Raw genomic sequence first — 137,352 nt, forward strand, 5'->3', positions numbered from 1 at the left:
CTCTTGCTCAGGCTGGTCTCGAACTCCTGAGCTCAAACAATCCGCCCGCCTCGGCCTCCCAGAGAGCTAGGATTACAGGCGTGAGCCACCGTGTCCGGCCGGAAATCTTCTTTTAATAATTCACCATTACTGATTCTGTTCCTAATAAAATTTAACTATTTGTTCTTGCAGAGATAAAATTTTGGCTAACACTTGTCCCTGTGATTGCCAATGCATTTTAGAATGATACAGCAAATCTACACTGAATACCTCAGCATTCAACTTTAGCATGTTATGAAACTGATGATGTAGTATTGCATTTGCACAAATATAGTTAACAATACTTACAACTTGTTGCAAAGTGTCACTTAAAAGAGTAGCTTTTGCACAGAGATTCTGTGGATACAAGATACAATGAAAAGAAATGAGAACATCTGGATCTGTTAATACTTCTTTTAAATCTTGCAATAAACCTGTTATGGTCTGGAGAGCGAGAAAAGACCACTTAAGACCGAAACTGAGCCAAATTATGAGTCTTTATTAGCTGGCCAGCGACTGCCTCTGCACCGCTTAGAGGTAGCAGCACAGAAAAAGCAGCACTCAGCCATGAGAGGCCAGCTCTTTTAAAGGCAAAAATCACACACTGATAAATCATCTAATTGCTTGCATAAGCACAGTTACAGAAGCAAAAAAAGCGTTAGTCCTAACCATGGTACAATCTTATCTTGGGCCGACATGGTCTGGGAGGTTTTGGGAATTCTCCCCTTTCCTTAGATGGGTTCCGTAGGAGTTACAAGTCACAGCTGCAACTTTACTTTGAAGCAAGTATAACAACATTAATCTTAGCTAAAATACATTTGACATCTCCTTATCCAAGCCAGATCACCTTCCACACAGGAGGCACTGCTGGGCTGCTCAGTGCTCCGGGGCGCTCTGACCCTCTGGCCCAGGCTACTATTTTATCTCGTGGACACCTGTGTGAAAGGCACCGTTTTCTTCCTTACATTCTTAGGTGCCCTAACGAAGGCGAGATAGCAGGTTCGGGGTCAGTAGGGGTCAGCTGAAAACTTTCCACTCTCTTAAGCAAGCAAGCAAGCATAATACAGAAGCCAATGACTGGTTATTTGCTGCTTATGGTCTCTAGGCCCTAACTAAACCCTTCATGTTTTCCTTTCATGGAAGGTGCACCATCTGTACATGTACTCACTAAATTTACCAAGTTCAGTCCAACTTCAAGACATTTACCTTGAAAGTTGTTGAAGATATCCATTCCCCATGTTCTGTTCACGAGAGTGCCCAAAGCAAGTAACTCTTCATAGTAATGAAAATCTTCTGTTATGACCCAAATAAAGTATAAAATCTGCACCAAGTCAGTAGCATCAGTTGATTAATCCAAAGTGATTGAATAATATACATTTTCCTTTTGAAGTATTGCATGAGGTTGTTCTGTTAAGTTGAAGGCTAATTCATGCTGCTGATCCATCATGGTTCTCCTTGAAAGAGGCAGTTGTATGTACTTTGAGATGTTATCGGGGTCTAAGCATCCTACAACTTTCACAATTTCTACATCACTGAATGGCTTCCCTTTTTTCCCAAGTATATAAGCCACTTTATAAGTTACTCCAGTGGCATTAGTTCCAGGTCTTGAAAGAATCATCTTTGCTTGTGCCTTCCATCTTTTAATTTCTGCAATACAACCTTTCACGCTTCTACCTCTAATTTAAAACGTTTGTGGTCTTTATGAGTGTTATAATGCTGATGCGCATTGAATTTCTTTAATGTTGATATTGCAGTATCACAAAGCAAGCAAGTCACCTTATCTTTAGCAGAAACAAGATGATATTGCAATTCTCAATCCTCGTTAAAAAAATCTGTTTTCTTCCTTCAGTGTTCTCTTGGTCTTCTTTGACATGATGGGCTGTTAAGCAGACAGAATTAAAAAATACCATTGAGCTGTGCGACTATTCACAAATTCCACTTCAAACAGAAACAGTGCACCATTGTGAAAAGCTGATAACAGACTGGCGTACTTAACCCCTATAAACTCTCGCCAACCAGCCTCGGTCGGTAGTGGCGCCAGTCAGGCGGGGGAAGTTAGAACTAAATCATGAGCGTAGCAGCGGTCAATTTAGCCCTTATGGCTTACTGATGTTCTAATTGTGCCAGTCAATCTGGGAGGATCATTTCATTGAAACTTATTTTATTCTTTGGCATTTTAAATGCATTCATTTTAAAAATAAAATAAAAATATAAAAGACAAAAAATGTGTTAATAAAAATAAAAGGATTTGTTCTGTAAAATTTGGATTCAGTTAAAAGGCTACACTTAAGGACCTCGAAGTCCACATGTGGCCTTAAAGCTGCAAGTTCCCCACCTGTGTTCTAGGGTTATATTTAATGGCAAGAAAATATATTAACAATGTAAGATCAAGTGAAAAAAGTAAATTTCAAAGCACTATCTATGGGTTGATCTCAGTTTTATAAACAAAACCCAGAAGAACTCATACTTCTTCCCTCATAACATTTTACAGAATCACAGAAATGAGAGAGTCAGTAACCCGACTGAAGAGGCCTCTTCCGTGCACCATGTTATGTAGCACTTTGATCAAATAATTTGTATGCTTCATTTCACATTTATGAGTGTTAAGTAAATAGGGTTCTATGGTCAATATAGATGAGAAAACACTGTCGTAAACAAAGTTAAACATGATTCTTTAGGTAAGACTTCTTAATTTTCTTGTTAAATTAAGAGAATTATGAGTTTCCAAGAGAAAGAATGCAGTGTGTGGCATTTCCTGTATTTACTTGAGCACAGAATCTCCCCTCTCCATATTCCCTGAGAAACTCATGGAAAATAGCATTCTGTATAGCTGGTATTGGGACACATTAATTTAAGATGATTTATGGTGTTTTAGAAGCTTTTATTTTCAAAGGACTCAATCCCCATGGTGGGAACTGTCGGTCATTATAATACACAATGGGGAAAATAGTTTTGTGTAGTGATTCTCTTAAATCATATCATATGTTGAAATCCTAACTTGTAAGTTCAGGTTGATAGAAAGAAGGAAGTGAAAAGGTTAACTAGAGAACACAAATTAAAATGTGTGATAAGGATGAGTCATTTTAGAACCAAAGAGTGAAATAGTGGCTCTATCTTCACATCAAAAGGTTTGCTCTATTTCATAAATTCTGCAAAAAGAAACAGGCTCGGTTGGCCTATTCGGTTAAAATCATTAAATCTGAAAGTTGTTTATAAAAGCAGCACAAAATGGATAGAGAGAGAATGTACTATTACATATGGAAAATAAATAGAAGTTAGAAGATTTTAAATATTAGAAACAATGTTCTTTCCTGGCTATTTTTGGGGATTGGACCACCAATACAGACAAGCTAAATAAAAAAATAGAATAGGCCAGGCGCAGTGGCTCACGCCTGTAATCCTAGCACTCTGGGAGGCCGAGGGGGGCGGATTGTTTGAGCTCAGGAGTTCGAGACCAGCCTGAGTAAGAGCGAGACCCCGTCTCTACTAAAAATAGAAAGACATTAATCAGACAACTAAAAATATATAGAAAAAATTAGCCAGGCATGGTGGCACATGCCTGTAGTCCCAGCTACTCGGGAGGCTGAGGCAAAAGGATTGCTTGAGCCCAGGAGTTTGAGGTTGCTGTGAGCTAGGATGACGCCATGGCACTCACTCTAGCCCAGGCAAAAGAGTGAGACTCTGTCTCAAAAAAAAAAAAAAAAAAAGAATATAATTCTGGAAAGAACATAAATAACAAGATTATACCTGTTGTAGCAGAGAGCAGAATTCCTTTAAGTAATGATTATTTTAAAGGTCAGCTGGTGGTAGTTCATTGAGTTTGTTTTGTGTAGGTGCATCAGCAGTTGGTATTAGTTTAAAACAAAAAACAAAACTTAATGCTTGACATTTAAAGAGTTATTCCAGATTATGTAAGTCTCAAATTTCAAAATATAAATTATTTAATGGGCAGAATATCTGTTGTAAAATTTTAATATCTATTTCCCCTGCCATACAGCACAAGAATGTGCTACGTGAAAACTAATTTTAATAACATACAAAGGAAAACTTCATCATCAAGGTGAATCTACTATCAAAATAGAAAGAAAACCAAACGGTCAGATAATGGATTCTAAAACTGAATTAAGGCTTCTTTCTTGACTTACAGTAGAGTCCTTAGGGCAAAAACAATACCGAAGTCTGTATTTTACCAAACAGTTAGTCCCCACATGCACAAATCACAGAGGTAGATTTCTGTGGGGAAAACTGTCATTACCCTAATCCAGGATGCACAGTCATTTATTTTGGGTCAGCTAGATATTATGTATCTTCTGATATGCAACATGAAGTATATAATGTACCTACAATGTGTCCTAGCCTAAAATGTTTCATTTCAATCCGTTAAACCTTTAGACATAACATCCAGTTTATAGAAAACACAGAGGACAGCACACCCATGCTACCCTGAGTGTGCCTGACCTCGTCTGCTCTCAGAAAACACAGAGGACGGTGGAACAAACCAAATGATAACACAAGGAAGCAATTAGACAAAGCAGAAAGTATGACGTTTTCTGGTTTAATGGATTTTCTAGAACGGTTGTCCTGGTTCCTTCAACAAGTGAGGGTCATAAAAAAAGGGACAGTGCTGGACGAAGGGAGACGTTGCCATATTAACTGGATGCAGTATGTGATCATGGATTGGAGACTGGTTTGGACAAAGCAGCTCTAAGGGACACTTTTTTTCGTTTTTTTTGATCATTAAGGAATTAAAAAAATGTTCTGTATATTAGATAAAACAAAATTTACTAAAATAGGTAGACATCATTGGCTGATAAAAGCAGGTTACAAAACAGCATATATTAATATTATATGAACTCATTTAGTTAAAAACTATAGAGAACTGGAAAGATATACACCACTTATGTGTCAAATGTAATAGAAATGTAATATTTTTGTCTGTATTTTCTAATTTTCTATAATGCAGATTCATTAATAAAGGGCTATTAATAACAACAGAAAATACATGGCCCTCAAAAAAAAAATGTCAGTTTTCCCATGATGATAGAAGGCATTCAGTGTTTCTTGACTAAATTAATAAATATAGCATACAGGCTTGTGCTGACTTGTATTTAACACTGAGAATTTTTCAAAGATGCCTTCAAGGAGTAGCTATTGTGCTTTCTTTAGTAAGATGTTATCAAAAATGAAAATAGGCTGGCTGCACTGGCTCACATCTGGAATCCCAGCACTCCGGGAGGCTGAGGTGGGAGGAGCCCAGGAGTTATGATTGCTCCACTGCGCTCCAGCCTGGGTGACAGAGCGAGACCCTGCCTCTCAAAAAAAAAAAAACAAATCATGAAAACAAAACACATCAGCCATAATTAGGAGATGCAATCACAAGTAGAAATTACTTAAAGCACATGTTTAAATTCAAGAAATCTCTTCACAAATAATCTCCAGGTAACCATTGCCAGAAAAGTTACAGAAATACACAGATCTATTCGCACAGCATTGCAAGGCAGGAGTGACGTGTTCCACTTAGTAAGGGAATATGACAAAAGCCAAGTTTTGCTGGGTCTCATGCTAGTTACCAGTCTCTGGCAAAATGCTTCCACCCCGCTTTACTCCTATCCCTCTGTTCCTCTATCAGTCAAATATTTCTAGGAGTCTCTCACGAGTTGTTAAGAGCGAATGCTTCTCCCTGTCTCCTAAAGATACACAGGGAAAAGGACTTCAACTTCTCTCCCCACTCTAGGAAATGTTGGATGGACCCTTTTTCTACTGTGCTCCTCACTCACTAGTGCCCCCAGAAAGGAGTGGCAAACCACGTGGGCTAGAGCTTGGCATTCATTAGAGCACGTTTTGCTGACGGATGGAGGTGCTGGGCCTAAAGTGCCACTCTGCACCTTATCACATCGGATGTATTAGAATGTGTTTCCCTTCAGCTCCAATATGCTAGAAATCTGGACAGAGCCTCAGCATCTCCCACCATGGGGGCAAGACCCGCTGTGCTCTCTGTGTTCCACCTGCAGCTGTCTGTCACCAATCTCTCTCTTGCTGCTCAGCTTCTCCCATACGATGGGATAAGGCAGCCAACCCAGCTATCTTCATTTCCATGGGAAGGAACTGAAGGAATCCCCCACAGCGGCCTCAGCCTAATGGTGTAGCTAGTTCAGCACTTCCTTCAGCACAGTATGGAAAACATTTTTAGAGGCTATACTAAGTATTCCTTTGTTGACAGGAAAATTCCCAGAAAAATGTACTTGGTTTTTGAAATATAAAAATGTTTCAAATAGACAATTTAGAGCATGCAAAATTTATATGCCTCACAATTCTTTAGGAAAATGATGGTACTATGCGGTGCTTTCAGAATAACATACCAGGTAGTAAAGTCTTGATAAAATGTGCAATGTCTTTCCATTTTTTTTTTCTTTATCTACTCCTTCCACTTCTCTGTTGAATGTGATGATGTCATAATTAAAAATCATACAATAAAAATAAAAACAAAAATAAATCCAAAGTTTAAACATCTATATTCTTTTGGAAATTTGGAATTTCATGGAAAGTTCTCATCTGAAAAATGATCCCTATGGCAACTAATTATAACTTTATTAACATACTGACATATCAGCATGAGCTCTGGGTTGATGTCATATAATCGTTTGATAATTTCAAGCTCTAGATCATGCTTGCTCACAGAATTGCAGATTGACCTGGAAAATAAGAACAGAAGAGCATATCCTTCCTTGATGCTTTTAGCATGAGAGCACAGTGACATTTGGTGTTTTTGTTAAGGCAGTTATGTGGGTCAACCCATGCATTAGCATATAATCCTCTATCCACCAGAAGAATCAGTCAGGTGAAAATATTAATTTAATCGATCAGACAATCGTAAATGCTGCACTATTAAAGGAAGGCAGGAAGAAAGAAAAAAGGAAGGTAAGAGGCTAGGTTGTTTCTGGGGAACCGATTAGAGTGTGTTATCATAAAACAAGATACTACAGTTGATAATGAAGAAATTCATTACAGGAAGAAAGCCCAAAGAGACATACCTCTTTTAACCATTTATTTGTCTTATTGTAATAACAAAATTACTAGACTTACAATAATATGTAGCATTTTTTGTTACTCTTTCTCATAATATTTTCACTTGGTTATCTTCACCTTCAAGTTGTTTAGGTTATGTAATGTTCGGCTTTTATTCCCTGATTTTTGATAGATGAGGAAGCTGAGAAGTGAAAATTCTGATAAATTGCCAAAGGTAGCACAACTAATGACAAAATTAGAAGTGGAACACGTCACTCCTGCCTCGCAATGCAGTGCAAATAGATCTGTGTATTTCTGTAATTTTTCTGGCAATGGTTACCTGGAGATTATTTGTGAAGAGATTTCTTGAATTTAAGCGTGTGCTTTAAGTAATTTCTACTTGTGATTGCGACTTCTAATTATGGTTGATATGTTTTGTTTTCATGATTTGTTTTTTTTTCTTTTTTTGAGAGGCAGGGTCTCGCTCTGTCGCCCAGGCTGGAGCGCAGTGGAGCAATCATAACTCCTGGGCTCCTCCCACCTCAGCCTCCCAGAGTGCTGGGATTCCAGATGTGAGCCAGTGCAGCCAGCCTATTTTCATTTTTCACTTTTGATAACATCTTACGAAAGAAAGCACAACAGTTACTCCTTGAAGGCGTCTTTGAAAAATTCACGATATTAAATACAAGTCAGCACAAGCCTGTATGCTATATTTATTAATTTAGTCAAGGAACACCGAGTGCCGTCTATCATCAGGCTTAACAGTTACTATTTCATTTGTTTTCATGCCAAGGTTGCAAGTAGATATTATACCTATGTTTCAGATGAAGTGATGCAATTTTTCTGTGATCATATAATAAATGGCAGAGCCAGAATTTGTAGTCAGATCCGTCTTACTCCAAAAATCACAGGGTTTCCACTGCACCAAGTTTACATGTCAGAGTCCCTTCCCCCATAGTGCTATGAGCATTCGGATGGGGAGGATGATATCTGGTTGCGGGGGGATTGAGTAAGTCTTCGTGAAAAAGGATTGGAGCCAGTGTTTGAAAGTTGTCCTTGTCTGATGGTCTGGAAATGGGAGGTTGAGAAGTGGAAGCTGAGAACAATGTGGACAAAAGTATGGAATGAGAAACTCAAGGCATGTGTAGAGAACAAGTTTGGATGGAACATGGCGTGAGTGAAGGAGAAATGTGCTAAGTACGGAAATGTCTGAGTCTAGGTTATAAAGGTCCTCGAATGAAAGGCAGTGGAGAGACTTTACTAATCACCACTGGCTTAGAAACATAGGTATGAACATAATGCACACTGTCCTAAACTTTCAATGGTATCTCAGATAGGGAAAGGAACCTTTTCTTAAGAAGAGACTTTTAAAAAATTTCATAAAGAGTAAGGAAATCCTTATACTCAGCAATTAAGAATTTAAATATAGATGTTCTTTGGGATAACAAAAACAAACTCCACTGACCTTGCAAGGAAAGAGAGAGAGACAGTGATAGAGACAGAGACAGAGATAGAAATAGAGACAGAAAGAGAAAGAGAGAAATTAATTATTGGAGAAATTATTGGTCTGTCTAAAAACAGACCACAAAGGTTTTGTTGAAAGTGTCTTGCTATAATTTAGATAAACATAATTGTAAGTTTGCTTTTAGTTTTGAAACTCAGTACAATGCTTTAACTCTAATTTTTTTGGACTCACCAACCATTCAATGTTGAAGTGATGGATTGTGCGTGTGCTGCACTAAGACTGAGGCTGTCCAGTAGTTTATTTGCGGTGGCAGTGTGTTTAATTGAAACACTATGTTTCCCAGCTTCCCTTTCAGCTACTTGTGCCCTTTCGTTAAGTTTTTTGACAGTGAAATCTAAGCAAATATTTTTTGAGTGAGCCTTCCAGGAAAGTGTTTAGGGGTGGGGATAATTTTTACCATATAAACAGGAAAACAAATGGGATAGCTGGAATCCCAATGGCCATAATGTATCTGTTAATGTCTTTGGTGTCTTTGAACAGAAAAGAAAGAATCACCTCTCCTTATAGATGAGTTAGAAAAGGTTCCTCCTCTGGGTAGATGCAATGCCTCAGAGCATACAGCCCCCACACACTTCCCGATCAGATGCCTTTGCATTAAATAAACCGTAGAACCCTATGGGAGGCCCTGACAGCCATGTTAGACTATGAAGCAGGAAGGGAAGCTATGTTCTAAAGACAGCAAAGCCAAGAGAGAAGGAGCCTGGCCCTGCTTACCATGGATGTGCCATATTAGCCCTAAAGTTGCTACTTCCAGACTTCTTTCATGTGAGAGAAAAGGAAATTTAAGTTACTGTTATTTCTGATTGCTTTTAGTAGCAGCTACTTGCTAGTAAAATAAGACTACATAGTATGATTTGAGAAGTGCTATAATTCATTAATTAAACAAATATTCCTTGGGAATTCTGTATCAGAAATTCTGTGATGTGCTAGGGATAAAGATAGAATTTGCAATCTAGGATGTGAAAGGTATGTACAATTACAGTATGATGTCATATGGTTGTTCAGTTTGCATATTGCATAGGGACACCTGGCCCCCCGTTAGTGGGGACTGGGCTTTGACAGAATGTGTCAACCCAGAGCGGGAATGTTTCCTGATTCATCTCCACCAATGGGCACCTCTTTTCAAAGACTATGATTCAAGCAATAATAATGCTTTACTGTAGTTTAGTTCAGTGATTTCCAAACTGAAGAGCAGCAGTTAGCCTTTTTTGAAAGAACAGTCACACAGAAACACAGTATATTATTAGTCCAGATGTTTTGGTTGCAGAGGTCTAACCCAAGTTAGATTAGATGTATTCATAGAAGAGAATTTACTAGTTAATTTAACCACAATTATTGTAATAGAAGTGGACACCTCTATTACAATAGGTGTAAAAGGAGTACAAAGTAGGGTTTTTAGAGATGGCCTCACAGAGGAAATGAGGGTTAAGCTGAATCTTGAAGGATGATTTCAAGAAGAGGACAAACTGGAAAGAGTATACTATGCTGAGGAAATAGCTTGTGCAAAGATATCTAAGAGAGCATTTCCTGTTTCAGAAATGACAAGCAGTTGATGAAAGGCTGGGTGGGAGAGAGTCCTGTGATAAGGCAGCTGCAGGCAGCGGTGGTAAGAGAGCAGCAGATCACCACAGGGCGTACACACTTGTGAAGTTAGGTTTTATTTTGTAAATGCTGTGGAGTCATTTAAAGAGCAGAATAATATGAACAGAATATGTTTTAGGAGGATGTTGGGATTATACTTAGTTGGGATACATTAATATTAATAGATAAAATGCAAAAGCTCAGACAAGAGGTGACAGGCTGACTTAAAACACTGGCAGTGCATTGGGATGAATGGACTAGGTTAATGAAAATATTTAGCAGGTAGAATTGGTAGATTTTGGTGAGAATGTGAGAGAAATGTTAAGAATTACTCCTAGGATTCTGCATTCGGTGACTATTCTATGATGATATGATCTTTAGTATGATAGCACCATTTTTACTGAGAGAGGGTCATGCAAGGCCAGCAATAGATTTTGAAGGAAGGGCAATGAGCTCGGTTTGAGACATGCAGATCTTGAAATATGTGTAGACTGTTCAGGTGGAAATACCCAGGAGGAAATCTGAATTTGTGGCAAGAACTGTGGATTGGAGTTGTAGACTTGGGAGTCATAAGCATAAAGATGGCGGTTAAAACTTGTAGATGTGACTATCTAAGACTTGAAGACTGTGTTTGAGTCCAATACAAAAAACTTTTGAGAGGCTCAAAGAGGAAAAGGGGTCCATTATGGCTTCCATGCCACCAAATGTCTTCCCACTGTGCAGTCAGTGTCTGAAATCGCTGTTGTTTTGATTTAGTCTTTCAGGTTAAAGTTTGTATTTCTAAATAATTGCCTCTTAAAAATACCTTTGCAAGAAATTAAACAAGAGTAGCTTAATGAAAAGAACTGAAGTAGGCATCTAGAGACAGTTTCTAATGCTGACTTTGCCATAGACTGCCTGGGTGATATCCATTCAGCAAGTCACTTTGCTTCAGCTTCCTCAGGTGGAAAATGAGGAAACAGTACCGAGTGATCTTCAATGTTTGGTAGACTATGGCTCAAACAATAATAACGACTTAAGTTTAGTTCAGTGGTTTTCAAACTTATCGAGCAGTAGTTAGCTATCTTTGAAAGCACTCTCATGCAGAAACACAATGTATTAGGATGTTTTGGTCATAGAGGTCTAATTTAAGTTAGTTTGGATATAGAAGAGAATTTGTAGTTAATTTAGCTACACTATGTGAAAAGGTACAGCTGGGCCCTCAGGGATGACTGAAACCTAAGACTGGTGTAATGCCAGGAGTTGTTCTCTACACTTCTCATCTGGGTGGTGGCTTCATTCTACACAAGACCACTGGCCGTTCTCAAACTTCCTTCTTCGTTCTACCACTACAGTGGAACAGCCCCTCTTCCCTTCGTTCCACCAGAAAACATCTTGAAGAAGAACTCTGCTTGTTTTGGCTTGAGTCATATGCCCACCCTCATAGCCAAGAAACTGGGGGATTCTCTTGAGCTGCAGCTGCCACTAGAATCACTGTTTACAGTACAGGCAGGGATGGTTCCCCCAAAGAAAAGAAGCATTGTTTCGGGGGAAAAAAGAAAGGTTAGTGGTCAAATAGATGGTCGATATGTAAAAGAGATAAAACAGGCTTTTTAGTTGAGGTCCCATCCACCATGTGTATCACTATGCATGGTTTGGAGACGGCCCCGTCAAGAGTTCTGGGAAGTAAAAATTCAAAATTATCTTGATTAATGCTTGTTTTAAAGTTATTTTACTAATGAATATGAAGTAAAAATGTATTTTACTAATTATACTTTACATACATTTTAATGTGATACTTTTATTGTAAAGTTATATAGTTACTAGTGTAAACATATGTATTAAGTAAAATCAAATTTAATCAATTCTTTATCAAATAGTAATAATTTTCTTAAATAAAAAATTGAAATCTCTGCCTTCTAAGCAACTTGCTCAACAGAACTTCAGAAAAGAGACAAAGGAACATAGTTGTAATGGATCTTATAGGACCAGCTACCTGTGCTACCAACAAAAACATGGAGAGATAGGAAGATTTATTCAGAACAAATATTAATTGCTAATTTGGAAAAGACACAGGTGGTCTTTAGAACATGAAGTACTTTTTTAAACTGAAAGTGAACCAATTCTGTAATAATACAAATAAACATAAGTGTTGTTTCAGAACAAATTGTACCTACACAGTTGCTATTAAGCCAATTTGATCAAAAAGGCCTTACTTAAGCCAGAAATTTCAATTGAATAAATCATTTCTTTAAAGAGAGATTTTCTTATTGCATTATTTCTAATCTTTATAAAAAATTGCAATATCTGGACAAACATGAAAAATTCCCAGAAATGGGATATCAAAAGCAGATTACTATTCTGTTGTAAACTTTGATCAAATACAAAACTGCTTTTAAAAAATGGCTGAAGTGCCACTCTGTTGTTGTTTTTGGAATGTCTTTTGAACTGGAATCTTACGAGGAAGTTTTTTTTTTTTAATATCAATGAAGATTTAACTTCTCAGCATTTGTACAGTGTTGACTAGCTGAAAATTAATGTCAAGCTAATTGCAAATGAGAAAAACAATGTTTTCAAAAATGATCATAGTTATACTAATGATACATAAAAGTATTGTTTTCCTTTTGTTTTTAGTGAGAGTCAATCCATTTGATATGGACATCTCTGAGAGCAGAGATTATTTAAACTTAAGCTGCATTCAATCGACCTTTTTATGACAACATCCATTTAGAGTTATTCTTAACTCTAAATGTTGCTATTACCTTTTTTCCCTGATGGATTGTGATGCATTTACTATTTAAAATTTAAAGGCAAAAATGAACATTCCATATATAAACTTGGGCTCTAGGACTGGTAAACCCCACTATTTATTAGTGCTTAACATTCACAATGGCTCTGTCCTTTCTACCTACCTGTTCATCACTATCTGTGGGAGTGGGCAGATGTCATATGGCTCAAGTAAAAATGCCAGTGCTATCAGCCTATCTTCCTAAACATTGTTGTGACTATTAATTTTATGTCACCTTTCACACTTTCATTTCTGGTTTGTTCTGTGAGAATTTCCTGTTTGTGTGTCAGCTTCCCCTATAATGATTGTGAGCTACTTAAAGATAGGGACTACACGTGCATAACTGTGTGTCTCCAAAGCTAAATATAGTGGCTAGAACATAACACACCCGCCATATGTGTTTGTTTATTGTACATGATGAAAATTCATAGAATATTCATAGAAATTTATCTGTAGTTATTAGAGACTTAAATCTGTGAAGATATCAAATTATCTGATTTATGCTTTTTCAGGTATTTATTTCCCTCTTTCCTCCAACGTTTCGCAGCATGTGTCCTTGGGGAAGAGTGCGTGCCAGGGAGAAATGCCGCAGCAAGATGCCATTGAGGCAGGCCCACTGTTAGGGATTCCTGAAGTGACTTGTTTGGATTTGTCGCTTACAAAGCCAAAGATAATTATTCATTATATGTCAACCTACACTCTAGATAGTTGGGAAAGAGTGAGACTTCTTCCAGGATTAAGTCCATTTTGACACTTTTTACAGAATATAGTAAGGCCATGGTGTTGCTGGGAAGCAACAGGTGGAAGACAAAGTAGCCTGCAGTCTTCTCTGTCCTGAGCAGTTTCTTCAATCACTCATTCATTCACACTTCCTGGGGACAAGATGAAAGTGTGCGATTGTTCTTCTGCAACAGTGGACTCTTCTAATAGCTGTTCAGTTCTGGCTAAATGATAATTTGCATTTTTACCGCACCCTTTTCCCCAAAAGACGAAGGCTTTTACATTAAAAAATAGGGCCTAAGATGAATGGCAACTAACACAACGTGCTTAGTGTGCTAACCAACATTCTGGTAGAATAAAAAATACTGAACATTGCTAATATACTCTTGACCAGCATGGGTAAATACATGAGCGAGAGAATGCATTGAGAAAGAGATTAAAATTGTGTAAAACTGCAAGAGCAGTATTTTGCCCCTAGAGCCAGTGTAATTTGCTTTGTGGACTGCTGGTGATAAAAGCTGAAGCTGGCCCACAAGAACAAAAATAAACCCCAGAAACTTCAAATATCAAGGCTACATTCACCAAGTAAACATTAGTATTTCGAGTTTACATTTGGATGTTTTCATTCTGTACCTGCGATGGATAAACTGCCAAACAAGAAACGTAATTCTATCGCGAGAGGGGGGAATTACAAAATAGGACGCAGTTACCGCAGAGCGTCACAGGTTTTCATTTACCTTTCATGACATAATTTACAGATGTTACAGGTTAAAAAAAAAATCCCACCAAAGAGGTCAGGAAACATTTCCTTCGGTCACTTCACCTCACCTGGCGCCTCGAAGCCACCTAGACCTGCGCTGCCAGGTCGCCTGGGGCGAGGGTGCAGTGAACAGCGCCGAGCCCACACAAGTACCCAGGGTGAGGCGGTTTCCCCAGTCTCTTCCCCCATGGCTTGGTGGATGTGGTTTTAGATACCCTATCAGCCTCCTCAGCTCTGCTGCTCGCTCAAGCCAAGACTACAGCGAGAAAACAGGAAGGGCAAAGCAGAAAATGAGCAGGAACACCCGGCGACCGCGCGCGCGCACCACGCCAAGACGCGGCGCACCAGGGGCGGGGCCAAGGCGCGGCGCACGGGGGACGGACCTAGGGCGCAACGCTGGAGCTCCGCCCCCCCGCCGCCCCGCCCCCTTCCCCTCACCCCACCCGTCAGCGCCGGGGAGTGACTGACTCCCGCCAGCCCCTCCACGTCAATCAACCCTCCTCCCTCTCGCACTCTCTGCACCTTGTTATTAATCTCAATACCGATATCGCCCGGACGCCTCTCCCCCGGCCCTCGGGGGTGTGAACGTGTGTGAGCGACAGCGAAGGCACCGAAAGCTGGCGTCTCTGTTCAGCCTCGGCCCCAGCAGCACCAGGCGCAGCAGCAACCCCCGCAGCGGCGGCAGCCCCAGCGCCAGGAGGCCAAGGCCAAGGCCAGGCTCTGCGCGGCTCTCGGAGCAATAGCCGCGGCTCAGGCCCTGCGGGGGCGCAGCTTCCTTCGGCTGGGGCCTTCGCGTCGGCCGCCGCCGCGGCGGGGCCTCTCCTGCTCGCCCAGGGTCACCGTCCTCGAAGCCCGGCGGCGCGGCCCTCGTCCCCCTCCCCGTCCCCCGATCCGTCTCCTTCTCGCTCTCTTCGGCCGCCCTCAGCGCCGCCGCCTCTGCCGTTCCTCAGGCGGCCCGGCCCGGCCTGCCCGCCCCTCGTCCCCTCCGGCCGGTGCCTCTCCCCCCGGCGGGCTGCCTGCATGTCTTTGCTGCCCTCAGCCCCGCCGCCACCGCCGCCGCCGCCTCCCCCGCCGCCGCAGCACCAGCACCAGCCGCCCCGCCGCCGCCGCCGCCGTCGCCGCCCGGACCCCGGCGCGCTGAATGCAGGTGAGGAAGGGGCGCAGGCCCGCGCGACCCCCGGGTCCGGGCCCCGTCTGCCGCCGCGGCTTCCCCTCGCGGCGGGCGGGAGCGCGGCCGGCCCGTGGGTGTTTGTGTTTGCGTCTGCGGCCGCGGCTCTGAGGGGAAGCATCTGTGGGGGCCTGGTGCGCGCGCGCGTCTGTGTGTGTTTCCCCTGCCGCGGGGAAATGGCTGCTGTTGCTTCTTGTGGGCCAGAGGAAGAGAATGAGGTAGAGTGTTTTTGTGCCTGCTAGTAGGATCGCGAGTGGAGGGAAGAGGAGCGCGTCCCGGGGAGATGAGGTGGGAGAGGGACAAACGTGCGTGTGGGTGGGTGTGCGAGTCGAGACTTTGGCGGGCGGGGAGGCGGCCCGAGGACCCACGGCGAGTGGGTGTGTGGCGGGTGCCCGGCGGGGGCGGCGGAGCTGACCCGAGTCTCTCCGGAGGCGGGCGAAGGTGTCGGAGTGTGTGTGCGTTGGGGGGTGGGTTGCGCCCGGGCCAGGGGCTCTGGGGGCGGGGTGCGTTGTGTCCGGGACCCCCGAGCGGCGCGTCCCTCCCCCTTTGTGGCCGAGACTGCGGAGCCTCGCAGGTGAGAGCTGGCCGTGGGGCCGAGGGGGCTGAGTGCGTGCGGCGCCCGCACGGCCGCGGGCTGCGAGAGCTGCGGGTCGGCGCCGCGTCGCCGCTCCCGAGCCGCCGCTCCGCGGCAGGAAGCGCGTCGGCCTGCTGCGCGGCCTAACCGCCTCGGCGCCCGCCCCGGCGCCTCCCGGGACGCCGAGCCCGCGCGGGCCCGGGCTGCTGCCTCGGGCCTGGGCAGGTGAGGGTCCGAGCGGGACGCGCCGATTGCCGCCGCCTCCGCGGCTCCTGACGAGAGGCGAGGGCTTATTTTGCGTCGCGACTGCAAGCCTTCCCCGGGCCGGCCGCGGGACCTGAGGGAAAGTGAATCAAAGCGGGGAATCTCGGGCAGACGCGGTGTCGAGATCCCTCCTTTTCATCCTTACCTTATGGCCGTGTGGAGGGACTGATATTTTCGTTTTTCGTTGCAAACACTTTCTTGTTAGTAAGATGTAATTTTTTTAATAAGATGATTTTCTTGGAGGGGCGGGGGAGGAAAGGGAAACTGGCTTCTCTGGCCTGTAGTGTGGTGGGATTGGACAGATTTTGTGCATTCGAAATTGTTTTAGCCGGCCTCCTCGGGAAAGGCGCGTGTACGCCGAGCCGAGGAGGAAGTTCCTGGAGCTGTCATCCTCCTCGGCCGGCCGCCGTCTAGCTCAGGCTGTTTGGGCGCGTTGTGTTCGGGGAGTTTGGCTGAGCCGTTGGTACGCGCCGGAGCACGGTACTGCCTTTTAGCAGACACTGCCTTGTTGCGTCTGGTTATCTTCATTGTCAGTCAAGATAGTCATGCACAACAAACACGTTTTCCTTACAGTCTCCAAACCTAGATCGAGCAGCTTCCATTGTCTACTCTGCTTGCTCCTGGAAAGCTGTGTTGCAAGTAGCCTAAGCAAACGCAGTTCTGAAGATGCATCTGCTGCCAATAGGCGTACAGTGTATTTCAGAACCAAACATAAATGGCGTTTGGGTTAATTGTTGGCTGATTTACTTTACCTACTCCAGCCTCTTTATATTTGCATCTAGTTAGCTCATCTAACTAGAACCCTGCTATGGCTAAAATCATAAGACAGATTTGGTCCTTGTAGGCCATGCTCTGTATAATGGCCAGAGATTGCTCCTCTCTGAACCTGGTCTCACAAAGAAATAGTGTGGGAAGTGGAGGGAAGAGATCGAGAGGTGGTGAGTGTTTTCTATCATCACTACTGGAAAAGCAGTTTAACACATGGAGTTTAATGGAGAAAGGACTTGTTTTACAGATCTCAGTTAGAACCCTGGCTGTGCCATATTTCTTAGCTGTTTGACTTTAGGCAAGGTATCTATTACCTGTAAAGGCTCTGTTTTCTTATCCGTGACAGGTAAATACCTTTATAGTAAGGTGGTCGTGTGAATAGAGTGAGAAATCATGTTTGGCACATAGTAAATGCTTAGTTAAATTTTAGCTCTGCCTCCTGAAGCCCTGATTTTGGGCATTGAATACCACTTATGAGTGCAAATACTCATTAATTACCTAGGGCAATGTTGAGTAAGTCTAAGTTAAAAAAAATCAAGAAAATGGAATATTTCAGAGTCCTTTGATATACATAAGGTATATATAAACAACTTTTAATGTATATGAAAAGTCTTTTTTCTAGAAATAAAACGGTCATTAAAATCATCATCAGGTGATTAGTTTATAGAGAGTTTATAATTTTTTCATATTTTCAAATACCCCATCTCTCAGTTTCATTACTTTTTATGTGTTTCTGGTTTGTAGCCCTGGAAAAAAAATTTTTTTAAGCTCTATATAGCACATATATCTTCCAATACAATGAAGCATTAAAAAGGATCAAGGAACCAAAGTTTACTGTAAGTTTAAGTGCCAGGAAAAAAGCCACATAATTATTTTAGCTCATGTCGACTGATTCTGGTAAACGAAATCTCTTGGAATATTTTTCTGAATAGAAGCAAAGTCCTTTCTGAACTTAACTTTCAGTAATTTTCTATTTTTGTTATTTTGTCTGCAGTAGTAAATGTATTCACTAAATTTTAACTGTTATGTGAAAAAAAGATATGGAGTGGTATGGAATTGAGAGTAAAGACAACAGAGATCTTAATTCAACCAAAGAGAATGCAGGAGTTCCATTGGTTTAAGTTTGTAATATCCATGATTACAAATGCCAGGTTTCCCAGTAGGGCTTATACTGTTATTTGTAGTCAACAATGATAAACTTTTTAAAAAAAAATCTTACTAGATTTTTCTAAAATTCAAACTAAAATTTCAACATATTGAGTATAACTTAAACATAAATATTTCTGTGAAGGATAGGGACAACTTTACTAGAATGCAGAACGTCATGGTTTTCATAAAGTGTTGTGAGGTTGTGTGTATTTAGAATGAACAGAATCATCTGCCATATGGTTATATTTAAAGGAAGAATTCTTAACTATAAATGATAATTTTTTAATACTATAGAAATAGTGAAATAGAAATTAATTTTGCCCTTATTTAGTATTTGGTAATTTTCATTAGACATTATGAATCACAGTATTTTAAAACACTGCATAATTTTTTTTTAATTTGGGAGAATTGGGGAGAACATCTCTCTGTAGTAATCATGAAAACAGATGTTATTGAACTAGGAGGATATTTAAAATATTAAGTGGACATGATCATGCTATTATTTAGAATAAGGAATTATGTTAACAACAAAATCAAGGTGGAAATTTATTTAGGTTTTAAAATTTAATGTTAACGTAAATGGGCTTTTAAACAGTCTTTCCAAAATATCTGTTATTAATGTCTTTAGTTGGAAGGAATTGGAATACTTACAAATTTCTGCATGTATTACTTGGGCTAATGCAAATTAGATTAATAAATACACTCCAACAATTTCAGGGGCATAACACGTAGAAGTTTGTTTTTTGCTTTCATGACAGCCAAGTGCAGGTGCTCCTTGTTAGCACACTTGTGACTTTCCTCCATATTGTGACTACACCATTCTCTAGAGGCTTGGAATCCTGCCTATTGCCCAAGACTGTTTCTTAAGAACCCCCACATGTGAAGTGACAAACATCTCCCCAAATTTCACTGGCAAGAATTTATCGCAGAGGCTTGTTTGGATGCAAGGAGGATGGGAAGTGTCCCTGGCTAGTGGAAATCTTGGCCCTACAAGGGGCATTTCATGGTGTTATTTTAGATGCTAGCATATATTTATGAAATTATGTCTAAAAGGTGAATTAGAATTGCTTTCCATCTTCGAAGAGTAAAATTCTGTGTGAGAAGAAGGCAGAGGGGAAAGGGAAAAGGAGAGAAGGGATAAGAGCCACAGGAGCCGGAGCTCTCACCATTGAAGGGCTTGAATGGCAAGTGAACTTCAGCAGCTATTTAAAGATATAAATGTTACAGAGAACATTGGAGTTGGATTCTGTGGCCTCTAGTGGGTCTCTTCTTTACTATCCAGTTACTGGTTGTCATGTGGTTTAATGGATTCTGGCTCTTTTGAGTTATTTCTCTTTGTACTTTGAAATCAGTTGATATCAGGAGGGCAAAACTCTGAATTTCAGTTTCTGGCCTGTAGTTTCACAGGAAACACATTTTTAAAAAAATTTTTTCTGCTATTGGGATAGAGCATTATTATTATTTTAAAGAAATATCATTTAGATGGACTTTACCATGTTCTCTTGTTGCTATTTTTGTAATTCTAAAGTCATTAAAATTAATATACTTGAGCATTAACCCAGAAAGAACAATAAAATCATCAAGAAAACAACAAAGGCTTAATTATTAACTTGTGCTCATACTTCATGATGAAAATACTACATCTTTCTTTGACAAACTGCACTAACACTGGACCTCTAATAAGCTAAATGGATTTTATCTCAAGACAACTTTAATTTTAATTGAATCGTTACTTAATCTTTCATTGTCCAGGATTATTGTAATGTGAAACCTCAGCTCTGTGTCACCTTTACTTATTTTCATTCTAAGAGTTTCGTTAGGGATCGCTGGGGAGTTATATATAATCTATTCCCCAAAAGGAAGATTTTTGAGTAGTCTGGTTAACTTCTCCGTGGTAAATATTTCTAATATTTTGCACCTTGAAAACTACAAACCTAATTTGAGGATCCACTCTGTTCCCATTATTATACCCAGTTATAAAGATAAATATGAAAGATGTAGAAGAGACCCTTGCGAAGCTTATACCTTGTAAGGGAGATCAAACATATAATTTAGTTATTTCAAAATAATAAGTGAATGAGTGCAAGCCAATATAGTATAAACTGTTTATAGACATTCTGAGAGTGAGCAACATAAAATGGAATGGTGGGTGGGTTAGGGATTACTTAAAGGGTCGCTTTTTCTTTTATGGAAAGCTTTTTTGAAATATAATTCACATACCTTAGAAGTAACCCATTTAAAGTGTACGACTCAATAGTTTTTAGTATATTCACAGTTGTGCAACCACCACCATAATCAATTTTAGGACATTTTTATCACCTATAACATAAATCCTGTCATCCCTCATTCTTCCATGGCCCTAGTTCTAGACAGTCAGTGATCTACATTATGTCCTATGAATTTGCCTATTTTGGACATTTCAGATAAATGAAATCTTAATATATGATCTTTTATGATGGGCTTCTTTTGCTTACCATGTTTTCCAGGTAAGTTCATGTCATAGCAAGTACTTCATTCTTTTTATGGCTGAATAGTATGCCATTGTATGGCTGAGTAGTAAACAAATAGATACCACATTTGATTATCTGTTCATCAGCTTATGGACATTTGGGTTGTTTCCACTTTTTGGCTAGTTCAATCATGCTTCTGTGACCATGCACTACACGTTTTTGTGTATGTGTGTTTTTAATTCTTTTGGGTATACACCTAGGGGTGGAATTACTGGAACATATGTTCCTCAAACTTTTGAGGAACTTCTAAACTGTTTTCCAAAGCAGCCAAACAATTTTTACATTCCTACCAGCAGTGTGTAAGAGCTCCAGTTTCTCCACATTCTTGCCCACAATTGTTATCTGGGTTGCTTTTTTTTTTTTTTTAATCATAGCTCTTCTAGTGGGTGTGAAGTGATATCTCCTGGGTTTGATTTGCCTTTCCCTGATGGTTAATGATGTTGAGCATCTAGGCACATGCTTATTGGCCATTTGTATATCTTCTTTGAAGAAGTGTGTGAAAAGATTAAAATCCTTTACCCATTTTTATATTGAGTTATTTTTTTATTATTGAATTATAAGAGTCCTTTATATATTATGGATGTGTCCTTTAGCACATATATGATTTGCAAATATTCTCCCCCATTTTGTGAGTTTTCTTTTCACTCCCCTGTTGATGTCCTTTCAAGTACAGAAGTTTTTAGCTTGATGAAGTCAAATTTATTTTTCTTTTGTTGCTTGTGCTTTTGCTGTCATATTTAAGAAACCAGTGCCTAATTTAAGGTCACAAAGAATTACTTCTGTGTTTGTCCTAAGAGTTTTATAGTTTTAGCACTTACACTTAGGTCGTTGACACATTTTGAGTTAATTTCTGTATGTGGTTTGTTGTAGGGGTCTAATGTTCTTTTGCATGTGGATATCCAGTTTTCCCAGTACCATTTGTTGAAAAGACTGCTCTTTCCCCATTGAATTGTCTTGTCACCCTTGTGAAAAATCAATTAACTGTAAACATGCGGGTTTATTTCTGGACTTTCAGTTCTATTTCATTGATCCATATGTTTATCTTTATGCCAGTACTGTCTTGACTACTGTAGCCTTGTATAATATTTGAGAGAGATAAGTCCTCCAACTTTTTTGTTCTTTTTCAAGATTATTTTGGCTATTTGGGTCTCTTGTATTTTCCGATCCATTTTAGGATCAGCTTGTCAATTTTTGTAAAGAACCCAGCTAGAATTTTGATAGGGATTCTGTTAAATCTATAGATCAATTTTGGGAACACTGCCATCTTAACAATATTAAGTCTGTCTGTGAACGTGGATGTCTTTCCATTTATTTAGATATTCTTTGACTTTAACAATGTTTTATGATTTTCAGAGTATAAGTTTTACATTTTTCGTTTCATTTATTCCCAAATATTTTGTTCTTTTAGATGTTATTGTAAATGGAATTGTTTTCTTAATTTCATTTTTGGATTTTGCATTGCAAGTGTATAAAAATGCAATTGATTTTTGTGTGTTGATCTTGTATCCTGCACCCTTGCTGAACTTGTTTATTTTAATAGTTTTTATGTGGATTCCATAAGATTTTCTGTATACAGGGATCATGTTATCTGAAAATAATAAATGAAGTTTTCATTCTTTTTTAATTCATTTTTCTGCCTACTTGCCCTGGGTAGGACCTCCAATACACTAAGCATCAAGCGCAGACACTTGTGGCAAATCTTTTCTCTTATTCCTAATCATAGGGGAAAAGCATTCAGTCTTCTGCCATTAAATATGATGAGCTATGGATTCTTTGTAAATGCCTTTTATCAAGTTGAGGAAGTCCAGTTCTATTCCTAGTTTACTGAGTGTGGATTTTTGTGTTTTTTTTGATGAAAGGGTGTTAGGGTTGAGTTTTAAGATGTGTGAAACATGGCTTGGAAAAGTGAAGATGCTGTGTCTGGTAATGAGTGGCAGATAATAATGCTTAACTTGGGAAGACTGGCTAGATTTATTTTTACTCTTTTTCCCTCTCCCGTCTTTCCTTCCTTCCTTACTCCTTTCTTGTTCTGTAATCATCTTCTCAGCGATCCATATGCACATTTGGGGAGCACTTAATCCTTTATGGAAGATCTGAATAATGTAGATTTTTTTTAGCAGTGGCAAGTATTGTTTCTTTTGAAAATATTCAATAAAAACAATGTGATGAATTTGTTTCTGATTTGTTTGATAGCTAGGTTTGAAGGGGAACACAGGAATCGGAATACTAGATCAAAAATGAAGTGCTGATCATAGAATTAAAAAGTGAACATAATGGAATAATATTCAGCCATATAAAAGAATGAAATTCTGTCATTCTTTGCAACATGGATAGAACTGGATAACATTATGTTAAGTGAAATAAGCCAGGAACAGAACGTTAAACACTGCATGTTCTCACTCCTATGCAGAAACTAAAAAAAAGTTAATCTCATAGAAGTAAAAAGTGAAACAGAGGATACTAGGGGCAGGGGGTGGGGGTGGTTTAGGGGAAAGGAAGAGGGAGAGAGATTGATTTGTTAAAGGATACAAAATTACAGCTAGATAAGAAGAGTAAGTATAGCATTGTAGGATGACTATAGTTAATATATAGTTGCAAATAACTAGAAGAAGGATATTCAGTGTTCCCAACAGAAAGAAATGATGAATATTTGAGATGATGGATATGCTGATTACTTTGATCACTATACATTGTATCAAAACATCATTATGTACCCTATAAATATGTGTACCCTATTATAAATATGTACTCTATTATTATGTGTCAGTTGAAAAAAAAGTAAACAAACCTTTGCCATATTAGGGGTGTGGTTAATGAAGAATTCCATGTTTAATCTGTTGTGGTTTGAACCTAGCTGTCATCTGACTTTTTCCCTCAAAACATTTCAGCATCCAATGGTTTTGTTTTTGTAAGTTTTCTTTATAGTTTTCTAAAAACATTAATAAATTTCTTAGATTTTGCTCTGTAAGGTAAAATTATGTTTCACCTGGTGTGATGATTACCCTTTGTTTAATTTTTAAATTTTAATTATGTTTCTGTACAGCTATGTTCTGATGAAATAAATATTTAAAAAAATTTTATTTTCATCCTTGATGTATAGGCTTTAGAAGTTAAAATAATTTCCGAGTTTAGCCAGGAATATTCCTGTCCACAAGGCAAAATTGGAAAGTGGTAATAGAATTTTTGTTTTGTATTTCTGTTTTGTAGCAGGATTATTAATTTTTTTAATTCTTTAATATTTTGTTACAGGTAAAATTCATTATTAAAGAAATTTACTTTGCATCATTCATACTGAATAGAAACCTGGTAATTTGGACTTTCAGATATTTTCATTTATTAATAATTGAAATTGGTGACACAAAATAGAGATTAAAACACTTTGTCTTGTATTCATCTTTTGCAGGTAGAACCTCCCTCCGTAATCTTACAGTTTAAACTCTTTATTTCTCTCTTCCCCATATTACTTAGATTTCATGAATGAATAACATAAATCAGAGTTATATAATACTAGTTACAAATACTCCTAAAAGAATAGAACTAAATTTAGGATATACCAGCCTTAATGTCTCTCTATACAAAGACTTTGTGGGAATCTAACTTGTATATCCATTGCTTTCTGATCATAATGTTTATTGTATTTAAACACAACAAAACCCAAAACTACATAGGTTCTACTATAGGTTCATATTATATTTAGTGCAGTCTTTTGCAACATCTACATATAAATTTATGAAACAATGTCATGTGAGTTATATACAGAATGGTAACCTGGAATCATGAGAATTTGAGTCACCAGAAGTATATCTAACATAGTAATAAATATTTATTAAGCTTCTACTGGCTACAAACTGTTATATTCAGGGTTCTGGGGAATAAAAAGAAATTTAGAATGCAGTCTTTCTATCAGGAAGTGGAACTAATATATACTGGACTACTGAGTACCAAGACTGTGAAAAGCCACTCCCCTTCTTCCCTTTAAATGTGTAATCTAAATTAGTCTTCATGAAAATCCTGTGAAATAAGCAGTATGATTCTTATTCTGTAGCTTGTTAGGAATGTGAGCCTTGGAGCTTCCACTTTCTAGCACTCAGGAAACTCATTTAACTTCTCCATGCTTCAGCTTCCTCATCTCTAATAGGGAGATAATAATATTCCGTATCTCATAGAGTTGTGTGAGGATTAAATGATGTAATACCTATAAAGTGCTTAGAACAGTACCTGGCACTTAATAGTAAAAACAAACTAAAAACTCTGTATGTGTTAGCTATTACTGTTTCTTACTGGGAAACATACAAGTTAATTAACATGCCTAAGATTACAGCTGGATCTGGTTGACTCCAAAATGCTTACTTCTACACTGCTTACACTTATAGGGCATTTAAGTCTGGATATAGTAAACAAGTGCAGGCAGAATATGATAAGTGACAAAGTAACATTAAGTGCTATAACATACACAGTACATATGGGTTTTAACCTGCAGGGATGAATAAAAGAGGGGTAGAAGTAACTCTTGCCTTTATGATGAGAAGAAAGGAAACAGATTACTGCAATATCTTCCTTGTTAGTCTATGAATATCCATTATTGTTCCTTTGAATACATTGTCACCAGAGAAATCCTTGTAAAATTCATCCCACAACTGCTTACCTTTCCTACTTTATAATCCTTAAGTAATAGTAATAGTTACTGTTTTCTGGTTACCTCCTGTGTGCTAGGATAGGAATCAGTAAGCTTTTTCTGTAGAGGACAGATATAGTAAATGTTTTGGCTTTTTGAGTCACATAAGATCTTTGCCCTGTGTTCTTTTTTTGTTGTAATTTTTTTTTAACAAACCTTTAAAAATGTAAAAACAATTCTTTGTTGTCAAATCAGGCCAGATATAGTTTGTTGACTGATCCCTCTGCTAGGAGATTTACATGACTTAACTAATTTCTTCTTGTGGCAATCCTGGTAAAATTGATATTATTAATCCCTATTTTACAGTTGAAAAATTGAAGCTTAGGCACATTTGATGAAGGTCATAGAGCAAGTAAGTGACAGATTTAGATTTAGATCATTGGAATTCCTAAACCTATGTATTTCCCAGTGTGTCCTGCTGTTTCCTGTTGCTTTTCAGAATAAGATGCAGCTTTCTTAGCATTATATGTAAGGCCCATCATGTTCTTTGTCTACCTTTCCTGTTTTATTATTTGTTACCCTGCTCTCTCTCACGTATTCCCTAGCTTAGCCATAGTGAGTGACTTATATTTTGGTCTATGCTTTTAGGAGTGGGGAACCTGTGGCTTTGGGGCCACATGTGAATCCTTATGAATCCTTGAGTGCAGCCTTTTGACTGAATCCACATTTTACAGAACAAATCCTTTTAGTAAAGGGATTTGTTCTGTGAGGTTTAGGCCCTTCGATTAGGTCGAAGGGCTGCACTTGGGAATCTGCAGGGCCACATGCAGCCTTGAGACTGCAGGTTCCCCACCCCTGGGCTGCATTGGTGGGCCTCATCGACTTCTTTTCGTAAATTCACCTTAGGTTTTCCCTACTCTGGAAAACTTTATCTGACACTCCTAGTCTTTGCTTTATAATCTTTTACTGTGCTCTCCTAGCATCCTTTGTATTCCTCTTTCATAACGCCTACCACATTGTTTTGTATTTACTTGGTTTATGTATCTGCTTTTCCATTACACTGTGTTTTTTTTATTTTTTATTTTAAAGGGATGGGGTCTTGCTGTGTTACCCAGGCTGGCCTTGAACTCCTGGGCTTGATGGATGCACCTACCTCAGCCTTAGATTGAGATTTTTAAGGTCACAGATGATACATACCTCACCTTCATAGCTCAAGTGTTTGATACATAGTAGGGGCTTAATATGGAAAATGTTTATTAAATGAGTGAATAATCAAATGGCATTACAAATGTGAAAGTTACATCAACAGATGTGTAGTTGCAGAAAGATGAGTCCAGATTCCAGGGTAAGTGGGAAATTCAGTTAAATTTTGGTTAATTTCCAGGGCTTAAGTGGGAACATAAGGCTAATAAGATAAATCGGAGCATGATTATGGAGGAGCTTGAATGCCTGGGTAAGGAATTTTAATTTTGTCCTAGGAATTAATATAGAGATTTCAACTCTAGAGCAGCGGGTGGTTTTTAAAATCTGTAATCTGCGGTCTCTTATTAATACCCAAATTTTATGTTGTAATATTGCTTTAGATATTTTGTAGGACTTTCATTACTTATAAAATTGTATAGATTAATAGATACTGCAGATGTGGGTCTGGAATCTCATAATCATCAATACTATAATACTGTTAAAGACATTGGGAACAATTGATTTTGAGCAGGTTGGTGGCAGTTTGAAATTAATTTTTTAAGAAGATTAACCTGGTTGAGATAGTCAGAATCATTTGAGGAGATGGGAATGGGAGGAGGGAGGCCTTTTTTTTTTTAAAGAGTTGAAAATATTATGTAAAGTGGTAAGTCAAGAGATCTATGTCAGTTGAGTGGAAGAGAAAGCTTTCAAGTGAAATTGATGATTGAATATAAGGAAGTCAGAGACAAATAGGAAAACAAGGAAGAGATGGTTCAAGGAAGGAAATTATGAATTTTGTGTTAGACAAATTGTGATTTCTGTTGGAATGATTTGTTGCCTGAATTTAGGCCCTGCTTATTTGATGCCTAAATAATTAGAATATCCTTATGATTAGTTTCCCTCCCTGCCTCTAATTCATGGGTTCTTAACCTTTGTTTGGCACATGGACCTTTTGGCAGTCTGGAGAAGGCTGTGGATCCTTTTTAGAATAACAATTTGAAATGAGTGAAAGAAAATAGATAGGATTTAAAAGGAACATGTTATATTGAAATGCCAAAATATATAAAAACAAACCAATTTATGATATAGTAATGTATATACTTCTTTATCAATGCATTTAAATAGGAAGGTCTAGCAGTGAGTCTAATAACTACTATAATTTTGGAGTATTGTTGATATTTTGATGATAGATGAGTATTAGATGATACTGAGATCTCTAGCAACTATAATGTGATATGGAAATGTAATTCTGTTAGTGACAAAAATCACAGGTATAGCTAATACTATTATGGTAGGTTGTTTAGGTCTGTTTGAAAGAGGTACTAAATTTTTTTTTTTTTTGAGGTACTAAATTTTAATTAGAGGTTAGTGATATAATTTTTTTCCCTACAAATTCACAGTTTCCCTCAGATTTATGGACTCCAGGTTAATAATCTTTGCTTGTAATGTCTCCTGTTTTGTACTCTTCTGTGTATTTTTGTCATAGTAGTGTACTTTGCAGATAATAGTATTTTTATTGCTTCATGTCTGTTTTGGGAAGTAATATGTTCTCTTTATAAAAAAAAATTCAAATGATACCGAAGAGCATAATTTTCTGGTTATCCTGGATATAATTTTGGTTATAATTTTGGATATAATTCTGGTTATCCTGGTTATAATTTTCTGGCTTCATGGAGATTGAGATTGCTGGTAGTGTAATATGTACTATAGTCCGTTGGGATACTTGGGTGTTTGGTTCAAGGACCTTTAGGTATACCCAGATGGACCCATGCTCAAGTCCTGCAGTCGGCCTTGTGGAATCCGTATACACAAAAAGTTGGCCCTCTGTATATGTGCGTCTTGAATCCCTCAAATGCTATATTTTGGATCTGTGTTTGCTTGAAAAAAATATCTGCGTGTAAGTGGACCTGCACAGTTCAAACCCATGTTCAAGGGTCAACTGTATTACCATTACCTGTTTCTGGGCAATATGTACTTACATAACCATGTAAACATAATATAAATAGAATAATATTGTATATATTGTGTTTTTAACTTGCTTTTTTTCAATTTACTAACATCATGACTTTTTTCCGTCAATAGGTATCTCATACTTTAAAAAATTTATAGCATGAAAAATCGAGATATACATTACATAAAACACAATTATATTACACAGTATTCACCATTTAAAAATGTATATTTAAGAATTTTAGTATATTCACTATGTTTAGTATATTCACTATGTACCCATGCTCAAGTCCTGCAGTCGGCCTTGTGGAATCCGTATACACAAAAAGTTGTAAACCACCACTACTACCTAATTCCAGAACATTTCCATCATCCCCAAAAGAAACATCATACTTAATATCAGTTCCAATTCCCCCATCTGCTGGCAACTGCCAATGTATTTTCTGTCTCTATGGATTTGCTTATTCTAAGCATTTAATGTAAGTGAAATCATACAATATGTGACCTTTTATGTCTGGCTTCCTTCACTTAGCATAATAATTTAAAGATTAATCTATGTCGTAGTGTGCATTTCATTCCTTTTTATGGCTGAATACTGTTTTTCATTAATAAAAATAATTTTTCATTTATATACAACTTTTTGGCTGTTATAAATCTGCTGTGAACATTCGTGTACAAGTTTTTGTGTGGACTATGTGTTCATTTCTCTTGGGTATATATCTAGGAGTGGAATTGCTGGGTCATATGGTAATTCTGTATTTAACTTTCTGAGGGATTGACAGACTTTTCCACAGGAGCTGCACCATTTTACATTTCCACACTTCATGCTTTTTAATGGCTTTATTGTAATCTATTTTATTGATGTGCCATCATTCAATCCTCTATTGATTGATAGTTAATTCATTGCTATATTTTTGGCAATTATCGACACTAATGAAGTGAAAAAACTTGTATATACACCTTCACACATTTTTTTAAAGGATGAATTTTTAGAAGTGGACTTCCTGGATCAAAATGATTACATGTTGAAAATTTCGATACATTTTATCTGATTGCCCTTTAGAAATGTACAAAATTATATTCCCACCAATTGTGTGATGGATGCCTATTTTCCCAAACTTTTGTTCACATTATGAATTTTTGTCACTCTGATAATAAAAAGTCACATATTTTAAAACTTGTAATTTTTTGACTAATAGTGGGGGTAATTTTTTCACATTATTTTTGGGCCACTGTATTTATTCTTTTATGATTTGCCTAGTCATGACTGTTTTCCACATTTTTCTGTTGAAGTTTTTACATTTTTTTCTTATTGATTTATAAGAGCTGTTTATATTTTAGAAACATTACCTTGCTGTCCATTATAAATATTGCAGACTCTTTGCTCCAGTTTCTTGTTTATCTTTTGACTTTGTTTATGATTTTGCTCTTTGCCTTATAGACATTAAATTTTTTATATTGTTTAATCTTAATTTTTTTCCTCATGGCCTTTGCCTTGCTTAGAAAACTTCTGCACCCCAAGAATATAAGATTTTTCTGCATTTTTTTTCCTAAGAATGTCTACAATTAAATTTGGCATGATTTAGTAGAAAAGCTGGATTTTGTAGTTGGGCTTAACTACGTTCAAATGCCAATGTAGCCACTTATTATTAACAGCTGTGAAGTGTTATATATGTTTTCATACCGTCTCTGTACCTCTACTTAGTCATCTGTACAATGATAGTTAATAATAGTTGGTTTACAGTTTTGGTGAAATTAAATGCAATAATGTATGCAAACCATCTAGCACACTATGTGGGCACATACTGGACATTTAGTGCATGTTTTCTTCTCTCTCCCACTTAAACTCTGTCTTCCATCAGCCTAGTCAAAATCTGGACCAGAAGATAAGGGAAAGGAAGGTTTCAAAAAATAAGAGTGTTGTCCACAGTTTTCAAAACTAGTGAAGCCAGGTGGGATAAGTACATACTGAAAAGAAGATTGAAAATTCATTTAGTAATTAGGAAGTAATTTATGTTTAATGAGAACATTTTTCAGTACCGTAAGAGCCATATTTTAATAGAATGTGGACTAAATAAAGCTGTACAATATATATAAAGGACATGTGCATATGCAACATGTATCTATCATTTATAATATCTGGGAGTAATAGCTGTAACTCTATTCCTTTCTCTCTCATTTGTTAAAATGTTAGAGGATAGAGCAATACTAACCCATAAGTATATTATGCTGTCTCTATTAATAAATTGTATACAAATTTAGGTACTTTTTACTATGATTAGTTACAAATTATAGTATTTGTAACACTTCACAATTAATTATCAACCTGATTAAAAACTCTTCCTTTGGAATCTTGTTCTTCTTAGTAGTTCTTTCATAGAATTTATACATATTCTTCATTAAGTTACAACTATTTGTAAACAGTGTTATATTTCGTTTGTGGAAACCAACTGTAAATACATTTTGGAAAGAGATGGGAAATAGATAAATACTTACAGTATAGTAATCATTGTTTACATTTTTCTAATCTCCTTTCCCAGACTATAAGGTTTTTAGGGCAAGGGACATAGTTCTATAATGGATTTTTTAAACATTTATTTAAAAATTTTTTTTATTTTTAAGATTTTTGGTTTTTTTTTTAGAGACAGGGTCCTGCTCTGTTGCCCAGGCTGAAGTGCAGTGGCTATTCACAGGTGTGGTAATAGCACGCTACAGCTTGAACTCACAGCCTTAACGGATCCTCCTGCCTCAGCCTCCCTAATGGCTGGGACTACAGGTGCGCACTATGGCACCTGGCTTATAATAGATTTTTGAAAAATGTCTATGAAGTGTTACATTTTGCTGCATCTTTTGTCTTTTGGTAAAACAAATAAATGTTTCTAAAAAAAGTTAAGAAAAATAGATATTTATTTAGCTCTTCCTCACATGAAATAATAATAGACATGGATTATGTGCAATTAGGTTTCAGAAAACGATATCAAATTCTATTTCTTGACTTTGGGTAACTGTCTGTCATTCCTAGTATGTATGTATACTGTCATCATTTTGTTAGCGTCAAAACAAGAAGGGAATTCTCTATTGGTCAGCTCAGTAGGAAGGTAATGAGTTTAAGTAACAAAACAGGAAATTTGCTCCTCTGTGACCTTTGATGAGTTTGTGAAGTTGGTGTTTTCACTGTAGGATTGAAATTGGGAAGAGCATTATATTTAGTTTGCTTTGTTGCTTTAGTGGAGGATCTACCTGCCAGGAAAACACAGGAATCCAGGTTAAAGTCTCTGCTACCTTTGTGGGAAATGATGAACAATACCCTTCCTTCTGCTGACAAAATCTGGGCATCTGTATTTTTCAGTGGCTGGTTTTTGCTTTCACATAGGGCCAAAGTGTCCTTTTCCTGGAACCGAGCTTGACTCAAAGCCTTCGTAAGTTCTCTTGTTCTTTATTCTTATAATCAACTATTTTAGGAACTATTTTAAAGCTGACACTGCTTCCCTTCTAACCTTTTCCGTTCAATACAAAGCACCACCTTGTTGGCAGTCATTCGTAGGAGTAGAGTGGATACTCTTGTTATGCATTTATTCATGCCAAAAAGTTAAGGGTTAGCTATTTGTTTAAGCTATCTGTTGTGGATCAAAGTGAGTCAGCCTTGGCCCTACCTTTCTTTTAAATTCTTTCATAATTAAGATGTTGGCACCTTGGAACCCTTTCCTGGGTGGAGCTTTTCTTTATACTTTATCAAGTTTTATCTCAGTTTGGTTACTAAGATTTTTTTTTTTTTTTTACTCCACTGTTTTTAACGGAGACTTGTAGATTTAGATATGACTTACCCACATTCTAAACCCTGGTTCTCAGAATAGTAATACTAGTTTTAATACCTCTTTATATATATTTTGTTATGTTTATCTGATGCTGGAACGCTGTATAATTTGGTTCAGGTCAAAACCATGGGAAAGCTGTTATGGTAACTCTCAGACTTTCATATTGTTCAAAATTTTATATTCAAGATTTAATTTAAAATATTGTCCCAAAGAAATAGAAAAGCTAAAATAATAAGAAAAGTTATTCATTGTGAAAAGGGTTCATAAAGGTTAAACCCTTAGTTTTTGATATTATCAAGTTCAGTTTTCTAGTAATTAGAATCAAATGATTTCTTGAATCAGTGCTTAATTTTTTGATGCACAGTGTTCTTAGTTCATATACAGATTGCTTATTTACATAAACAGATATTTGTGAAATACTCAATTCTTTGATTTTTATGTGTCACTAGAGAGGCAGAGTCTGAAATTGGAAGGTAAGAGAAGGAAAATATGAGGCTTTTATAGGAAATGTTAGAATGTTCCTTTAGTTTGTTTCACATTTAAACATGTTGGACCGAATCTAATTTTTCTAGTGGATTTGTTACATTTAATGAAAGAGCTCTCATACTCTTGATATGCTTACTTTTAATAATGTGACTTATAGATGATATGTGATCCTTTTACGGATGCCCTTGCAGCTTGTCTCAGTTTGGGCCTGAACATAGTTGCTTTTGACTTTGTTTATAATAGCAAAGATGTTTTCATCTTTGGTGGACTTGAAGAAACATACTGTGCTGTGGATTCTTGTTCACCCATCTTGCAGATTGTACAGCCAGTTGATTTAGGAAAATGCTTTTCTTTGGCAATAATTGTTATTGATTAGGAGTTTTAGGAGAGAACTTGCAGTAAACTTTCTGTTCTTAAGTTGTAGACATTCTTGGGTATAAGTACTCTTCTATTTTTACCCCTCCTATTTAACTTTAGTACGTTAACTATAATGGAAAAGAGAGAAATTCAAAGGAGAATTTGTAGCAGTCAGATAAAGTGACCTTTGATCATTGGTATGTTAAGGAGAATTCTGGAGAACAGACAAATGACTGCGTGCTTATCCTTGAACACATGACTTATATGTTGGATTGATTTGTCTTGACTGTGTAGTAGTATCTCAGTACGTAATAGGGTGGAAACTGTCTGGTTCTGTGGCTCTTTTCCTGCTTACCTGGATATCTAACAAGTGCCCTCTAAGAGAGATGTGAGCTCTATTGAGGTTAGGCTGACAGAGAATTTGGAGAACAAGAGTACGAATAAAATCTCAAACCATGATTCTTTTTTTTTTTTTTTCCCAGTGTCTGTGTTAGTGAAGCAGGAAATGAAAGAGAAGAACTGCTAATGTGAATTTATTAGGATAATGGGAACATGGTTTCCTTTGTGTTATCTCTAAATTCGTTGAATAGTAAGCTGCTTTATAATGGGCATATAACATTTGTTCGTATGTCAGAAAAATGAACTTTTGAATCACTGTGTACTCTGTTCAGGTTACTTGGATTCAGGGTGCTGGTGTGTAATAGTAATTGGATTTGGGTATTCCTGGGTCTCTAGCCGTGTTATCATTTATGCTGCTAGTTATATAGTTCTACCTGTCTTTTTGAGGTTTCTGAGCTATACGCATGAAGAAAAATGATAATTGAATTATTAACCTATTAATGTATGGGACTCGTGCTGGGCTGTTTTAAAATTAAGGCTTCTAAAGGCCTCCTAGTCTTCAGCACCTCTTCTAGATCAATTTTAAAAAAATCATTTTGCTGAAATTGCCAAAATTATCTGATTTCTTTTTCTCAGGAAAGTTATTTTGAAATTTAGCCCTTTTGTCGTATCTCTCAATAGTTTATTCCTTTCTATTGCTGAATTCATTGTATAGATTTAACACAATTTATGCATTAGCCTATTGTTAGACATTTAGGTTGTTTCCAGTGTTTGGCTATTAAAAATCAAGCTGATAAGAACATTTGAGTTCAGTTGAATCTTTTGGTGAACATATGTTTTCTTTTTTCTTGGGTGTGTATCTAGTGTATCTAGGAGTGGAATGCCTGGGAAAGCCTGGGTGTGTGTTTAAGTTTTTAAGAAACTACCAAACTGTTTTCCAAAGTTGTACTATTTTGCATTCTCATCTACCGTGTATGAGAGTTCCAGTTGTTCCATATTGGTCAGTTTTTAACATTTTAGCCATTCTAATAGGGATGTAGAGTAGTACCTCATTGTGGTTTAACATTCATTTCTCCAATGACTAATAACATTAAGCATCTTATCATGTGCTTATTTGCCTCACAATATCTTCTTTGGTGAATTATCTATTACAGCGTTTTGCTCATTAGAATTTTGTTTTTATTGAGTTTGAGAGTTCTTTGTTTATACTGGGTGTGTATATATATATATATATATACACACACGCACACACACTCTTTATTATATATATGATTTGTGGATATTTTTTCTCAGTCTGTGAGTTATTTAACTTTCTCAGTAAGGTCCTTCAAAGAGCAAAAGTTCTTGATTTTGATGAAGTACAATTTATCAATTTTTTTTTGTTTTATAGATCATGCTTTTTGTTTTGGTGTTTAAGAAATCCTTGTGAAACTCATGATCACTGAGATTTTCTCCTGTGTGTTCTTCCAGGTGTTTTATAATTTGAGCTCTTAAATTTAGGCATGTGATCTATTTTGAGTATACAGTAGTTCCCCCTTATTTGTGGGGATACATTTCAAGACCTCCAGTGGATGCCTGAAACTGAGGATAGTACAGAACTCTATATACTATGCATGAATTTCTTTTTCCTTCCTCACAATTTCCCAGATCTTATCTTAGATCTAAGGTAAGATGTTAGATCTTATCTTAGATCTTGGCAACCTCACCATATGATTTTTTTTCTTATTGAGTTGCGAAGTTTCATCTTTTCACTTGAAGCACCCTACTGCTTCTCATTAGCATTCAAATTGCCAGCATCAAGAATTTTGAGCTTTGGGGCCTTGTTAAGTAAAATAAGGGTTACTTAAACACAAGCACTATGATACTGTGACAGTTGATCTGATAACCAAAAAAGGTACTAAGTAACTAATAGGCAGGTATCAGATACAGTGTGCCTATGCTGGACAAAGGGATAATTCGTGTCCAGGCGGGACGGAGCAGGACAGTGTGAGGTTTCTTCACGCTACTCAGAATGGCGCACAATTTAAAAAGTATGAATTATTGGAATTTTCCCCATTTAATATCTTTGGAACGAGGCTGGCCACAGGTAACAAAGTGCAGAAAGCAAAACTTCACATAATGGAGGACTAATGTATTTTATGAGGAAAAGACTGAGGTTCATTTGCTTCGAATATGGTAATCTAATTGCTCTAGCACTACTTGTTAAAGATTATCCTTTCCCCATTGAATTGTCTTGGCACCTATGTTGAAAATTAATTGACCATATATGTTTGTGTCTCCTAGACTCTGTTCTCTTGATCTGTTTGTTTGCCTTTATGTCAGTACCTCATTGCCGTGATTACTGTAGGTTTATAATAACTTGAAATTAGATCGTGTAAGTCCTCCAATTTTACTTTTCCTTTTCAAAGTTAGCTCTTCTAGGTCCTTTGTAATTTCATGTAAATTGTAGACGAGCTTGTCAATTTCTATAAAAAAAATACCTGCTGGGATTCCACTGGGATGGTGTTAAATGTGTAAGTCAGTTTGGGGAGAATTAACATCTTAACAATGTTGAGTCTTCTGATCCATAAATACGACGTATGTCTTCTTTAGCTCTTTAATTTTTCTTAGCAATGTGTTGTAGTTTTCAGTGTACTGGTTTGTGCATCTTTTTTTCATATTATCTCTATTTTATAATTTTTGATCCTGGTATTTTAAAAAATTCCCACTTTTGCTTGTTACTTGTGTATAATAATACAGTTGTTTTTTTGGGGGGGTATATTTATCTTGTATTTTGCAACCTTATTAAACTTATTGATTAGTTCTGGTAGCTTTTTTGTAGATTTTGTAGGATTTTTTTGCATATATATGATTTATTGTGTGTGAATAAAGATAAGTTTAATTCCTCCTTCCAATCTCAATGACTTTTTTTTTTTTGAGACAGAGTCTCACTCTGTTGCCTGGGCTAGAGTGCCGTGGCATCAACCTAGCTCACAGCAACCTCAAACTCTTGGGCTCAAGCAATCCTCCTGCCTCAGCCTCCTGAGTAGCTGGGACTACAGGCATGTACCACCATGCCTGGCTAATTTTTTTACATATATATTTTTAGTTGTCCAGCTAATTTCTTTCTATTTTTTTTTAGTAGAGATAGGGTCTCGCTCTTGCTCAGGCTGGTCTCGAACTCCTGAGCTCAAACAATCCTCTGCCTCGGCCTCCCTGAGTGCTAGGAATACAGGCGTGAGCCACCACGCCTGGCCTTGATGACTTTTATATCTTCCTTCTTGCTTGATTGCAAGGACTAGAACTTCTAATACAAAGTTGAGGTGAGAGCAGACATCCTTCCCTTGGTTCTGATCTTAGGAGGAAAGCATTCAGAATTTCCATTGCTTTATCAGGCTGAGCACACACCCTTTTATTTTTTAAACACGACTTTTTATTTTAAAATAGGAATGGCTGTTGGGGTTTCAAATGCTTTCTATGCATCTGTTGAGATGATCATACGTATTTTTAAAATATTAAATAGGTGGATTATGTTGATTTTTTGTTTTTTTTTTTGAATGTGAAACCAACCTTGCATTCCTGGGGTAATTATCACTTGGTATGATGACGTATCACCTTTTTTTTTTATATTGCTGGATTTGATTTGCCAAAATTAAAAAAAAAAATTCGCACCTATGTTCATGAGTTATGTAGTTTTCTTATATTGTGTTTGTCCGGTTTCAGTGTTAGGGTTAATGTTCAACTCAACTTTATGGAAGAGTTTCTATAGTATTGCTATTATTTCTTCCTTAAAGGCTAACCAACGTTGAGAACTACTGGACCACATATGATCCTTCTTTCCTTCTATTTCTAAATTCTGTTCTCATATAATAGGATGTACACATTCTAATAAATAAAAAACAACTCTAACTTCTGGGTCTTATTAAATGAACCTCCTTGGAAGTACAGTGGGAGAAGTAAGTTAATTTTACTGGATACAGCACAGAGCAAGTCAATGTTTTATTCAGATTTTTCATAGAAATAGAATTGACTTCAAGGGGCTGAGGATCTATAGGAGAGAAGGCAAGACTTCATATACTTACAGTGGTGTGCTAGAGTTGGCTTGTGTTGGCTCCAGGGAGCCAGTTATTTTTCAGAAATTTTGCAAGCCAATTATAAAACACAACTAATTAAAAATTAAATTATATAAACATAAAATTAAGTCATATTAGAAACAAAGATTCATTGCTTCTTAATTATTTTATTGTGTTTTATCATTACCTGTGCTTTTGAGGTTATTTACATTTGAAATACGATATAATGTTGTGCTAGCATTTCTTCCTAGCTCCTCATTCATTGGCATTAACTTGGTAGCCTGAAGTCTGCCATTCACGTGGGAACTTTTGTATCACAAATGCATGCTGGGAGTATTTGCACCATGGAAATAGACACATGCTTCAAATAAAGCTTAATGGTTGTCTAAACTTAAAGTGATGGTGGAAATGTTAATAATCCAGATTAAACTTTAATATGTTCTGAGTCTGTTGTGAATAGCACAAGAAGTTGAAATATTCTTCCAGTATTAGAAGGCCATTACAGGTTGGGTATCTCTTATCTGAAATGCTTGGGACCAGAAGTGTTATAGATTTCAGATTTTTTTGGATTTTGGAATATTTGTGTTATACTTACTGGTTGAGCATCCCTAATCTAAAAATCTGAAATGCTCCAGTGAGCATTTCCTTTGAGCGTCATGTCAGTGTTCAAAAAGTTTTGGATTTTGGAGCAATTCAGAATTTGGATTTTCAAATTAGGGATACTCAACCTGTATCAGCAAAGAAATTGCTCATGTCATTGGTAAACAAGTGAATTTCTGACAAGTCTTTGTTGCATCAATTTTATCTTTTTAATATAAATGAAATTATCAACCATCATTCACTTTAAAACTGTACTCATTTGTCAGTTGCAACCATAGATTGTCTATGGAAACGAGTTCAATAAGTCAACTGTAAAACATTCTGTGAGAGTCAGTTGGCTATGTGGAATTTACAATGAGTATTGTACATTTTATTATAATTTTTAAGTTTTGTAGTACATATACTTTATATTAGTAAAATTTATAATAATTACATACCTACACACTCTTCCCCCCTAGAAAGCTTATCTGTCTTCTGATCCTGGGTAGTTCCTGTAGTTAGTTATGTTGGCTGTGTCTTTTTTAGCTCTCTTGCCCAAAACCCAGAAATCAGTGGCTACTGCTTAGTACTCAGGGAAAGGCTCAGAATTCCTGTAAAGGTTTTCTCTGTTCTACTCTGTCGTCATACTTTTCCAGGTCTACCATATGAGGCAGTATGGTTTCATGGATAGGACTGAGACTGTAGAGCCAGACTGCCTGGGTTAAATTCCACTCTGCCACCCACTAACCATGTAACCAAAGGCAAGTTTCAGAACATCCCTATGCCTTTTTAAAATAGAGGTAATTAAAATACCTCCAACTTAGAGTTGTGATTACTAAGTGAATTAATGTGTGTAAAACACTAATTTATAATGTTTATTACATGGTTGGTGGTCATTGAAAGATAGTTATTTGTCTGTTATTTGTTTCCTCTTGGAAATTGCTGGGATGCTCAGCCTTTGGTGGAAGAGCTATCTGCAGTTTCTTAGCATCTAGAGATTATCTAGAGACAATTTTAATTGGTCAGAATGTCATCTTTGGCCAAGAACTTATGACTGAACTCATAACCTTTGACTTTTCTTTCTCTGACATACTGATTTCTTTGCAGTAGTACTTGATTTTCTAAATGTGTGTTTAACAGATACAATACTCTGGATTCATGCTTAGGTCATATTTGTGCAGATTCTCAATCCTAACACTATTGGCATTTTGTGCCAGACATTTCTTGTTGTGGGGGGCTGTACTGAGCATTGCAGATGCTTAGCAGCACCAATGACCTCTGCCTATTAGATGCCAGTAACACCCCTGCTGCCCCACCCAAGTTTTGATGACCAGAAATGTCTGTAAACATTGCCAAATGTTTCCTGAGTGGCAAAATCACATCTGGTTGAGAGCTGCTTTTTTAGAGGGGACTTTAGTATGTGCTGCCCATAGGAGACTGTGATTTGTTATTTTAGTATTTCTTGGAGAGAGCCATGACAGTTATTAATCAGTACTTATTTTTTAGACTACCATTAGTTTTACTCAGTAGACCTTTCTCATATTTTCAGTTTAGCTACTTGATTTAGTTGCTGCTACTGGGATTGGTCAATAAGGGTGTCTCTCTCTTTTTTTTTTTTTTTTTTTTTTGGCTTATTGCCCACACTGATGGCTTAAAAAAATCTTTTCTTGCCTGTATAGATGCCATAGATTTAGACATCTTAGGGAAGTTTTCAGTAGGTAACCAACACCCAGACCTAACCTTTGTCGTTGCACTTTGGTTCCAAAAAGAAGAGATGAAGCTTTTACCAATGATTCTACTTCTTACCTTATGCTCAGAGGTTGTTGGGATAACAAATATTTTCTATGTCAGGAAGGGAAATTATTGCTTGGGGGTAATCTGTTATCCTTGAGGATTTATAAATGACCTTTAGGCTCTTCAAAAAAAAAAAAAAAAAAAAAAAACAACCCTGGGTATTTTACTTGAATTTAAAATTATTGAACAACTGATGGATAAATACAGTGTTAAGTGTTCTTGGTAGTAAGTTTTTAAACATGCTTTTGAATTGATCTTTATGCTTTATGTATGTACATAAATATTCTCCAGTATATATCTTGAATCTATAAATTAAAAATATGGGCCAGGTGTGGTGGCTCATGCCTGTAATCCTAGCACTCTGGGAGGCCGAGGTGGGCGGATTGATTTGAGCTCAGGAGTTCGAGACCAGCCTGAGCAACAGTGAGACACCGTCTCTACTAAATAAAATAGAAAGAAATTATCTGGACAACTAAAAATATATAGAAAAAATTAGCCGGGCATGGTGGCGCATGCCTGTAGTTCCAGCTGCTCGGGAGGCTGAGGCAGGAGGATCGCTTGAGCCCAGGAGTTTGAGGTTGCTGTGAGCTAGGCTGATGCCACGGCACTCTAGCCAGGGCAACAGAGTGAGACTCTGTCTCAAAAAAAAAAAAAAATAAAAATAAAATGTAGTGTTTCCATTAGACACACAGTTTGCCTTATTTTAATATGTTTTATAATACCAAATGATTTTTAAAAATATGTGCATATGAGTGATTTCTGGTAGAAAAACATTTAACATTCATTGTTAAAAATTAAGCAAAATTAGGTTAATTATTCTCAGAGTATGAAAAAAACTTCAGAAAAATATCCTGGGTACAACAGATGAATTAATCTTAGAGAAATTCCTTAGAGAAATTATATGCCGTAGTATTAGACTTATAAAAACAAAATATTTTACAAAAACCTTAATGTTCTGCTTTTGATGAAAGAGAATATGGATGTTTAAAATGGACAGTGATCTTTTTTATACGCTCATTCATTTTGCGACTCTATAAGTATTTTAAAACTACCTACCTTATTCGGCAGCATTTTATTTCTCATTTTATTAATCTTTGTAATTTTTACAGTACAAGATTATCTTAGCATTTTGCTGATGTCTTTAGGTAATATACAGCTTTCTCAATATTGATAGCATGCTAGGTTATTAGAATTATGACAAGATTATTTTTGAAAATGAGTTTATGTATGTCTTCATATGTAGTCAAATGTCTTTTTGTTTTTTAATTAAAAATCCCTTTGTAAAACAAGCATGTGATACTGCTTTATGGCTATTAGAATGGCCAAATCCAAAGCACTGATAACACAAATTCTGGGGAGGATGTGTAACAATGGGAGTTCATTGCTGGTGGGAATGCAAAATAGGATAGCCACTTTGGAAGACAGTTTGGGCAGTTTCTTACAAAACTAAACATACTCTTACTGTCTGACCCAGCAATTGTATTCTTTGGTATTTACCCAGGTGAATCAAAAGCTTATGTCCACACAAAAACCTGCATGTGAATGTTTGTGGCAGTTTTACTTATAATTGCCAAAACTTGGAAGCAACCAAGATGTACTTTAGTAGGTGAGTGGCTAAAGAAACTGGTACATCCAAACAATGAAGAGTTATTCAGCGCTAAAAAGAAATGAACTTTTAAGCCATAAAAAGATATGGAGGAAACTTAAATGCATATTACCAAGTGAAGAAGCCCATCTGAAAAGGCTATGTAATGTATGATTCCAACTGAAATGACATTCTGGAAAAGGCAAAACTGTGGAGGCAGTAAAAAGATTAGTAGTTGCTAGGGGTTAGGGAGGAGGAGAGGAATGAACAGGCAAAACATAGAGGATTTTTAGGGCAGGCCTTATATTTAAAAATTTCTATGTTGTAGTTAGCATATGGGAATGATGCTTTTAATCTGTAAATAACCAGAAGGTACTACTCCATTAAATTTGTTTTGATCTACTTTATTTCATCCAAAGATACTTAACCGTCTTAAAATATAGAAGTATATTCTTATATCCCTTTTTCATAGGTAGACACCATGGTGACCTATAGGCAGTTCTTACATTAGTACTACATAAAAGAAAAACGATATTTTTGAGGGCATTGGTGAAAAGTTCCCTGCATTGTATCTGAACACTTTGTTAACGAAAAAATTGAGTTGATTAAACAGTTGCATGTGAGGAGGGTCTGTGTACTCAGCATAGTAAGTTTGTGGGATATCTTAAGTTTTTTCTCCACAAGAAGTTTAATTAAAGGGTTTACTATCTCTTTGGGTTTGACTAAGAGCTGTGTAATTAGTTAGATAATTAGCAGTTTGGGAGACAACTCTGTGTTGAATTATTTTTTGTTGACTTTATTTCTTTTTGGTCTAAAAATCTATCCCGTTCAAGTATAATAATCTTGGCTGCTTGAAATTCAGACATTAGGTTCGTTGATGTGAAATTGGTAGTGTCTGGAAGGGGAGTTGATAGATTTAAATCAATTGATTTAATCATAAAAAGAAGAGAGAAAGGAGGCTTATTGTACTGTCATATGACTGTATTATATTTAACCAGCTTCTTTTTTGTTCTTTTATTTATTTATTTTTTTGGAGACAGGGTCTTGCTCTGTCACCCAGGCTTATTTTTTCCAAATTGTTGCCACTTGGAATATAGATTTCCCAGTAATATTGTAACCAAAATACTGTAACAATAAAATTATAGTGTTTGATCCAAGAAAGTAGAATTTCAGATTTATGATAATAGTATGAGTTATCATTTTGAGGGTTTATTTTATTTAAAGACCAAGGATTTATTTATTTGTTTATTTATTTATGAAGGAATGAAGGAATGAATGAATGAATGACAGAGTCTCGCTTTGTTGCCCTGGCTAGAGTGAGTGCCGTGGCGTCAGCCTAGCTCACAGCAACCTCAAACTCCTGGGCTCAAGCAATCCTTCTACCTCAGCCTCCCGAGTAGCTGGGACTACAGGCGTGCGCCACCATGCCCAGCTAATTTTTTCTGTATATATGTATTTTTAGTTGTCCAGATCATTTCTTTCTATTTTTTAGTAGAGACGGGGTCTCGCTGTTGCTCAGGCTGGTCTCGAACGCCTGACCTTGAGCGATCCCCCCCGCCCCACCTCGGCCTTCCAGAGTGCTAGGATTACAGGTGTGAGCCACCGTGCCCGGCCGACCAAGGATTTATTGAAGGCAAATATTTGAGGCAGATCAGTGTAGTAGAATTGGATTTGAAGTCCAGTTCTGCTGCTTGCTAGCAAGCTTCTCAACCTCTTTAAACTAGTTTTCTGAATTCTAGAATTGAAGTAGTAATACTTATAAGATTGTTGTGAGAAATGAATTAAGTCAAATAAAGTTAGGTAAATTACTTATATGTAGTAGCTAATTGGTGGTAGCTGTGGTGGTGATTATTGTTACCATCATTTGATGCTCCTAAAGAATCCCAAATTAGAGATAGGTAGTACAGTCCACCCTAAGTGGATTCTCTGAGTCTCAAAGAGTTTGAGTACACATTTTAGAGTTGAGTCTTGTGCCAACTGAATCTCTTTACTAGTGATGATAATTGTGCATGCTGAAAAACTGGGGTTAAGTGTGGTGATAATCGAATGTCGTGCTATAGTTTGCTTTTATGTCATGGGAAGTGACAAGAATATTTTTATATCTAATATAAGTACTGGGCTTTTAAGGCATTTGTAATTTCTTTAAGAATGTGACAGCTGAATGAATAGAGGATATAGGCCCCCTAAGATGTGTGACTAGAAGCAATGCTATTGAGTTTAGCAGAAGAAAGCAAAAGGGAATGAAGGAAGAAGGCAACTAGGATTGGTAGTATCGTTTATTATTAGACTCATATGGATGGCAATTCTTCATATTAGGAAAATCTGTATTAGGAAAAAGTCAGAAAAGCACAAATAGATTTTTGAAGCTTCCCATACCTTTCCTTTGCTCACCTGTACAGTACCATCTCTCCAGGGCTCTGGTGATATTTTTCAGCAACCCTGAACTGCTTGTAGATACTGTACTTGCAGTTGTCCTCATATTATTTCTTATCTGTGTGTCTTTGCTTATGCTTTTATTTTTGCTTTGATCATCTGTCACCTCTCTACCTACAACCCCTTTCCCTGAGAGAAATACTGATTCCTGTTCATACTTTAAGAGCTAGCTCAGTGTCATGGCCTGCTGGAAGTTGTATCATCTCTTCCACTTCAGCACTGTGGCACTTTGAGACAAGTTGTCTTTTAATCCTGTGTGTGTGTGTGTGTGTGTGTGTGTGTGTACACGCACCACATCTTTGTTGGTGCTAGATATTGTCAATTTTTAAATTTAATCATTCTCATAGATGTGTAGTGATATCTCTTTGTGATTTTAAGTTGCGTTTCCCTGATGCCTAATGTAGTGTGCTTACTTGTTACCAATGTGTATTCTTTGGTGAAATATCTGTTCAAATCTTGCCATTTTAAAAATTTGATTGTTTTATTGTTTTGAGAGTTCTTTATATATTCCAGAGTGCTTTTTCAGATATGCGTTTGCAAATACTTATTCTCAAATCTTACCATGTCTTTTCATTCATCTTTCAAAGAAAAAATTTTTAAATTTTTATGAAATTTAATTTGTCAGTATTTTTCTTTTATGGATCATGCTTTTTGTGTTACGGCTGAGAAATCTTTGCCTAATCTGAGGTCACAAAGATTGTTTTCTCACCGTTTTCTTCTAGAAGCTTAACCAGCTTAAGCTGGTTTGCTAAGCTCATGATCCATGTATTGTGATGCAAAGTATAGATTGATGTTTGTTTATTTTTGCATGTGGATTTTTGCATTGTTCCAGCACCATTTGATGAAAATCTATCCTTTTTCTATTGAATTACCTTTACACCTTTGTTGACTGTATATGTGTGGATCTATTTCTAGTTTCTCAGTTCTGTTCCATTGAACTGTATGTGTCTATTCTTTCATTAATACCAAACTGTCTGGATTACTGTAGCTTTTAATAAGTCTGTAATCAGGTAGTGTGTACATCCAAGTTTACATCTTTTTTTCAAAAATGTTTTGACTATTTTAGATCCTTTGTCTTTCCATGTAAGTTTTAGAATCAGCTTGTTGATTTCTACATGGGGAAATATCCTGAAGGAAGGAAGAGGTAAAAGATGACTTAAGCCAGAAAGGATGGATAGGAACTTGATACCCATTGAAATAGATGAGAATGTATGTATCAGAAGAAATAGAAAACACAGACTAAACCAAAGAAGTGGAAAGATAGGAGTCAGGATAAGAAATCATAGTCCACCTGGAAAAATTGGTGTTGACAATTTTAAGCTCTTCTAATCACCTTCCATTTTCTATAGGATAATTCGATTGCATTCAGTATCTTGAGGTAAGTGGGCAGCATTAAATACAAGGCATTAAAGCAGAGTGATTGTTAGGTGGAGAATAAGACCTAGTTTGGAATGATAGAAAAGAGCTTAGGTTGTCCAAATTGATTGTTAATGAAATAAAATGAAACATGTCTAATAGTAGCATTATTTTGAAATTTTGAAGTGATTGGTAAATTCATAACCCAGGCCTAGTCTGTGTTTTTCCTTTTAGTATTTATTTATGTCTCATGTTGCTGCTGCTGTTGTTTTCTTATATCATATATATGGGAGAAAATTTCTGAATGTGCAGAAAAGGAGTTATATTGTAATTCTTTCTCCTTTTTGTCTTCCTGGTAGTACTTTAACTGACAAGTAGACCATGCTCTTACCAGAACTAGAAGTTTCCTGTATTTCTCTGGATTGCCATAAAGTTATCTTTGGTTACCTATGGAAAGACCTACCAATAAGATCTCATCATCTTGTAGGCCTAGGGGTTTTATTGCCACATATGCCAGTGCATTTTGTTTGGGGAGATAGCTAGTGTTTGACTTGGGATATGAAGAAGATAACTAAGAATAAACTGACTAGAAATAATACATATGAGTCCAAGTATTTCTAAAGACCAAGAGGAGTCCTTGTTATTGCTATTATCTAATTATTTGGTTTGCTAATAAGGATTGTGAAAAAAAATGATCACTGGGTTTGGAAGCTAGTTGCTATCTATCACCTTAATACCAGTTATGGTATATGCTTAAACATAGACCAGTTAAATATTCTAGTATATGTTTAATCTGTTATCTTCAGTCCTACTGCCCAATATTAGGCCATTTAAAACTTGCCATTCTTGTCCTGGGAACTCTATTCTCTCCACTTGTCCTTGACCCTTCTAGAAGTTATCTATTATTCAACACCCTCATCCTTTGTGATAAGATTGTTTTATTTTCCCTTTAGTTCTACTCATTTCAGAATAGTGACAGTAGGGAACAGTGCAACTACCTGATGAAGGACAAAAAGTTGTAACAAGAAGAAATGTTAAATTATTATTTTATTTTATTTTTAGAGATGGGATCTGGCTCTATTGTCCAGACTGGAGTGCAGTGGTGTGATCATAGCTCACTGCAGCCTCAAACTCCTGGGCTCAAACAATCTTTCCACGTCAGCCTCCTGAGTAGCTAGGACTATAGGCATGTGCCACCATGCCTGGCTAATTTTTTAAATTTCTGTAGTGACATGGTCTCCCTGTGTTGCCGAGACTGGTCTTGAATTCCTGGGCTCAAGTGATCCTCTTACCTTGGCCTCCTGAAAGTGCTGGGAGTCACCGTGCCTGGCCTCTTATGAGAATTATTTAAAAGTAAAATATTCTATAACTTTCTTTTTGAAGCAGTGCCATGAAAATGGTATATGAGAGTAAGAACAATACTTATCTTGTTCACTGTTGAAGCCCTAGTGCTTGGTACAATAAATGACAACAGTAGGCATGCAATAAATGTGTCTTGAATAAATGTTAAACTGGTCAGAAACATGAGACTCCAAAAGTCTGAAGGTTATTTTTTCATAATGATGAGTGACTTCACCATCATCAAACATAGGTTTTGTTTATTTTGTTTAGAATGGTCACAGAGCTGGAGATGTCATGAAAAGTTCTTTTTGAATGCTTGCATTATTTATCATCTATGGACTTTTTAGTTGAATATGTAACTAAAGACAAATGCCATCCCAGAGGCCCTTAATATGGAAATGGAATGAGATTGCTAGTGAAATTGTTTTTTATCCCAAGGTGTGTTCTGAACTCTTTTGATTTCCATCAATCTTTAATTTTGCCAGTGTGATCCTATTATATGCAGTATGATTTTTTTTTTTTTTTTTTTTGAGACAGAGTCTCACTGTGTTGCCTGGGCTACAGTGCTGTGGCGTCATCCTAGCTCACAGCAACCTCAAACTCCTGGGCTCAAGCGATCCTACTGCCTCAGCCTCCTGAGTAGCTGGGACTACAGGCATGTGCCACCATGCCCGGCTAATTTTTTCTATATATTTTTTAGTTGTCCAATTAATTTCTTTCTATTTTTAGTAGAGACGGGGTCTCGCTCTTGCTCAGGTTGGTCTCGAACTCCTGAGCTCAAACAATCCGCCCGCCTCGGCCTCCCAAAATGCTAGGATTACAGGCGTGAGCCACCGCGCCCGGCCTGCAGTATGATTTTTGAGGTGCAGTTTTTTTTAGCATTAGCTAGTAAGCCCATTCAGGTAAGGCATAAATTTTGTATGACAGTTTTAATGATTAATTGTTATATATTAATTAAAGTTAAGTTAAAAGTAGATATTGATGAGGAGATAGAAACTTCAAAAATGGTGCAGTGCAAGAGTTATTTTGCTCTGTTAAACAAGAGAAATGTGGACACATTTTCTCAGGAAGCTTGGAGTGCTTAAGACCAGATGGGAAGAATGGGATGTTTGTCAAGGTGAGTATTCATTAAATAACAAATAATGTGTTTTCCCTTCCATAACTTTTGGGAATAAATGCCAATATAAGACAGATTTATCTGAGAATTTGTAAAATGTAATGCCATTGACATTTGCTCTAAAACATAAACAGAAATATCTAATGTAGGCTTAATTTTGTGTTCTTCCAGTTTTAGGAACTCTGCTAGCATCTGCATCTCTGCCCATAATTGCTTTTGTGAACTACTATTGAAATGATCACTTAAAATTTCTATGGAAATAGGTACATCTTTAATGATTCATATTTCAGGTTGAATCCCATTAAGTTAGAAGTGTGTGATTCATTATGAAGCAGTCTTTGGTGGTTGTAGCGTTCTTTCTTAGTCTGAATCTTAAAGGAAATAATAGTAATTGTGCTCAACTATAGACTGAGATAAAATGGTCTTAAACTTACGGTGTTGAGAGGGAAGATATAGGACTTACATCTTTACATACAGTATAGATAGAGGCCACTGTTTTTATAAGTGCCTCTGGATGACCAATATTTATGGAAGTTTAGTTCTGTTTTTCAACAGTTTGCTCAGGTTTGGCTCAGCTTATTTTGTCAGGGGGAATTATGCTGCTTTATTTTCCTAGTCCTAGATATAAAACCTGAGATTTGGAATTCTTTAGTAATAGTATACTTGGGCATATTGGGTGTATTTTATATGTATTTTTTAATACTATATTCATTGAAATAGCATGTTATGTAGGTATCTTTTATTTGCAGTTTTGGAGACTCCAATCTAAATTTTTCTATGTAAAATAGCCCTAGTGTTATGTATAATATTCCTTGTAATTAAAAAAATTGAAATACATTAAAAATTTTTTTTAAGGACATGAGGTCTTGCTATGTTGCCCAGGCTGGAATGCAGTGGCTATTCACAAACACAATCGTAGCACACTGCAGCCTGGAACTCCTGGCCTCAAGTGATACTCCCGAGTAGCTGTGACTATAGGCATGTGCCATTGTGCCTGGCTTTAAAATACATTTTCTATAAAGTTGGCATTTCACAGGTTTATCTGAAATTTTTGCTTAATGGAACAGAAGACTGCCTGACAAATTTATGAAAACTTTCACTATGTGGTTGGTAGTATTTAGTCAGCCTTTGATGATAGAGATTAAAACTGGAATAATTCACATAGGGACTAAGAAGTAGGAGTTAATCAGATTCCTTGTCTAGGACTGATGGTTATTCTCAGAAATTTTACAGTAGAGTCTCTGAAGGCTGTTAAGTGATACGCTAAGGAAGAGAGAGTGGATGGCAGGTTTAATGCAGCTTAGTATTTGGGGAACTATGTAGAGTATTTTTCATAATGTTGAAATGGTCTTGAAAAATGGGAAATTAAAAATGTGTTGCAGTTTACTTTGTTTCGTAATCAGGATCTCCACTATAAATTAGATTGATGTAATGGGAAAATCCTTTGGGAATTGGTATAAGATGTTGTAGAAATTAGAAACTCTTGGGAAAAACTAATTTAAAAACTTGCCTCTTTATCAATTTGAAATTAAAGATAAGGAAAGGAATTAGCTGTGCTAGGTTTTCCCAAATAAAACAATTTTGTTTCTTGAATGAAAAGTGTTCATCACTCAATATTTAAGCCTTGGACTGACCCATATGAGACTATTAGAATATCAGTGTCACATTTAGAGATTTAAATTACATTTGAATGATTATTTCATAATTTTAAGTTATTTTGAAATTGATTTTTGTTGTATGCCCATAAGGTGGAAAGTTGATACCGAGGACCTGAGAAGGGAAAATAAAGCTGAACAGAAGGATTCAATAATGCTAATTTCCTGAATCCGAGTTTTTAATAGTACGGTTAAAAACCTGATGTTTGGAGTAGTAGTGACTAGAACTATACTAAATTAGTTATTATAGTTAAATGAAAAATGTTTTAGCTTCAATTAGATGATCTAAATCTAGATCATGTTGAAGAATTAAGTGATTTGTGTTTTTATTGGCATCCTAATTGAATCCAAAATAGACCTCTGACCCGTAATATGGCAGTATTAATATTACTTTGGTTTTTACTTATTATAGATATTGGTAAACATTTTATGGAGCTGGTTTTTAAGGAAGAGGTTTTGTAATTTTAATGGGCTTATAAAGATGGAAAAATGAAAAATTAAAAAAATTGTTATATATATAGTATCTATTTTAGAGATTATAATTGGAGCGCCAGAAAAGATGGCGACTTCTCTTATCTAGATTTTAAAGATATTGGGGAAAATCAAACATGTAGATTTATTACTATTTCTTTAGATTAATTTTTAGAAAAGCATAGGATGTTAATTAGCTTGAGAAGGGAAGGGTGGGAGGAAAGTGGTAGATTTTAGGATTATAAAGCCTATGATCATTCCACAAATACATATTAAGCGCTTACTATGTGGCAGGAACTGTATAGAGATTATAAAAAGTACATGCCTCCACACAGAAATAACTCACCGTCCCCTTACTTAACATATTATCTCGTGGGAACCATATTAAAACAGTCAGATTAAGTTGATTTCTAATCCTATGTCTTGTGTTTTATAAAAATGATCTAAAATTAATAAAACCTATTTAGTAGTTTTCGTTTTTTACCCATCGTCATTGTAGGTAATGGATTATGTAGCATGTGTTTGGATTTAGATCAATTTGGTTTGGCTTTACTTAATCCTGTATTTCTGTGGATTCTTATATTAGTATGCAAAAGTACCTACAGAGATACATGTACCTTATGGTGTACAGTAGAAATTCTAAAAACTCTGGTAAAAACCTTATTTTCAGAAATATTATACATAGGCTGAATGTAGTAGAAATCAAGTTTTTCTCCTCTGGAAAATGATCATATTCTTTGTGCTATATGAAGTTCAAAGATATTTATGGAAAATAAAATGGCTTAGTATCACCCAAATTGATAGGATTAGAGTTGAGGAAGCTTAACTCAGAAACTTGGGAACCTCTTACTGTTTACACATGAACAAATATGGAAAACTTTCGATTTGCCCCCTTTACATAAATGGAAAGGAATGACTATTTTCCCTTCAGAAATATGAGAGAAAATGGTTGTGTGGTAAATTTTTTATTGTACTCTTATAAACTAGCTTTGATTTTTTGATAGAATACCTGTAATTTTTCTTTATTCTCTGTATGTAACAAATTTCAGACCACTTGAAACTAATCTTCCATTTGGGATGGAAGTTCTGCATTCTACTTAGAGACGGTACCAGATTCAGATACTTTTTTTGAGGGGGGTTGGTGTGTGTATGTATTAAAATATGAACAAAGAACCAACTATAAATACTATGTGACAATTTACTGACAGCATGCAGGAGTTTAATTAAGCTCAGGACTTTGTATCATTTTCTATTCATATTAGATCTGTACTGGATTTTTTTCCTGCCTACTACCAAGTAGTAAGACTTGTATCAGACCCCTTGAATAAGTTTAGGGACATCTGTCATCTCCTTCTTACTTAGCACATCTGAGGAATTTTATGTCTAGTTGGTCATCACTGATGATGGTTCAGTGATTATTTTGTTACATGAAGATGGTGGCATAATACAGTCATGCACTGCATAAGAACGTTTCAATCAACAGTGGACAGTGATGTAAGATTATAATACCATATTTTTACTGTACCTTTTCTATGTTTAGATACACAGATACTTACCATTGTGTTACAGTGGTCTATAGTATTCAGTACAGTTACATAATGTATAGGTTTATAGCCTAGGAATGATAAGCTATACCATATAGCCTAGATGTGTAATAGGTTATACCAACAGTCCCCAAACTTTTTGGCATCAGGGACCAGTTTCATGGAAGACAACTTTTCTGCAGACTGTGGGGGAACGGTTTCGGAATGATTCAGACATACTACATTTATTGTACAGTCAAACCTCTCTGATAATGGTAACCTGTATTTGCAGCCACTCCACAGCACTGGCATCACCACCTCAGCTCCACCTCAGATCATTAGGCATTGGATCATCATAAGGAGCTTGCAACCTAGATCCCTCGCATGCACAGTTTACAGTAGGGTTCGCGCTCCTATGAGAATCTAATGCCGCTGCTGATCTGACAGGAGGTGGAGCTTATGTGGTGATGCGAGCAATGGGGAGTGGCTGTAAATACAGATGAAGCTTCGCTTGCTCACCACCTGCTGTGCAGCCTGGTTTCTAAAGGGCCATGGCCCAGGGGTTGGAGACCACAGGGTTATACCATCTAGGTTTGTATACACTGTGATGTTGGCAAAATGCTGAAATTGCCTATCAATGCATTTTTCAGAGTATATCCCTGGTGTTAAGTGACTCATGACAGTACTGGTTTTGATTAGGTTGGCCATGTAACTCATCCACATTGGACACTTTTGAGAGTGAAAAGGAATGATAAAAAATTACTTCTGGAACAACAGATATAAATCAGTACTGGCCCAGGCAAGCTAAGATACGTAGTCATCCTAATTAGGATACTTTTGATTGCAAGCAACAGAAAACACAACTGAAACTAGCTTAAACAATAAAGGAACTATGTTGGCTTGTGTATCTGAGAAGGCCAGTGTTTGGGAGTGCTACAGGTGTGATTCAGTGAGGACTCTGACTTTGTTTTCTATTTTCCAGATTCTGCCTTCTATGGCTAGCTTCTCTTACAGTTGTTGAATGGCTGCCAGCAGCAATTTGGGTTATTCTTCATTTATGACCAGCAGGAGAGACAAGCCTGCTTCTCCCATAAACATAGATTGAATCTTGAGGCTTTGTGATTATTGGATACTTTTGAACTAATCTCTGTACCAAGGGGAATGTCTGTGCTGATTGTCTTAAGCATGGGATATCTGAATATCACTAAGTGAAGGAGGATACAATTACTTAGACTAGTCAGAGTTCATTCAGGAAACTGTAACATCAGTCTGTCTAGGAAAGCAGCGCAACTGAATGAAGGGAAGGGGTTAGGAAAAAACCACAGTGTTTACCACTGCAAAGTCCAGTGTTGTTTCTTGTTTGCATTTTCCCTTAGGCATCTATTAGTAAGTTCCTGCAAGAGACCGGTCTACTGCAGATATGTTTTTTTTTTTTTCCTCAAGTGAGGATTTGTAGTATAAAATGACTTATACTACAGTGGAAGAGAAAAAAAAAAAACCTGGCAGTGAGAGAGAGAAAAAACTTATCATCCCATTTTCTCTTTTTTTCCTATTAAGATTATACTAATTGTTAATCTTCTTTTTTTATAGACTAATAGGGATGCCAAAGGAAAAATATGATCCTCCAGATCCTCGCAGAATTTATACCATCATGTCAGCAGAGGAGGTAGCCAATGGGAAAAAATCTCACTGGGCAGAATTAGAAATCTCGGGTGAGTAGAATCTGAAGTATTTAAGCTGGAATATAACAGCAATAATGAATATGAGTTGAATATTGCTATATTTATTTCTTTTTGTACATTTCTAATTAGATGGTCTAACTGAAAAGATACAAGATGCTGAGGTACTAGTGTTTAATTTATTTGTTAATTTTATTTGCAACTAAATCTTTGTTTCTACCCTTTCTTTTGAGATTAGTTACATTGAGCAAGAGTTGGCATCTGAAATTGAGGATATTGGGAGTTCAATTTCTAAGTAAGATTAGGTTCTTTGATACAATAGATTCTGTTTTGGCTATTTCAGAGTAATTATTTTTGCAAATTGAAATCTTGCCATCATCTTATCATCTCAGTGAAGAAGGAAACCTAGAAGCTATCTGTTTTAACAAATAAGTGATAACTGTGTTATAGGACATTAATACATGTTTAGCATTTGTTAAAATAGAGTATGATTCCTAAAAACTTATAACCCTAGTCTAATAATGAGAAAAACATCAGACAAACACAAACTGTAGGGCATTCTGCAAAAATGCCCAACTAGTAATCTTCAAAATTATCAAGGTCATATAAATCAAGGAAAGACTGAGAAACTGTCCCAGACCAGAGGAGACTAAGGAAACATGATAACTAAATGCAAAATGGTAGCCTGCATTGAATCCTGGAGTGTAAAAACTGGTGAAATCCAAATGTAGTCTAGAGTTTAGTTAATAGTAATTTACCAGTGTTGGTTTCCTAGTTTTGACAAATGTACCATGGTAATGTAAGATTCTAATAGGGAAACTGAATGGGGGGTATATAGGAACACTGGAACACCTGTATTATCTGGGTAACTTTTCTGTAAATCTAAAACTATTACAAAATTAAGAGTTCATTAAAATGGATTATAAGGACTATTTTTCTTTTATGAATTGGTACAATACAGATTATATATAGATGTATTTTTTTCCCCAATAGGTTTCTGTTTGGAAGAGTTAAACCTCCATTGTAATTTCAATACCAAAAATTCCTTGCACATTTAGCTAAAAGGTAACTTTTAGCTAAAGTGTGGATGGGTGATTGGTAATGAAAAGAATGAATATGAGCAAATTGTATTAGCTTAGTCAAGGGTTTCTCAGCCTTGGCACTACTGACACTTTGGACTCTGCAATTCTTTGTGGTGGAGGGCTGTTGTGTGCATTGTAGGATGTTTTGTAGCATCCTTGGCCTCTACTCACTGCATACCAGTAGTACCCTTTTAGTTGTGACAACCAAAAATGTCTCCAGACATGCCAAAGTCCCCTGGGGAGCAAAATCACCCCTGATTGAGAACCACTTGGTTAAGCCCTACACAGAAGTGAATTAAGTTTCTCTTTTACCCAGAGCCTCTTCATTTGAAAACTTTATTTCCTATTAAAATGCCAAATCCTAGTTGGCACTTTAAGTCTGATTATAGACAGCAGGAAGGAACCTCTGGTAGAAAGAACTCTGAACAGGGGTAAAAGTTTGAGTATACTGCTCAATAGCTATATGAAAAGTAACATTTCCCCTTTGAGATTTTGTGCTCTCTCTACCTTCCACTGCCCCTCTTATCAAAATCTACCATTTGGAAAATGCAACACTGAAGTGCACATATAGTAATAACATTCACTGGGTGTCAGGCAGATGGGAGGGGGGAAAGGAGGATGGGTATATACACACCTAATGGGTGTGGTGTGCACCGTCTGGGAGATGGACACGCTTGAAGCTCTGACTCAGGTGGGGCAAAGGCAATATATGTTACCTGGACATTTGTACCCCGTAATATGCTGAAATAAAAAAAAAAACAAAAACAAAATCTATTTGGAAAATAATGTAATTAAAATACCACTTAACTTTTGCAAAGTTTATAAAATATTGTCCTATAAAATATTTTATATAATTAATACTTACAGGCAAGATAGGTAAGATAATATCCCATTTTATAGAAGGCAGGGCTAGATGATTTGCCCAGACTTACATAGCTAATAGATGGTAAAAATCAGGAATCTGAACCGAGTCTTCTGACTTGTTCTGGTACATGTTCCACCACAGCTATCAGATGCTGTGACTGATAGAGCTTAATGTGTGACTGTTTCAATAAGTATGTTGCATTTAATGCAAAACCTTAAACCAGAGTTGATAATCTGTAATTGTGACATTGGAAAGCTGGGGAAGATGTCCCTTTTGTGGGTAAAATGGTTTTCCTGGTGACTAAGCTAAGGTTGGTTCTAAATGATAGTAATTTACTCTTGTTTATTTAAACATTTGTTATTATTATTTATTAAAGTTGTAGACTTATCCACCCTGGATATGGTTATACCCTATTAATGGAGGGCAGGTTTGTTTGGAAGCAATCAAATGGCATTAAATACAAAATTAAAATGTCAGAATACAATAACTGTATTTGCAGCGTCTTCTACAACTTTTTAGTTCTTGTAGTTTAGCCTTCATCTTGGGCCTAGAGTTTTATGCTTCAATATTTTGCCTTTTAGGTAGAGTGCGGAGCTTAAGTACATCACTTTGGTCATTGACACACTTGACAGCGCTGCACCTAAATGACAATTACCTTAGTCGCATTCCACCTGATATTGCCAAGCTTCATAATCTGGTTTACCTGGATCTGTCATCCAATAAACTCAGAAGTTTACCAGCAGAACTAGGAAACATGGTGTCTCTCAGGTGAGGAAATAATACAGACGTTACTCATTATATAACATTCTAAATTTAAGAAACTTAGGGGTGTTACTTATCTTACAGTAGGATTTCCACATGTGTGTAAAGATCAAATGATATAAACTGTCTATGCACAGTGCTCGAGCTGTCCTCCATTGCACATTTCTTTTTCTTCCTTCAAATTTGGAGGTTTCCTGGCTAAGAGTGTGTATGTGTTACCAGTTTCTTTTGACAGACTTGAGGTGGGATGGGGCTAAAACAGTAAGTCTCACTTTAGGCTCATGTCTGATAAGACTAATCAGAAATAATTGGGAAAATATGATTTGCTTATAAGTAAAACTTTTAGGAACATATCTCTATTACATAAGACAAGGTATGTTTATATTTTATATTGCAACTTTTTAAGAAAATCTTAAAACCTGCTGAAGAGGATTTATTTCTCATCTTTCAGTGTTCTTCATAGAAAATTTTGAAGAAATATTAAGACTTTATATAAATGTTCCCTATGAAGACAAGATTTGCTTTTCTACCTTGTTTATCTGCTGAGTAATAATTGTTAAAAATTGCTTTCTCATGTATAAAATTAAACATATTGCTTTAGAATCTTGTTCTTTACCATCCCCTTACTGATTTTTTTTTTGTTTTATTCTACTTTTGGTCATCCACTAATGAGGGTGCAATATATTTTTTATATAGTCTGGTCAAAATTTCATAATCATAAACTTAGATCTCGTTTATGCTATCCTGTTTTTATCTGTACTATCCTATACTTTATTTTAATATTTATGTTCAATCATAGTATTTTTGTCTTTTCACATTTTCTGTTGTCTTTATTACACTACCTTGTTCTCTATTTATTTTGTTTTCATGGTATTTTGAATGATTAGTTGTATTCAGTTATAAAAAATGATGCAGATGATTGGCTACTAATTATAGTTTAATCCTGGTTTCTATAAAAATTTTACTTTTTTCGGCCGGGCGCAGTGACTCATGCCTGTAATCCTAGCACTCTGGGAGGCCGAGGCGGGCGGATTGTTTGAGCTCAGGAGTTCGAAACCAGCCTGAGCAAGAGCGAGACCCCGTCTCTACTAAAAAATAGAAAGAAATTAATTGGACAACTAAAAAATATATAGAAAAAATTAGCCGGGCATGGTGGCACATGCCTGTAGTCCCAGCTACTCAGGAGGCTGAGGCAGTAGGATCGCTTGAGCCCAGGAGTTTGAGGTTGCTGTGAGCTAGGATGACGCCACAGCACTCTAGCCCGGGCAAAACAGTGAGACTGTCTCAAAAAAAAAAAAAAAAATTTTACTTTTTTCTCTTAATTAGACTAGATTCAAGGATATCTGTTGTTTTTGAATACTATGGATATCTGTCACTCTCATTTGCATTTGATAGGCATTTTGGGTGACAGAGAAAAGGGGTGGATTTAGCGCGAGAATTACGTGCAATTCCTACAACTCTAATCTGTGCTAGAGAATGAGTAAATCATAGAAACATTGTTAACAATTGTGTCAATTGCACATTTTGTAGTACTTTAATATTGTACAGCATTTTCGGATAAGCATATAGAAATTTGCCGTGAATGTAAACAGTCACTCATCGTATATTATAAGGAAGGTTAAGAATGGCAAATGTAGATATTAATAAAATTTGATATATTAAACTAAAACAATTTTTTTTTTAAAACAGGGAATTGCTTTTAAATAACAATCTGTTACGGGTTTTGCCTTATGAACTTGGTCGGCTCTTCCAGCTACAAACTCTAGGTTTGAAAGGTGAGTGATTTTTTAAAATATGATAGTGTTAACACTCAGTATTGAGATGTTCTGAGCCTTTCTAAAGACCAGCTTGGTCTTTAAAAATGTCAGGTCAGGTTTTAGTGTGACTTTGAGAATGTGATTGCATGTACTTTCTCTTGAAAGAAAAATAGTTCTTCGGGTATAAAATTGAGCTTCAAAATTTCAATATGTGCGATCATTTTAACAAATTTGTGTGGGGAAATTTTTTTGCTTTGTATTTTACCCTTAATTTTCTATAAATTTATTAGAGGAGATTTTTAAATTAACACTATAGTTCTTCCCATTATCCTTTTTTAAAAAAAGATGACTTTACATCAGCGTCATGTTTGGCTTTTCACAGAACAGATAAAATAGCATTGAAATATTATATGATTATAAAGGAAAATATTATAACAGTAAAAACTAGCTATACCGAATACATATAATTATTCTAAATAAAAAGTATTGATCCAAAATATTAATATATGCTTCTCTGACCATCACTCTCAATCAGTTTGAGATGAAAGTCATATTCAATTCATACAAATATTGAAACTTATATATAATTTTCTTTTATGGCATAGCATATGAAGAAGAGTTTATTTTTGAATTCATAGAACTAAGTACAAATGTATTGGTTAAACATTTTATGCTTGTGGGGAATGAACATCAATCAAAGCCTTGTAAAGTATACACTTTCATATATTTTATTTTCCTTGTTTAAAAACTATTTGTCCATGAAAATGTTCTGTTTGCATTTACTGATGTCATATGATGGAACATTAAGAATGAAGTTTGAATAAGAATGGAAAAAATGCTGATATTATTGTTTGAAATGACAGAATTAATGTTCGGCTTCCTTATAGTTTCGTGAATTAGAGAATTACATAAATGGTCTGAATCTTGTATTTATAGTTTCTCTGTAGTATTTTATTGATTTTTTTTAAAATCATATAAGAAGTAAAGAGGGAGGAGAATACTTACATCTAAAATATTTTCCTGAAGGTTAACCTAAGGCATTTGAAATTTACTGTTGGAACATTTCACCTCATTTTCTATATGCTGAATCTTATTCTTACGTAGTTGAAATAGCTGTCCAGCTAGAATTGGAGTAGGAGCAAGTCTGTTCCTCTCTCTAAAAAAAATTATGGAATGATTCTCGTTTTTAATAATCTTAGATTCATGAAGGATAAAATTCACACTTTCCTTCTGGTTATAATAAGTTATAATTCTTTATCTCTACTAAGAATAACCCTTGTTTTACTTTTAACCTCAGAGTAGCTGTTTTTCTCCTCCTGATCTCAATGACAAATAATTTACTGTTGAGCCCAGTGGACTTACCCTTGGTACCCAGCAACATTCCTGAAAAAGCAAATGTTAATATTTCCTACTCTTTCATAAGTCTATTCTATGTTTCTCATATCAAGACATGTTCCCCATAAATTTACACTAAGTATCAATTGAGCTAATCATTCTGAGTATCTCTTACCTCCTCGATCCTTAATTTTGTTTTACTAGTTAAAATGTTAGTTTTCCAAACTGTTGTCTTTCACTGGCCTTTGATTCTAGTAGTCTTTTGTTTCCTGATTCACATTCATTGAAATTTCTTCTTAGACCTCTGGTCTATCAAGTCAGGCACCTGTTTGCTTCACCAACTATAACTTGGTTTTGCTCACGCCTATAGTTAAATGCCTTTTCATTAAACTTCAGTTTGTTTTATGGTAAATACCCATATGCAGCCCTTTTCTCTTTTTTGAGAATCTTGTCAGTGCCACTTTCTATTCAGGTGATCCAGTACAGAAGAGCAAGGAAATTTCAGAAATGAAAGAAAACCAGAGCTCTTTGTGCCTTTTTTTAAACGATGGTAAACACAGGATTGGCTTTACGACGCAATTGAAGGAATAAAATGTCCCTAATGAATGGTAGCTTTATATTCTTAGGAAGGTAAAACTTGAAATAATTTCTACATCAGTCTTAATAGCCACATTGTGGTACTTTGTATTTAAAAAAAAGAAAGAAATGAAAGGGAATGTAGCATTAAAAATAGCACTGTGATATACTTAAAAGAAACAGTAACAATGGACTGGACTGCCTCTGAGATTTCATTTTGTCTGGATAGTGGAAGAAGGAGTGCCTTTCTTTGTTTCCTTTTCTTCCTTTGAAATGCAGATACTGAGATTTTAATAATGATTTGGGTCATCTTGGCCCAACAAGCTAATTTTTAGAAATTCTATTTTGAGATTTGAGGAATGTGTGTGTGGAGGGTAGGTTATTTGAAGAATTAGGTTAAGAAGGCCAATTTTAAAACCATACAGAGGGCCAGTGCAGTAAGTTGGAAGTGTTCTCTGAAGTCACTTAAAAGAAAAATCCAAATGTGTTAATTTTATGGAAGAATAGGCATAAGTAAAAACAATTCTCATACAGTTATTTTAAAATAATTTAGAATTCATGTCCTAAGGCAATCCTTTCTCTCACATATATGCCAAGAAATTGTTCTCAGGCATTAAACATTGATATCCTAGGTCATAGAAATATGTAGGACTTTAATAATTATGAAAATTTCTAGCTTTCTTCCAAGAGTTACTTATCCCCCTTAAAATAAAATGGAACATGTCAGTGGAGAACTTCTTTTACTGTATAAATTTGTTTTATTCGTGGAATATATCATGATGTAAAAGAGTAACAACATTTTGAAGAAAATAATTAAATGCATAACTGTATTCCCATTATAAACATTCTTAGTACATTTTAAAAAAATTGTTTAAAAATGTACTTGGAAAATTGTCATTTATATAGGAGGCAAAGTACTTATTTCTGTGTTATATATGACCTTCTGGAAATCAGGAAGAAAACAAACAATCTCGTAGAGAACATATTATAGTTCATATAATAGTTCATGTAAGGATATACAGATGGCTCTAAAATATAGAGCTGATCAACTTTATGCTTAATAATGTCAATTGAAACTATACTCAATTACCATTTTTTTACCTATCTATTGGAAGAATTCCAAAAATTTCATAAAATAATTGTTGGTGAAATTATGGGGAAATAGGTATAATCGTGCCTTGTTGGTATAGATCCCCTATACCTTTTAAGTTTCCTGTGTGCTGTTTCATTATAACATTTAACTGCCTTCTCCCAGAGGTTTCTACCGTCCTGAATTTAGATATTGGGGTTATGTATATGTCTATTAAAGGTGTTTTAACCTTATATAAGTGTAATACTATTGAAATGTAATTTTCTGTGACTTGCTTTTTATTCAACATTATGTTTTTATGATTCAGCCATGTTGATGCATGCATCTAATCACAAGTTCATTTATTTCACTGCTGTGTTGTATTCTGATATATAAATATGTTGTAATTTATTCATTCTACTATAGATATTTAGATTGTTTCCATTTTTGTTTTTGGTTACTATAAGCAGCGCAGTCATGAACATTCTTGTACACATCTCCTGATACAGTGCGTAAGAGTGGAATCGTTAGGTTGTACAGGTTTGTGCATCCTTAACTGTATTAGGTAGTGCTGTAATGTTTTACAAAGTAGTATTACAATATACACTTCAAAGTAATATAGTTTCCATTTTTCAGTCTTCTTTCCAACACTTGGTATTATCAGATTTTTTGAAGTTTTGCCAATTATTATGAGTTTTTAATTGTACTCTTAATTTGCATTTTGCTGATGGCATCTTTTCATGTGTTTATTGGCCATTAATGTTTCTTCTTTGAAATTACTATTGAATTTTTTTTTTCTTATTTTCAATTTGGTTGTTTCTGATTGATTTGGAGGAGTTTTTAACTTTTTTCTCTTTTGTGTTATAAATGTCTTCTCCTATTCTGGCTTTTCTATTTTCTTTCTAGTATCTCTTAATGAGTAGATTTGACATTTTTAATGTAGTTGAATTTAAAATTTTTTTTATAATTAGTGCATTTTGTGTCTTGTTAAAGAAATCCTGCCCTACCCCGGGTCAGAAACACATTCTCTTGTATTATCTTCTAAAATTTGTAAAGTTTGGCTCTTCATGGTTAATTTTTTAATTCATTTCAAATTGATTTTTAAATATGATATGAAGTGTCTAATTTTGGGAGGTATCTAATCTTGTTTTTTCCCTATAAGTAACCAGTTGTCTCAGTGTCGTTTAATGAATAGTTTTTTCTTTGCCCATTGATCATCAAAGTCACCTCTCTCATTTATCAACTATGTCGAGGTCTGTTTTGGGGATTTCTGTTCTGTTCTGGTGGTTAATTTGTCTAACCTTGCACCCATTGCTATGTTATCTTAATTGTTATTATAGCTTTATATTAAGAGTTGGTATCTGGTTTTGGAAGTCCTTTCACTTTATTCATCAGCAGTGTCTTGACAGTTTGGGCACCTTGGCTATTCCTCATACGTAATAATAAACAGTTTAAGTTTCGTGAAAAACTCTATTGGAACTTTGGAATTGCATCGACTCTTTGGATCGATTTAGGAAGAATTGACATCTTAATTATATTGAATCTTCCTGTTCATGAATTTGGGCTCCCCTCCATTAATTTAGATCTTATTTAATGTCTTTAATTAAAATTTTGTACTACACACTGGTCAAAGCACATCTTTTGTTAGATGTATTTCTAAGTACCTTATAAATTTTTTTGTTCCTTTTGTGAACCATGACCCTTTTTTTGCTTAAGGTTTTTTTTGTTTGTTTGTTTTTTGGCCTATTGGTGTTGGGTATAGAAACACAGTTGATTTTGTTTTTTGTTTTTTAAATTGCTCTTATAGTAAGACTTCTTGAATAAACTCTCGTTCATTCTAAAAATTTGTCTGCAAATTCTTTCATTTTTTTAATGCTGACAGTCATTTCCTCTGCTGAAAGTGACAGTTTTGTTTCTATTCAAATTCTTATATATTTAATTTTTTTCCCTTATTTTCATGCACTGACTAGTATATTTTGTACAAGGTTGAATAGAAACATCAATTCTGGGGATGCTTCTAATCTCAATTTTAAAAGAAATGCTTCTAATATTTTTCTATGAAGAGTGATATTACTGTATGTTTTTGGTAAATAAATTTTTTTTAGTTTTCTTGCATTCCTACTTTGCATCCTTTTTCAGATAGTTTATCAAATGCTTTCCTTCATCTATTAAGATGATTATATTGTTTTTCTCACGTCAAAGGTTGATTTGGTAAATTATAGGTATACTTTTTTTTTTTCAGTTTAAACCACATTTGCATTTCTGAGATAAATCCAACTTGGCCATGTTGTTATATGCTTTTATACAATACTGGATTTAATTCGATGATCTCTATCAAGAAATGTAAAGTGAGATTTTACCCTACTTACAAGCTAATCAGTTAGCCAATTACTTTTTCACAGATAGTGGCAGAGGACACGAGACTCCTGGGTCAGCGACAAAGAACATTATTACTCAAGCTACAAAATGGGCTCAGATGCATGCTGTATACATAGTGAGTTGTACTGCAATCCAGTAATCCAGGTCCAAGGGTTCAGCACTTTTCAAGCAAGCAGCACTTACTATAGAAAGCAGCAAAAAGCTAGTCCTGTATCCCCAGGGGAACAAACAGTTACATGGTAGTAATGCTGTGTTTGCCTTGACCTATTTAGTTGCTTATATAAGTAGTTACAGAAACTGCTCAGTATCATGAGACAGATAAGCCTTGGAATCTGTCACACTCACCAAGAATGCAGAGGGAAGCACAAGGCCCATGGTAGACTACCTCTCTCAATAATAGTTTTTTAAGGATTTTTTTTCTGTATATGTTTATGAATAAAGTAGACCTTTGTTTTTCATTATTCTTATTCAAGTGTGTGTAAGGTTTATATTGACCTTAGAAACAGTGGGGAAAATTCTGTATTTTTCAGTTCTCTGAAAGTTTATGTAAGATTGAACTAATTTGTTCCTTGAAAGTTTGGTAGAACAGACTGTAAAACTGTCATTGTCTGGTGTTTTCTTTGTGAAAGATATTTAACTACTATCTTAATGTATTTGTAGTTATAAGAACTGTTAAGAAATTTCTAATAGTTAATGAGTCAGCTTTGTTGGGCCATATCTGTACTATTGGAATTTATCAGCTTTTTAAGGTTTCAAATTTTATTTGCATAAAAGTATTTATAATATTTTCTTGGTATATTTTTAGACTCTATTCTAACTGTAGCTATATCATCCCTCTTCATTTTTAAGATTAATTGTTCCTTCTATCTGTTTTATGATTTCTTTCCCCTTTTCTCTCTTTTTAAAAATTGGACATATGATTTATCCATATTTAGAATGAATAATACTTTCAAATATAGGCATTTAAGCCTTTGCCTATTTGGCTACCTTTTTGTGGCATACACAATTTTGATGTGAAGTATTTTCATTACTGTTTTGGTTTAAGTATTTTTAATATAGGTTATATCATCTTTGATGCATCAGTTATTTAAAATATTATTTACAATTTCCATGCATGTGTGATTTTAAATTTATCTGTTTTTATTGTTAGCTTTAAACTTAATTGCATCATAGACAAATGAGGTAGCTAGTATGGGCCAGTACTTTAACGTTTGTTGATTCTGGCTTTGTGGCCTAGTATGTGATCAATTTTTGTAAATGTTTTGTCTGTATCTACAAAGATGTTTTTCTCTAATTGTTGTCCATTAGATAAAATTTGTAAGTTGTACAGTTGCTCAGATTTTCTATATCTTTAGAAATTTTTAACTGTTTGCTTTTGCAATAATTATTTGTTAAAATTTCCATCAAAATAGATTTATTTATTTCCCCATGTAATTCAATCAGTGTTTGCCTTATGTATTTTGAGGCTATTTTATTAGGTACTACCAGCTTAATATTGTTATATCTTCTGGTGAATTGGACCTAATACTAGGTAGTGAGCTTCTTTCTCTCATATTAGGATTTTGTCTTATAGTCTATATTTCTAATATTATAGCTATGCCAGTTTTCTTTTGGTTAATGGTTGTCTAGTATACCTTTTTTCATCTGTTTATTTATGTCTTCTATATACTTAGGCTTAGGTATATCTCTTATAATTAGTATATAAGACTTTTTAATGTGTGGGTTCAGACCAGTTCCCTTATAAATATTTTAATTATTGATATTTTTGTGCTATTGCCATCCTATCTTTTTATTTTATTTTATTATTATTATTTTTTATTTCAGCATATTACGGGGGTACAAATGTTTAGCTTACATATATTGCCTTTGCCCCACCCCAGTCAGAGCTACAAGCATGTCCATCCCCCAAATGGTGCGCACCACACCCATTAGGTGTGAATATACACATCCCCTCCTCTTACCTCCCACCTGCCTGACACCCAATGAATGTTACTACTATATGTGCACATAAGTGCTGATCAGTTAATACCAATTTGATGGTGAGTACATGTGGTGCTTGTTTTTCCATTCTTGTGATACTTCACTTAGTAGAATGGGTTCTAGCTCTATCCAGGATAATACAAGAGGAGCCAGATCACCATTGTTTTTTGTGACTAAGTTGTACTCCATGGCCATCCTATCTTTTGATTCTACTGTTTGTGTTATTTTTCTTTTTTGCCTTTCTAACGATAGTTTTTTTTCTTGTTTCTCACTCTATATACTTTGTATTGGTTTGAAATTATTATATTCTCATGTAGGCATGCAGTGGTTACTCTTGAAACTGTATCTTAAATAATTTTTTAAAGATTAATTTTTAAGCAGATTTTTTATTGATATACTGTTTATATTTAATGAAATTAGAGAAATTCACTTCTTTGTACAGTTTCGTGAATGTTGACAGATGCGTAGTTGCATAACCACCACTACAATCAAGAAATAGAACTATTTCGTCACTTTCCAAAATTAATGCATGCCCATTGAAGTCAGTATCTTCTACTGTCAGCCCTTGGCAGCTACTTTTCCAGAATGTCATCTATGAGAACATATAGCATGTAGCCTTTTGGGTCTGGATTCTTTGTTTTAGCATAACACATTTGAAGTTCATCTGTATTGTGTGTATCAATAGTTCATTCATTTCTGTTGTTGAATAGTATTCCATTGGGTGGATATACCACAGATTTTGTATCTGTGTACAAGTTGAAGGATGTTTGGGTTGTTACTAGTTATGGATGATTAGGAATAAAGGAACTGTAAACATTTGCATACAGATTTCTGTGTGAAATAAGTTTTTATTTTTCTCGAGTAATACCTAAGAGTGGGATTGCTAGGTTGTATGGTAGGTGTATGTTAAACGTCGAAAGAAATTGTCAAACTGTTTGCCAAAGGGGCTGTATCATTTGCATTCCCACTAAAAATATAAAGGTTTCACTTGCTGTGTATCCTTGTTAGCACTTGATATCATCAACATTTTTTATTTTTGCCATTCTAATAGGATATAGTAGCATCAATGTATTTTCCTTGGTAGAATTTTTATTCACATCTTTTGCCTAGTTTTATTGTTGGGATGCCTTTTTCTAATTCGAGAGTTTATTATATATTCAGATGTAACCCTTTTTTAGATATTTGTTTTGCAAGTATTTTATGTGGCTTGCATTTCTGTTTTCTTTACAGTGCTTTTCAAAGATTAGTTTTTTATTTTGATGAAATTCAATTTATTGCTTCTTTTATTCTCTGAGTTTTATCTTTGGCATCACATCTAAGAAAACTTTGCCTGACTCAAGTACATGAAGATTTTCTTCTAGAAATTTTATAGTTTTAGGTTCTACTTTTAGGCCAACGGTCCCTTTTTTGTTGATTTTTGTATATGGCACAACGTTTATTCTTTTGTATATGCATACTCAGTCATTCAAGCACTATTTGTTGAAAAGATTCTCCTTTCTACATGGAATTTCTCTTGCAACATTGTCAAAATTCAGTTGACCAAATATATGTGGGTCTACTGCTAGATATTCTATTCTCTTCCATTGATCTTTGCCAATACCAAAATGTTTGATTACTATAGCTTTATGTTAAACCTTGGTATTAGGTATTTTGAGTTCTCCAATTTTGTTCATATTTTTCAAAGTTGCATTGACACTTCTAGATGTTCTGCATTTCCATATAAATTTTGGAGTCGGCTTATGATTTGTGCCAGATATCCTGCTGGAATTCTGATTGTGTTGAATATTTAGATCAGTTTGGGAATAATCAATGCCTTAATTTTCAGACTTAATATTGAGTCTTTCAATCTAGTATATCTGTGCATTTACTCAGATATTCTTTGCTTTATTTCTTTATACAGTTTCACAGTTTTCAGCATGCAGATCTTGCAGATATTTTGCTAGATTTATACTTACTCATTTGATATTTTTATGCTATTGTAAATGGTACTGCTTTTTAAAGTTTCAGTTATTAATTGTATAGACTTAAAATGCAATTGATTTTTAAAAAATATATTGACCATGTCTCTTTTGATGTTTGTAAATTTACTTATTCTAGGAGCTTTTATAAACTCCTCATCTGTGAACAGAGGCTGTTTGATTTCTTCCTTTCCAATATATATTCTTTAATTTCTTTTTCTTGCCTTGTCACATTGGCAAGGACCACTAGTACAATCTTGAATAGAAGTGATAACAGTGCACATCTATTTCTTGTTCTTGATTTTAGAGGGAAAGTGCTATCTTTCACTATTGATAATAACTGTAGTTTTTTTGGTAGGTGTCCTTTCAGGTCAAATAATTTTCCCTTCTATTTCATATTTGCTGAGAGTTTTTGTCACTGATGTAAAAAGTATTTGAATTTGGTCAAATATTTTCTCTGGAAAATGTTGCTACTACAACCATTTTCTGGAAGAGTTTGCAAACCATTTCTATTATTGCCTTCTTAAATGATTGGTAGAATTTTCCAGTAAAAGTATATGGGCTTGGAATTTTCTTTATTGAAACATTTTTAACTTCTAATTGAATTTCTTTTATAGATACAGGACATTGAGATTATTTACCCTTTTTTTTTTTTTTTTAAACTATAGCCACTTCTGCTCTTTCTTGGTTACTATTTGCATGGCATACTTTTTTCTATTTTACTTTAAACCTATCTTTGACTCTGTAGTATATCTCTTGTATACAGAATATAGTGAATCATGCTTTTTATTTATTATGCTAATCCTGGCTTTTTAATTGGAGAGTTTAATTCATTTACATTTCAGGTAATTGCTTATAAGGTAGGATTTCTGTCTGCCATTTTGCTATTTTCTATGTCTTTTGTCTTTTTTATTCCTATATTCCTCAATTAATGCCTTGTGTTAAATGGATATTTTCTAGGGTTCTGGTGCAATTCTTTTGTCATTTCTTTTGCTATATTATTAGGATTTATTTTCTTAGTGGTTACCCTGGGATTACAATTAACATATTAATTTACACGAATCTAATTTGGCTTAATATCAGCTTAATTTCAAGAATATTAAAAAAACTTTGCGCCTGTAACTCCATTCATCTCTTGTATGCTGTTATTATCACAAATATCTTTATGCATTGTGCACCTGTCAACATAGACTGATTTATAATTACTGCTTTACCTAATTATCTTTTATATAAGATATTTATAATTGCCTTGTGACTTCCTTTTTGGGTCATGGATTATTTAGAAGTGTGATGCTTCATTTCAGAATATTTGGGAAATTTTTTTAGATATTTGTTAGTTTCTAATTTTATTTTGTTATGTGCAAACAGCATGCTTTGTATGTTTTCATTTCCTTTTAATCTGTTACAGTTTGTTTTCTAGCCCAGAATATGATCTCTCAGTGAATGTTCCTGTACACTTGAAAAGAATGTATATTTTTCTGATTTTGAGTTGAGTATTACGTAAATATTAGGTCATGTTGGTTGACAATGTTCTGTTCTCCATCTTCACTAATTTTTTTGTCTACTTTTTCTGTCAGTAACTGATAGATGAGTGTTTGAAGTCTCAAATACAATTCTTGCAACTCTTTGCAGATACTATTTCATTGTATTCTACCTTCTGTTGTTGAAGCTTGTCATTCTCATGTTCTTTTGATGTGATTGGTCCCTTCCCTCCACATGGTTCTAAAATCTTCTGTTTGTCATTGGCATTCTCTAGTTTGCACTACAATCTATTTTAGTTAAATAAAGTCCTTTCATAAACTTATTTGTATATATGTGCTTCTTATATCAGCTTATTAATTTTTTAGAAAAATTAGCTTTTGAAAATTTGCAGCCTTTTCCTCTTCAAATATTGCCTCTTTTCGCTTCTCTCTCTGATTTTTCTTTCTTGCTAGGAGTTAGTCGTGTTAACTATTTCCTGTAGCTGTGATGTCAGAGGCTAAAATTTCCTCAAGTGTCCTTGATTTTAACTCTTCTGTTGTCTTTAGCTTTTCCTGGAGACTCCTTAAATAGGATCTGATGCTTGCAGTTCTCTTAGCTGTAATCCTTTTATTATACAGGAGCTCTATTGATGTAGTGGTAACATGTGGAGGGGAGAGGAAAAGTCCTGGAGTCCTATGATTAGGTCTCAATGTTAGTGAGCCTGAGTTGGGTGTTTCTCTACTCTATGTCAGGGGTTAGAGTGGCGTATTTATCTTCCCCCAGGTCTGTTAGGCTTTGGTAAAACTTAGAATCTGGTAAAATAGTTTCCCTTGAGGGCTGGACTTGTTAAGGAGAACCTTACTTTCTCCCACCCCCTGTTGGAAGCATGAGGGATTTTTCTTTAATCTTCATAGTAAGAAGCTGGTGGGGCTCATGGAAGTAAAATTTAGGAGAGTGTGGGGGCGCCTAAAACTGGGCCCCATTGGAGTTTTTAACTCTCATGCTAATCTACACTGAGCCTTTAGGAATTTGTCAATTACAGTTTAAAGTGTTTCTGTAGATATTAGTTTCAGCTGTGGGCTTCTACGCCCAGTAAGTTGTGATTCTCTGTATATTCTTTGGAGCAGCAGTTTGTCCTTTATTGTAAGGACAGGAGTGACTGCTTCCAAGCTCCTTCTTTACATGTTAGATCAGAAACCTAAGTCCTATTCACTCTTTCCAGATGTCCAATTTCATGTATATTAAGCTTTCTTATTCTAACTTTCACATCTTTTATTTTCTCATGTCTTCCTTCTTTGGGACTCTTAGTGATGCATTTTGGGTAATTTCTTTGAATACATTTTTCCCCCTCATTGATTTTCTTTTTAGCTGTGTGTAATCTACTCCCTAATTCATTCATCAAGAGTTTTTCCCTTAGTACTTTGAGTTATAATTACACACAGCAAAGTACTTAAATATTTAAGTATCCAGCTTTACTAATTTTGACATAGGTATACACCTATATAACCAGCATCTAAATAAAGATATAGAGTATTTCCATCAACCTAGGTAGATTCCTTTTCCCACTTTAAAGTCAGTTGGAAACTGCCGATTAGACTTCAAAGCTGTACCATTTTACATTTTACCAGTAATTTAGAAGAGTTCCAGGCACTCCACATTTTTTCTAACACATTTATTAAAAAAATTTTTTTTAGCCATTCTGGTGGGTGTGTGTTGCATTGACGATTTTGTTTGCTCATTAATTGTTTTAATAATTAGAACTTTCATTTTTGAGGTTCTATAGTTTGTATTTTTTCAAATCTGAATGTTGGACTGTTGCATGTTATTCTTGATGAATTCTTCCTTTATTTCCTAAGGGACTATAGAGTTGGTTAATAATAATAGCTTGTTTTTGGATATTTGATAAATCTGTACTCTTAGTACTTCGATATTCCTGGTCAGTATTACAACAAAATTCTTATTTTACTCTCACATTTCATGAACCCATCTTGGTAACTGATTTTCTTCTCATTTGAAATATCTTCATTTTTTTCATAGGTAATATAAATATGTTAATTAGGAAGACCTCTTTATGATATGACTCATTCTTTCTCACATAGGGCTGTTCGTCTTTCAGTTAGAATATTGTCTTCAAAGATAAAGGTAAAACTTACAGGGTTACTTCAAGGTGCCAGGTTGTGATATTACTTTAGAATTGACTAAGATTAACATATATGTGTTTATGTATGTACATATGTGTTTTTGACAAACCCAAGTTTTAGCTATACAGTATAAACAGAGAAATCTGGAAAGAAATAACTTCTTAGATGTTTTTCTTTATGCTATATTAACAAAGAAGAGTATTTCTTTAAATTCATATAATTTCTTTAAATGTATGTAACAAATACCGTAGAATTCAATTTAGAAAATTAGTATTTTGTTTATAGTATATATTTCTGTTTTGTCTTCCAATTGTAAGTTTTACAGGTTTTGTTTTTGTCTCTGCTTTAGGCAATCCTTTATCACAGGATATTCTCAACTTATACCAGGACCCCGATGGAACCCGAAAGCTACTGAACTTCATGCTTGACAATCTTGCAGGTAACTATTAGTGACAAAGCAGTAAAGTACACTCTACAGGTATTATTAATAGCTAATATGTCACATGTTGCTAAAGAATATTTGACCATTTTTTATAATTGCTTATAGGTTTGAAGTTCTTTCCATTAGTATATCCCGTGGCAGTGGGACATTCTTCTTTTACATACTGAGTGTTTTCTATTTACCAAATAATATATTAGGAGCTTTAGTTACATTATCTTGTATAATCTTTCTAAGAACCTAGGAGGGTAGGAATTTTTACTCACATTTTAGAGATGCAAATTCTGAGATTCAGAGACTTAAGTAATTTACAGTAAGCTAATTAATGCCAAAGCTATGAACTCGAGATTGTCTTACTCTTAATCATAAAGCTATGTAGTTATTAGTTGTTTGAATTTGGTGCAAATTACTTGAAACCACACATTTTGCATGTTTAAATGAAATGACTAGTTGGATTCACTGCACATTTGTGGAAATTTTGCAAGCAGAGTTTAAATTAAGAACACCAGGCCGGGTGCGGTGGCTCATACCTGTAATCCTAGCACTCTGGGAGGCCGAGGCAGGTGGATCGTTTGAACTCAGGAGTTTGAGACCAGCCTGAGCAAGAGCGAGACCCTGTCTCTACTACAAATAGAAAGAAATTAGCTGGACACCTAAATGAAGAACACCAGATTTATCTGCCTAAAATAGTTGTATTCCAAACTAAAGTTTTCTTATATAAAAAGACTACCAAATATTTGACTTAAAACATTTTTTTCCTTTTATTAGGTCTGGAGCCGAGAGAGAGACACACATGAAGTCTCATGTGTAGCAAAAATGCTGTTTATTTTGGGCATCTGGGTGCAGATGGGATGCCAAAGGGCATCCACGCTGTGGGAGGGGAAAGCCTTGGGTTTTATAGGGGGTTTCTTAGCCGGGAGTGAGTACCTGGGCCAGAACAGCCGCTGCAATAAAAATTTTTTTTCAAATAACCAATTTCTGGGATCCTTGGGTCAGTCTCATCCTGTAGAGATAAGGGAGGAGGATAGTTCCGTCCTCATGGGGCCCGGGGCGGGGGTGGGGGTGGTGGATAGGAATGCTGGCTGCAGCTTTCTGTTAGGCTTACAATCTCCGGGGACTCACCAGACCCCTGCAGCTATAGATTCACAAACCTCCGTTTTCCATTAACCCCATTCTGTCCCATACATACTTTTTGAGTTCCCAACTGGAACAAACCTAACATCTTTAGCACTCAAAATATGGGAAAAATATGGAGATACTACTAAAGGCAGATATTTTCTTGGAATAACATCTTTCTAAAGTACAGAGTTCTGAAACAGCTAGAGTAATTATAAGTTCCAGCACAGAGACCATCATCACAGTATTTGGTCTATACTCTTTTTAAATTCTCTTCATCATAGAAGATACCCTCACATACACAAAAATTAAAGTTTAAAATAAGGTAAAACCAAATTAATATCTAAAAAGTTTTTGCATAATAAGACTAAAAATTGATTGGAAGAGAAATAAGCAAATTTATTACAGAGGTCTAAAAGTAAGGAATTAGGAATATGTGGTAGTTTAATGTGTATACAGCATATATTTGCTGTTTCCAACTTGCTTTGAAATTAAATATCTCTCTTGTCTGTATAGATGTAGTCAGTTGACCCAGCCATATGGCATGTATGTGATGTGTATATGTAATTTTAATGGAGTTCTTCATATGTTTTAGATAATAAGCTTTTTGTTATATGTATTGTAGGTGTCTTCTCCTGTGCTGCTGTTTGCTTTTTCATTCACTTGATTTGTCTTTTGATGAATAGAAAAATTTTAACATACTCCAATCCAATTTATTGATCTTTCATGTTACAGTACAGCTTTTGTGTTCTCTTTAAGAGTTTTTCCCTACCCTCTTTAAGAGTTTTGAAGATCAGGAATGTATTCTTCTATATTATTATTGAGAAACTCTCATTTTTTTACTTGCAACATTTAGAGCTATATTCTTCCTGAAATTGATGTTTATGTGAGGTAGGAGTTAGGTTTCATGACATTTCCGTATGTACATTGTATTAACCCTGGGCCATTTATTGATAAGACTGTCCTTTCGCTACTGTTTTTTAGTGCTGTCTTTGTCATAAATCAAGTGTCGATGTATGTGTGGATCTGTTTCTGGATTTTCTATTTTCTTCCATTAGTCTTTGTGGTGATATAACAGTGTCATTAATTATGATTGCTTTATAAAAAGTCAGTGTACTTGTCAAGTTTTGATATTAAAGTTATACTAGCTTCATCAAATTTATTGAGGAATATTTCTTCATTTTCTGTTATCTGGAAGACTTTGTTTAAGGTTGTTGCTGTCTTTTTATTTCTTAAATGTTTGGTAGAATACATCTGGGCCTGAGGTGTTTTTTTTTATATTACTTACTTGATTTCTTCAATAACTATAGTACTATTCTGATTTCCATTCCTTTTTCTGTGCGTTTCTGAAAGTTGTGTTTTCTGGAAATTTGCACATTTTGTCTAAATCTTCGAATTTATTGGCATAAAGTTATATGTACAGAATATCTTATGTTTTAGTGTCCATAGGATGTATAATGAATGATGTCTGTTTTCCATTCTAGGTATTAGTTCATTTGTGTTGCCTCTATTTACTTCTTATAAAGTCTTGCCCAAGTAGTTATCAATATTTTCTTTGAAAAGAAGAACCAACTTTTAGCTTCGTTGGTCTTCTTTATTATGTTTGTTTTTAATATCATTAATGTCTTCTCTTTGTTTCTTCCTTCCTTTGGCTTTCTTTGGGTTTCATTTAGTGTTATTTTTCTAACTTAAGATGTGTACACACCTAAATCATTAATTTCTAGTCTTTTTTTCTTCAATATATTTATTTATAAATCTCCCTCTAAATATGACTTTTGGCTGCATTCCACAAGCTTTAATTTGTTTTATTTTCATTATAATTTGGTTCAGCATATTTTCTAATAGCCCTCATCATTTCTTCTTTGACCTGTGAGTTATTTAGAAATTTAATTCTTTATTTTCAGTGGAATTTTTCTAGTTTTCTTTGTCATAGACTCCTAGCTTGATTCCATTGTAGTCAGAGAATATACTCTGATTAATCTAAATTTTTAAGAATGTGTTATTTATTACCACATACATAATTTTTGTGACTGTTAATTGTGCACTTGAAAAGGATTCGTCTTCTGTAGTTCAGTGCAGTATTCTAATGTGTATTAGTTTGTTAATTATATTGTTTGAATGTGTTATATATACTTTATTATTATTATTTTTGAGACAGGGTCTCACTCTGTTGCCCAGGCTGGAATACAGTGGTACATCATAGTTTACTGTAACCTGGAAGTCCTGGGATCGAGCAATCCTCCCACCTCAGCCTCCCCAGTAGCTAGGACTACAGACATGCCCCACCATGCCCGGCTAATTTAAAAAAAAATTTTGTGTGTGTGTAGAGATGGGGTCTTGTGATATTGCTCAGGTTGGTCTTGAACTCCTGGGCTCAAGCAATACTCCTGCCTTGGTTACCCAAAATGCTGGGATTTATAGGCGTGAGCTATTGTGCTGGACCAATATACTAGTGATTAGTTTTATTCATTACTGACAGAGCTGTGTTAAAATCTCCCATTTTGATTGTAGATTTGTCTATTTCTTCTTGTAGTTCTTTCAGCTTTTTAATTAAATATTCTAAGAGTGTGTTTATATTCCTGGTTATTTAAATCTTTTATTGGGCTGTTCTTCCTTTAAAATTTACTTTGATATTAATATAGCTACAAAAAAAATAGTTGCATGAATTCTCCTTCGGTTTGAATTTGCATTGTTTAGTTTTCTTCTGTTCTTTTATATTTAACCTTTCCGTATTCCTGTGTCTTCTTATTTCCTTTCTTCTGCTTGCTTTGGGCTTATTTTGTTTTTTTTCTAGTTTGATGTAGAAACTTAGATTTTTGATTTGAGAACTTTCCTCTTTTTTAACGTAAGCATATAACACTATAAATTTCCCTGTCAGTATTACTTTAGCTGTACCTCACAGATTGTGATGGTTGTATTTTCATTTTCATTTAGTTCAGTGTATTTTTAAATTTCCTTTGGGACTTCCTCTTTGAATGATGGATTATTTAGAAGTATGCTGTTTAATTTACAAGTGTTTTATTTTCCTGTTGTCTTTCTATTGATTTCTTATTTGATTCTAGTTTGGGACCAGTTGTAAAACATATTCTGTATTTCAGTTTTTTAATATTTGTTGAGGTTTGTTTTACAGTTCAGGATATTGTCTATCTTGGGAATGTTCCATGGACTCTTGAAAAAAAATACATATTGTCTAGTTGTTGGATAGATTATTCTGTAAATATAAATTAGGTCATGTGCATGGGTGGTGGTGTTCAATTCTTCTGTATCTTTTCTAATTTTCTATCTAGTAGGCCTATCAAATGCTGGTGTTGGTGTTTAAATCCCCAGCTGTAACTATGGATTTGTTTATTTCTTCTTTTAACTTTGTCAGTTTTTCTTTAGGTGTTTTGAAGATCTATCGTTTGGTGCATACATGTTTAGAATTCCTACATCTTAGTGGATTGATCATTTCATTATTATGTAATGACCCTCTATATTCCTAGTATTTTCTTTGCTCTGAAATTTACTTTATCTGAAATTAATATAGCCACTCTTGCTTTGTTCGATTAATGTTACCATGATATATCATTTTCCATTCTCTTACTTTCAATTTTCCTATACTGTTGCATTTGATGTGAGCTTCTTGTAGTTAGCATATAGTTGTCATGTGCCATGTTTTTTATTCACTTTGCTAACATTCTGCTCTTTTAATTTGTGTATTTAGGAAATACTAGGTACCTACATGAGCATCAAAACAGATGTTGTTACAATAAATTTTGCTTCAGCTGTCAAATACGATTTAAGAAGCTGATGGGGAGAAGAAGGATAATCTGTTATATTTACACATTCCTTGTTCTCTCCTTTTTAATGTTCCATTTCTTTGTTCTGTTTTACACACACACACACACACACACACACACACACACACACATTTCTATTTAGAGGGCTCCTTTAGCCATTCTTTAAGACTTTGTTGTGCTAGCAACAAAGTCTTAGTTTTCTTTTGCTTGTTAATATCTTTATTTACCCTTAATTTCTGAAGCATAGTTTTGCTGGATACAGAATTTGCAGTTGACAGTTCTTTTCTTTCAGTTTTTGAAAAATGTACCACTTTCTCGAGCGTCCGTTGTTTTAGAAAAGAAATCCAATGTCATTCAAATTGATATTCCCCTATAGGTGATGTGTTATTTCTAAGGTTCTTTATTTTTAAGAAGTTTAATTATGGTCTGTCTTGTGTGGATTTCTTTGGGTTTTTTTATTTTTATTTTTTTTTACTATGAAATTAACATTTATTATAGCATATTGGAGAGTAACAATGGCAGAAAAAATTATGTTTAAGTAAAGTTAATATGTATTTTAAGTGTTAGCAATACTAATACTGAAGTATGGCATTATGAACAGTGGAAGAAGTCGAGTTGGGAAGTCATCTCAATCAGGGATTCAGCTGACCCCACAGAGAGTTTTGAAGCTGTTTGACCCTTTACAGTTGTCCCCATTGGGTGATGGGACCAGGAATTTAAACCTTCACTCTGATTAATCACTGGATGTGGGCCACTATGGCATGGGTGTGACTGGGTGAGGTGCTCTCTGAATGGAGGCAATCCCTGGAAGGGGCTGGACAGCTGAGGGCCACCTTCTGGCAGCAATCTTGGCACCTGGGGGAATAAGGTCCCCATTCCTAAAGGAGATTTGGACAACACAGCACAGCATCCACTGCTGCTGTTCATGCAGTACTTTGAAAGGGGACAAATAATAGAATGTGAGAATGGTGACTTAAGGTCTAGTCTAATTATTTCACTCTCATTCTTCCCATCCTCAATTTAGGACTCTTCTCTGTACTCTTCTCTGGGAAATTAAAGTTGAAAAAAAAACCATCCCGAATGATATTTTTATCTATAGCTTCTTGAAAACACTAACAGATTTCAATTCATATACAGCAAAATCTCTTAAAGTCTTCTTTCCCCATTTCTTTTTTCCTGAACATCTCATATGAATGTTAGCCGCCTCCAATTTCTGACTCCCATTCACAATTCAAACTCGGCCCTGTTTCTGTGATCTCAGTTTCTCTTTGGGTTTATTAAACTTGAGGTTTGCTCACTTTTTTGAATTTGTAGATGGCTGTCTTTCACATAATGTTTGGAAATTTTTAGCCATTATCTCTTAGAATACTTCTGCAGCTCCCCATTCTTTCTCTTCTCCTGGAACTCAGATGATACAAATTTAGGTCTTTTGTTATAGTTCCACAGGATTTTCAGACTCTGTTTATTTTTTTCAGTCCATATTCTTTTTGTTCAGATTAAGTTCTATTGGTTTGTTCTCCAGTTCACTCATTTTATCTTTTGTTCTATTGTGCCCTTCCAATAAGTTTTAAAATTTTGGTTATTGTATTTTCCAGTTTGATAATATCTATGTGGTCTTTTTAAAAAAATAACTTTATTTGCTGGGATTTTTAATTTTTTCATTTGTTTCAAGGGAATTTGTAACCACTTGTTCAAGCAGTTTTATGATGGCTGCCCTAAAATCTGTCAGGTAATTTTGACATCTGAATCATTTTAGTGTTATCATCTGTTGATAGTCTTTTCTCATTTAAGTTGTGATTTTTCTGGTTCTTGGTATGACTGGTGATTTTCATTTGTACCTAGGACATTTTGGATATTATGGGTATTGGATATTATGAGACTCTTGGTCCTTTTTAAATCTCTAATTTAGCAGGCAATTGCCCTATTTAGGTTTAGCATATAGTTCTGTTGTGTCTTCTAGGCTCAGCTTACACTTCCACTGTGGGCATATCAGGTCCTCTGCTGCCAGCTGATATGGGGTGGGTTGGCTCTCTGGGGCTTTGCTGGAGATGTTACCTTTGGCAGATTGAGTCACTAATATATTTATTTGATGTCATAGTAGCTTATGTAAGTCTATTCCTTTCCTTTGTCATGTCATTGGCCATGCAGTTTCATCTTTAAAAATTGATTTTAAATACATGTCTCACATGAATATATTATCCTTCTTGTAAAAAATGTTAAAATTCATGTTAAAGCTGAGATTTCCTTTGACTGCTACCTTTAATCTCAGGCCCCTCCATGTAGGTAATCACACTTGTGATTTGAGTATGTATCTTTTTACTTTCTGGTAGGCATTTCTATACAAAAATTACACCAGCAGAATTTTTATATTATTTTTAGTGCATAGTTTTTAAATTTTCTAATAAATTATATCACATTAAATGATGTATTTTTGCACCTTTTTTAAAATTCAACAATATCCCATGGATATTTTTCCTCTATAACACATATATATCTTTTTTTAAAAAACTACAGCATAGACTTTTTTTTTTTTTTTTTTTTTTTTGGAGACAGAGTCTCGCTCTGTTGCTTGGGTAGAGTGCTGTGGCATCAGCCTAGCTCACAGCAACCTCAAACTCCTGGGCTCAAGCGATCCTTCTGCCTCAGCCTCCCGAGTAGCTGGGACTACAAGCATGCGCCACCATGCCCGGCTAATTTTTTCTATATATTTTTAGTTGTCCGATTAATTTCTTTCTAATTTTAGTAGAGACGGGGGTCTCGCTCTTGCTCAGGCTGGTTTCGAACTCCTGAGCTCAAACAATCCGCCCGCCTCGGCCTCCCAGAGTGCTAGGATTACAGGCGTGAGCCACCACGCCCGGCTAGCATAGACTTTTCTTAAAATGGATATTATTTAGCCATTTACCATTGTTTTTGCACCCGGCTAATTTTTTCTATATATTTTTAGTTGTCCGATTAATTTCTTTCTATTTTTAGTAGAGACGGGGTCTCGCTCTTGCTCAGGCTGGTTTCGAACTCCTGAGCTCAAACAATCCGCCCGCCTCGGCCTCCCAGAGAGCTAGGATTACAGGCGTGAGCCACCGCGCCCGGCCTCTAGATATTATTAAACTTAAAAAATTTGTATTGGGTAACAAATATGCTATCTCATCTTTTTAATTGTACTGGTTACTGGTGAAATAGAGTATCCTTTCATATGTTTTTGGCTCTTTGGATATTGTTGGTGAATACTGTGTATTTTATTTACACTGATATATTGTGGTGTGTTAGTTAAGATATGGGAAGCACCAGAATGTTGACATTACCTTACTTGTTTTATTTTGAGAAGTTTTTTGATTTCAGAATTTTTAACAAAGCCAACTTAGATAGATTTTGCTGTTAAGGATCCTAATAGCTGGAAAGTTCTTGGTTTACCCTTTATTCCATTTGTATAGTGGGCTTTCCACTTTTGAGACAGACGCCTGATTCTGGCATGGCACTCCTTGCAGGCATGATTATTTTCTAGGATTCAGTATGTTGAATCAGCTGGACAATTTGTCTGTCATCTTGTAGCAACCTTCATTTCTTTCCTGGCAAGATATGAAATAGGTGAAGTCATGTTCATTTCACTCTGCAATAAGTATGGCTGCTAAATCAAAATAGTACACTTTAGAGAGACTTTTGGAACACCAAAATGGTTAGTAAAGTGACAGTTTCAAAGATCTGAGCTACTTAGGTTAAAATTTCCATAGCTGGATAAAGAGTGTTTTTTGTTTTAAAAGAATACATTTCTCAGCCACTAATACTGTGGGCAAATCTATAAACTTGAATCAAGTTGTCCTATAATTCCAAATATTTTTAAAAGGGAAAGAAATGGAATAGTTAAATCTTAACGTAGTGAGTTTTTTCCATCTGGTAATTGAGTAGCATGTAGTTCCGTGGTATTGATAACCATATCCAAGCAGTTAATTATTAACAAGTGCCTTCCTTTTTTCTGTACAATGGAGTTCTTTCCTTATCTCTAGCTTTGCATTGACATTATAAAAGAGAGAGAGAATGAAATCAGGAAATGAAAACTGCATTAGAAAATTCACTAGTTTTTATTACACATATGTATGTGTGCTTTTTTCTATTTTAAAAATGTTTGACTCTTTTAAGTCATCAGTATATTAAAATTTCACATAGCTTTGATTTCCCAGAAGAGCATAAGGCTGAGTCAACACAGTTTGCATATGTAATTAAGACCTAAGATTTTACTTAGGGTTTTAAATAGGTATTAATATTTTTCATAAATACTGTGTAAGTGGAAATGCCGTTAATGAGTTTCCTAATGTTCTTTTCTGATATTAGTTCTGTGTTCTCTGCATAGGTCTTCTTTTTTTTTTTTTTGAGACAGAGTGTCACTCTGTTGCCCTGGATAGAGTGAGTGCCGTGGCGTTAGCCTAGCTCACAGCAACCTCACACTCCTGGGCTCAAGCAATCCTTCTTCCTCAGCCTCCCGAGTAGCTGGGACTACAGGCATGCGCCACCATGCCCGGCTAATTTTTTTCTATATATTTTTAGTTGTCCGATTAATTTCTTTGTATTTTTAGTAGAGACGGGGTCTCGCTCTTGCTCAGGCTGGTCTCGAACTCCTGAGCTCAAACAATCCGCCCGCCTCGGCCTCCCAGAGTGCTAGGATTACAGGCGTGAGCCACCGCGCCCGGCCTTGCATAGGTCTTCTTAAAGTTGCTTTGACTTCTAAATCTTCTTTAAATTTCAGCTTTAGAGTTTTAAGTCAGTTTGTTGGCCATTACAGATGAATAGAAAATAGGTTGATTTGACATTATAAACTAAATGATATTGATTTTAGAAACATATGAAAGTAACTTATATTTACAATTTTTTTGTTCAGTTCATCCAGAGCAGCTTCCTCCGAGGCCATGGATTACATTAAAAGAACGAGACCAAATTCTGCCATCAGGTAAATAGTTTTTCTCATTTTTCTTTGACTTTTTTCAGAAATACTTAAAATACCATTTGGACTTCATTATCTATAATTAACAAGCCTTCATTTTACTTCTTTGTGAGTAGATGAGTTTAAAAATACTGATGGATAGACTTCTAAAAATACACATTAAGATAGGCCTATATACAAATATTTTGTATCTTTCACAGTAATGCAGCTCTTGGTTTTAAAATTATTTCTGTAATACAGTTTTCAAAATAGCATCTTCACATGGTATTGGGTGATTTAAGAAAAATGAGCGATAATGAATTTTCTTCTGAAAAGTTTTAAGCTACTAAGTTACTTTATCTTTCTTGAGAGGTAGGTGGATAACATTTATAGAAGAATAATTTAGACTGGGTATATATTTGCTATGTTGGCAACAAAATTTATGATATCAGTCCAGGAGTGACTAAATAGTAGAGGGGTGAGTATTTGAGCAATATAAGGATATTATCTAGCATTTCTAGAATTGTAGTAATGTGGAAGATATAAACCTTTATTACCTCTTTGTAGGGCCCAAAAGGGATTGACATTTACAGGGCTACTTATTACATGTTAGACATTTTATGCTTGGGAATTCTACTTAAAATAAGTTATGAATTATTGTTTCTCCAAATGTCTTTTTATTCTTAGGAGTAATAGTTTTCATGATAGCTAATTTCATTTTAAAATTAGATGAAAATTTTAACTGTTTCAATGTGAAGGTTAAACCAGTCTTGGAATACTGCTACTTTAATAATTTTTAAAGGGTAAATCACAGAATTTATTATGAACCATTTTGAACTATATAAAGCCCTTCTGTTTGTGAGATTTTGGCTTTTTTTAAGTTAAGAAGCAAGCAGATTCAAAACAAGTCATTTGTTTTAGTATTGGGAAATGTGGGATATGTAACCTCTTTGGAGATTTATTTGCATTTTAATAACACTGAGAAATAGTATGATATATAGGACATTTTTGTGCTTTCAGAGAATATAATTTTAAAACCACCATACTCTATTGCCACAGTATCAGCCTATTGTAAGAGGCACTGTGTTGCTGTTACCATGAATAACACCTCTATTATCAGGATGCCCATTGATGGTCTAAGTAAAAGGAATACCTAAAGTTTTCTACAGTGCCTTAAGTGGATTTATTTTATACTTGGTCTTCCCTAGTGTATAATTAATTATTCCCTTGCTGATGTTAAAAATACAATTTTCTAGTTCACCAAAGTAATCCTCTTTGAACATGAGTGAACATAATCTTAAAAGCTTTCCTAATATTGCACAGCTATATTTCCATTAAGAAAAGAAACAGTAGCTGGGTGCAGTGCCTCTCGCCTGTAACCTCAGCACTTTGGGAGGCTAAGGCAGGAAGATTGCTTGAGCCTAGGACTTTGAGAACAGTCTGAGCAACATAGTGAGACCCCGTCTCTATAGAAAATTAAAAGAAAATTAGCCTGGCTTGGTGGCGTGCACTTGTTTGTAGTCCTAGCTACTCCGGAGACTGAGGTAGGAGGATTGCTTGAGTCCAGGAGTTAGAGATTACAGTGAGCTATGATTGCACCACTACACTCCAGCCTGGGTGACAAAGTGAGACTCTGTCTCTAAAGAAAGGAAAAACAAAAAAGAAATAAAAGGAACAGTAAAAACAAGTTTTCATTAGTTCTTGAGTTCCTAAAGTAATGTGTTCTGAGGTTTTCCTTATTGAAAAACCAGTAGGGGTTTTTCTTGTGATATATCAGAGTAGAATCTGAGTGCTAAAGTAAGTTTTTATTAAAAATGCCTTTTCTGATGCATAGGGGAATGTATATAGTAAATAGTAATGGTTACGGGTAATTTACAGCCAAAAAACTATAATGATAAACTATGTAGGAATCAAGCCCAGATAGTGAAAAAGGTATGAAAAAGAAACAGGGTACAGGAGAGTAGTGATACTAAGCAATTTAGCTAATTTTCACTTCTGTTTAAAAATTGCTAGCTCATTCTCAGGCATTGACACTGATATGGAGAGTTTTGGGTATGTTATAGAAATCGCGGCTAAGCATGGTGGCTCATGCCTGTAATCCTAGCGCTCTGGGAGGCTGAGGCTGGAGGATCGCTTGAGGTCAGGAGTTTGAGACCAGCCTGAGCAAGAAAGAAAGAAAGGAAAAGAAAAATTAGCCAGGCATGGTGGTGCGCGCCTGTAGTCCCAGCTACTCGAGAGCCTGAGGAAGGAGAATCACTTGAGCCCAGGAATTTGAGGTTGCTGTGAGCTATGATGACACCACTGTACTCTAGCCCCTGCCACAGAGCAAGACCCTGTCTCAAAAAAAAAAAAAAAAAAAAAAAAAATTGCAGCCTCTGGCTTTTTCTATAAAATCTCACTTCATAAAGTTTTAGAAACAGTCTGCATGAAGCAATTAACAATCTGCCTTGCTTCTTTTCCCCTTTCTTCCAAATGACATTTCAAATCTGGAGAAGCAGCAGAGTAAGGTAAACTCAGGGTGCTCACCTCACAATGTAGTAGCTCGGAAATGGTTCTGGATCATTTCCAAGATAAATAATCAGAATACAAATCAACTCAAACTGAAATTTAGTCCCCAGTGTACAAAATGGCCACCAGTCAGACTGCCGGGGGACCACTGAACTGAGTTTTTCTTAATACCTTTCGCATCTAAAACTGAACCAACTTCAATCAAGTGTCACTTCACCTTGGATTTCTCACATTTTATTTAAATAAGTGATTCTCAGCTATATCTGTCCATTGTAATCATCTGGAATGCTTTTTAAAATATGAACACCCAAAATCTAGTTTTCTGACTTAATTAGTCTGGAGTCAGGCCCTTGGTTTCAGCATTTTTTTTAACACTCTACAAAGTGGATTCTAATGGGCAGTAAGGATTGCTGATAAAAATTGTGGCTTTTCAGACTTTAATGTACATGTGCATATGAATCACCTGGGGATTTTGTTAAACTGAAGATTTTATTCAATAGGTATTTGTGGGGCCAGAGATTCTGCTTTTCTAAGTTCCAAGGTGATAACTAATATTACTAGTCTTTAGAGCCATTTTTGAGTAGCAGGGATACAAACCATCTTCTCCTGCCTATTAGTTGGCGCACAGTCCTTCTATGGTTAAGGACATTTTAAAATGAGAATTTCATTTTAGGAGTGAACATTTGATTAGCAAAAGGGATTCTCTTACAACTAAATTTTGTTAGACTATTCTCTCCTGCCTCAGAGTAGTAACAACAGTAAGAGGCCCCCCTCAAAATTAAGTATGGATATTTTGTTAATAAAAATTGAGATTAGAGCCCTTTTATTAGAATGAAACCAAAATTTACCTTTGTTTCATCTATTTTGAGAAGCTTTTCTCAGCAAATTACATAAAAAAATCAGCACTCCAATTTAAAGTTTGAATTTTTATTAAGATAAATTTCCTCAAAAATCTCAAATGTGAACTGTTAGTCTAATTTAAGACAAGTAAAAGAACTTTGATATGGTGAACTCCAGTGAAGTTTTGGTAGATAGAGTAACAAAATCTTAGACTGCCTAGACATTTTACAGTGATGATATTGGGGTATGTGTGTGTGCTTGTGCAGGTGTACACATGATACTGCTTTAGAAGAAGTTGCCTAATTTTCTCCCTTTTGTCTGTTGTTTTTTTTTTCCCCCACTTCTTAGCATCATTCACGGTTATGTGTTACAATGTGTTATGTGATAAATACGCCACCCGGCAGCTATATGGCTATTGCCCATCCTGGGCATTAAACTGGGAATACAGGAAAAAGGGAATTATGGAAGAAATTGTTAACTGTGACGCAGATATCATTAGTCTTCAGGTAACACCATAGAAATTAAATTGTCTTTAACTTAAAAGTGAACTTAAAAATAATAGAAGAAGATCTTACCTCTGGGAGAGTCCTGTGTTCAAAGCAAAACTCAGAAGGACTTATTTTCTCTCCTCTTAAAATAAAGGACAATTTAAATGAACATTTAAGACATTTCCACAGTGAAACTATTTTGCTAAGTACAGCCATCCACTTATATTCATTTACTGTTTTCTTAAGTGAAAATAATTTCACTCATTATCTATGTTAATAATTCACCTCATGAACAAGTCATTGGTATTGCTGAAAGAGAAAACTGTAGAAGATTCCCATCTTTAGGAATACAAATTTAATTTATTATGGAGTCTGTTAAAAAAGAAAGTGTTTGCCCACAGTTTTTTTAAAGATAAACATTTAAAAATATTATAAATCATTCATTTTTGCCTTACTCTATAAAGCACCTCTGAAATTTAGATTCTTTTGTTTTATAACACCTTATTGTAATGAACTTAGCTGAAAAAGCAGCATGTTTTCATGAAATATATTTTATTACTGCTTTTCATCATTTAGTTAATGATGAGACAAAAAGATTTGAGTAGTTTTTAGTAATTTTTTTCTTAGTAACTTCCAAAACATATTAAGTGCTTGAAGGTTTAAAATTTTCTTAAATTGACAAACACTTTTATATGTTTATGGGGTACAGGGATGTTCTGATACATGTATACATTGTGGAATGAACAAATCAGGCAAATTTAACATATCCATCACTTCAAATACTTATTTCTTAAAAGTGTTTTAAAATTTTAAGTATTATAATTTCACACATTCATTTCAACGTAGTTTGAGAGGAAAAATTATTATTTTAAATATTTTTTCTTATAGAGTAGCTTGATAATTTATTTTTATATTGCCTAGAAAATAACAAGAAATTAAGTCTTCAGAAATTAAAATTTCTTAAAAACACTGACACACAGAATTGAAGGAGGAGGCAAACGACACTAGGCTAGTAACTACTGTAGTTACTTAATTTTCCACCTTTTGGTTTAGTATTGGCAGTGATAACAGCCTGATACTCTTCTAATTAAGTATAGTTTGAAGGCTAAAACATTAACAATTTCAGGAAATTATTTTCTTATTATAAAAATAATACTACATAGTATTATAAAGTGTTTATTTTAGATAAGTTGAAAGTTTTGAAAAAACATAAAGCATGTTGGAGACAAACATTTAATCTCATATCCTGAAGACAGTTACTATGTTAAAACTTCTGGAGTATTTTCCTCTGTACATTTTTTTTCTTATTCACTTACCAATTTATTTACAGATATATTTGCAAAACAAAATTGATATCACATTATTGGCATATTTTGTTTATTGCACCTAATAGATTTTCCATGTTACTAAAATTCTTCAAAAGCAATAATATGAACATATATTAAGCCTTTTCCCTACTATTGGATATTTAGTTGTGTATGGGGTCTTGCTGTTAAAAATTATGCTATTATTAGCATCTTCATATATAAATCATTTCTTCATATTTGGTTATTTCATTTGGAAAGATTTATTAATATTTTATGAGTCAAAGAATAAAATAGTCTAACTTAATAATTAACAGAAACCATTGGATGATTGGTATTTAGGTACCTGAAAATTTCTTAAACTAGAATTTTTTGTTGATCTTAACATTTCTCACTCTTGGGTATCATTCCTTTCTACCATGGTTCAGAAGGATAAATAATTTCAAAAATTACTTCTTTGTATATAAAATTTACTCTTCCCTACCACTTAATTGATCATATGCTCAAATTGTTCTGTTTAATTACCAGTCTTGAGGAAATGGAGAATAGTGGAATGAACTCTAAACTGGGGAGCAAGAGCCCTGGGGTATAATCTTGCTCCTGTCACTAACTAGCTGTGTGAGCACGAGAAAGTCATGTCACCTTTCTGGCTCATGTTTAAAAAGCTGCCATTGTCAAGTGGCAGCTGCTAGAAATAAGGTAAGATAGTCAGATAATATCTGTTATCTGAATTATTTTAACTTAATTACACCTTATAATGCTGCACATTTTAATATCTTAATCAGAGATTTCCCTCTGTCATGTGGATGATAACTTTTCTTTTATCTCAGGAAGTGGAAACAGAGCAATACTTCACTCTTTTTCTGCCAGCATTGAAGGAGCGTGGGTATGATGGATTTTTTTCTCCAAAGTCACGTGCCAAAATCATGTCTGAGCAGGAGAGAAAGCATGTGGATGGTTGTGCAATATTCTTCAAAACAGAAAAGTGAGTTAAGAAAAGAAAGCACAATATTGTAATCTTATTTTTTAAAATTATCATGCATTTAAAATTGTCTTTGGTTTAACCCTATAAAATAAACAAAAAGCTAGAAAGCAAGAATTATACAAGTTAAAACTGTTACTAATGTTGTCTTAGCCTGTATATTTGAAACAAGGATATTTATTGTATTTATGCTTTTCTTGCCAAATTATACTAAAAATTTAAGAGGTATAGACTTGAATATAGTTTTATTTCAAAATATATTTTCATGAAGTAAAATATTAGTTTTGGTGTTAAAAAAAAGTGGTACCGAGAACCAAATCAAAGACTCAATTCCCTTCACAATAGCAACTAAGAAAATAAAGTATCTAGGAGTATATTTAACTAAGGAGGTAAAAGACCTCTACAGGGAGAACTATGAAACATTGAGGAAGGAAATAGCAGAGGACATAAACAGGTGGAAAATCATACCATGCTCGTGGGTCGGCAGAATCAACATCGTTAAGATGTCTATACTACCCAAAGTGATCTACAGATTCAATGCAATCCCTATTAAAATACTAACATCATTCTTCACAGATGTAGAAAGATTAATTTTATGCTTCGTATGGAACCAGAGAAGGCCCTGCATAGCAAAAACAATTCTAGGCAATAAAAACAAAATGGGAAGTATCAATTTACCAGACTTCAAACTTTGTTACAAGGCTGTAGTAATCAGAACAGCTTGGTACTGGCACAAAAATAGAGCCATTGACGAGTGGAACAGAACTGAGAACCCAGATATAAAACCATCCTCATATAGCCACCTAATCTTTGACAAAGCAGACAAAAACATACACTGGGGAAAAGAATCCTTATTCAATAAATGGTGCTGGGAAAACTGGATAGCCACGTGTAGAAGACTGAAGCAGGATCCACACCTTTCACCTCTCACAAAAATCAACTCACGCTGGGTAACAGATTTAAACCTAAGGAGTGAAGCTATTAGAATTTTAGAGGAAGATGTTGGAAATACTCTTCTAGACATTGGCCTAGGCAAAGAATTTATGAAGAAGACCCCAAAGGCAATCACAGCAACAACCAAAATAAATAAATGGGACCTGATCAAATTAAAAAGCTTCTGCACAGCCAAAGAAACTGTCACAAGAGCAAACAGACAACCTACAGAATGGGAGAGAATTTTTGCATGCTACAAATCCACTAAAGGGCTGATAACCAGAATCTACTTAGAACTCGGGAAAATCAACAAGAAAAAATCAAACGACCCTATCAAAAAGTGAGCAAAGGACATGAACAGAAATTTTTCAAAAGAAGAGAGAATAATGGCCAAAAAACATACGAAAAAATGCTCAACATCTCTAATCATCAGGGAAATGCAAATTAAAACCACAATGAGATATCACTTATCTCCAGTGAGAATGACCTTTGTCAAAAAGTCCCAAAACAATAAATGTTGGCGTGGATGCAGAGAGATAGGAACACTCGTGCACTGTTGACGGGACTGCAAACCAGTGCAACCTCTGTGGAAAACAATATGGAGATACCTTAAAGAGATACAGTTAGAAGTGCCATTTGATCTAGCAATCCCATTACTGGGCATCTACCCAAAAGAACAAATGATACTGTATAAGAAAGACACCTGCACCCGAATGTTTATAGCAGCACAATTCACAATTGCAAAGATGTGGAAACAACCCAAGTGTCCATCAATACATGAGTGGATTAATAAAATGTGGTATATGTATACCATGGAGTACTATTCAACTTTAAGGAACAATAGTGATATAGCACCTTTTGTATACTCCTGGACAGAGCTGGAACGCATTCTACTAAGTGAGGTATCCCAAAAATAGAAAAGCAAGCACCACATGTACTCACCATCAAATTGGTATTAACTGATCAACACATAAGTGCACATATAAGAATAACATCTATTGGATGTCGGGCAGGGGGGAGGAGTGAGGAGGGGACGGGTATTTGCATACACAAAGAGTGCAATGTGCACCACTCGAAGGATGGACATATTTGAAACTCGGACTTAGGGGGGAGGAGGGGCAAGGGCAACATACGTAACCTAAACATCTGTACCCCTATAATATGCTGAAATAAAAAGAAAAGTGGTACCTTTTAAGATTTAACAATAAGTGATCTGGGTTTCTTTGATTTTTTTTTTTTTAATAGTTGGCCTTTTCTGGAATCATTCATTTTATCAACCTTTTATCCTTTTCAATTAACATTTCATACACTGGTTTAATCATTTATTCACTAAATGTTTACTAAGCATTTGCTTTGTGATTTTTTTGTGCTGGTTACAATAGACACAAAGATTGACAAGAAACAGTTTCTGATCTCACTGAAAACTCAAGTCCAGTAGGAAAAGATAGGCATATAAGACAATTACAGTATTATATGGTATATATAAGATAGAGATATGCATAGATAGGTAAGAGAGGACAGACGAGAGGCACAGAGCTTATGGAGGTACGGAGTTAGAGGATTAATTGAGACAAGGCAATGGAAAATGAAATATGTGAAGTCTGATGGAGATTGAATCTCGTGGTTCATAATTTAGATTTGATACATTAGATGGGGAATCATCTATTTATAGGATAAGCATATACATGCTTGTGTCTATTTTCCAGTATATCCCTGTTTAATACCTATTATAACAAAGCCAGTCAGTGCTTTTACTGACATAGGCATATTGTCAGCATGGCATGTTATTTTAAGTAAATGAATTCAGTGAATTTGGAAGCTATTTGATCCACTTATTGTTTATCTGTACTACTTTCCTTTCTTTTTCCATGGATTTTTTTTTTTTAAACACCTTTGTTCATATATCCCATGGATTTTTTAGTAGTGATATTCTCATTTTGGTTAATTAATTAGCGCACAGCCCTATAGTATTCAAGGTCAGAATATACCAAGTTCTTCTAGTGGTTTGGTAATTTTTCACGAGTTTTAGAATAACAATTGCTATTACGGTTACATGTCTCTTAACTATGGGGATACATTCTGAGAAATGCATTGTTAGGTGATTTTTGTCATTGCGTGAACATCGTAGAGTGTCCTTATACAAACCTAGATGAGAGTATAGCCTACTGTACACCGAGGCTGTATGGTAGAGCCTAGGCTACAAACCTGTATAGCATATTATTGTACTGAATACTGTAGGCAATTGTAACGCAATGGTATTTGTATATCTTAACATCTCTAAACATAGAAAAGGTAATGCATTGTGTTACAACGTTACGGTGGCTACAGCATCACTAGACAATAGGAATTTTTCAGCTCCATTATAATCTATGGGACCGCTGTTGTATATGCAGTCTGTCTTTGACCCGAACATTGTAATATGGCACATGACTGTACTCCTAGCATGTTTACCACATATCAGGTCTTTTGTAATTATTTATATGGATTGTCTTACTTACCATTTTTTTCTGTGTTATTTAATTTAAAAGCAACCCTCTGAGGGTAGGTATGGATCTATTTCCTCATTTTTATAGATGTGGAAACCATGACACAGACAAGTTAATTAACTTGCCCAAGTTACACAGCAGTTTGATTTCATAGTCGGTGCTTTAACCACTGTAATATACCAAATCTTTAGGCTTCTTGTTTGAGCTTCCCATATTACCTCTTATAAGATTACTTAATTTGGAAAAACTGTCTTGAATTTGACATTTGTTACCTGGCTTGATATACAAATTTCCTTGAAGCACCATAATAAAAAAAAAATGCAGACCGGCCGCGGTGGCTCACGCCTGTAATCCCAGCACTCTGGGAGGCCGAGGCGGGCAGATTGTTTGAGCTCAGGAGTTTGAGACCAGCCTGAGCAAGAGCGAGACCCCGTCTCTACTAAAAAAATAGAAAGAAATTATCTGGACAACTAAAAATACATAGAAAAAATTAGCCAGGCATGGTGGCGCATGCCTGTAGTCCCAGCTACTCGGGAGGCTGAGGCAGGAGGATCGCTTGAGCCCAGGAGTGTGAGGTTGCTGTGAGCTAGGCTAACGCCACGGCACTTACTCTACCCAGGGCAACAGAGTGAGACTCTGTCTCAAAAAAAAAAAAAAATGCATTGATAACATTGAGACATCTAACATCAAGCTCTTTTTCCATTTGCCGTTGCTTCTTTCAAGATGATATGGGAGATTTTTATTCCCCCCACAATTTTGAGAGGAAAAATCTAAAATTCCGTGGTAATTTACTAGAGGTAGTTAGGGTTTCAAAATAATAATCATAACTGTTACCTAGCAAACTTTAAACATTGGATATTGCAAATTGATTCCTGAATTGTTAAAAATACTCTGAACTAGTTAAGTAATGAATACATAGGAAATACTTAGATGCATTATCTGTTTTTCTTCCCTTCCTCAACTCCTTTTTCCTAAATAGTAACATGGACCTGGCAACAGATGAAGACTTTGAGTACAATACATTATTGTACCTCTTCTGAACTTCTTTCTTGGAATAACAGGACTATACCTCCTATGATAGAATAAAACCACCCTCTGTCTCAGTACCAGATATTTATCCATGACATGTTAGCCAACTGTCCAATGCCAAACTATTTGGAATTTCACACAGAGTACACATCCTGCCTTTATTTTTTCTTCAGATTGGAGAGTGAATTTTGAAGCCAGGTATTTCTTCTATTTATTGAGGTCATTAAATATGAAATGTTTGATTTCAAATCAAAAGTTTAGTTTATTACATCTCAAACAAGAAGCAGTACAATTAAAGTATGCACATAAACTGTCAACACAGTTTTGACATCTTAACGGTAGCTTGTTTCTGCCAGCAGTGAAGAGGCCTGGAGAGTGAGTGGCAATGAAATCACAAAAAGTGTTTTCCACAGCCTATTGAGAATTGAATATTATTCCTTGCAAGAAGTGGTCCAAAGCCTGGAAGAAGTGCTAGTCAGTTGGTGCAAGGTCTGGTCAATACGGTGGATGACAGAGAGTTTTTAAGTCCAGCCTCTGTAGTTTGAGCAGCATTGTTTGTGTGGCATGTGGTTGAGACTTGTCTTGCAAGAAGATTGGCCTGTCTCTGTTGACCAATCTCAGCTGCTTACTCTCTAGTATCTTCATCATTTCATCAACTTGGTTGCAGTAGCATCTGCCATAATGGATTGACCAGGTTTCATGAAGTTGTAGTGGATAATACCAGTACTGGACCACCAGACACCATTAGCTTTTTTTAATGAATATTTGGTGTTAGACTTTGTTTCAGCACTTCATCTTTATCTAACCATTGTGCCGAACGCTTGCAGTTGTCAAAAAGAATCCATTTTTCATCACACTAACACATTTTTTATCACCCTAACAATATGGTATAGAAATGGTTCGCCCTTATGTCCTGACAGCAAAGAAAGGCAAGCTTTGAGATGATTTCTATTCTGACATTAATTTAATTCATGTGGGACTCACCTTTGTCCAGCTTCTTTACCTTGCCGATTAGTTTTAAATGGTCCAGTGTTGTTGGAATAGTTAACATCAAACCGTGCTGCTAATTCACACACATAGGTTGAAATGGATTCACTTCCACTACAGCTTTCAGTTCATCATTATCCACCTTGGTCTCAGGTTGCCCACATGGCTCATTTTCAAGATTAAAATCACCAGAATGGAACTTCTCAAACCATCGATGTACTGTGGGTTCATTAACCACATCCTTCCCAAACACTTCATTGAGCTGTCTGTGCTGCATTGGTTCCACTGTGAAACTCATATTTGAAAATAACATGAATTTTTGACTTATTCATGGTTTCACAAAAATTGCTCTAAAAAAAATTTGACAGATAATCACAAGCCAAACAGTGTATTTAAAAGAATGAGGATGTACCTTCACAATAAAAATGAAATGAAGTGTCAAAATGAAATGTCAGGGATATCTACTGTCAAACTTAGTACTTAAGGAAATCGAACATTTCATACTTAATAACCTAGTATTTAGTTGTATAATCTTGAATGAGTCACTTACCCTTTCTGGACCTATTTCCTCATTTGTATATCCTTAGCTTGTAAGATCATTTTTGTATATAGTTTATAAAACTAGCAAAGTTAAGTATAGCTGTAGATGAGTGCTTCGATTCTCTGTACTCATTCTCAAAGTCCCATTCTTCTAAAAATAAAGTATCTGATAATTCCTAATCTTTTTTGATGATTGTTTAATCGTGTGTGGGCAATAGTGGTACACAGTAGGTAACAATAAATGGAAATTATAATAGTTACTATTTCTAGCAAAATCTCTAATGTAAATCTCTTATCCATCATGATGAAAGGATAGAGTATTGTTTGGTAAAGGATAAGACACAGGTTACCAATATTCAGAGAATTAGAGTACACTAATACATTCTTTAAATCATAGTATTCTATTTCAATTTAATTTGGGGGGATTCAGAAGCTACCTCAAGATTTGGCAGCACCTTTTGATTGTCATTATGAATATCATTTTTTGATAGATGCATAGAGAATCTAGAAAATAGAATTTTGATTGATAAAATACCAGAAGCCAGTTTTTGCTTTGTCCTTTATTTCAACAAATATTATCTGCCGGGCGCGGTGGCTCACGCCTGTAATCCTAGCTCTCTGGGAGGCCGAGACGGGCGAATTGTTTGAGCTCAGGAGTTCGAAACCAGCCTGAGCAAGAGTGAGACCCCGTCTCTACTAAAAATAGAAAGAAATTAATTGGACAACTAAAAATATATAGAAAAAATTAGCCGGGCATGGTGGCGCATGCCTGTAGTCCCAGCTACTTGGGAGGCTGAGGCAGGAGGATTGCTTGAGCCCAGGAGTTTGAGGTTGCTGTGAGCTAGGATGACGCCACGGCACTCTAGCCCGGGCAACACAGTGAGACTCTGTCTCAAAAAAAAAAAAAAAAAAAAAAAAAAAAAACAAGTATTATCTACAGTCCAAAGCATTTTATTAAATACATGTATACATATATGTATTTTATATGTATATAACGTATGTATATAGACACTGAATTATTACAGATAAATATTTTAGACTCAGAATTTAAATTCCTTTTTTGCCATGTTTTGTCCTATAAACAGATGTACTAGAAGAAATCCAAAGTGGGAAAAAATGGAGATGAAAGCATACCTAGATACTTGACTTAGTTGCTGTTTCTGAGGTTAGCAGTTCTGATCATACTTTGTTTCAAATCCCTAAGAAAGGGAAAGATGAGAATGGCAACTTAGAACAATGTGACCGTTGCACTGTGAAGAGGCAGTCTCCCATCATAGGACTGGACACTCAGGTTATTACAGTGCTTAGTTCTTGCTGTATTGCCTCTACTTTCTAACCTGCTTTCAGTCTCAGAGACCAGGGAGGGTCATGTCCTTGCTTTTTCTTCCCGTAATAGTACAGGTAGTTTTGTCTTGGAAAGAGGGCATTCAGAGGTTATAGTATCATTCCAAAAGGTTATATTATCATTTCAAAATGACCTATTGTGATGCTCCCATCTTACTGGTCTCTCAGTTACCAATTTCCTGTGTTATAGGTGGTGGTTGCATTTAGAATTTGTTTACATGAGTTTTTTTAAAAATGAGATTTTCATTTCTGGCTTCTAATGCTCACTTTCCCATTAATTCAATCTGGATCATAAAATTATAGCTTTGTGCTACAGTTTCCTTGCCTTTCAAATATGGATGATAATAACTGTTCCACTTCAGAAGTTTCTTATGGGGCTAAAATGATGAAGAATGTGGACTTGCTCAGTGGTTAAAAGAGCTTTACAAATATAGGGTGGTGTTTATCCATTTTTCTTCATTATTTATCCGAGTTTCTAAGGCTTACCTTTTTTTAGTTATTTTCAGGCACTCCCACGATTACTTAAAGGGACCCAAGAACACATTTTATAGCATTTCATACTGAATATACAGTAAGAACTTCTATTCGGTTTGGTTGTAAGAGTGCCTACTCTAAGACATGATCCAGAAAGGGTTAGAGTTAACTTTTGAAGATTATATTATCTTCTTGAATATGTACTGCATTGTTCCTTTTCACTTATAAATTAATTCAGGGAGGGAATATTACTTAAGTCCTATAGATGGTTTTAGTTTCTCAGAGTTGGCATTCACTTTCCCCTCTCTAGCATTAATGTAATGACGTCACACCCCATAAAATTACTTTACACCATACGTTGGTAAGAAATTGAGTTATGTCTTTGTTCGAAGGGCTGTTTTGGACATGTTCTTCCTTCATATGAAACATTCAACCTAATAATCTTTAACAAGTAATATAAGAAGGGTTTTTTTTGTCATGTTAATCTTGACTATATATGTTCTTTCTTGTACTCATTTGACCTTTTGTTTAGATTTTTCAAAAAGACAAATATACAGAAGAATTGTTAGAATAAAATAGCATCAGGAATAATGCTTATAGCATCTGTGTACCAGCCTTAGAGTATGAATAATAAATGAATAAAAGTATTGAAAGAGAGACAAGTTTAAGATTTTACATATACCAAGGCTTGAGTAACTATAAACCAGTACATCTTATTCAAAAGAAACATCTAATAGAAAGAAAGAAGGAAGACCTCAGTATTTCAAAATGTTACCCGTATGGAAATCTGTGAGATGGAAAGTAGAAGCAGAGTGGATTACATTTGGTTTATGTGGGAAGGGAAAGTAAGAAGTAGCATTGTGAAGTTTGGGTAGAATATGGATAATTATTTCTTACTATATTATAAATGTATTATAAATATATATATTTTGGGGGGATTTTATTTTTTTATTATTTTTATTTCAGTATATTATGGGGGTACAAATGTTTAGGTTACATATATTGCCCTTGCCCCTCCCCACCCCTCTAGTCAGAGCTTCAAGCACGTCCATCCCCCATGCGGTGCGCATCGCACTCATTATGTATGTATATACCCATCCCCTCCTCCCCCCTCCCATCTGCCCGACGCCCAATGAATGTTATTCCTATATGTGCACTTAGGTGTTGATCAGTTAAAATCAATTTGATGGTGAGTACATGTGGTGCTTATTTTTCCATTCTTGGGATACTTCACTTAGTAAAATGGGTTCCAGCTCTATCCAGGATAATACAAGAGGTGCTAGATCACCATTGTTTCTTATAGCTGAATAGTACTCCATGGTATACATATATCACATTTTATTAATCCACAAATGTATTATATATTAATATACAATAAATGCAGAAACAAGATAAACTGCAGGATACTACAGCTATCAGCATTAATACTGGAAGTCTCATTCTTTTAAAAGCGCAATATCTGAGAAATTCTTAAAATTTAAGAAGTATATTTATACTCTTGTTTACTAGAAAGAAGACACTATCTTTGGTTCCTTAGTTTTCAGCTATCTTCTTGGTTCTTCACCTCTTGGTGAAGTTGGAGTATTAAAACTTGAGAGAGTGAGACTCTGTCCCCTAGAGTTTCTAAGTGCCAAGGAAGGGAATGTTAGTTACAATGACATATGTACCCTGTTTAGGGTTAGTGATTGTGTAATCACTAATCGATGATCAAGAGAAAAAGAACTATACAATTTCTATCTTTTATGATCCCTATTGAGGAGAATTGTCTTTAAGTGGAAACACTAAGACCAGGTGAAGAGGAGATTGACAAATCAAGAAGGTAAGATTGATAAGCCTAGAGAGTCACTAAACTGCCTTAACTAGTTAGAGTTCCAGATGAAGATAATTAGATCTCATGGTATTAATGATCTTGTAAAAGATCATTAGATTTTCGTTTGATTAGAGAACTGGCATAGGTAAGTAAACTGTTAAAAATACTGGATTATAGGAAAAGTTCAAGGATTTTGGAGATGGATGAGCTATCCCATTTTTCAAAATGAAAGACCTGCCCAGCCTTAGTTTTCTTCATCTTTGTAATGGCAATAGTAATATCTCCTGTTACAATTTAGATTCTCCAGAAAGAAGGCTCTGAGATAGCTTGGTGTTAGGAGTTTATCAGGAACATCTGTGGAAAGGAAGGGGAGGAAGCAGAATTGGACACAGGGAGACGTGAAGTTGTGTTGCAGGCCTGATGACCCCACAGGGAGCTCCAGAGCTGATGTGGCCTGTGAGAATTAAATCACAGGGGCCAAAATCCTTGGACCTTTATCTTTTGCTCTTGGTCCGTAATTGGATGTGGGTGCTCCCAGAAGTGTGTGAACTTGAGTAGGCAGCTCTTTTCAACTAAAGCAATCCCTGAAGGATTGATGGGGAATCTGGGCAATATATCTCCATGTGTACGTTTTAGGACTACACATATGAAGTACCTATCACAGATCTTGATACTGGGTAGATCCTCAATAGTAGCTTTCATTATTATGTTTATTATTCTGTCCTCCTGAGAATTTTAATTATTTGAGAGAAGATAGAATGCATGCATGTAACATTTATAAAGATCCAAAGACTGGCAGATATTTAATCTGTTAGAATGATCACAGGTACCCCATAAATTGTACAACTGTTTTATGTATCTGTAAAAATTTAAAAAAATAGAATGAAGTTTCAATTAACATCTGAATGGGTGAACTAAAGAGCAGAAGCTTGCGAAATGATAACAGCTAAAATTTGCTGCTCTTAGATTATTGATTGAAGGCAGAAAAAGAAGGAAGGGGTAAGAAAATCAGCTGAGAATATAGAAAAATATTTATATGCATAAATGTTCATCATGTCATTAGTTATAATAGCTCATATCAGAAGTAACTTAAATGTCCAACACAGAATAGTTAAGTAGATTATGGTGAATCTGTGTAGTGGACTATAAAGCAGTCATAAAAATTTCAAAGAATATTTAATATATGGAAATGTCCTTGATAGAATGTTTATTAGTAAACCGAAATATAAACTTACAGAGTTTTATCCTCATTATGTAAAAATATTTGAGTGCATGTGTGTAGAGAAAAGTCTGGGGAAATATATTCACTCATTAATGGAGGTATTATGTTACAAGTGACTTTTAGTTTTCTTATATTTTTCTTTGTTCCCATATCTCTACAGTAAACATATTTAACTTAATAAAATCATTTTCCTCACTTTTTTGTTTTTAAGCACCTATAAACATAGGGCTGAGGAGACCTGATTTAAGACCAAAAAACCCAAAAACTTTGAGATATATATTATTATAGTTCCTATTTGGCTTATAATTAATATGGCTGTCTCCAAAGTGCAACTTTAGTCTTTATTAACAAAAATGCAATAAAAAATGAAGAAGGCAGTAGTTCATTTATGCCCAGTTGGAACTGTACCTTTGGGTAAACTTGAGTTGTTCAAATGAACAACTCTATTAACACCACATATCATATAAGGAACTGATCATTTCTTTTTTGGAGAAGATTGGGGGTGGGAGAGCATTGACATCTATTGTCAGATATTTAAAGTTGTGTCATGTGGAATTCTATATTCTTTTAAAGAAAAGATCTAGATTTAATGGAAGAAATTGGACAGACACAGGGAAGCAAATTTTAGTTAAGGAAGACATTTCTTTACAGTCCTTTCCCTCCTCCCCCAAAAAGAATGACCTGATTTTGGTAGAAGTAAAATTTCAACACTAAAAATATTACTATTCAGCATGATATTTAGACTGTCCTACAGAATCCTAGGTTCCTATAAATTAGCCTTAGAAGTTCTGTAAATATTTGGAAGATACCACAAAAATTAAATACCAGATAATTGAACTGTAATTTAAAAATACATGTTCACTCAAATGTTTCAAATACCAAATTTTAACATTTTGGAAATCACTAACATGTTCCTGAAGTGCTTAGTTTTGATGTGGACCTCTAAATCAAGTTTTTGCCTGCCTGCTTGCTTTTTCAGAGTACAAGTCCAGTTATTTTTCACTTATATCTGTGTATCTGTGTGAATCAGGATTTTTATTAATACTTTGTAACCAAAACAAAATACAGAAATCAGTTGGATACTGAGACTAATTGTAAGTCTGTAATTATCATCCTTGCCCTCTAATTTCAATTTTTTTATATTCGTTAAAACAGGGTGATTGTTTTCAGTGATTGATTTATTCTAATATAATACAGCTTTGTTTTATTTATGGGAATCTCTCCAGAAATTATTTGAAAAAGATATTCCACTGCTTAAAAGTATTTGAAGAAATCTAATATCCAGGATGGTCAGTCCTATCTGTAGAATATATTTTGAATCTGCTCACTCCTCTTTATTTCTCTTGCCTTTGCCCATGTCACTATCATTTCTCATTCAAATAACCTCAGAAACTTTTTAATTGGCCTCCCAATTCCCATTTTGTCCCTTGTAATCTATTCTCCACAAAGCAACTAAAGTGATTTTAAAAAATATGTCAAATAATATCATGTCCTGGCTTAGAACCTTTAGTCATTCCTCTTCCTCTCATCTCCAGCATCACTTAACGTTTTTTTGTAACCCATAAACTTACAAAGCTCTTTTCTGTCTCAGGACCCTTCATTTCTTCCTTTTACCTGGAATGCTCTTAATCCCATTCTTCACCTTGATGACTTCTCACCTTTCATGTTTCAGCTTAAAGATCACCTCTTCAGAGAGTAGAAACTATACTCCCTTTAAGCACTCTGGGTTAGAAATGGCACATGACCCAGCCCTTTACACTCTCAGCACATCTGAGACATGCAGAATTGGAGTAGGGGAGGGAGGGAATGTTATTTCGTCTAGCACAGCATCCTGCTGCGTAGTGAGTCAATATTTTTGAAGGGATGTGCACATGCTTCTGTTTTCGAAGGTAGGAGGAAAGTGGGGAGCAGGAACTGTTAGGAAAACAAAGATATCTTTTCCTCATTTCACCCCAATGAAAGTCTTATATTTAGTAGATTTTGATCATTTATAAATATTTCACAAAAGTTATAAAATTAGGCTGAGAGAGGTTAAATGGCTTGACTAAGGCACACTGCTATTAAATGTGTGTTAGATTAATTCTATTAAATCCTACAACTCTATAATACTTAATAATTTGGCACTAAGGAAATAAAATGCTGTTAGCACAGAAGCTATAATTACAGTGAGAGCCATTTCTTCATCTTGCAGGATCTGTCTCTCTGAGCACTTACACACAATTGGAGCTTTCTAATAAAAACTAGGCGGGAAAAGCTGTTACTCCTTAGCTGAGATAAGTGTGTATCCCTGTATTTTCTTGACAAATCTCTTGATGTGGTGGGAACAAAACTACAAACAGGGTAGATAGATTGTATTCTGTTTTTTCTCATTAACTTGCTGACTCATTTAAGAGTCTGTCTACCTTTAAATACCAGAGAATCCCAGCAGTAGCTTAAACAAATGAGGGGGAGATAATTTTCTCACACAAGAACTTATACAGTGGTAGGCAGTCCAGAACTGGTTCAGTGGCTTCCTCATTTTTAGAAGGTTGGCTTTTGCCTTCCTGCTACTTACTACACGGTCACAAGATGGTTATTCCTCCAGGCACTTGCTGAAAGGGGCAAAGGTGTAAATGGGCAAATGGATACGTATGCCATCTTTGGTAGGTGGGACCTCCAAGGAAATTTTTACAGTAATCAGACTTCTTACATCTGAGTGGCCAGAGCTATTAATATATCACATGGTCCCTTGCAGCTAGAAAATGACAAGGGAGACAATGAATGATGTCTGTATCTTGTGTCCCCCTTCATTTAATGTCTTTTAGCATTATAGCCAAGTACCTAAAGTCATAATAATGCATTATTCCTTTTAGATTTACATTGGTGCAGAAGCATACAGTGGAATTTAACCAAGTGGCAATGGCTAATTCAGACGGATCTGAAGCAATGCTGAACAGAGTGATGACAAAAGATAACATTGGTGTTGCTGTGGTATTAGAGGTCCACAAAGAACTATTTGGAGCAGGTGAGTGCAATTTAAAATATTCATACTAGAAATAAACATCATGCCAGGTTTTCCCATCTCAAAACAAGTGAAGAGAATTGCTGTTATTTATTGCAAAGTTATTGTCTTATCTTTTGAGGAAAGTTAAGGGAGATGGACAGGAAAATAGCACTAACTGTGTAAAGCATCATATACTTCTTGGGTTTTGTGTTTTTTTGGTTTTTGGGTGTTTTTTTTTTTTTTTTTTTTTGGCTATTCTATGATCTCTATCACAGTCTTTTTTACTTGCCAGGTAATCTATGTAGTTTTTTTGATATACCATTAATTCCAAAAGGTTCTTTGAAATAGGGAATATTTTAGTTAGGCTGAATTTAGAAATTATGATGACTTGTTCCTCTTTTGAGCCATATTTTTAGCTTCTTGAGTGTGAATCTTTTGTCTTCAAGGTTAAGTACTTGGCACGTTTTCTCTAGTTTCTTTGTTATTAATATATCTCAGTCATTGTCAGGGTAAGAGCAAGAACAGGATCTTTTATCTACATGGTACTTTTTTTCAGCATTTTAGATTATTTATAGCTTTCTTCAGAGTCAGAAACTCATTATATACTTTGCCTTGTTATCCAGATCTTTTTTACTCTTTCTATTGCCTGCCTTAAAGCATTTCATTATTTACTAGTGTATTATTAAGCAAAGAGCAAGAAGGGGGTGAGACCACATCAGGGCTTTTTTCCCCCCTGTACTTTTTGCAGAAGAAAAGATGGGGTTTTTTTGCCTTGAGTATTGATTTGAATTATTCAGACCATGCATATATGTCAAATCTCCTTTCCCCATCATTCAAACCTCTCTTCCCCATCATCAAAGACAATCAGTCTTTGATATAAGATTTTGAATTTTCTTCTTTTTTTTAGTCTCTTCATTTTACCACTTTTTATGTTATTTCCAGTCCCATTCTTAAAGTTTTTTTTTTTTTGATATTGTGAAGGTTGAATTTTCTTTTTTTTAATTTAACTCCCCTTTTAATTTGTAGAAGAGTAATTCGAAATTATACAATAGACACTTTCACATTCTGAGATAAGTATCTTTTGTATTCCTAGAAGGGAAATTTAATAATATGGGAAATGCTTATGACTCCTTTGTAAGGACAAATTTTTAATCTACAGCCAAAGGTGACACTATAAAACTTCTAGGAAAAAAAGACAAGATTTTGGCTGCAAGTATTTATCTTATGATCAAATTGCTTCAAAAGTGACTGCTTCTGTCACATATAACAGATACTTCAGTTACTTGTTGTCTCATCATTGAAGACAATTGTAGCTTGGTAAAACTAGAAAGAAACTTGATCTTATCAAAATAGCAGACTTAGAAAATTAGGTCATTTTCTCCAGAGTTCATATTTCAATAGAAAATTTTGAGTGACATTTCTTTAAAAATTTAAATAGGAAAATTAAATTTGTGTGTTCACTGATATTCCAACAGTCCAAAAGTATATAAAGTAAAAAGTGAGAGACCCCCCTCATCTCATTCATGCTCTATAAGAATAGCTTTTGTTCATTTCTCTGTACAGATACTAACATATAGAATATATATAAAATGTTATTTAATGCATACTGGGCTTTATGCCTTGAATATTTTATGGGCATCTTTCTCTGTCAGTACATGTTAACTAACTATATTATGCTTAATTTTCACAATTTTTAATGTATTATCCTGTCCACCATTTGGAAAGTATATATGTTGATGTTTATTTTGACAGAATTAAAAAACATAGATTTTAGGGAAAAAAATAAACTTAGAGATCTTCTAGTTGAATATCTCATTTTCCAAATGAACCTGAGCAGCAAAAATGTTAAATGACTGGCCCAAGACCATACAAAATAATTGGTAATAAAACCGTGTCTAAAACCTAGGTGTTCAGACTTTGAGAGCATACTATGCTCTAATTCTCATTTTAAAAATAACTTTGAGTGTAGGGTATGAATTTGTTTAGGTAGCAAATTCCTAGCAAATGCTTTCCTTATTTTGTATAGATTAATATAGTGTTACTGCCATTTACTACTGACCCTTCACTGTTATGCTTAAATGCAAGGCAAAGGAATTCTAGGCAGTAGGAAGAATTTAAATTAAGGTTTAGGTAACTCAAATAACTGAAAACCTGCCTCACTAGGTTATTGTGATATTTACATGACAGATATTGTTGTAATGGACATTGGAGACTCAGAAGGAGGGCGGGAGGGGGATGAGGGATGAAAAATTACCTGTTGGGTACAATAGACACCATTCAGTTGGTGGGTATGCTAAAAACCTTGACTCCACCACTACATAATTCATCCATATAAGAAAAAACCACGTATACCCCTAGATCAATTGAAATTTTTTTAAAGTGCTTATTTAAGAACTCAGCAAATGCAAGGTATTATAATCAAATGTTGATTAAATCATGATATAACTTGGGCATGTAGAACAGAAGTCAGCAAACTTTTTCTGTAAAGGGCCAGATAGTAAATACTGTATTTTAGGCTCTATGGGTCACATACAGTCTCTATCACACTATTTTTTTTTCTTCATAGAACCCTTTAAAAATTTAAAACCATCCTTAGCTCATATAGGCTCTACAAAAACATGTGGGCCAGATTTAGCCCATGGGCTACAGTTGGCCAACTTGATCTAGAAGAATAATTACCATATTAAGATTACCAGAATCTCAGCCCTCTGACTTCTAAGAAATACTTTATGAGATGGAAGTTATAAATTCATGGAAAAGGATAGAATAGTAGCTATGGATATTTTTGAGAAAACCTTAAGATACCACTTTTCTTGAAACATAAAGCATAACTTTATCTTCTTTCTGTAATGTTTAAATTTAGGTATGAAGCCTATTCATGCTGCAGACAAACAGCTGCTTATAGTGGCAAATGCCCACATGCATTGGGATCCAGAGTATTCTGATGTGAAACTTATCCAGACCATGATGTTTGTCTCAGAGGTTAAAAACATTCTGGAGAAAGCCTCTAGTAGGCCTGGCAGCCCAACTGCAGATCCTAATTCCATCCCGCTGGTGCTATGTGCAGATCTTAACTCATTGCCAGATTCAGGTATTTATAACATCTTTTCCTCGTTGCTTTCAGTTTTGCTTTTACTCTTAGTTCAAAGGCCAGCCTAGCTCCTAACTTTTCAGTAGAGAATTTCCCTTCTAAATTAGGGAGTATATCCGTAAGAATCCCAGGGATGGGACATGGTGTGATTGAGAGAAATTTAATAAAGAAGCTATTTCCAAAGATATGAGCCAGATTAAAGGAAATAAAACAATAAATGATGCAGTACTCTGCTACTAGGGGAGTTAAGGTCCCTTTACCACCCCTATACCTAAAAGGGAAAGTGTTGGGAGCTGTCATCAGACAGAACTTAGAAACAATATAGTTGTAGCAGAGGGCCACATAATAGGAGGAATGGCTTTGAATTGAATGATGCAGTCAATCCCTGGCAAACCAAGAAAGGAGCCAGGGGAGTATATACCCGACCCCACTCTGCTCCTGTCCTCTGATCTCCTGCCAGTGCTGCCTATTGACCAAATCCAACTAGAAGCAAGAGGGGGGCAGGGATTTGCAGTTGATGCAATAAAGATCAGCCTCCTGAGGCACAGAGTGTAGTGGAGAAGGGTGACATGAAGGGGCAACCAGAAGAATATTCATCATGGGTAGCTATATAATTTAATAATTTTGGCAACTTTCAAGTGAATTTGTTAAGCGATATTTGAATACTATTATTACGTATAGAAGAATTATCAGAATTCTCCTAGCATTTGATATTACTTCTTGAGCTCCACTAAGCTACTTTATGTCTGAACTTATTTTTTTTTATTTTAGATATTAAATTTCAAATGTAAAACATTGAAGTGTTACTCTTTTGCTAATACCAAAGCATATTATGAATTTGGTATGTTATCACTATTGGGCTACGTAAAATTATTTCAAATGATCACTCAACAATAAATATAATCCAAATGCCTGGATTTGGGATATTAAAAAAAAGTCACTAAGCTAAAGAACATCTTTTTCTCCTTAGCAAATAAATGCTGAAATCATTGTTTACAAATATTTATCTTCAACCGCTGGCCCACCCGGCACCTTAACCACATTTTCCTTTCTTAATCCCCTTTTGAGTTGAATTGCTTTCAAGTGCAAGTTTTCCTCCTATTTTATTTGATTGTTTAAGCCAATTAACTGTCATTTGGCGGCACAGCATGGTGAGTTGACTCTGGAGCCCCAGCCTATCAGGGTTGGATCCTGGTTCGGCTACTTACAAGCTATGTAGTCTATGACTAAGTTCCTCATTTTAAGTAAGAGAATAATGATATTATTCACCTCATAGAGTTGTTTGTGAAATTTAAGTATGTAAAGCACTTAGAATAGTGCCTGGCATGTAGTAAATACTAGATAAATGATACTTCCTTTCGAGGTATCAGAATATGCACAATGCTGATATTGCATTTATCACTCATTCATTATATCTTGCTCTCATTTCTTGTAACAGATAGGAAAAGATGACTCTTAGCAGTGTTCACTAATCATCATCATCAGAAGGGCTTTGATACATTTTTCATATTTGCTAATTCAGTGGAAGCAGTGCACTTTTTTGGATGTTGCTATTTTGTTTAGCTTTTTAGACACATTTAATATTTTTGGCCAAGAGGTATACCTCTGGCATATAATGTTCTTTGTAGTGTCAGACTGAGAAAACTCACTCTAGCTCAAAATGATGATACTGTCTAGCTACTATCACTAGACATTGAAATGCTGAAGATGCAAAATCCTTTTTGATTTCTTATTATGTGTGCTCTGTTTATATATTCCCAAAATCGTTGATTGACTGCATAGAATAGGGAAATACCAAGGAGATAGTGGTTTGGAATAATTTTTCAAAAGCATTTAGGATCAAGGCCTTTCTGGTGAATGCCACCCTAGGTCCTGGAAATCATCTTTAGCCTGAAGAACCACTGAGAAAACAAAGGATATTTTTGGGTGATCCTGATACTTTGTTTGAAATAGGCAAATATCCTTTAATTTGGTTGAATCATGAAATTGCCGATACTTGATTTTTTTTTTTTTTTAACAGCAGCAAGAAAAGGCAATTTTATATGGTTCAATATAATCAAACACTTGGAACCTGGTGGGTCCACCTGGTAACGGGTCTTGGCTGTGAAGCCTTATGTAAGGTCTAAATGCTAAATGGTAGTGTTCCTCTTTTCTTTATTCTGCCAGGTGTTGTGGAGTATTTAAGCAATGGAGGAGTAGCTGACAACCATAAAGACTTCAAAGAACTAAGGTACAATGAGTGTCTTATGAACTTCAGCTGCAATGGAAAGAATGGAAGCTCAGAAGGGAGAATCACACATGGCTTCCAACTTAAGAGCGCCTATGAAAATAACTTGATGCCTTACACCAATTACACCTTTGATTTCAAAGTGAGTGGCAGCCTCTGGGCTGGTGTGGAAATTATTTCAAATATAAGCATGTGACAAGAAATGTGTAAATTTTTTATTTACGATAAATTGTATAATCTTCAGAAATTTTTAGATTCTCAGAATGTCTAGGCTAACATATGCACCTAAATGTAAGGAGGTTTGTTAGGTTTTGTGGTTATTGTTGTCTTGAGAATTCCTTTTGAACCCTCATTTGTTCAAATTTCAGGTAATATTGATAACAGCAAAAACTTCTAAAATGCTTACTAGGTGCCAGGCACTGTTCAAAGCAACTCGTATATATTAATATAGTTAATCTCCACCTGCCCATACCATCTCTAACTTTCAGCAAGAACCGAAATAAGCACCAAATATAGCAAAACTCACCTTGAATGAATTTATATAGTCTTTTCTCAAAATTTTCTTAGAAGTCTTTGGTATCTTTCTTTTAGGCATGGTGTTAGAGAAGGTTGTACTTAAGGTCTATTTTATATCCTTGTATTCACACTAATATATTCCCAGGCAGTGGAACACACCAGCTTAAAAAAGAAAAAGAAAAACATTTTTTGCAAAATAAGAAAAAAAAAAACCTTACAGGTTTGGTCCCATTGTACAGGACCAGCTATTCTTTAGAAAGCTTGATTGTGGTGTCTTTCTATATTTAATCTGTTTCCCATTGCCAATTTTCTGAGTACTCTATCTACCTGTAGCTCTTCTATTGCACCTCTGTTTGACTTTCTGGCATTTTAGGTATCTATACTAAAATCTTATATTATCTTGAAAAAAATGCAAATGTTAGAAAGTGGTTTGGTATAAGAAGCCTAGAGGGAATTTAATATCAAAGCAAATTTATGAAATGGGCTCTTTCACATCTCTAATAACCTTTTTCCCTTTTTAGTGTTTGTTAGCTCCTTTGCAAGAAACAAATAGAGGAAAAAAGGAAATTTGTGTGTTGATATTATTAATCAACTTTTGTAATCATAAAGTGAAAAAAATTGCTTAGAGGTTGAATCTATTTTAATATTTTCCTATTAGAGGAGATAATTCTATCCAATCATTCATATGCAGTGATGTGCTGGTAAATATTTAATAACAAGCTTTCTGGGAAAAAGAAGCCCTGATTTGTAGTGTTTGCTGATTTCTGTGGCTTAACAGTAGAGTTGGGAAGAGGTGCTAAGAAAGCCAGTACTACCTGGCTGGAGCACATTACTGCTCTTATGTAAGCTTAAAGGAACACCTCTAAGAATTAATGATACACAGTTTACTATAGCTTAAATCCTATCCTTGTGACTATAGTGATAAATAATACATCAGCCAGCCTAACTCAGAAAACCTGTAATAAAGTTCCCCAAAGTAAGTGTGTAATAATTCTACAGCTATTATTGTTGCTTTGGTATGTGTTTAGGTAAAAAGGTAAAAAAATTTTCTATCTCACCTAGACTTTTTTAAGGGTTATTTTTTCTTGTCCACAAACCAAAAATCATCTTCCTCTGTATCTGAATTAGTTTAAAATTCTTTATTGATATTTCTTCAGAAGATCTTATGTATTAATAATTGAATCAAAAATCTTAATGAGCCATTTTCATTATCCAAAGAAGTACAGGTAGAGAACTAGAAATGCCTGCCTCAGAAAGCGTTTGATGTTTGGATTTTACAGGATGGGATGAGAGGAGAACAGAGATATAAATTGGTGGGTGAGAGAGGTATGTATGAGAAGATAAATAGGCTGACTGGGTAGATGGATGGGATGAGAGGGTGAAATAGATGGGAAGGAAGGATGGCCAGAGAATGAACTAAGGGCACACTTGACTAGAGAGAATTGAGCTTTTAGTCCAAGTAATAAAAAATGGACTTTTCAGTTTTATACAAATATTTTACATAGTTAATGCTATTCCAATATTGAAGGCATTCAGAAAAAAAGGATAGGTAACATCAAATATAAAATGTCATGTGATCAGCATTAAATACAGATCTGAACACAGTATCCTGCCATTGTACCAGTGAGGCATTAAATTTCGTTTACATAGCATTTCTTTACTTTCTTGGTTATTGAATAAGAGAAATGTAGAACAGTGATATTTGGAACTCAGATTCATTGAATCTAGAACTGATTTGGAGTGGACTGAAGAATAAGCAGTTAGGAGAATTATTCCTTTCTGAACATTTGCAGACCAGGTATGTTTTATTAACAGCTTAAACCTGCTGCGCCTCACTCCATCCCCAGCCCCCAGTGTGAGGGTGTGCCCGAGTCATTTAATGAAAGGAGGAAGGACAGCTTTCCTATTGTGTCAAGTAGTAAACCTTTCTTTGTTATATTATGAAATTTATAATTTTCTCACATTCTTTTAAAAAACAAAACTTAGCATAATGCTAGCTCATAATCTGTTCTCATTGTTTTTACTTTTTTCTTAGATACGGTTCTGTAGACATATACAATATAGTCTTTACTAATATAAGACTATTTTCCCTCATTATTGTCTTTTTAAAAAAGAAACTAAATCAAAAAAAGTTAAGAATCATTAGTCTCTAATCTTCTTTGCAAATATGATCAAAGTTAGGGATCCCTCCCCATATATGCATTATGTGCAAATATTTGGGCAAATTCACAGATGTAACCTTGCAGGGTTTTGATAAGAGTTCTTACTCTGGATGTTTCAAACCAAGAAAATAGTTACAAGTGATGCCCCCAATTAAATGCATCTTACTTTCTGGAGTGTTTAACCTCTTTCTTGGAGCCTACATTTGCAAAGAACTCTAGCAGCTGATGTGCATGATGGCACTCTAATAAAGAGATGAGATATAGGTTTTATTCAACATAAGTGATTGAGTTTATTTTATTTGTACTTTGTTTACTTGATAGTTGAAGCAAAAGGTAGTCTCAAGGGGAGGTAAAACCACTCTGACCCTTGTTAACTCTTTTCCTAAAATATTCACTGTAAAACTAGGGATTAACTAAAATGAAGAATCAATAGCTTGTGATCATGTCATTTCCTGACTGTTCGGACTTGCAGTTCCCTGAACTCAAGTAGCTTCCTTAATTTGTGGTAAAGTTAAGGTTGGATAAGGTGTTACCTTTTAAAAGAAGGACTATTTTGGTCTTGGTCAAATGAAAATCAGCAAACTGAAGTGATTGTTTCTGAAATTTTATAAAAATTCTTTCATTATTTTTTAAAAAGCCCATTTCATTCCAAGCTGATTTGATAGGAACTAGATAGGAAGAAATTTAATTTTGTTCTCTTATATACACAGCCTAGGACAATAAAGGCCCGCTAGTTTTGAGACGTACTGATCAGATAAATCATCTAGCTCTGAGAGAGAGAGCTGATATACATGGGTCCCTGCTGAATGATTTTTGTTTAGTCATCGTTACACAACAAGGAAATCCAGAATTTACACATATACCAGGAGTTGTGAAAATGAGTATTTTAAACTAAAGAACAAATTAGAACAATTAACTGTGTGTAGTATTTCATATATGTGTAGCAAATCTGGGAAAGCTGAACCTAGGTAGGATTAGCAAATCTGAAAACATGCTTTCCTATGGCTTCATTCAGGTGCGTTTGGATGTCTTGGTGTGTAAATGAAAATAATGCCAATTATTATAAAAGAATTGGGTCATACCTTTTCATTAAATATGTATTTATATAAATATCCTATTTTCTACTTAGTGTAACTGATAGAATTAGTACAGTTTCCATTATATTTTTACTGATATGTTAGATTTTACTAAACCAAGCAGGCCAATTCTAAAGATGACTAGGCGTGATTTGGTGTATCTAGTTTTCAGTTTATCACTTATGCACAAATGGAAGGTTTTATGATTCCATTAGAGTGCTGTGTTTCCTTATTGAGCCACCTCTATTTCATCTAATACCCTTGGAAGACTTGAGCCTTATTTGACCCACTGTTAAGAAAACCGGTACCAGAAGTCAGGTTACTCAGTTATTTGGCTTTTATAAATTATGGAGTGTTCGTTATATATCTTGATTTTTTCTTCTTTCTAAGCATATATTTTTCTTTTTTTCCAATCCCCAATCTCTTTCCAGGGCGTGATTGACTACATTTTCTATTCCAAGACTCATATGAACGTGCTTGGTGTCCTGGGGCCTTTAGATCCTCAATGGCTGGTTGAGAACAACATCACTGGGTGTCCACACCCTCATATCCCTTCAGACCACTTCTCACTGTTAACACAACTTGAACTCCACCCTCCACTCCTGCCTCTTGTCAATGGTGTTCACTTGCCTAATCGGAGGTAGTGGAGTACTGCCCCGTAAAGACGGGGATCTGTTGCTATGGACCTGTACAGTTGTAAATCAAAGTATGTAGGAGTGAAGTATGGCCATCCTTAAGCTGCTTCTTCAGGTTCCTTTCGTTATGTGTTTGCTATAAGACTTTGTACATTTTTGTGCATATTGGTATCATTTGGCACTAGGGCTGGAACCAAAGTATTACTCTCTTTCCAAAATTTTAATTTAACATGTTTTTAAATTGGACTTTCTTCATATTATATTACGAGTCCGCATTCATAATTGACAAGTTACCAATTGGAGGCCCAACAACAGTGTATTTGTTTTTCCAAATCACGTGCTTTCTTTTGGTTTCAAATGAGCCAACCATTTTTGTAAAAGGCAACTTTTTAAAACTGTAAGATTTTAAAGTGAATGATGGCATGCCTTGCAGGGAACACTTTCTTAAATTTATGTTTCTTTATAACAAACTGATTTTTGGCTTCCCAAGTCATTTGCACATTAACAGAGCACTTAAATTTGCTTGATCTGTATATAAGCTATCATATAGCCTCTAGCCATAATAAGAAAATTTGAGAAACTAAAGGTGGTTGCACAGTATGCTTTCAAAATCAAGCATTTAACACAACATGACCATTTCTTGGCCAAATGCTGGTTGTTTTTTTTGTTTGTTTTGTTTGTTTTTCTGACGAATCACTTTTTTTTTTGTCCACCTGTTAGTTGTAACTTTAGAAGTATTCTAAGCCTGTCTTTCCAATTTATTTATAGGGAAACAACAGTTAATTTATACTGCCTCACATCTTGAAAATAGAATTTGGTATGTTTAGGACGCCCACAAAATTAGTGTCTACTATTTTTCATTATTCCTATTCACCCTTCTTTTCTGTCTGATTGTGCTGGAAAAACAGATATTATATGATCTATATTATTTTTGCTGTTACAGTCAAATGTTTAAAAAAAAAACCAAAACTCCTAAATGAAAAACCCTGATCAACGTTTCAGAAGGGAAAAACCATACAAATATTTCATGTTTCCCAAAGTAGGTTATGTGGCTTGTTGGTTTTGGTTTTTTGAGGTGGCAATGGAAAGGATTTGGGGAAGAGAGAGAACAAATATGGGACAGTAGTTGAAAACCTTGCATAATTTTTCCTGACTCTAGCTGCCAAATGGCCATTGTATGCTTTTCATCTTTGTTTTTATTGTCTGTCAGGGTTGAATTAAGAAGCTACTGGTTTATTCCCAACTGTTGATGCCTTTAGATATGTTGGAATCCTTTTTTGTCAGAGGGGCCAGTTGAAAATCTGTGACTCAAAAGGCAGTGAACATAATATCATTTTCTGGGGGAAAAAATTGGTTGGCTACTTGATGTTAATTATGGCACAGGAAAAGGTTGTGTCTGTGTTTTTAAGTTTTTCTTTATTCTGCTTTTTTGCTGCTATAAGAGTTTTCTGAAATTTATATTTTAAACTTTTCATGCACTTTACTGTTTCTAGTCTCAAAATGTGATATTTTTAATAAACAAGAAATTTTCCATTATGTGAATGAAATTTTAAAAGAAAATAGCCTATATTTGTGTCTCACTAATATATAAAGTACAGGTCAAATTTAAATTATTTAATTAGTTTTAAATATAAACAATTTGTCTCCTCTTAAACCTGACATCGTAGGCTGTTTTATTAGTCTTAAATGATGCATTTACTTTGGTCATTTTATGCTAATTTCTTCCATAGTAAATTAATCAGGCTATATGAGATAATATTTCCCCAAAGGGTAATTTTAGTGGGACGAGGGTGGTGGGATGATGTACTATCATATATGGGATTGCATTAGCAGAAGGGTTCTGTAAAGCCTAAACTCCCTTTTAAAAGTGCCTAGTTATAGAGGCGTTGTTTGTCATCTGTTATAATTGGAATGTCATTGTAGTTCAGTGAAGTTTGATGTAAATAAAATACTTTAAAAAATGTTAAAGTACCAGAATAAACAAAAAGAAACAACCCTTAAGATGACAGATTTTCCTCAACATGCAGGTATCCCTTCTTATATACCTCAAGCATCCAACATCTAGCCATGCAAATTGATTACCTGAAGCATAGTACTGGAAAGTAGAATAGCATGAAAAACTTAATTTTGTGGACATTACCTTTTTTGTAATCAGCTACTGTATGTTTTATTTTAGATCTTTTGTTTTTGGTGGGTTTTCTGCTCTGGAGGTATATGCACTAACAAAACATTTTCCTCCTTTCATATACGCATGTTAATTAGCAATGTGAGCAATATTTCCTACCATACTTCACTCCCAGTATTTTTCGAGATGTTTGTATAAAATGGAATTTAAAGTTCACTTATGATTGTATATGAACCACAGAGGAGCCCATTTATTAATAAACTTTTTTAATAGTTAAATGTAGAGGGAAAAAATAAAAAAAATTGGGAAACATTGTAAACAGCTTAAGTTTATTTTGTGTATGATCGAGGCACTCTGTTGCAGGAAGGTGTGTAATTGGGTTCTCTCTGCTTCCAGATGCACTCTTTCAAACCATTCATTATCCTGTGTATTTTTAATGTGGTTTTAGTACATGTTGGTAGTAGCTCTGTTGAAGTAGGTAACTGTGTTATGTTTTGGGTGACGCACACACTTGGGGCATGGTAACCCAAATTTCATGTGCACGGTTTCCCTTTAGGCCCGCAGCCCACATTTCACACACCCTTCACCTTTTGTTCCTTTTGTGAAAGGAGTGGTATCTGTTTTGAGCTGCCAATTCAGGTGATCAGAAATGCTGCTTTCCTCAGCATTGTCTTGTTAAAACGCATGCCATTTGGAACTTTGGCAGTGAGAGGCCAAAAGGAAGAGGTGAATGACATACGGTATATATTCAATGAAGGTAAAATTTGTATGCTCATATACTTTCTAGTCCTCAGAATAAGTTAATAAGCTTTATGGCATTGGGCTGCTGCATATTTTATCTGAAGATAAAAGGAAATTTGGGCATTTTTAGAATGTGATACCTGTTTTTTTAACTGTTAAATATTATTTCTGATGTTTGTCTAAGAACTGGAGTGTTCTGTAAGTTTATTAAAACAGTGCTGTTTGAGGAAGAGAAGACAGCACTGTTTGCCACTATTACTGTCATACAAGTGCATGTTGAGTCACCCACTCTCTCAGGCATCAGAATCCGCCTCATAGCTTTACGCGTTTTAATGGGGAATTTTGCAGCATCCTCAGGACTGACATCTGGGAAAGCTCAAATCCATTTACTGCTCCTTGCTTGTTGACTTTGTTTTAAAATATTGTGCCTGGTGTCAACTTTTAAGCAACAGCACTGCCTAAAAGCAAGCAGAGAACAGAATCCCAGCACCATTCTATAGGCAACTTTTTAGAATTCAGATATAGTAAATCTGTTCAAGATTTATGATGTTTTATGTAAAAGAAAATTTTGTATAACATAGCTGAATATTTTTGTTTCATTTCTTTGATGTAAGGCGTGTGAACATTCGTTTGAATATCACATGTTAAAGTCAGGTATGGCACAATGGGTTCTGAGACCAGCTCCCCCCCCCCACCGCCCCCTCCCATTTGCCTTGTTCTAAGCTTTCTTTTCAAATTACTTTTCTGATATTCATAGGCAGATATTTAATTTTACTAAATAAGCATCCTCTGTGAATGTATTAAAGAAGCCCCTGTGTTTTAGTGTTGTAGTTTGCAAAAATATAAAGCTCCATTTCTTATTTGCCCCCTTTTTTTGGTGTCTTAAAGTTATGTATTAAATCACAGAAAAGCAAGGGAGAAAGTTGAAAAATATCTAAGGCTCATATCACTTGATTCTATGATAGATTGTACTAGAATTGAGGGTGTGGCACATTAACACCGGAACATGGACAAATGGGTTCCATTTTACAATCCCGTCTCCAAGCAAATATTGTTGAATGGATAAAAATTTAAGTTTGTCTTTGCATTTCCAAGAGTTTCTAAAAATCACCAATGCATCTGTACTTTAAATATCAAATAACAAAGAGTAGCGAAAGCACAAAGAAAAACAGATTTAAATATGTTCTCTGAAGGAACCAGAGGCATATGGTTTGTCATTCTAATACAAGGCTCAATTTTCTAGTGATAAAAATGGACTGTGTCCCAATAGTTATTTGATTGTAAGCTTTTCTATTCTGAGTTTCTGAGATACTGTAATAACTTTGCAAAATATGTTGACTGATCAGTAGCTTCGGTTACAGAAAACGTGATCAGTTCTGCTACAATAATGGTTTTATAGCAAGCGAAGATTTTATGGCACATTTTCAAAATAGCACTCGTATGTATTTTGACAGAAATATGAATTCTCACATTTGTAAGGTATTTCTTTCTCTTTTTCCCACCTGCCCTCCCCTTTTAAATAAAAAATCACCTTTCTAATGTGGAGAATATTCATTTTACCCCTTTCCTTTTGAATTATGTCTGTAGAGCTCTGTGAATTGTAGGTAGACAAATGAGGGAAGTTAGGATTATTTTTCTAAGCCAGGAACTTCAACTAAAGTTTTGAATTTGTAGACAGATGAGAATTTTTGTTTATGATTGCTTTGGGTGATTTTAATTTTACAATAAATAGCATCAAAATCACCAATTTTAGATTCAAACAGAAGTAAGTTAGTACATTTTTCACCCAGCTTATTTACCAAAGTTGTAATCTGTTGAACGGGATGCCAAGAGCGTCTTTCATTTTGTAGAATGATATGCATATCTTTATTTTATAAATGTCACCTAAAAGCATAAGAGTAAAAAAAAAAAGGAAAGCCCTTACATTTATACTACTGTTAAACCTACATGCTGTTCTGAATAAGACCTACAGAAAGAAAATTAAAAAACAGCTCTTTTCTGGAAGGTGGTAGGGGAGAGCATACGTATTTCCTGTTTTAACGAAATACCTTCTTTATGTAAACTTCTCTATTAAATGACAAGCCCTACAACAAGAAAAAATAGAAACATACCAGGAAAATACCAAGCTTTATTAACCTAGTTAGTAATATCTTTTAGCATTAAGTTTGGTTAGACTTGGGTTATTCTTGGAACCAAAGGAAAACAAATGTGTTGAGGTTTTCATTCAACAAACATGTTGAAGTGATGGAGTAAGCTAAGTAAAATCGCTTTCACTTTCAAAGCATATGAAATAAGGACATTTCTGCCTGTTAAATGTTAATTTGGATGACACATCATGTGAACTGAGTAGCATTGAACTGAAATTAGAAGTGTCATCAGAAATCACATTATGAAAAGGATAGACAAATGCCAAGTGATATGACTCTTTTGGCATGGTAGCTTTCAGAATGTTTCAGAAGGCATACTTTGGTGCCTATTACTAGTATTTTTGTTATCACAATCTCCCTGAATTTAGATAATTTCCCTGTTTGTCACTTTTAACTCTAAAGCGTAAGAATCGTGGTAGCCCTCTCAGAAGTGGTCCTTTCTTGCTCAGTTCAGTTTTGTGTTAATTTCGAATTACGGATGTATTTTCTTTCAAGCTATCAATTGTTGTATTTACTATATTTGTTTAATTTGCCTGTAGTTATCTGAACTCACAAAATTGGCTCAGCATTGATGTGTTAAAACAATGGCTTTGCTTCTTACTGAACAGACTTAGTATCCTGCTACTTGTTTGAATCTTGATGCAGTACGCGATGCAGTATCTGGGTTTATATTTATTCAGAAACTGTACTGTCGTTTCTCTGTGCTTAACTTGCTAAAAATATATTCCCTTACCTGTGAAATTCCTGAGCGGTGCTCTGCCAGCTTTTGTGGGGGAGGGATTTGGATGGCCGTGTTACTGCACACTGGATCTGGAATTGTTCAGCGTTGTGAATGGCAAATTTCTTAAACACCAGCAGCACTGAGAAGTGCACTATGGACATTCGTACAGTTGTCCAAATGCAAACAATTCTTTCATCTAAGAGAAGCTGAGATACAGAGTTAATAGGAATAGTTTGAGGAGAATGTTTGCTTTATATCTTTGTAGTGGGGTAGTATGGATTTTTTTTTAAAGAGAAAGAATGTGTGTGTACCTTTTCTCTCTAAAAGGGTCAGCTTGTGTTGGTCAAATTCACCATAGATTAATTTATATCTTCTATTGTGATTTCTATCAACCATATAACAAGTGCCAACTAATTGTCCGTGGGACAATCTACTCTTCCACTCAATTTACCATTTGAGTAGGGAAGGGTTCATTTATTTTCATTACCTGCATTAAGTTAAATAATGAATTGTTTTGCATACATTTGAGTCATTTTGTGGCCTATAAAGTGTTTTTGTAACTAATGCTAATGGTTGGAAGGTGAAGCACATGATTTTAAAACCAAGCAAGGTGTTTTAATATTTTCTTTCCCTGAATACTTGGTAATTTCTATTAATACTATTCCAAAACAAATTCTACTGTTTTAGGTTGTATATTTACTTTGTTTCTGTTCTAAGAAAAAGCCAAGCACTAAATCAACTTGTTACTGTGTTCCAATAATCAATTTAAAATCTAAGATTTTCTTTTTTTTTTTAATTAGAAAATTTAATGAAGTGCCATATAATTGTAGCTTGCTAGTGTCTAATGTTTAATAGACTGGTTCTGTGGTGTTCTAACCATTTCACACTCTGTCATCCCTGGAGAAAAGTGGTTCTGCTCTTATTGACCACATTCTCTCTGACAAAATCACCAGCTGCTTTATTTTTCTATTTATTACGGTTAAACAGTTGATAAGGTCTGAATTTTGACCAAACTGCTCAGCTAAGATGTTTTTCTCAGTAAACACTGTACAAAGTGTGCGTGCAAAAGGACACAGTTGGGAGATAGTGTTTTTTCATTGATGTGAACATTGATTAACAAAGCAGTCCTGCCTTTTAAATCTCGTGGCAGCTCAGAAGGGAGGTGCTTAAGAACCTTAACTACTGTGTCAGATGACAAAATACTTTTTTCCATTTTGGAGACTGGTTACTGCTCACACATGATGTATAGGGCTAAATATATGCTTGTTTCCTTGCACCTGTGTACTTCCCCTCTCTCCCTCCCTTTCCTTCCCCTGTAGGCAATAAATGGCCATTTTGCAACTGCATACCTCTGTCTTGGTTTTTGACTCTTTATTTGTGCAGCATAAGTTTCTGCTTTTAGGTTGGTACTTCTCTTGTAAAATGAAGTAGGGAGGCAATATAATTCAGGCAAAATATGTAATTACAAATTCATCGTACTTTTTTTCCCAGTAAAAACTATATTACTACTTAGTTTAGATTCTGAAGTTAGTATATGACTTGCTTTGCCTGAAGAAATCCAAGCAAAGGGACATGGTGTCATTTCTGAATGAAAGTTTAAGAGCCATTGTATAATTTGCCATATTCCCCTTTCTTGCCTTGGTGATTATGGAAGCATATGTTGAGATGGAATCTCTCATCCTGGATCCTTCAGTGACTTTGATGAACAGAACTACCCCACTGACCTTTGGACATGCAGTGTAAATATCAGTGTCTAAATATAGTAAAGATTTGTTATTAGGACATTACTTAGTCCATCCTGTGTGATAGACAACCATTATACAGATCTACTGAGTTACTAATAATGACCAAACTCAACAGCTGGACCTGCCATGACCTACAGTAAATCCATTCAACAAACACGAAGGTATCTTCTATGAACAGGGTGCTGAAAAACATCTTAATAATCTCTGCCCTCCAAAAATTCACATTCCAAATACTCTTTATGACACTGGAGAAGATATTGAAGTGTTTTAGAGTAAAGATACCTTAAATCTTAGACTCTTGGAAAGGGGGAGGGAAGGAGAGAGAGGGCACACAGTGAAATAATTAGGAATTTTGTAAACTATGTTTAGGGATATTCAGCTGAAAAAATAATTTAAAAATATGGTGTGATTGAGAACAGATTATTCTTGGAGAGTAAAACAATAAAGAAACTGAGCTGTCCAGCTTAACAAGTGCTTGGGAAAGATAATGGCAGATTATTTTGGAACAGATTGCCAACCTTGACAGAAATCTCTAGGCTGAAGTTTCAATGCCTACTGGCTTTTTTTTTTTTTTTTTTTTAACCAAGGATCCAATGTGAGCCTATCACTGACCCTGAGGACCTTTTCTCCACAGAAGCCCTTTATGTGTATTAGGACCGCTTCCATGACTCCTTGCTAAGACTTTAAATCTTGGTTTACTAGAGAGTGCCACCATGTCAATAAATATGGTCTTCTTTGGTCCCCCCAGTCCCTAATTCCCAATTTGAAGGTCCACTTCCACATGTTTCTCCTGGTCATGACGTTAGCCAGATTTTAGCACTGTTTGGGTGTGTGTGCTGTTTTCTTCTGGCATAGGTACTGTATTCCTCTGCTTAGACTGCACTGTGATGTGGTGATAATTGCTGGTCTTGAGTCCAAGAGAGGAGTTGGGGGTGGATAGAAAGGAGGACAAGCATCTTGTGAGGCAACTGCTACCCGAGAACTTTGTGGGTTATGTAGGCAAAGGGAGGTTTCTCTCCTCTAGCGAGGAGGAGGGCCTTGAGGTTTAAGGATACTTGGGGATTCCAGCTTTTCTCTCTTTTCTACTCAGATGTCCCCATCCCAGGTTTTAGGGTCTCACTTTGAATGCACACCCTTGAAGACTCTGCCCATATTCTTCATGGCTCTGGTCCTGTTGTGCAAATCCTAAGCCTGATGTTTAGCACTGTTTGCTCTATGGCTGCTGAAATAATGAACTTTAAACACTTCCTTGGGTATATTCTGATTTTCACAGTATGCTTTGAGTTGGCTAATCTGAGCCTGTCATTTCCTTTTTCAAGGTGTCTAAAGTCAATCTTGAAAACCAGATAACTCCACAGTCTTTATACTTAACCATTCCCCCATGCCGTTTAAGTGCTACTGCTTCCCACATAAGCCAATGCTGTTTTTCCACCTGTACTTCCAGTCTGCCGCAAAGGAAAGCATACCAGGAGTCACCACTCAGCAATGGGGTGACTGAACGGGGATCCAGCTCCAGAATCCCATCTTGAGCCTTTGCTTTCTTGGGCTACTTCTGGTACTAATTGTCTTAGCCTAAGTTCCCCTGAAGGACAGAGCCTTTTAGATCTTCCTTGCCGGTAATTTATTTTGGGATGTGATTTAAAGAAACAAGGATGGGAACCACACGACAAGTCAAACAGGGAAAGAGGACAAGCAAATTGAGTGGTGAGTTATTGATCTCATCACCTCTGTGGGTAACTGAGGCTTTATCCTACCAGGAACCTTCTAAGGAGCCATGTACAGTGCACCTCAGAATGTCCACCTGAGGGCGAGAGAATATCCAATGGCTCCTGCACCACACTGGTCAAATGTCACTTACGTGGGTGTTAACTTCCTTGCATATCCAGGTCTAGCTTTTCTTCAAATATGACGTGGTAAAGGATTTTGAACTTCAAGGTAATAAAATCACAGCTGTAAATGATAAAGTTCTTATTGAAATAAGTTTAAGCATAATCCTGTGTTTTCTAAGCATATGTACTTTTATTCTTTATTTACAGATCATGAAAAAATGTAAATTAATATAAAGAGATTTACTGCTATAGGGCTTATTACGTGACATGCTGTTGCTATGCTTCATATACCTTTACTCATTTAATCCCAACAACCCAATAAAATATATACTATAATTCTCTTAATTTTCCAGATGAGGAAACAAACTCAGAAAGGTTGGTAACTCAAGAGCTGTGTGGTCTTGGACCTGAGTTGGTGCAGTAAACAAGAAAGGGCTCTGCACCAGGCTGTAGTGCAAGGGGCCCTCCCATTGGGCATAGAAGCGAACCCTGTAGAACTACGGTTTTAGAGGTTCAGCTGCTGTTTTACAGTGGGGGCAGGGAGGAACATATCTGGCACCCAGGGGTACATGTGGTGACTTTTGGTACTACCTTGCCCCATTTTGCTGTTAAATCGGTACAAAATAGATACAAAAATCATGGCTTGAAAATGGCGTGGTGACTAGGTAAACCACCAAGACCACCGGAAGTGCAGCTGAGAACGAAAGGAAGCTGTGGGGGAGTGGGCTGCGCAAGAGGGCGCTGAGGAGTATCATCTGTAGCCCCAGAACAGCTGCAGCAGAAAGAGACTGTAGGTTATTTCACTAGCCTTTCCTGTGTCCCCGGGGGTTGGGGGCCTGGCAGAAGGAGATGCTTTCAGAACATATTATACAAAGCAAGTGGCTCTGAGTGGCCCAAGGTGAAGCTGTGGTAGAAAGCCCGGCCCGATTCCCCTCTTCAGGACTCAAACACTCATCCCCGCATACGCTGGGAGTGCAGAAAGCTGGGGGCTCTCTGCTGAATTCTCTCTGAGGAGAGAACTGCCTTGCCCAAGGTCATGCCCCAAATCGGGGGTTAGGGGTCGTGCCTGCAGCCAATGACTGGTGAAGGTGGGGTCATTAAGGCTTAGCCCCTTACATGAATGTGTGGCAATTCTGAAGGGACACGCCAACTCCAGAGCTCCCCGTGCAAATGGCTAAGGCCTTTGTTGTGACTGCATTGCCTTTTCCACTTCCCAAGTTTAATCCTGAGCACTTTGATAAAAACTTTCTGAATGCTATTTCCATCTCGAAGACTGTTTCCTGGAGTGTCCGTCCTGTGGCAAGGAGGAACAGGTTTCACGTGGCAGGTAATCATACTAGTGCTCCTGGAAAATCTTACTACAGAAAACTGTAATGCTGGGCATATAATATAAATTCCTAGTGTGTATGTGTATGTGTATAAGTATATACTGAATACTGAAAACTATGAAATATAGCGGCAAAAAACCATGTAGGCTTTATTTAAAAGGTCAATGTAGATCAGTTTATGAGAACTGTGATCTCTTCATGTGGATTAGGTTTAGAAATATCTATAGTAAGGAATTACATTAGACAGGCTTCAGCTGGAAAACAAAAGCTAGTCAATTTCAATCAAGTAAATAGAATACAGGGAAATCAGTTAAATGGGTGAGGAAAGGGAGGTCAAACAGTAGATGGTGAGGCAAACCAGTTATTAGCAACATCCAAGAGCCACTACAACCTTTAAGACACCAGACATTGGGAAGTGATGGGGTGACTCCAGGACTGCGCATAGGAGGTGGTATCACAGAGGGAAGGGCTATCTTTTAGAGGCTGGGATCACAGAGAAGGCTCGGGTTCTGCTGGAAATGCGACCTGGAGCCATAGGAGATGGAGAAATTGCCTCGCTTTCCCTCCCTTCCTTCCCTCCAGTTTTCTACCCTGTCTCCCATTGGCTGAAACCAGAGTGACTGGTAGAGAAGCCTGGAGAATGTTGCTTCCTTAACACATTGAGGATAGAGGACAGTGGGGAATGCACGTGAGAGCAAGCAAACAAATGATTAGCACATGTTGCTGTTTTTACTGCTAAGTGTCCATTCTCACACTTCTAAACATTTTTAGCTATGATACAACCACAACCTAGTGCAGTTACATAGCAGGATGCAACTGTTCTTTATGTGAATATATTCACCTCACTGATGTATTTCTTAATAATTTAGTCAAAAGAGTGTCCTCTGGACCCTTCAAGGCAAGGGTATGTTTGCCAGTGGCACGTTCTGAATCCGTTCCAAATTTCCGTCTCTGTGATTCTCAACTCCTTTGCCCGTGCTGTGCCATCCAGTACAATAGTCACTAGCCTCATGTGGCTATTGAGCATTTAAGATGATAATTTTTAAAAAATGTATTAAAATGTGGGTTCTAGCAAACTTGAAATTACTTCGTGTGGCTCACATTTCTGACAGCAATGTTCAATGTGCCAGGCAAGTTATACCTTCTTTTGGCCTTATTTTACTAACCTAGCCGATGATGCCGTCACCCCTGGTGCTCAAGCCGACACGTGAAATCCTGAACCCCGGGCTCAGTAAATTCAGCCTGATCCAATCTTTATTTCATCCTTCAGAATAGTCTCAGAATATATTCCCATATATGTTTACCAGATTTCTTTTAATATAAATTGACAAAATTTGGCAGCTCCTTTGGTATATTTGCTGTCTCATCCTGGAGCAGATCACACACTTTTCCATCTGAGCTATGTTGGGATCAAACTCTTGTTATGAGACTAGAGACAGTGATGAGTGTCTGGGAGAATAAACATCCTCTTACTAACCCAGCCGGGAAAGTTCAGGGAGTTGGGGAGTTCAGAGTTCACAGCTTCATCTCTGTCTGCCCAAATGCCATCATTCACAGTCTCAGTGTACCACTCCTTTCCAACCAGGGCTCTTACCTGAGCATAAAATGCCTGATAGGACCATACATTTAACTGATGCTGCAACTTTGCGCCCTGTGTTATCAAGCCTTGGGCCTGATTCTCTGCCGTGTCTGCCTTATAGCTACAGAGCTATGGAACATGGCTACATGGCTTGATTTGGGGTTAAAAATTCAAGGCCTTAGGCTTATTTTTCTTTGTGTATGCTCTTCAGGGCAATCAGAAGCATCCATCTCATGTAATAATCCTTGTTAGTCATAATTACTATTAATATAATGGTCAAATGCAACAGTTACTTGACCAAAGCCTTGCCTTTAAATTGTGCTATGTCTCAAGAAACCACAGCTTACAGTTTAAGTAATTATGATACCACTGCATGCACAAATTATTAGTGTCCCATTTCTTGCTTGTAAGGAGATCATCGTTGTATTCCTGGTCAAACAGATGACACAATTATTTTTATTTTTTTAAAAAGATTTAAATACACATAATACTTGTACATATTACGGGGTACATAGTGATACATATAATGTATAGTGATGAGATTAGGGAAATTAGCATATCCATAATCTCAAACATTTATCATTTCTTTGTGTTGGGAACATTCAATATCCTCCTAACTATTTGAAATGGTATATTATTAACTATTAGTCATCCTACGGTGGCATTCCTCCCATCAAGCTGTAACTTCGTATCCTTTAACAAATCTTTCCCTATCCCTCTATTCTTCCCATACCCTTCCCAGCCTGTAGTATCCTCTGTTCTCCTTTTTACTTCTATTATTTTTTTTTAAGTTTCCACATGTGGTGGTTAACTTTCTGTTCCTGGCTTATTTCACTTACCATAATGCCCCCCAGTTCAATCCATGTTGCTACAAACGACAGGATTTCATTCTTTTTTATGGCTGAGTAATAGTCCATTATGTATATAATCCATATGTTCTTCATTCATCTGTTGTTAGGCACCTAGGTTGATTTCATATCTTGGCTACTGTGATTAGTGCTACGGTAAACTTGGGGATGCAGAGGTCTCTTCAATATACTGATTTCCTTTCCTTTGGATAAAAGCCCAGTAGTGGGATTGCTGGATGATATAGTATTTCTATATGTAGTTTTTTTTTTAAGGAACCTCCATACTAGTTGTACTAGTTTACATTCCCACCAACAGTGTATAAGAGTTTCCTTTTCAAGCCAAGTACATTGGTTCACGCCTGTAATCCCAACTACTTGGGAGCCTGAGGCAGGAAGATGGCTTGCGGCCAGGAGTTCAAGGCTGCAGTGAGCTGTGATCATGCCACTGCCCTCCAGCCTGAGCAACAGATGAGACCCCATCTCTTTAAAAAAAAAAAAAAAAAAAGTTTCCTTTTCTCTGCATTCTTGCTAGCATTTGTTATTTTTTTGTCTTTTTTATACTAGTCATCCTAACTAGTATGGTGAGATGATACCTCATTGTGGTTCTGATTTGCATTTCCTCCATGCTTAGTGATGTTTAGCATTTTTTTCATATATTTCTTGGTCATTTGTATTCCTTCTAGCTGAAAAAGAAATCAAGAAGGCAATCCCATTGACAATAGCTACAAAAAGAAAAAAACCTAGGAATAAATTTAATGAAGGAGGTGAAAGACTGCAAAATGTTGATTAAAGAAATTGAAGAGGTTACAAACAAATGGAAAAACATCCTTATGCCCAGGGATCAGAATATTATTAGATTGACCATACTACCCAAAGCAACCTACAGATTCAATGCAATCCCTGTCAAAATGCCAATAACATTCTTCACAGAAATAGAAAATATGACAATTTATATGGAACCACAAAAAACCCCAAATAGCCAAAGCAATCCTGAGCAAAAAGAACGAAGTGGAGGCATCCTACTACCAGACTTTAAAACATACTACAAACCTATAATAGCCAAAACAGCATGGTACTGTACATAAAAACAGATACATGGACCAATGAAACAGAATAGAGAACCCAGAAATTAATCTGTATCTATAGCCTACTCATTTCTTACAAAGGTGCCAAGAACATACACTGGGGAAAGGACAGTCTCTTCAATACATGGTGATGGGAAAACTGGACATTCATGTGCAGGAGAATGAAACTAGAGCCCCACCTCTCACCCTATACAAAAATCAACTCAAAATGGATCAAAAAACTAAATGTAAGGCTTGAAACTATAAAACTACTAGAAGAAAAATAGGGGAAATGCTTCAGGATGTTGGTCTGGGAGAAGATTTTATGAATAAGCCCTGAAAAACACAAGCAACAAAAGCAAAAATAAACAAATGGAATTATATCAAACTAAAGCTTCTGCACAGCAAAGGAAACAACAGAGTGAAAAAGACAACCTACAGAATGGGAGAAAATATTTGCAAACTACTCATCCAACAGGGAATTAGTATCCAGAATATACAAGGAATTCAAACATCTCAACAGCAAAAAAAAAAAAAAAAAAAAATCCAATTAAAAGATAAGCAAATGATCAACAGATATTTCTCCAACGACAACACAGTCTTAAAGTTCCACTTTAAATACCACTTTCCTTGGACCATTCCTGATACTAAGAGCTTATCTTATCATAAGGAACCATTCAGAAAAGCTGAAATCACTCTGTGTATAGCAGACAGAAGACATTTAATGCAGGGGATTGGTCACACAGGTAATGGAAGAGCTGGGAAGCCAAATAAGAAGATATTGAGGCAATTCCGAAATTAGGAAAAGTAAGAAACTGTTACCACCATTTGGACTGATGGGGTGGAAGGGAAGACATAGTGTCACCACAGCTCAGAAACGGAGCCGTTTAACAGGAGCTGGAACCTCTCAGCAGCTATCTTGTGAGATCTGGAAAGACATAGGATTATCCCACTGGAGCTGGTGTCATGGAACAAGCAGCCACTGCCAGAGATGCCGGAGAGATATCCTGGCTCCTTCTTTTCCCACCCTCAAGTCATCCAGCAAGGCTTCCCATTTGCCATATCTACTCAGAAGCCACTTGTCAAAGGAGTCTGGGAAATGTGGACTCAGGAACAGGCAGAACTAGGGAAGGACAGCAATGAATCTGAGAACAAGCAGGCAAATGAGCAGCGCAGGAAACATATCCCATTTTTGTAATTATATATACTCTGGGTGCTATGGATGGATTCATAGAGGCGATATGGTACAGACCTTGCTTCAGAGAAAACTGTAAATATGTGGCCATATCATATTTACATATTATGTATGTCACTAGTAGTAACAGCATCAATGCAGAAAAATCTTGTATAATCCCAGCATTATTTCTAGTAGTGCTACCTACATTTTTTTAATACAGTATATAGAAGAAATCATTATAGATACTATCTGATGAGAGGCATGAAATTACTTAAAACAGCAAGCTTTTAAATAAGATACTACCTAAGTAATTTCCTTATTCTGAAATCCAAAGGACAACATACATTTTCCCTCCTATGAGTTTGGCTTTCTTTAGTGATTTGCAACTATATAGCCAAGATAATTTCTCTAAATGTAGTAGACCACAAATGATGTGTGAAAATGAAGGATGGAGAGGAAATAGTATGGTGAGTCCCGCTTTGAGATACTTATTTCTGCTGAAACTTTAAATCTTTTAGTATTTTCACATCTATAAATATATAGATACACAGAATATAAAATATTCTATTAGGGTAGATAAAGGGAACCTCCTGTTTTAAGAGTCTTATTTTAAGCCAAAAATACTTTTGCCAAACTTTTTGCTTATGCCCTTAGTAGTTTGTGAACTGTACATACGAAAAATCAGATAAGTCCAGAAAGTTTGGGTTTGGAGACTTTGCATCCTATATCTATACGAAGCTTCAGCGGCAGGGGAAAGGTCTTTGTTTTGAATATGTGAATTTTCTATCCTGTGATCAGGAAGTAAGATTCAGGCATTGACCCAATGATCCATGGACCATCTTCCACTTTTTTCCCAGTAGAAGAAGGAAAGATTTGCTAGAGGGTCTGACAGCATGAGAATGTGCTACTTCTTTTAACCCTCCAGATTGAGTTTCTCCCCAACACAACTGACCAAGCAGTTGTTTCTGAAGAGTCTTGAATGCTGTCCACATGACCTGCTTATCCATTTTACATGGTAATGCCTTCCATTAGAACCAATGGGATATCTTTGGTTAATCACCATAAACTTTACAAACTTACCACTTACAAACTATGTGCCATTGAATACTAGATTCAGTGTGAAAAAGGCAAAAGATGGATGTTTCTTCTATCCAGATGCAGGCCAGTCCCCAGGTGTACTTTTGAGGGGTGGTCGGGGGCAGCACATGGAGCCATTAGGAAATGTGCAGGGTAAGTTAGGGAGGTGAAAGATACCAAAGACTAGACTTTACAACTACCCAGTTTTTGAGAGTGGAGCAGTTTTTTCTTTCATCTTCGTACAGTGTCCTCAACAAATGTTTATTAAATGAATTTATTAAAGAAGGCTTAGAAATATGACAGCCCTTCAAACATTTGAAACTTGTTATATGGGAGAGGAATGGTCAAATCTCTCTAATGGCCACCATCTGTTCTTGATTTTCCTCTCCTGAACGCCACACAGAATAATGAATGGGAGAATTTCTAAATTATTAGAATTGTTTAAAAATCGACCACAGATTCCTTGCTATTCCTCCTAGACACACAATGGGAGAAAATATGGTTTTCGTAGATGTTTAGATTAGATGACCACTAATTGATCTCCCAACTTTGCCGTTTAGAATTATAGAATCTTCAGTTTTCATTGAGATATGTATATTCATATTAATAAAAATGTCTTCAAAATATCAAAGAATTAAAATGTAACTGCAGGAATTTGGAGACAGACCTCCAGGGCTGTTTTAATAAGTTACGATATACCTGTATGTCAGAAAACCTATGCAGGGATGATGTGTGTTTATGGACAGGAAAAGATGGCCACAATATACCATTAACCAAAAAAAAAGTTTATCAAATATGTGTATGATACAAAAACAAACTTGGCCTGGAAGAAATGTAATGGCTAATTTATTTAGCATAATTGAACAACAACTCTTAATTAAGCCTCTTTCATTCTGTAGAAAGTTTGTTTGATTCCATTACCCTCTCATCTTGAAAGAACATGAGAAATAAGTTTGAGAGTGAAGGAAAGGGAGGGCTCTACTTCTGCTCTTCGTTTCCTCATCACCGCTCTCACTCTTTAGACTCTCTGAAGCTGGAGAGAAGCATTTTAGTGGAGTAGTGAATCCAGAAACCATAGGTGGTCTTGTCAATTCCTAGACATCAAATCAATGATCTTGGTACTCATTTTTCTCTGACTTTCTTCAGTTTTCAACCATGATAAGCATCTATTTCTTTCGCAAAGTCTCCATTTTCTTGGCTTCTTTGAACATTCAGAAAAGTCGGAGATGGCTTGGGAAAAATCATTTCTTTTTCCTTTTCTTTCCTTTTCCACTGCCCTTAAATTATTCCAAGCATCAGCCCTAATTCCTTTCTTTCCTTTTCACAACTTCATCCATCTTTCCTATTTAGATGACTCCCTAATGTCTATTTCTACCCCCTAATCTCTTTGTTTTTAGTTTTCTATTTCTAACTGCCTCTTTGGAAATTCTTAGGCACACCTAATTTCACTATATTTGAAACTAAATGAATCTTCCATCCTTAGTCCTTTTCTTCCTATTGTGTTTCTTAGGTAGAATGAGTAAAAGATTCCAGTCAAGATTATTTAAGGGGGGGAAAGAGAAGGTTTGAGGAGCCATGGAAAGAAAGAGGTCAAATATATTACAGATGAATGACCTTTAGGACTTGAGAACATATATCTTTCTCCTTTTATTCATTACAGACCTGTTATTACTAATTTAAGTTGTACAAAAGTTCATTGATAGTCTATTTACTGTGCTGTCAAATAGTTTTATTATTGTTTATATGGAACTTCTGTAATTTCAGCACTAAACAGTCTGTAAACTCTGTTTACATGTTAGGCTCTTAAGTTTCTCAAATTCAACTTCTTCCATCTTGCGGATATTTGGGAACTTAATCCCCAGTGGGGAGGTGGTATATGTGTGTGTTTGCTATAACAGAATAAGGGTAATGATATGTAATCAAGTGTGGGAACTCATAAAAATGGAAAACCTATCAAGGAATCAATTGAATCTGTGCTTCTCGATATACTTCTTCCCCAAATTCTAAGCCACAATGGATGGGCTTAATTATGGACCTATCGTAACCCTTGCTGTCTCTCTAATGTTATCTAGGGTTAGTCCTTGATCTGATTACATTCTAAATACAACTGAAACGACTGGAAATGGCTCTTTGTCATGACTAAACTGTGTTTTGAACACCTGCTATCAAATACATGTTAAAGAAGCTTCTCCAAGTAGATGCCATGGTCTATCAGTAAAAATACTCAGCTGTCTGGAGGGACAAGTGTTAGGTCATGTGGGCTCTCAGCGACTATTGCCATATCCTGAAAACAAATGCCAGAGAGAGGAATAAGAAATCAGCATATATGCCAAAGGCCTGGGAGTGCCTTACATTATGGTTTTTGGAAACAAATGTAGTATCTTTGTACTCATTTTCTAGAATTAGGCAATTATACAAAGTTATGGCTTTCCTGTCTCAAACCACAGCGGTGAGACTCTCACCTTCCACTGGAGTCACGTACTCATGGGCCGCCAATTTTTCTTTAGTGCAGTGGCCTGTGGAATGAGGGGGAGAGTCTCGGTGAACAGATGAAATGGAAGAAGTATTTGTTCTATTCTTCTCTTCTACTCCCCTTATCTGTGACTCAGAGGTGCCAAGGAGAGGGTCTGGCATGACTTTGGGGAAAAAAGATGGCAGAAAGGAGAGAAATGAAAGGGTTGATTTTTTTTTTTTTTTGTATGGTGGTGGTGGTGAAGAATTGCTTATAGAGGAAAGAGTCCCAGGAATTAGTGGAAGCAATAAAGTAGTTTATCCCACCTGTTGGCTGTGGGTTTATGTTATTAACATGCTATACCTACAGCAGAGTTATCGCATTGGCTCCGATTTGTTACTACTATGGATATATAAATGTGCTGTTTAAACTAATAGCAGTTCTTTTCCTATATTTTAAAAAATATATATGTAGGAAAAAAGTGGATAAATGCATCAAAATGGTTACTACTTTTTAATTTATTCTTATATCCTGACTTTTTTCCACTTAAATATTTCTTCAGGTTAGCAAATATATTTCAAAATCACAGATTATGAAGGCATTCAAAACATTCGTGCTATCATACGGCTGAATTTTGTATTTATTGAATATTTAAATTGCTTCTAATATTTTGCTATTTTATATCACTGAAACATAAATGTACTAGAATTCTTCCTTTTCAATATCAAAACTTACTTTGCTAACACTTAGAATGAGTGGAATTACAGAGGAGCGTTCAGGTATTACGTGACTTGTAGCTATTAGTATTAAGTATGAGATGTCCAATTTCCTTAAGTACTAAGTTTGACAGTAGATATCTCTGACGTTTCATTTTTACACTTCTTGTTTTATTTTTATTGTGAAGGTACATTCTCATTCTTTCAAACATGGTTTAGCTTGTGATTATCTTTCAAAATATTTTTAGAGTAATTTTTGTGAAACCATGGATAAGTCGAAACTTCATGTTATTTTTGAATCTGAGTTCTCTTGTGGAACCAATGCAGCCCAGACAGTTTGAAACATCAATAAAGTGTTGGGAAGGATGTGGCTAATGAACTCACAGTTCATCGATGATTTGAGAAGTTCTGTTCTGGTGATTTTAATCTTGAAAATGAGCCATGTTGGTGACCTGAAACCAAGGTAGATAATGATGAGCTGGAAGCTGTAGTGGAAGCGAATCCATCTCAACCTACTTGTGAATTAGCAGTAAGGTTTGATGTTACTATTCCACCAATATTGGACCATTTAAAACAAAGGGGCAAGGTAAAGAAGCTGGATAGATGAGTTCTGCATGAATTAAATGAGCATCAGAAGAGAAATCGTCTCAAAGCTTGCCTTTCTTCGCTGTCAGGACATAAAGGTGAACCATTTGTACACCATAATGTTACATGTAATGAAAAATGGATTCTTTTGGACAATTGCAAGCATTTCACACAATGGTTGGGTAAAGATGAAGTGCTGAAACAGTCCCAAACCGCGTATTCATCCAAAAAAGGTAATGGTGTGTGTTTGGTGGTCCAGCGCTGGTATTATCCACTGCAGCTTCATGAAGCCTGGTCAATCCATTACAGCAGATGTCTACGGGACCTAACTGGATGAAACGATGAGGATGCCGATTAAGCAGCCGAGATTGGTCAACAGAGAGAGGCCAATCTTCTTGCACGACAACGCTGACAACATGTCGCTCAAACTACAGAGGCTGGACTTGGAAACTCTCCGTCCTCCACTGTATTCGCCAGACCTCGCACCAACTACCACTTCTTCCAGGCTTTGGACCACTTGTTGCAAGAAAAAATATTCAATTCTCAGCAAGCTGTGGAAAACACCTTGCGCGATTTCATCTCCACTCGCTCTCTAGGCTTCTTCACCACTGGCATAAACAAGCTACCGTTAAGATGGCAAAACTGTCAATAGTTTAGGTACATACTTTAATTGTACTTCTCGTTTCAGATGTAATAAACTGAACTTTTGATTCAAAATCAGACATTTCATATGTAGTAATTTAATAGCTACGCGTGGAAGCTTGGGTTTCTAATCTACCTGCTCCATTAGAGTCCAGGGAGCCAGGGGTTAAACTCCTAGCAGATGGTGCCGCTGCTAAAGATGCTGCTGACGGAGCATGCCAGGAATTTAAAGAGTTGCTTAAACAGGGCTGATATATGGCCTGTGGGAAGACAGCTGGTCTGCAGCAGAATTACGGGTCAGGAGGTTGGACACGTTTCCCTGAAAACAGGACACACCAGAGTCAGGATCAGTGAAAGCCATTTAGGGAAAGGAAAAAGCATAAGGGTGCTATTTAAGGGAGCAGTTGAATGAGAGGGTAGATGGTGCTAGGGTAGAACAGAACAGCTACCAAATATGGAGGAGGGGGTGGCGAAAGGAAGGGCGACAGAACCAGTGTGGCAGGACACCGCTCACGCAAGATACGCAGAGACGATGCCACCAGCCCATTTCCCGGCTCCAGGGTTTGTCGTCCTGTGCCTTCGCCAGCGTGCGCACGGAGGTGGGGGAGCTCTGGGCATGCCAGGCTGTTGGACACTTACCATGGCTTTTATGCTTAAGAGGACACAGGTGTTGTCAAGTTGGAAGAAGACATTGACCTCTTGGAATTAAAATCTCATTGAGGACAGTGGCTTGCATCTATTGCAGTCCAAATTCTGCAAATGCCTCGAGGGTCTGTTCTGCTGAAGAAGCACCATGAGAGGTAACATGGAATAGAGGTTTGAAATTAAAGTAAGACACATTCCCAGCTCCCAGGTAGTTTATTATATAAGACAAGGGTGGTGAACAGAAGACTTAGATAAGCCTGTAACACGAGATGACTAAGAAAACCGGTACAGAGGAAGTAGTAGAAGAAGCAAAAGCAAGAGAGAGACAAAGAGACAAAGATTGGTGAAGGAAACATTGAAATTTTATGAAGAATGAAGGAAAATATTACCAAAGACTGAGGAGGGCATTAAAAGTGAAAGAAATCACATAAGCACAGGCACCGAAAGACTGTTCTTTCTCTCTCATACACACATACGCCTCATTGTAAAGTGCTCTGAGGTTTCTTTATGAAATAAGACAACCTATCACGTTCCATTTCTGACAGGAAATGGATGTTAAATACATTGCAAATATTTGAAGACCCAGTTTCTATATGGCCTACAGAATGATACAGGGAAAGACCATGGGCTTTAATGCTACATAGATTTGGTTTCTAATTTCAATCTGTTTCTTTGCTGTGTGACCTTGAATAAATTACTCAATCCGAGCAGTTTTCTTATTTATGAAAATGAGGAATGTAAGAATGGACTTGCAAAGTCGTTGTAAGGATTAAACAGGCAGATGTGGTGACACATTTGCTTGGTGAGGGCTGGTGTCCTGCTTTTCCTTGTCTTCACCCTTGCCCTGCCCAAGCTGGTGCAGCTGCTCGCTGCGTCCTTGGTAACACCAGAGGGCAACATCATCCCATTCTTATAATCAAAGGCTTCCAGGAGAGAATGCTTCTTTGCAGACAGGATTTTTCTAAATGCTTTCAGCAAGGGAGGAAATAGAAACTGTTCCAGAATGTGAACAGGGCAGTAAGGGATCAACCCTGGAAGGACTTTGGAGCAGCTGCTGTGTCCCTGTGCTGGCAACAGCTGTGTGCGCAGACGCTGTCGGAAGGCCCCACTTAGCCATCTATTTCTGCCAGCTGGGCTAGGAGGCCTTCTGGTACTAACGGAACAACAGAACTTTAGATTGGGAATCTAAATGCATCTGTTTGTTTACTACTAGAAAACCACCGTGCTTGTGTGATATATCTGAAAAGCCTGCTGGAATGTGTTTGCTAGAGAGTTGGAACTGTGGTGACCACATGTTCCAGTTTGCCTGGCACAGCCTGGTTTGTGCCTGTGGTTCTGGAGTAATTATTAGTACTTCCTTTTACTCTCAAAGTGTCCTGGTTTGCAGGATAAGTTATGTCGCCTTCCCACGCAGAGCGGTAAGAGGGGTGCTCGCTAATAGTACGGGCCTGACCTGGCCAGAGTCCTTGGTCTGGTTAAGATCATGCACGGGCTTTGGAGTCAGAAAATGACAGATGTGTCTGGGTTAAAATCCCTGCCGTGTGTGTCATTGGCAAGTTATTTAACCTCTTTAAGCCCCAGTTTCCTGGAGTATAGATTAGGGATGATAACAGGACGTGAACGCACTGTCCTATTTCATCCTCCTAATTAAAGTGCATGCCGGAGTCTCTGGTACAGTGATACATCAGTGCTACCCTTGTTATCATTTTTAAGATTCACTATAAGATTCGAGCTGTCACCTTAGCCATATTGATTGGATCTCTAGAGGTGAAGGAATTGAAGACAAGAGTAAAAATAAAATTGCTCAAGGTTACAAAATTATTACTGAATTGCTCAAGGTTAGAGCCAAACAAGCACCCGTATCTTAGAACGTGCACTGAGGTGGTCGCTGTTTCTCTGGAGATCGTTCAGTATTAAAGATGTGACCATCTCTGTCCTGAAGCAAGTGCTGGGCACGATGTTTCTCTGGAGCTTAGAGAACAGTAGACATTTGACTATTCTACTGCATTTTTCTCATTTAATTGCAAAATATTTCAAACACATGAATAAGAATAATCTTGTAATGAACACCAGTGTGTGTACCTCTATTAAATCCTAACACTATTCCACACTTAAGTTTTTTTCAAAGAAATTAAATGTCGAATATAATTAAGACCTGTGCACTCCTCTTGTACACAGGACTCTTATTTATTCGATATTATTTAACAGATTTTATTTTATTTTATTTGAGACAGAGTCTCACTCCATCGCCCGGGCTAGAGTGCCGTGGCGTCAGCCTAGCTCACAGCAACCTCAAACTCCTGGGCTCAAGCGATCCTCCTGCCTCAGCCTCCTGGGTAGCTGGGACTACAGGCACACGCCACTGTGCCCAGCTAACTTTTTCTATTTTTAGTTGTTTGGCTAATTTCTTTCTATTTTTAGTAGAGATGGGGTCTCACTGTTGCTCAAGCTGGCCTCGAACTCCTGAGCTCAAGCAATCCTCCCACCTCGGCCTCCCAGAGTACTAGGATTACAGGTGTGAGCCACCGCGCCCGGCCATTTAACAGATTTTAAACCTTAATTTAAATGATATCATACTACACCCCCCTCTGCAACTGTTTTGGGATTTATCCATGCTGCTAAATGCTATGTAGCCTGCCATTATTATGAGCCGGCAACTCATTAATTCATTTTCTTCTTGGTAGACATTTTGGTTTGTTCCAGTTTTCTGCAATTATGAGCCATGCTACAATGAACATCCTCATGCATATAACTCTCTGATGTATGAAAATTTCTCTAGGGGTTATAGCCCCAAGTGGATTTGCAGGTGTATGAATATCTTCAACTTTATTCAACATTGCCAAATTTTGCCAAATGTTAAAAGTCTTCCAAAGTGATTGTTTCTATTTCCACTGTGTTTAAATTTTTTTCCCAGATGACATTATTTAGTTAAAAAAAAACAAACAACCCATAGTTATTCCAGCAACGAAGTAACAGAAAAAGCACACTCAATGTAAAGCATATGCACTTTTAAGAGGCAGGGAAATAAATATTTATTGGATGCCTGCTATGTGCCAGGCCCTGAGCTAGCTGCATAACATTTGCTTTTCCAGTTGCTTTTCAATTAATCCCATTACCTATCGGTCACCAAATCCTCTTTTTTTTTTTTAAGGAATTTGAGGGTCCCCCCCCCCGGCCTTTTAAGAGACAGAGTCTTGCTATGTTGCCCAGGCTGGTCTTGAACTCCTGAGCTCAAACGATCCTCCCACCTCGGCCTCCCAAAGTGCTGGGATTACAGACATGAGCCACCGCACACACCCAGCCTCAAGTCCTCTTAACTCTACCTGAAAAGCATCTCTTCCTCAATTCTTTACACCTCCTACAACTTCCTGAAGAAGTTTTTTCAAAAATGCAGTTGACAGTTGCTGAGCTGAACCAAGAGCTCTCCTTGCCGCTCGTCTTTGCCGCTGCCAATCTGTCCCTTGCAGTTGTCATTTTTCTAAGAGCACAAATGGGATGATGTCACTTCCTCCTGTGGAAACTCTTTTAGAAATTTTTCCGTTGACTAGAGGATGAACTTCCAACTTTTTGGATGGGGCCATATTTTGAAAGATTTTGTTTTCCAGCCTTACCTCCTTCCCACCCCTCACCCCTCATCCTGCCAGCACCTGCCAGAGCAGTTCTGCAGATGGGCTGTGCTCCTCAGCTCGGAAGAGCACAAGCAAAGCTGCGGACGTGTGAATGTCCTTCCAACCACCCTCACCCCAGAGTTAACATGACACACACTTTTGAGTGATTCATTCCTTCTGGAGTAAGGAGGGGAGTAGTGTTGGAGTTGGCTTACTTCAGACAGGAAGGATTAGTTGGATGATTTAGCTGTTTGTCATGGAAATGAAGACCATATATCTAACATAAAACTTAACTGGGACACTTTTGAGAGGGAGAGGTTAAAATTTTCTAATTTTATATATTTTAAAATTTATCAGTATGTAACATTGGTTTTGTTATGTTGGTAGAACTATGAAATAGTTCTATTTTAAAACTATTTGCAATAACATATCACAACTTTTGTACATTAAACCAAAATATTAAAACTACAAAAACTAGGTAAATTTATCTTCAGTGCCGAAATTTTAAACTGAATTTACAATAGCATTCGTAATAACGAGAGCCGTTTTGCTTTTGTCAGGATGAATCTCCAATCTCGATTCCTTGCCGCAGATGAGAACAATGAGCTGTATTGCTGGACATAACCTAACTGACTTTCTCTTTGAAACATCCAAAGCCTTTGATGTAAAACTGGCATCATTCAACACATGAAGAAGTTCTGCTAGTGGAGCCAACACAGATAGTTCTCACTTCATTTTTGTACAGACAGGGAACGCTTGAGTGAATTAATTTAGAAATTTGCTCTAAATGAAGTTATGCATTACTGGAGCATATGTTAGCACTAATTTCTGAAGGCGCATGTGTTAAATCAGCTTCTTTGGGTACAATATATAATAACTACTAATTTTTTTCAAGAAAGAAGTACATTGTCTTTAAACGCTCTATTAAAGTGTAATTCATCTACTTCACACAAAACTGCATAGAATGTAAGTGTAGAGCTCAATGAACATACTTGGATCAAGAAATGGAACATTAGCGATACCCCATTCTCCCGCCAGTATGCACACCTCCTGCCCAAGGTTAGTCATTACCCTGACACTGGGCACCGTCCTTTAGTGGTGCTTACTTTTGAACTTCATTCAAATGGCATAATACATTATATATTTTTCTTACTTCTGTCTCTTTTCCCTTAATATTATATTTGTGAAACTTACCCATGTAGCACATAGCAGGAGTTTCTTTTCTTTGCTACTAAGTATTCCTTTGTGTGACTGCCACAATTTAGTCATTCTACTACGGTTCTGCTATTTCTTTCCGGTTTGGGGCTATTATGGAAAATGCTGTTGTGAGTCTTGTTGTGCCTTTAGGGTGCGTATGTCGTCATTTCTGTTGAGTATATGCCTGGGAGTAGAATTGCTGCATCATACGAATGGTCAGCAAATACAGTTCCCCACTGAGCAACACCAGTTAAACTGCATGGACCCACTTGTATGCAGATTCCTTTTTCAACCAAGCATAGATTAGTATTTGTAGGGTGCAAAACCTGCATATATAAGGAGGGCTGACTTTCCGTATAGGCGGGTCTCACAGGGCTGACTAAAGAACTTGAGTGTGCACAGATTTTAGTATATGTGGGGGATTTTGGTGTATGGTATATGCAACCAGTCCCCACCCAGTATACCAAGGGATGACTGTATATGAAAAAATGCTCAATATTGCTAATCATTAGGGAAATGCAAATTAAAGCCACAATGAGATATTATCTCACACCTGTCAGAATGGCTATTATCAAAAAGATGAAAAATAAGTGTGAGGATGTGAAGAAAAGGGAACCCTTGTACATTGTTGGTGGGAATGTAAATCAGTACAGCCATTATGGAGATCCCTCAAAAAACCAAGAATAGGATTACCATATAATCTAGCGATCCCCCTTCTAAGTATTTACCCAAAAGATTTGAAA

General features: G+C 36.0%; 1 protein-coding gene across 1 annotated transcript; it reads left to right on the forward strand.

Annotated features, from left to right (window-relative positions):
* Positions 1–15,499: 15,499 nt before the first annotated feature.
* On the forward strand, positions 15,500–111,062 carry CNOT6L (CCR4-NOT transcription complex, subunit 6-like). The gene is made up of 12 exons (XM_012650997.1): positions 15,500–15,523; positions 53,050–53,171; positions 55,667–55,853; positions 57,537–57,622; positions 70,853–70,942; positions 80,705–80,773; positions 84,443–84,600; positions 86,717–86,871; positions 100,546–100,697; positions 103,540–103,767; positions 105,934–106,136; positions 110,180–111,062. Exons 2-12 carry the CDS (start codon positions 53,060–53,062, stop codon positions 110,390–110,392), a joined length of 1,653 nt encoding a protein of 550 aa, XP_012506451.1. The 5' UTR covers positions 15,500–15,523; positions 53,050–53,059; the 3' UTR covers positions 110,393–111,062.
* Positions 111,063–137,352: the final 26,290 nt, after the last annotated feature.

The sequence above is a fragment of the Propithecus coquereli genome, unplaced genomic scaffold (genome assembly GCF_000956105.1).
Source record: "Propithecus coquereli isolate 6110/MARCELLA unplaced genomic scaffold, Pcoq_1.0 Scaffold343, whole genome shotgun sequence".
Lineage (NCBI taxonomy): Eukaryota > Metazoa > Chordata > Mammalia > Primates > Indriidae > Propithecus > Propithecus coquereli.

What these genes read in the sequence shown, in the direction of transcription:
- CNOT6L (XM_012650997.1), top strand. Translation starts at nt 53,060, where the DNA reads ATGCCAAAGGAAAAATATGATCCTCCAGATCCTCGCAGAATTTATACC. An exon ending in ACAAACTCTAGGTTTGAAAG is followed by an intron (nt 57,623 to 70,852) that starts GTGAGTGATTTT and finishes TCTCTGCTTTAG; the next exon opens with GCAATCCTTTATCACAGGAT. An exon ending in TAACTCATTGCCAGATTCAG is followed by an intron (nt 103,768 to 105,933) that starts GTATTTATAACA and finishes TTATTCTGCCAG; the next exon opens with GTGTTGTGGAGTATTTAAGC.